Here is a 144,179-nt window from a genome sequence, read left to right as displayed (position 1 = left end):
GCCCGGCTGTCAGAAGTCAGGGGCCTGACCTGTTAGCAGGCCTGGCACTGACGGGCGCAGAAGGACAGAGAAAGGACAGACGGCAGTGTCAATGGGAGAGAACCACACTACTTCTGGTGTCACGAAGTCACAGTTCGGAATGTGAGTTCTCACTAATACACAGACAGGTCAACTGCAGAGTGAACCACTGTAGGAACCTGATTAGCCAGGATCTTACTGTCAAGATGAGCAACAGAATCACAGTCTCTGTGAATATATAGGTTTCCGGGAGACACAGGACCTGCAGCCTGGGTGGCCAGCCCTTATTTGGAATAGTAAACAGGTCCAAACCTCCCAGAGTATTTCAATGGGCAACATCTCACTCGCAGACAATCTCTTGTTCTTCAAACAAACAAACAAACAAAAAATGGAATATCGCAAGTGGTCCTCATAGTTAAAGAAATGTCTTCTTGAACACTTATTTTATCCATCTAAAAAACAAACTACTGCCATAGACTAGCTCCCGGGTTTGGTACTGTGGTTCCCGGACAAAGAGACAAAGCAGATGTGGGCCTTGCCTGAATGAAGCTTGTAGTCTTGGGGTGGGGGTGGGGGAAAACCTTAGAACCAGTAAATAATTCCAGTTATGCTGCATGCACTCTCTGCTGAAAAGACTTAATCTCATCCAGGAGCCAGGGACAGCCTTCCGAAGGAGTTATCCGCTTTCTGAGACTTCAACAAATAAGAAAGGTTTGATGCATTAAGAAATGACAGAAGAGAGTTTCTGAAAGGACAAGCATTTCCAAGGGACCCAAATCGGAGGCAATACCGATTGAGGGTATTGGAAGTACGAAGGAAAGGTTGAGGGCAGCCCCGACTGGGAAGCAGGAGGACCACACAGGGGAGATGGTCAGGAGATTGTTACCGAGTTCCTTCCCTGCCAGGTTATTGATTGGTGGCTTTACCCTTTAATTTAACAGGAAGTGACACGGTTCGTAGGACCTTCTGGCTGCAGCCTGAGAGCAGATTGGAAAGGAGATAGGGCCAAGAGGAGTTGTGGAAAGGCTGAGTTAGGTAGGGAGAGGACAGTGCTTTGATCAAAACCCTAGCATCAACAGGGGATCGAGACAGATACCTTTGAAAGAGACATGGGAGTGAAAAAAAACAAAATGTGGAGACAGAGTATGTTGGTTGTAAAGCACCAAGAATGACTCCCAGGGTTCCCTTTGCCTTGAGGTGGGTGGATGCGAGTGCCCTTTCCTGATGCAAGGAGGAGGGGGTGGAGGTGGAGTGGGTGTTGGGTGAGCACAGGGACTGGGCCTGCCGAGCTTTCTGGCTGCACCCGTGGGGTAGCTGGGGGAAGGTAGAGGTTTCGGTCTGGCAGAGATACGCAGGTAGAAACAGAGGGAGAGAGGCTTGAGAATCCTAGCAACATATGAGAGCCCAGACACCTGTGGTTCTCCGACTCTCCTGATGAGGACCTCCGATAAGAAATACATGCTCTATCACTCATGCACCACAAATGACAATCCCCCTAATTCTTACCTCTGCCACATGTGATGTGCGGTGATACTCTGTTCTTTCTCCCGACGTGGGTCACAGCCTTCTGGGTTGATTGAATGACCTGACAGGGAGTTACTGTCCTACAGCGTGAAAACTCTATTTAGGAGAAGACCGGAGGGTCCCAAAGAGAGCCCGGCCAGATTCTTTCGTTCAAGACTCAACTAGACTAGGTGGTCCCTAGACAAAGAGAGGACCCAGCAGAGAGGGAGGTGGAAGGGGCCAGGGAGATCCCCTGTTACGCTTCTGCAAGGAATATACCATCCTTAGCAGGTAAACTCTGGATCCACGAAGCCACAAATTCCCCCCTTAGGTTGCTTGACCAGAGCAAAAACCATACCCCCATCTCCTCCCCCCTTCCCGCCTTCCCTTTTATCTTGTGGACCCGGATGGTTCACATGACTCACTCCAAGCCAATCACTGGCTTAGAAGGTACAATTACCACGGTGGGCTCAGGCTGGTGAACAAATTCAAGCTCATCCCACGAGGTCGCAGGGGGATTATTGGCCCCAAACACCGTGGGGGAAACACCTGACTTTTAGGGCAGGCTTGCTGAAGTGTGGTTCAGGGAGGGACCAGCAACATTGGCATCACCTGGGAGCCCTTAGAGCTTCCAGATTGTGAACCTTCCCCGCACCTGCTGAATCAGAATCTGCACGGTCTCCAGATTCGCAGGTGGCTCGTGCGGCGTGGCCGTATGAGAAGCACGGGCTGAGAGCACTAGGACTCATGGGGGTCTACCATATTGTCCTGCTCTCCGTCCATTCCTTCTCCCACTTGTTCATCGGTCACGAACCCCCGACTGCTGTGCATGCTTTGCAAGGTTTTGCTTAACTGACACAACAGAGCCTCTTTTTATTTCCCGCACAAGGAAGCAGAGCAGAGTTTTAGGGTGAACACGGCAAACTCCCAGCTTGGCCAAGTCAAGCCATTAATATTCTTCCTTCCGGACACCCTGTTCTGTTTCCATGAAGTGTCAAACTCTAGTCCAGGGCTGACAATATCCCTCGGCTGCTGGAAAGTTCTGTATTCTTTAATAGCCCTAGACAGGACTGGGGGTTTTGTTTGCTTTTTGAATTTTGTTTGTTTTCTAGTATAGCTCCTTTTACTGAGTCGACTGAGGCTTGTAGACTCGAGAACTCCTACCCACAGGCACTATGTGTAACCCTCTCCCCGAAGCCCCTGCAGATCTGAAGGGTTGGGACAAACTCTCATTTAGTGACTTCCCATCCAGGATTGGAGGCTCTGAGCTCCTGAGACCCATGAGAGGGCCTAGAAAAAAATTGCAGAGAAAAGACAGATTTGGTTAAAGAATTGGAAGATCAAACCTAAAATGAAACGTTAAAACAATTAATGCAGCAAAGACTGAAGAAAGGAAGACAGAGAAGCCATTAAACATGTAGAATTGGATGAAACTTTACTGAGGCTTCAAACAAGCAGCTCTCTTCTGGAATTGTCGTTCTTTGTTTAAAACAAAACAAAAGACGCTGGGGCACCCGGGTGGCTCTGTAGGTTGAGCTTCTGACTCTTGATCTCAGCTGGGGTCTTGATCTCAGGGTCGTGAGTTCAAGCCCCACCCCGGGCTCTACACTAGGCATGGAGCCAACTTCAAAAAATAGTGTGGATACTCAGAATTTGAGTGTCAAAGGACTAATGCATGATGCCTTTCTCGAATTTCTTCCTACTCATTCATTCCTCCATCTTCATCGATCACCTGGTGCACACCAGGCATTCTCCTCTGAGAGTGCTGTCATTTTACCCTAAGTGACACGAGACATTCCCTGCGAAGAATGGTGAATATGTCAAGACGGCAGTTCACTGGAGACAACGCTGATTCATCTGAGAGTCTCTGAGATAGCGGCTGATTAAATATAGCAACGTCAGGATAAAGGCACCGTTTCCTTACGTGGTGCAGACACTTCCACGATCTGCTTCCAAGTGGCTTTTCCTGTCCCTGATTTCACGGATTGTCTTACCCACCGGCCTCTCCTTCCCACCCCTACACCCATCTTTGCTTGAACGTGCCAACTCTTTTCACACAGTTCCCTTAGTTGGAAGAGCTTTCTCCCTAAAATATCCTTCGATGGTTGAAACTCTTCAAGCTTTTAAAGCTCTGCAGATAGAGGCTTCTTGCCACTTAAAATTAACAGTGAAATTAAATCAATTAAAAATGAACTCTTTCTTCTGTATTCCTTTCACATGATGCTTATCCTAGTTTGGCACTTACTCTTCTTTGCATTAAGGTAGCTTTTTTCCTGACTCAGAGGTAAGCTTTCTAAGAGCACAGACTATGTCTTATTCTTTGTGCTCCTCCCAACACCTGGCTGCTTACCTGTGGATAGAGTTAGTGCTGCTCACCAAATAGTTCTATTAGGGTCTTCTGTGCCTAGTAGGTTTGCCCTTCTTGGACCCCAATGGTTGGTTAAGGATGTGTGGTCCATTGTCACCAAAGAGTAGTATGTAAAGTGGTGTATGACATCTTGAGCCAAAATTCTAATCACCAATGCAAGACCTTTCAGCTTTCTCTTTTCTCCTGGCTGTTGTGACTCTTAATGTTCTAGAGAACAGCTCCTCCCTCATCTGGGATAATGTCAACTTATAGCAGACCCGCAGCTGATCCATGATGGACCTGTTGAGTGCACAAGACCTAAATGTTTGTTATTTATGCTCATTGACATCTAGGGTTGTTTGCTGTGAAGGAAATCTTAGCCCATTGTGAGGGATATACTTACAAATGGGAGGTGATCAGTAAATGCTGCAAGTCTGTAATTGTTTAAAAAACCCATTAGAGGTGGGGCACCTGGGTGGCTCAGTGGGTTAAAAACCTCTGCTCTCAAGTCATGATCCCCGGGGTCCTAGGTTCGAGCCCCATGTTGGGCTCTCTGCTCTGCAGGGAGCCTGCTTCCTCCTCTCTTTCTCTGCTTGCCTCTCTGCCTACTTGTGATCTCTGTCTGTCAAATAAATAAATAAAATCTTTAAAAAAATTTTTTTAATCCATTAGAGGGGCCCCTGGGTGCCTCAGTGGGTTAAAGCCTCTGCCTTTGGCTCAGGTCAGGATCCCAGGGTCTTGGGATCGAGCCCCGCATTGAGCTCTTGTGATCTCTCTCCCTGTCAAATAATAAATAAAATATTTAAAAAAAAATCCATTAGAAACAGCAGTTCATAATTTTATCAACTGTAACCTAACCAAGTAAAATTCCCAGCCTTAAAGTCAGCTGTCGAGGGAGGCATGGTAAGGTAAGATGACGACTGCAGGATATGCATCCAGCGAGCTGTTGGTTGGCAGACGGGCTCTAAATGACCTTGGTCGCTGATCCTCTGAGCCATCGGCCTCCTGCAACCCCAGCCAGAACTTCTATTTATCTTGCAAGTTGTTGTGAGAATTAAAGAGTAAATGAATGGTAACTGGCACGTGGTGGAACTCAATACATGACAATTACAGTTGTTTTAGCTATGTTTCACATCCGGTCATGGGAAAAGTGAGAAATCTGCTAAAACTGCACTTATTTCCATTGAAGCTGTTATTCCCTACCTAAGGATCAGAGGCAAGATATCCCTTCCATCCTTCTTTCACTCGTCTTTCAAAAAATAAACAAATTTGGGCCCTTATTGATTTTTTTTTTTTTGAAATGTGTGGCTACTATATGTGTTCAGATAGTAATTTGTGGCTAAATCTCAGTTTCTTGTTGAAAAATAGGAGTTCTTAATGAATTATTCATTTTTCCCTCTGTACTAGACACCAGTGACTCATCTTAAATAATGTATTAAAAAAGAGGAAGAGAAAAAAAAAATTAGACCCTGCACTTGTTTTTCAGTTTTTGTGGGGAGAAAAAAAGGAATCATCTGCTTGTGACAGTCTCAGTTATATTTATAAAATTTGAAAAATTATCCCGGGTTCAATGATAAGAACTTTTCTGTGAGTACGGTGTTGCCTTTTGCCTTTTTGTCTTGATTTCCAACACTCGCTTAAGTACTCTGCATCCCAATACACATAAATAAAGGTTGCACTCTGCATGTCACCATCCCCCAAGAACTTACAGTTACGGTCATGGCATTTTTACAAGTTGATGACACTCCTGGCTGTGAGCTGATGTCACTTCAGTCCCCAGTGTAAACAGAGAATGACTCATCCTTTTGGGGCAGTAAACAGCAATGTGGGTAGATGAACATCATCTTTAGACTTGTTAATACACCTGTAATGTAGAAACACATCCCCTCCGAAATACTTTATACATATTTTGATATGTGCTGCAAGAAACATTGTATCCCAAAGATAGGTTCCAATTTCGAGGGCTTTAATAAGAGGAAGGAAACTCCGAACATCATGGTTCCCAACCCAACTAAGGATCCACTTCTGCAAATAGCACCAAAAAGTAGGAGAGGGAAAATCAAGTCAGAAGACAGGAATGCCTATATTAGTCTTATCCTCTCCCCCAGATAACCTTCTTTCTTGGTCTCACTTCATCTCCAATCCTAAGTCTCTGCTTTGGTTCTGACCTATTCAACTGGAAAAGGAAAAAAAAATCAGATTGAGTAAGGAGCACTTAGAGCTATGTGGGGAAGATATTTCAGTTAGTCTTCAGGATGACCTTTTTCTCTGTCTTTAAGGACCTTATTATTCAGTGCCGAGGAAATAAAGAAATAAAGAATGCCAGCCTGATGAACTATGAAGGCCATCATGATGGGGTGCCTGGGTGCTCAGTCAGGTAAGCATCCAACTCTTGGTTTTGGCTCAGGTCATGATCTCAAGATCGTGGGTTTGAGCCCTGTGTCAGGCTCCACGCTCAGTGTGGAGTCTGCTTGAGATTCTCTCTCTCCTTCTTTCTCTGCCCTTCTTCCTGCTTGCATACACGCGCTCTGTCTAAATAAATAAAGTCTTTAAAAAAACAAAACAGAAATGTGCAACCATGAAAAATAATGTTTCCAAAAACATATGTTGTTCTAGTGAAAACAGCAAAATACAAAATTACATAGATGGTCTGATCTTAATTTTATAAATAATATCCACCAATGTCCTTATATACTCAGAAAACATTTCGGATCAGATTGGCAGACTGAGCCCACCTGTATACTTTTCCTCCCTCCCCAAATTCCACTGAAATGCCAAACAAGAAAAGTTACAATTGAAGATTGGATAATTTGATGATTTCCTAGAAAACAGAACAAAGAGAACTGGATGGACAGAGCAGTAAAAGCTTTAAAAAAAAAAAAAAGTCCAGGAAAAGGGTACTTCAAAGTAAGAGCTATTAGTCCACTAACTAGAGGAACTTCAAGCTCAGGGTTAACTGGCACAGTGTAGGGAGGGGCCCTGCCAATCATTATTTGGTCAATAAATTAAAAGATTGCATTATGAACCCCTGGGCCTCTCACAATCTGCCCATGTCCCTCATCTGCTGAATATCTGGAAACAGTGGTGTTTGCTTCCATGTTAAAGCCTCATAACTGCTTTAGAAGAGAAGTAGAGCAGAATTTACTAACTCTCTATGTACGACAGCAGGAATCACGGTGGGAAGAGGTGACAAGAAAAAGAGAGCATGAGACACTTCTGAGATGAGAGGTTCCCAGACCTCAAATGCTGGGGAGAGAAACCTCCCAAACCAAAATCATCTACCTGCACACCCTGAAAGTTGACTCCTATCACCAGAACGTTCATTTGCTGGGATGAGTACTGCGGCCATAAAATCCAGAAGCAGCCATGTGAAAGAAACACACAGACTTCTAGATCATTAAAAATATAATCACCATTCCTTAAAAGTTGATCCGAATAACCAAATGGGCACAGGTGAATATTAAACTAATGAGTTGGAACATTTGACTAAGAAGGGACTCTTCCAGAAAAAAGTGCGGAGATAAAGAAATTTCCAAAAGCTCCCACATCCGTTTAAAGAGTTGATGAAAGAAGGAACAAAGGGATCTGAGGGGTTTGAAGGGGGCTGGTGGGAGGTTGGGGGAACCAGATGGTGGGTATTAGAGAGGGCACGTATTGCATGGAGCACTGGGTGTGGTGCAAAAAAAAAAAAAAAAAAAGAATACTGTTATGCTGAAAATTAAAAAAAAAAAGAAGGAGGAACAAAGGGACTAGACAGAAGGACATTAAAAAACCAGAGATGCAAAATAATGAATACTGTTATGCTGAAAATAAAAAATAAATTAAAAAAAAAACAGAGATGACTGCTGATTAGTGCTGAAGAAATATAATGAACTTGCAGATTTTTATGTATTTTATTTGTTCCAATTCATTTCAGTTGCTGAAATTCTGGTGCTTGGATTGTCACATCTTGGACTGGTGCACTGATCCTCAACCAAGGGCAGTTTTGACCCCCAAGGAGACATTTAGCAATGCCTGTAGATATTCTTGGTTTCCAGGACTGGGTATCTAGTGGGTGGACGACTCCAGGGTTGGTATTAAATGCAGCATGTGTACAGGAAAGATTCCCTACTGCACAGGATTATTCGGGTCAAAATGTGAATACTGCTGAGGATCAGAAAACCTGAGCTAGCGGAGACCCTTTTAAGGTGCCTCCTATACCTCTTAGGCATAACTTCTGGAGTGTTCACTCACTTCCTTGCTTTCCCATTCAACATTCCATCTCCTGGGTCTTCTGCCTGAGCCCTGGAATCCAGGCACTTCTATAAAGATGTTGGGCTTCTTCGGTGGGATGGTAGTTAGAGACAATAATCTGAGTGCCAAAGATGCTCATTGCTGCTGGGTTGTCATGGTTCCCAAGAGAAGTTCAATATTAAGGAGAACTTCACGAGGTGGGACACAGAACCCATATCATATTTACAAGTCATTGACCACCATGCCAAACGGAATCAGAGCAAGTCATCCACTTCTGCCTTAAGCTTCTGTTCTGATCCAAAGAGGCTACAGCCTCTTCTCAGTTTTCCACAGATCTGCAAAGAAATTAAGTCTTTTCTGGCTGACCTGTGGCTTAAGCTTTGTCTTAAGGATTTATCTTCTTGTTTGGTCCACAGACATGACTCAATTTCCTCACTAAAACTTCACCTGCAGAAACAGGTGGTCAGTATGATTTTTTTTAAAAAACATTGTTTAAAAATAATGATTTATCTCATTACTGTTTCGATACCCCATATGTCTTGTGATCTGAGGGAGTCTCTCACAGCCCTCACCAGTCCTGGCCTTGCTTGTTGTTCTCTTGCCTAGAGACTCACTAGGTTGACTCCAAGATGAGAATGAGCCTCGTGTGCTGGTCTGCTATCACTTTACCATGTGGAGCACACATTTTCTGAGAAGCTGTTTATTCTCTGCCAACCTAAAAATGCCTTCATGTAAATCTTCCTGAGGGAGGGAGGGAGGGGAGAAAAGAGAGGTGGTGGGGGGAGGTTCAAAAGCAAAGAAAACAAGAAGGTGAAGGAAGTGGACGGTGCTCAGTGAACCCAGACGTGTGAAAGGCTAATCCAGAAATCACTCAGTAATCACCACCATGAAAGTAGACCCGGGTGACATGGCTGGCTACGCACACAAGCTCACCTTCCCCACCTCCCACAAGGCCTCACTTCCTAAACCCAGGTGACCTTCTGGAATCTGGCCGCACTCCCTCAACTCTTGACCCCTCCCATGCAATAGCTTCTACACACCATTAGCTTCCTTCCAAAGTCCCCGTTGGCTTCTCCTCCAAAGCAATACGATTTTTCAGTTTTCAAGAGAAGGGTACTGGCCCGTGTGTCCAGTAAACAAAGGGCTGGAGTGCAGTTAGAAGCTCCAAGGCATTTATGTATCGCACAGGACAGTCCAAAAGAAGGGGGAGGTTTGGGGGGGGCTCTGACGTGGAGGGCAAAACAGTGCTTGGAGCTAGGCTGCACTCCATGTTCAGCAGCGCTCATGGGTCAGTCACGCTCAAAGGAACAGTGTTGAAAGAGTGATTATGTTTTAAGACAGTTTGGCTGTCAGTCAGATAACATACTACTGTCTATTGCCAAGTCAGTCACTTTTGCTGATGGTGAATTTTTAGGAATTATAATAATGAAAAAATAAACTGGTTTAAAAGCAAGACTTTTTCTAGATGGATCTCTTGATGGGGTGTTGGGCCAGGAGGACTATGGCTTGGCTTCTACTGGGTCCCAGACCATTTCTCTATCAAAGGAGGGCCTCTGTCCTTACTCCTCTGGAACATTCTTTTTCTTATCCTGAGCTCGCTGTATGAACTTAGGTGACTCAGAAATCTGTTTGTCAGTTTCTCCACCTTTACACGAAGTCACTATTATTGGCCCCTCATTCTCACACTCAGCGCTGGGAGTGGTGAGGTGGACAAGAACAGAAACATTGGCCGGGGTGGGGATGGTTCAAGGCAGACTAAGAAGGTAGGCAGAGCATAAGAACATAAGTCCTTTCATCCTCCTCCAGCCAAAGGCTCATAGATCTCCTGAAACACACTCTTTAAGGTGATGTTTTGGTGTGGGACTGGCTCTTTGTTGGATTCTTTTCATTTTTTCCCAACCCTGAGAATGCGGCCTGCTCTTCTCTTCTGTCATTACAACTGCCCTTCTGCTTGGGGTCCTGCCTCTTCCAGACTGATGAAGACCACGGTGCCTTCTCTCCATGTCTGTGCTATGTCACTATCACCATTTTTGAGGCCTTACAGAGGAATCATGCTCAGGAAGCAGTAATGCATATGCTTTAGGACTGAAGCAGAGTCACAGCAAAAAATATACATAATTATTTAGTAACTTATATATTCGATAATAATAAACAACACAGACAAACATAACTTCAGCATTGGTCTTTCAAGAGGATGTCTCAGCTGTCAGGAGGGAGTGATGTGGTTCCTGGCAGTATTTCATTATTTCCATATAGATTTTCCCCCCTTTCTCATCTACTTTCTTCATAAACTACAGATCCTTTTGTACTTTTTCCTTGATGCCCCACTTCACCCCAGATAAGCTCCTCAACTTTTCTGAGCTCAAGATCCTGCTCTTTATTTTGTATAAAGTAACGAAGTGCTTTCATCCTCCTGCTAGCTCCTGAATCTTGCTCTTTCCTACCCAATTTCTCACCAAAACAAATTTTTAAAAAATGCCACTGCTAAAAAAAAAAAAAAAAAAAAAAAAAAAAGTACTGCTCTGGAATGACAGGTAATGACCTCCTTCAAGGGTAGTGGAGGAGAGAACCCATCTGACAAATTGTAGAGCATTAGTTATCCTTCATTGGAACTGGATGGGGAAAGAACAGAGATACTTACTTGCTCAAATACTGGTGTGATCACAGGAACTAGACCTGGCCTGTCATAATGCCCAGTTTTGTTCATCTTCCAGTTTGGGTTTAAAACAAAGAAGCCCAGCCCTATGGGTGGGCAGTCTCCATCAAGAGTGCTACTCTCCTTACTCTACTATGTAAGATTCACTCTGGAGCTCTAACACTTGCCTGCTCTTGGGACCCAACTCCTACCGCAGACCTTCGAGTTGGAAATTCTGGGTCTTTCGTAGCTCTTTGGAATTACAGCATCAATGACAATAACAATATTGGTGAGTATGAAGATAGCCAACCTTCACAGGATGAGTTCTATGTTCCAGATCCTATGCAAACACTTAACCCCAATTGTCCGCTTTGGTTTCCAAGTCCCAAAGAGCTGTTTTTGTTATTGATTGCTGCCTAAGAAATTGCCACGGAACATAACTTAGAACAGACAACATACACTCATCATCTCAGTTTCTGTGGGACAGGAATCTGGGCATGACACAGCTAGGTCCTTGACTTCAAGGTCTCTCAAGCAAAGTGTTGCTTAGCTATAATCATCGCAAGGCTCAGCTGGGCAAGGATTTGATTTCAAATCTCCACAATCGTTGGCAGGAAGCAGTTTCTCACTGGCTGATGGACTAAGGTCCTCAGTTCTTCACTGACTGTTGGCCACAAGCTGCCCTTACTTAGTTCCTTGACCTATGGGTCTCTTTAATAAGGCAGCTTCCTTCTTCGAAGGGCATAAGCCATAAGGACAATAGGAAGAGTCTGATAGGGAGGCAAAGTTACAATCTTTTGCAACCTAATCACAGAAGTGACATCTCACCATATTTCATTGGTTAGAATCAAGTCACTATGTCCAGCCTACTCTCAATATGTCCAGCCCCCATGGCAGAAGACACAGGTACCAGAAGGCAGTGATCATCAGGGGCCATCTTCGAAATCTGAAAACTTCGAGACTAGTCGATAAAGGAGGGAAAGTATTGTCTTCAGATTGCAAGGATAATATCAAGACTAGATGAGAGTAGATCAGGATAAGGATTGAAACATAAAAGTAGAAGTTAGGAAGCGAAATAGGGATGTGCCTTATATCATTTTTGATCCAGTGTCTTTCTCTCTCTTCTAGCCCATAATATGAAAGTAGAGCTAACGAGATGGTGGGGATAAAGCTAAAGATTGTACCTGGCACCACTAGGCATGGCACAAAGAATCCCTTTTTCCATCAGGAAAGAAAACGGAATCATATAATGGAGTAGTGGGGTAGCAGTGACAGAGGGACTGAAGATAGTCTGTCTGCACAAAAGTGACCCAGAGTCCCCATGGGCAGGAGAATTTCAGCAGGGACATGGCAAAACATCACATAAAAAAGGAAGGAATCAGGGCATGAACCAGATCTAGAGTAGGGTGTGCGTAACCAGAGACAGTCAAGATGGAGGAAACAAATTTCAGACACGAAACAGAAGGCTGGTGCTGTAAAGATTTTTTGAGGCAAAGCTGCAGGCAAGCAGATGGTGCAGGGGAGAGGACAGGGAACATTTTTTAGAGACATCTACCAAAACAAATTTTACTTCATATGTATTTTATTTGTGGGACCTTTCAGAGCTTCTAATCTGCTAGTGTGCCTCGTGCCTCTAAGGTGTGTGTGGGGGAGGGTGGGGGTTGAAGAGGTGGTGTTTCTCACGTGTGTCGATTTGTTTCGCTTGGAGGTTAAAAACAGGCTACACCTTTTAGGAAATGCTCTTTTATGAAATACTGTGGCCTTTCATGAGAGCAGGAAAGGTAAGCCAGGAATGGAAGCCAGCAATGGAGCCATAGCAAAAATTCTTGTAGAACACCTAGGTGTTAACCGGAATGACCCTAGGATCTCAATATTTGGGTCCAGCAATGGGAAAGATACAAAACCAGGGTCAGAGAAGTCATTAGATCATCGCCTTTTTAAAAAGATTTTTATTTATTTATTTATTTGAGAGAGAATGAGAGAGAGAGAGAGAGAGAGAGAGAGAGAGCGAGCATGAGCTCAGGGGGGAGGGGCAGAGGAAGAAACAAATTTAAAAAAAATGCCATCCTGCTGGATGCCAGGACCCTGGGATCAAGACCCTGGCCAAAGACAGATGCTTAACTGATTGAGACACATAGGAGCCCCCAGATCATCACCTTCTACAACCATCAGCAGAAATCCCCCCAAATTCCCAAAGCTTTCTTGCAGTTCTTCTCTCCAGAATTCTCTTTCCTCCTCCTGTGTATGCCCATTTCCTTATCAGCAGAGAAGGAATCAGAGAGTTCACCCCATTGGCTTTTCTCTTGGAATGTGTCCAGTAACATAAGGTAAAGGCAATAGAATTTCATTGAGAGAGACAAGACAAACTTGTTAGGAGCTTTAAAAATGCCTTTTTAGGGGGCACCTGGGTGGCTCAGTGGGTTAAAGCCTCTGCCTTCGGCTCAGGTCATGGTCTCAGGGTCCTGGGATCGAGCCCCGCATTAGGATCTCTGCTCAGCGGGGAGCCTACTTCCCTTCCTCTCTCTCTGCCTGCCTCTTTGCCTACCTGTGATTTCTGTCTGTCAAATAAATAAATAAAATCTTTTTTTAAAAATGTCTTTTTAGTAGAGAGAAAGAAGAAATCAGGAAAGGACCCCTTGCCAAGCCACAAAGAATACAGTTCATCAAGTAACGCTAATTTCTCTAGCCATGGGGATTAAGAGAAGAGTGCCCTTATAATCCAAAGGTGAGAGACCTTCCCTCAAATAACTGGGGCTGGCTGGGCTGGCTAAGGCTCCTTCCCAGCTCAGAGGAGCAAACCAGCAACAAGAAGCCACTCCTTCCTGCATTACACAATGCTGTGTTTTTAAGTTAATCCTCCAAGGATATTATGGTAACTTCCAATGGTTAATGAATAGCTTCTAAGTGCCTGCTTCACTTAATTGTCCAAAGGCCAGCTGGTCCCAGGGCATATAAAGCTTCGAGCTGGCTAATGAGAGCATTCTCTCTGGGCAAGGAAGCAGGGGGGGTGGAAGAGTTCCAAAGGAGCAGGGATGCAGAACAGAACTAGTCTCGTTCTCTCTGCTCTCGCTCTCCTGGTGGGCTTCCTGATGATCTGCCTGGGGGCCTTCTTCATTTCCTCAGGATCGATAGTCAACGGTCGAGGGAACCTGATCCTGGCCTACGTGCTTCTGCCCCTGGGGTTTGTGATCCTTCTGAGTGGAATTTTCTGGAGCACCTACCGCCAGGCAAGGGAAAGCAAGGGGGTGTTCACCCATGTGCTCAGAAGACACCTTTCTCTTGGGGCACTGCCCCTGGCCACAGTTGACAGGTATGTACGGGGAGGCCGGAAGATGAGAAGGGCTGTGGTGGGGCTGAATTCTGGAAAAGCAGAATAAACTTAGTCCCACTGCAGAGAAACAACCATGCCCTGCAAGGCTGTGTGTCTAGAACTGAAGCTTTCTGGTCGGGAAATTACTCTGGGGTTAGTCCTTAGGAAGAATGGTGCTGCTTCTGGGGAAAACCATCAAGTAGAGGGTATTTATATCTGAAAAACCACTTCTTCCCCCATTGAAAACCGACCTAAGCCAATAGAAGAGGCCTGACTCTCGGGTTCTTTTGTTGTCTCATGACAGCTGTCCTTAGAAGGCAGGTGGTGGCGGGTTATTCCCCATAGCCCGGCTACGAGGTCACAAGGAAAGGAAGTTCCACACCAAATTCTGCCACACAACGAATGAACAAACAGGCATTGAACGAGACCTGCAGCCTCTTCATGAGCTCAGTGAGGTCTCAGCTTACCGTCTTTCTAGGTGTTCTGATCTCACCTTACACGACAGATTTATTCAACACAAGGCAGTAACATTTCAGGGGTAATTCAGTTAACCTTACCACCTCATACCCATTACGATGGTTCTTACTTAGAAAAACACACAGAAAACAACAAGTGTTAGCAAGAGTATACAGAAATCTGAAATCTGGGGGCCCGTGGGTGGCTCAGTGGGTTAAGTGTCTGCCTTTGGCTCAGGTCATGATCTTGGGGTCCTGGGATCCAGCTCTGAGTTGGGCTCCCTGCTCCGTGGGGAGTCTGCTCCTCCCTCTCCCTCTACAGCTGGTGCACTCTCTCTCTCTCTCTCTCTCTTGCTCACTCGCTCTCTGTCTGAAACAAATAAATAAAATCTTTAAAAAAATTCAAAACTTTGTTCACTCCTGCTGGGAACATAAAATGGTGTGATCTTTTTATCGAAAATGGCATTGAGGTTAAATACAGAATGACCATTTGATACAGCAAATCCTACTTCTGGGTATGTAGACAAAAGAATTAAAAGGAAGAACTTGAACAGACAAATGTACGCCAGTGTTCATAGCAACATTCTTCATGATAGCCGAAAGGTGGAGACAACCCTTATGTCCATCAGTGGATGAATGGATAAGCAAAGTGTGGTCTACCCATGCGATGGTATATTATTCAGCTGCAAAAAGGAAGGACATTCAGACACACGCTACAGCATGGATGAACCCTGAAGACATTATACTCCGTAAAAGAAGCCAGACATAAAAGGAGAAATATGTGTATGATTCCACTTACATGAGCTATCTAGAGCAATGAAATTCATAGGCAAAAAGTGAACGGTGGTTATCAGGGGCAGCGGGAAGGGAGGGCAGGGACTTATTGTTAACTGAGTACAGAGTTTCAATTTGGGATGGTGGAAAAGTTCTGGAGAGGGATAATGGTTGCTCAACAGGGTGGATGGACGGAATGCCACTGATCTGTACACTTAAAATGGCTGCAGGGGTAAATCTAATGTTACATGTATTTTGCTACAATGAAACAAAACTCAGTTTGCCAGTATCAGACAACCAAAACCCTCCTAATTCTTGGCTGAACACAGGACCATGTAGGGATAAAACTTCAGGGATCATCCTCAAGACAAAGGCTGCAAGACTCCGTCAATTCTTTTGCCTTCTTCATCTGAAATATCTTAGCTACTCCACATATCTTGAATATAAATCATTTTATATGACGGTTGATTTTTGACATTATTATGCTAACTGATAAAAATACTAATTACAATAACCAAACCTTACTTCCAATGTTTATTATACTAACTGGCAAGGTTTCCAGGTTTGATAAAAGATTATGATAACCAAAGTGATTACGGAGGGTGCTTCTCGAGTGATTACTTTTTTTCCTGTATGTTAGATGATTGCCTCCAGAGTGTGAATTCCTGATAAGAGTAACTGATTGCAGGGGCGGCTGGGTAGCTCAGTTGGTTAAGCATCTGCCTTCAGCCCAGGTCAGGACCCCAGGACCTTGAGATGGACTCCTGTGTCGGGCTCCTTGCTCAGTGGGGAGTCGGCTTCTCCCTCTCCCTCTGCCTGCCACTCCCCCTGCTTGTGCTCTCTGTCATATAAATAAAATCTCTTCAAAAAGAAGAGTAACTGATTGACTCTAGGAGGCAGCTCAAATTTAGGAACACATGCATAATGTCATACCGTGCTGAGTTATTTCAAAGAGATCCATGATATGGCTATCTTGACACCCCTTGAACCTCCTCCTCCTGCTGCATCTAATAGGTGCCCAGCCTACACAGAATAGCCAGGAAGTCAGTCCAGGAAAAACCACATTTCTAAGAAGGATATGCATTCAAAATATGAACCCACATTGAGGTAGCAGAGCAAATGCGTGTGCAACAGTGGAACTCAAAGCACTGGGAATGTGAACTGGTTGGGGTTGACGGGACTGGAAGAGCTGGACAGGATTTGGGGGCAGGCAGCACTCATCCTGGAGCCTCTCAAATCACCCCAGGGAACAGCTTACCTTTCTGTCTTCCATGTCCTTACACATGTGCCCCATGACACTGCCGTGGCTATTCTGAGTGAAGCCCGAGATTTATGCCGTACAGTAGACCTCTCCTTCAGCTATCTGGCTTTGCGCCTGGTAATATTTGGAATGGAGCTGTGGCTACAAGGGGCAGGCTCTGTTCTGTTGTGGTTACACACCATCAACACTTGCCAGGGGCGCTGAGGGATTCACCCTATAAATACAGAACTTAATCAAGCTCACCCTTTCTCGTCCTCACCACACACCACTCCTGTCCCATTCACGATGGAGAAGCCAGAAGGATTTAACAATTAGCAACATTGGACAAGATGACCAATGAATACGTCACCTTTGGTGCAAATGGCTCCCTTCGCCCTTGACCTACTGGCGTGGAGAGGGCTGCCAGGGAAATCTACGTGAAGTTCTCAGTTGAAATATCTTGAGAAATGAGTACATTTTTTTGGAAATTGGTTGTTGAGACTTAAGAGAGAGAAAAGAAAGAGATACAGTCAAGGAGACAGCACAGAGCTCGGTTTTTAAAAAGTTTTATTAGACTGTAGCTGACACACCACGTTCCATTAGGTTCAGGGGTATGACAGCAATATGACAAGTTTATACATTCATTTTCATTCATTATTTTGTTGGCCAGGAGGTTTTGAGACAGTAAGTGCAACGGAGTCGAAAATGAGATGTGTGTGAACGGAGACAAGGACATGGACGGACTAACTGGGTGGAGGGTAGTTGCACAGCTGAGGTCCCGTGTCCCTTTCCCGGGTAAGGATCTCACGCTGAAAGTCCCTGGTTCCCATGAGGGAGAGAGAGGGAATAGCTTAGAGTAACCCACTGGGAAAAATAGGAACTATAGAGGCACACATCCGATGGCTGATAAGGAGGGTTTTGCTGGAAGAGAAGCACATTTTTTAAAAAAAACTGGTGATGCCAGGGAAGAAGTACATCTGTTTCAAAATCAATGTTTCTTAACAGTTTCACTTCACACAATGTGATTTGAGAGAGGCAGGCATATGCCTCTTTGGCATTAACCACTTAAATAACACATGTATGTTTGTGGCATTTTGATCCCCAGGCCAGATTTCTACCCTCCTGCGTACGAAGAGAGTCTTGACGCGGAGAAGCAACCTTGTCCTGCAGAGGGAGATGCCTTGGATGTTCCTCCACCTCTGTACACAGAGATGGGCCTTGAGTCCGAGGCTGCAACTGATGCCCACCCAGAGGCCCCCCCTTCCTATGAGGAGTCTGTAGCAGGCCGGGTGTCAGCAGCTGCACCACTGCAGGATGCTGAGAGGCAAAGCCGGGGATGCTGACGCAGGCGACACTCCCTCGTGCTCAGGATGCACGTTCGTGGACTACAGCTGCTGGTAATAAACGTGGGCACCAGACTATGGGAGGGAAAATGTCCTCCGGGACCCCCAGGAGCGCTAGCCAAGGAGATGCTGGGGATGACAGCCGTGCAGTTCCGCCGATGTGCTTGGCCTGTAAGGGCTCCGGAAGGGTGCAGTCAGCAGCCGGCAACATTTCAAAGGATTCGCACTAATCGCAGCCCAGATGGGCTCTGGGACCGGTTTTTTGGAGCTCTGCTCCAAGAGGCTTTTGGCTGTCACTCAACCCCTCCCATCACCTCAGTCCCAGGAGGAGAGAAAGGAGGGCTGCTCTTGAGGCAGCCCAGTGCCTTCAGGCACTACATCACCCAACAACCACGAAAAGAAAGTGTGCTGGAAACGAGGGGTTTTTGTGGCTTACTTTGTGTTTTTTGTTGGCTGTTGTCGTAGTTCTCTCCGCTTACCATATTACCAGAGGGACACTGTAACCCGCACCGTGGGCGATGTGCTCCTGGAAGCCATTGGTGTTACTTCGTATTACTTTAATTTGTGTATTTTATTTCTATGTGGAAAAAAAAACTATAGTATTTCCTTTCAAAATGGCTCAAACACAAAATTTTCCACAAATACCTTAAAAATGGGATGGCTGTACAAGCAGAGATGACAAGGTTTCTTAAAGACTCAAGTGGGACAGACAGAATGCCTAAAAATCCGTAAGACACAGAATTCAGAGGGGGAAACTGTACTAGCCATAAGTAGTATTAGTATAGATTTTGATGTAAATCTTGAAAGGCATTAAAATACTCATGTGAATTTCAACAAATCCCCCTGCAAATCTCTAGAATTGAAAGAAAGGAGACTATACTGTAGCACTTTGATCCTTAAGAGATAATTCTTTTTGTCTCAAGATACAGAGCCATGCATTTTTTAGACTTGGGATATTTATTTTAAAACCCACTGATTTTTCCTCAGCTTTATTGTATTTTATTATGGGTTTTAACACAAGAGGACATGTTGGGTGGCAGGGCAGTGGGAAGAGAAGCAGCCTGATGCTTTAGAGCTTGGACAAGAATCTTTCATCTGTCTGGGTCTCAGTTTCTTGCTCAGTCAAGTCAGGAATTTATGCTGGGATTATTATCTAACAGTTACAGAATGTCTTTTATATCATGGGTTGTGTGCTGTGAACGTTTTGTGCTTTTTGTTTAGCCCTCATTTTACCCTTCAGAAATAAGTGCAATGGTTAGTTTTACAGATGCATGAACTGAGACTTCAGAGCGTTAAGAAACTTTGCCCAAAGCATACAGTTATTTCCAGTAGAGGGGTGTAAGAGGGTGTATTTACTTCAAACATTTGTGCTAGGTTAACCCTGTCTCAGCTCCCTTCTCTCACAGAGCAGTTTGGACTTCTCTCCAGCTTCAGAAAGTGGGTCCCAACAATAATTAGAGCCCCAGCACTGGTACAATACCTTATAGGCCTTGAGAAAGACAGAGAGCTTGCTCTAGAATTCTATTTTATATTTTTTAACTTAAAAAAATGTAAATTTTTTTCACCATATTTGACATATAAAAGGGTTCTCTTTTAACATGTAAATACACGCTCCATGTTTTCTGCCTAAGAGCTTGACCCTCACTTCTTGAAGTTTCCTTCTCTCTCATCATTCCATCGATGATGAATAGTGGCTCCTGCTGGTGACAGGCAGTCCTCACTGAATGGGCAAGAGGGGGACTTGAATAGTGGTGGCGAGGATGAAGAGCTTTCAAGGAGGAAGAGGGTTGTTGAGATGGAATGGACCCTCCGTGGCCTCCTCTTCCCATTTTTGCTGAGTGTACAGATTAAGCATATCTTGACAAATATACAAGGAAGCCACATAAGAGGAAATCCTGGTCCCTTTATATGAAACATGCATTTGGGCCCCTGGGATTTGAATCCTTGACCTCAAGGGCATAACTGATACGAAGGTCACTCATGGTTGTCCGATGAGAAGGTGACTATTGCTTAGCAATGCAATTTATTATTTCTCTCTTGTCATCTCTTTCTATCCTTTTACTGAGACTGTTACCCTGAAATTGTTTCTGGGGTCTGAACATGTCCATGGGCCTGAACCAACTCTGTCACTGGACTTTCAGCCAGAGTGTGCATGTGTCATAGGTGGCTTTTCCAACTTATGGTAGTCATAACATATGAAACATGTTAATTTTGGTTTACATAAGAAAATTGTTTTGGTCTCTTTACTGCAATAAATTTTGTACTTAAACTTCCCTCTCTTTCATCTCTGTTTTGTATCAGAAAAAAAAATCAAGAGGGGAACATAAATCAAAGTTTGATTCTCCCTGTGGAACTAAAGAAGCATCCAGATGAGTTAATCTTTTTGAAAACCCAAACATTACTGAACACCAACTATTGATTCAGAAGATAAGCCAGGTGCTTTCTGAGAAGAAGTACTACTAATAGACATTTATTGCTTTTTTGAAAACAGATGTACTCTGAAGCCAGCCATCAAGGACACGGGTGTTAGTCCAAACAAATCCTATCTTTGAGAGGCCCAGTGATTAAAACCTACTGGGCAAGTCAGAACAAAAGCATTCTGGTGTGCTTAATAAGAATTCATTGGCCAGCCCTGAGGGACTTCCTCAAGGAGGTAGACATTGTATCCCATCTTCCTCCTTAAGTTTATAGTACAATTAGTGGTGATGCAACCAGGATTCCCCGAATGGCAAGGAGGGCATGGAGGCTGGAAGAGTGGAGAAGAGGCAAATATTCACTACAGTCTTTGGTCATTCCCTTCTCTCACGGGAATGGTAGGCTCACCTGTCAACGAGGAAGGGAAATTCTTAGAGGTGACAGCTCCTCCAGTTTTTTCATCTTATAACCTTCCTCAGAATGGTGGGTTTCGGTACTCCCTCCAGCTCCCAGAAGGTGAGCACGACAAGGTCAGTTATAGAATACATTATGCTGCATCTTTTGCATATCTGAGATGTAGTGCGCGTAGTTTTGACCTCTCTGCTCCAAAACTCACAAGTACTTTTACTGGCAATTCTACCCATCTCTCAAGATTCTACTTAAACACACCATCTTCGGTGAGGTATCTCCCCAGCTCGCCTCTATTGCAGGGCACATACTAGGTGTTAAAAGACATGAAAAGATGATAAAGACATGGACTTATAATGCATAGCTTCATCATATTCTATAAATTTCCATGACATTAATATTCACATACCAAGTGGGCTGTCAACTGCATGAGCTGTTTCCACCGATAAGGACTCCAGCTGGTGGGAGTAGAACAGACATCTGCTAAGCTCTGCTGCCTCCGATCCTCTCTCGCTGTTTGTAACTGCTGAAGGGACAAACACTGATTTACTGGCAGTTACATCATTTCGAAAGGTGCGCGATTTCTCAGGCCCTTCTCCACTCCAGGAGAGAGATCTCCTGAAGGCAGGTGTCTGGGATGTCAGGGTCCATGGGTTTCAAGACCACCCAGTGCATGATCAAGCAGTAAAATGGAGTCACCTCTTAGGGCACTCCCGATTCCTGCAGGTGCTTTTCAAATTCCCCACGCCCGCCATGACTGACGCCTATTGCTGTCAAAGTAAATCCCATGCCTTACACGGACCCACAGCTGGCCAATCAAAGTCAGCACACCATTATGCCTGGGGCTGTCTGCATTATCTGCAGACAACACTGGCTCAGCACAGCTGACCAGCAGCCCAATGTGCCGCCATGGGACTCATCATCAGTCGAAGGCTTCCTGTGGAGAAAGCCTTCAGGTCATGTTCAAGCCCTTCAGGCTGAGATGCCATAAAAATCCAGTTGTTCTCTGGACCTTGGATCAGTAATACTGGATAAATATCTCATTTTAATATCGGCTGCCTGCCATTTTCAAGGTCAGCTAATGAACCCAAGAATCATGAATGAGGCAAACCAATTTTTTGTTCTAAGGGATTGGTGGACCCCTGGTAGAAGATTTAGAATCCGCCATCCCCTTCCCTTAAATGACTCCCTGGCACATATACACACACATTGTATCTGTGTGTGTATATGTGGTTGGAAACCACTGCATTGTGGACACCGTTGCTTGCCATCATCCTGGGGGCACATGGTGTCATGAGTGAACCCCTTGATATTAGCCAATCATAAGAGTGGCCTGACAGTTGCCACACTCCATCCACGCTCTCCTCTGTGATGGTCTCCTGTGGTCCCCACAAAATTCTTGGACCTCTCCAGTCATTTACTCTTAAGAAAGATCCAATGCCAAGCCATGAGACCCAACGCAAGCCTCCTCTCCATCCATCCTACCTCTCAACTCCCAGTCTTTGTTCTAGCTGCACTGATCCCTCATGAAATCATATACACGATTGCAAATCTCAGGAAACTCCACTCTTCGGGAAACCCACCAGGTGCCTAGTGTCCTGCCATCTCAGAGCCAATCCCTCTGCGTGTTCCCATAGCACGTTCCTGGCACCTCTACTAGAACATGTCCTCCTGCCTCTTTGTGTATTTTGTCATAGCCTCCCATGCCCACCTTACAAACTCTTAGGAGCAGGAATCACATTTTATACTTCTCCTCACTGCACCACAAACAGGACTCTGCAGAGAGTCATTGATCAACCAGTGTTTGTTGAATGAATGAATGAATGAATGAATGCTTGGGTGGCTAGGCACACATGCTAGACATAAAAACAAAACAGAAATTTTAAATGAGGATTACCTTATACTTGAACATTGAAGCTAGAGATGATTCAAAGTTCAGGGACTTGAGAAAAACATACATATTTTCTGACCTAGCGTTAACCCTAAAAACGCATCCTGCTGTATGGAGCCACACAGAGCTGAGTAGTACGTGGATGCCGCCACAGACACCACGTATAGGTGGCGAGAACCAAAGCTTTAAGGCAAATGACATGTGTTGCTGGTAAAGTCCATGACTTTAGAATCTCTGTTCAAAGCCACCCTCTGTGAATATGAAACGAAGATACTTACGATGAAAGATCAGTTGCCAATTTCGTCTCTGCTGACTCCCAAAGGCAGTTTTGAGCAATCTGCCTTTTCTGGTCCCACTTACATGATACATTTCCAGGTCCTAACAACGAAAGCCAGCCCTTGCCAGTGCCCTGAAAGACAGACTTACCAAAATGGAAACACCCATGGCAAGACAGACATGCAAAAATCCACAATCCATGCATCAGGTTGAAATCAGGAATTTCTTTTTTATTGGCTACTACATGTCCTAACAAGTTTCTGACAGAAGCAGAGATAAAAAGTGGACACAAATCCCTTCCCGGGAACATCTCCCTGCTTGCTCTCATCGTGACCACGGTAAAACCCCCTTGCTTCATAGTCAAAGAGCACCACGTCATCTGTGCTAACAGGGTGAGTGAGAGTGTCATTCCCAAGGAAGCAAAACATATGCAAACAGGTCCCAAGCATCAGGTGTCCCGGCTGGGGGCAGACAGAGGCTGCTAGAGACACAGTGTCCTTCTCCTGGGCAAAGTGAGCCAGCTGTGACCTTCTGGTTTCTGGCAGGGATGCCACCCCATGTTCCCACATCTCATCAGGTCCTTAACCACCACCCCTAAGGTCTTCCAGCAAGCACTCTATTCTCTACTTTGCTAGCATTTCACGGTCTCCTTCTCGAGCCCCTGTGAGTAAGATGTGAGCTGTGTCCAAATGACTGCTTTAATAAAGGCCCTAACTGTGAGATAAGGGAGCGGAGAGAGAGTCAGAGAGAAAGCAGACAGGGTGGTATTTTGTCTTCCCAGGAGGAATGGATGTAAGCCCTTGTATCACCCTACATGATGTCATCAAGGGAGGGCCAGCAAAATGCTAGGCACTCATCTGCAGTCTCCTGCCAAGACGCTGCTTTCCACCTGCACAACGAATGGCTGAAATCTGGAGGAATGCAGCCGGCGGAAGAGCTAAAATAGCACTATTTACAAAATAAGAGAGGAAAACACCCTTTGCTGTGTTTCCTTGAAAGTGTGCCGTGGGGATCTGGAGAATGCTTCCAAAGATGTGAGAGAAGGTGGCATGGGGACTCGCAGGAGATGGGAGCGGGGAGGTGGGCCATCGGGTGGCTGGCGACCATGAGGAATTCCGCAAGGTGTCCCCTGGGAGACCTGACCCACGATGAAAAGCTGAGTCCTCTACCACGCCAAGGACAGTCTTCCAAGGAGAGCCTTCGCAACAGCGCCCGTAGCTTGGGGGTTAGCCTAACTCCGGCACTGCGCTCTGTGTGTGAATTCAGAACCTTCCCTCAGCTCACGCCAATGGTATGCAGACGCCATGATGGACACGTTCCTGGCCTGCTTCCTCTTTTTCAAAAGGTGAGGTTCTTTGGTGTGGTAAAATATAGACACCAAATGATAGTGCTGCTTTAACAGACCACTGAAGACCCTGTTGCATTTGGAGGAATAGACCCAACCCCAAACAAAACTTCGTTTTTTCTCTCTTTTTCTCTTCCCACCCACCCCTCCCCCACCCAACAGCAAATTAGTGTGTGTGTGTGTGTGTTTTCGAAATCATAAAAGGCACAAACAGGTAGCAAGAAGGCATGGGTGAAGGGTCTCCTGCCAAGGGCTCTTTTCTGGCCCTGGTGCCTGATCTTCCCTCCATTCAGGTGATGACAGTGGGGCCTCTCCGGCCAGTTCTCTCATGAATCTGGGATATTTTCAGCGCGATGGCTATAAGAGGACTCAGCACGGCCTGGAAAAGGAGGGGAAAAGTCTGTGAACAACTCACGTCCATCACAGGAGGGTCACTGTGATTGCTTTCTGTCGCAAGCATCTGGATTCAACTCTGATTTACAGCTTAAAGGCAGATTTCCCACTGGCTGGACACCTGTTCCCTAAACCCTGGTTCCTCATCCATAAAAGGGGAATGGAGTAGGTAGGGCCAGGTGTGGGGGTTAGTTAGTGGAGATAGCCTCCAGTGTCTTGTCCAGTTCCCCAAAAACACGGATCTCAGAAACTCACCAACCCAGCTCCTAGAGCATTGGGGCATTTCACGAACAGAGCTTTGTGAATTAAGGAAGCTCAGAAAACCTCCCAGTCTTCCTCTCCTACTCTCTCCCCACAGCATGTATACCCTGCCCAGACACATACACACACAAGAACTTGAGGAAACACACTCATTCTCCAGCATAAGACCAGAGGTCCGCAGAACCTACATCTTGATGTTTCACAGAAGGCAGACCAATCCTTTGGCTGGTGCTGCAGAAATATCTACTTCTCTCTTCCCATCAAATAACATGGTGGCTCATCAGGTGCCTCAGTGTCCCCCAGAAGAAGGAGTGTTTAGAGGCCTAGGGAGTAGATTCTCAGAAAGGCAAAGAACACGGAGAGGAGAATCATTTCTTGCCCTCTAGATGCTTATCACTTCACAGGAGTGAGGCACTGTTTTCCAAAGTATGGAGCACATTCTCATACACGCTGATGCTACAAAAGGTTATTTTAGATGGTTCATGGGTGTGGTGTTACCTACAAAACAGCAAGTGGAAAGAGCCAAGATGCCCTTCAACAGGAGAATGGACAAAGAAGATATGGTCCACTCAGAGGAATGGACAAAGAAGATATGGTCCAGTACTCTAATGGAGTATGATGCCTCCATCAGAAAGGATGAATACTCAACTTTTGTAGCAACATGGACGGGACTGGAGGAGATTATGCTGAGTGAAATAAGTCAAGCAGAGAGAGTCAATTATCATATGGTTTCACTTAACTTGTGGAGCATAAGGAATAACACAGAGGACATGGGGAGATGGAGACGAGAAAGGTGTTGGGGGAAATCAGAGAGGGAGACAAACCATGAGAGATTGTGGACTCTGAGAAACAAACTGAGGGGTTTAGAGGGGAGGGAGGAAGGGGGAAGGGTAAGCCCGGTGGTGGGAATTAAGGAGGGCACATATTGCATGGAGCACTGGGTGTTGTACATAAAAAATGAATCTTGGAACACTGCATCAAAAACTAATGATGTATTTTATGGTGACAACATAACACAATAAAAAAAAACCCACAACAAAACAGCAAGAAAGCCACCCCACTTTCCATTCTTCTTCCACTGTCCTAATTCATCAAGGAGAAACTCTGTTGGCTGTAGATATTTAATACACAAACCAAAGCAGAGCACACCACAGGCAAGCATGACCTAGATAGAAGGTAAGATCATTGTATATCTTATTGAATTCATTTTTGTGGTAAGTTTTTATTTATCAAGGGATACTGGTTTCTTTTTTTCCACATAGACTCAAATGTTCTATAATAACTAGATTCAAGTGAAAACATTGTAAGTCCATTAAAAGGACAAACAGTACCACAGGGACACTGATGGAAGAGGAATTTGGGAAATACTAGCAGAAGGGAAGAAACGAAGAGAGCACGTTGAGGAAAATAAAACTTGTCATTTTTGTGAAGGGAAGGGGGGGGGATTCTGCTGTTTGCAACCCTCCCCTATGCCTAACAGACACAGGCATGACGGGAACGCACGCATTCTAAGCACCAACAAGAGCACAAGCAGAGGCCCAGGGTCCATGGACAAGCACAAGTAGACCCGCGTGTCCCGAGTGGAGTGTAGACACAGGGCACTCCCGAGTAACAAGTGAGCAAGTGAGCAAGACCTGTTGGGAGGGCAAGGTAAGGATTTAATTCACTAGGCAAGGCCAGATGCTGGAGTTTTCTGAGTTAAGGGGTGACAGTATCAGACCTGTGCTTTGGAAAGATGGTTCTAGAGGCAAACGTGGGAGTTTAACACACTTCTTGCCAAATGGATGAAATCATCTTACTCTGTGACGATTACTAGCTGGAGAAGCTCAACTATCATCTTGGAAGCTAGAACAGAGAGAAGAATCTTGAGCCATTTCCTCACAGGTGCACAAGCCAAGTGCACTTCCCTCTAGTTCTGTATCCATGCACATGATATACAGAAACAGAAGGTTTTATGTTCTTTTAATAACCCTCCTGGTGCCCAGAAAAGTTTCCTACTGGCACATTTTGCGAGGCCATATTCTACGTGATGCCCATATAGAAGCAGCTGGATCCTTTAGAAGCCAAGCTCTGATTTTGTACAGAAAAGAGATTATTAGCTTTCCTTCCCTTTCCTGTCTTCTCTTCCCTGTCCTCACACCCCCAGCTTTTTTGGGCTATGTGACTCTTCACTAACACCTCTAAGAGTGGTTACATGAGGACAGAGAAGGAGAATGAAGTGAAAAACCAATCACTTTAACTGAGATCCTGGAGGGCAACTAAAGATAAGCCGTATACCTTCGATTTAGGAAAACACAGTGAAATTGAATTTGAAACTTGAAGAACTGAAAAATTAAGACATGCTGGTTTCACATCACTGTGAGTTTCAAGGTCAAAGACCTTCAACTTTACATTTTCTTTTAAAGATTTTATTTATTTATTTGACAGGGAGAGAGAGAGAGAGAGAGAGCGCAAGTAGGCAGAACAGCAGGCAGAGGGCAAAGGGGAAGCAGGCTCTCTGCTGAGCAGGGAGCTCCAGGCAGGGCTTGATCCCAGGATCCTGGAATCATGGGATTCCTGGAATACCCTCTAGTTCCATCCACGTCATTGCAAATGGCAATATTTCATTTCTTTTGATGGCTGCATAGTATTCCATTGTGTATATATACCACATCTTCTTTATCCATTCATCTGTTAATGGACATCTAGGCTCTTTCCATAGTTTGGCTATTGTGGACGTTGCTGCTATAAACATTCGGGTGCACATGCCCCTTCGGATCACTACATTTGTATCTTTAGGTTAAATACCCAGTAGGCAAGCACAGTTTTAACTGATACTGTAAACCCAGACCAAGTTTGCATAACAGATTTCCACCAAACTTGGAAGATAAAGCATGGCTTTCCCTTTCTTCTGTGAAACATCCTGAGTGCAGTCCACAGCTCAGGAGTGGTCTGTGATCCAGTCCATCACTTTCTGGTCTGCTCACCTACTTCTTCCTCCTCCAGCAGCTGAGTTATGTGCTTCTCAGGAGTGAGCTAAATTTTCTCCTAAGGAAGTTAACACCTGTTACGCTAGTTCTTCAGAATATGCACTTAAACTACATGTAACCCAGAGAGATGTGAATATACACAGGAAGAGTTCTTCCTATCAAAGTTAAGTTGAATATTCTGGAAAGAATTAGGCAATGCAATTAGCTACTCCAGTGAAATTAATGCAAGTGAGAAACAATAAAAAATTGGGGAAGAATAAAAAAAAAAGTCTAGAAAATTCTTTCTTCAGATTGCTTCCCGAGAGTGTTTAAGTTCCCACTCTCTATAAAGGAATTAAAGGTGAACATCACTGATGAAATATAAGTGGGGATCTAAGAGAGATAATGACAACACCAAACAGTGTGCTCACGGTGAAAGGAAAGGGCTTGGGTCAATATTAAGAGACTGACAAACAAATACACATTTATATGTTTTGTGCTAAAAATACAATGGTCAAGATACACACTTAGTTACCTCTTTTAGCGCTTTCTGGATTCATGAATTAAGCACTTGTCCCTTGCTCTGACCATGTCAGAGAAAAAGGCTTCAGTGCTATTTATGCATAATGGAAGGAAGAGAACCCAGTTTTGGAAACTCCATATGAGGAAGACCTTGAACTTGGGGACTCCCACTCTGAGCACAGGGCTCCAGGCCAACACAGCACAGAAACTGTGGAGCCATCTGCCCTCAAGGGACCATGAGAGTCTGGGAAGGACATCAGTGATGATCACCATGGAATGAACAGTAGTGAGGTCTTTTCACCCACTTTCCAGCAACCCATAAAGTCTATAGATGTTTGTAGGACCCTAGCGAGTTCTGGGACAAGTCCCTAAAAATGCCCAAGATTAAAATTTTTACCAGCCTTGTGGGATGAAAGCTTCCAGTTATAATAAGGCTAAGGATCATAAAACAATGTCTTTTTTTTTTTTGACCCGAGTATATAAAGTAAATAGACATGTGCTAGAATAATTGGTCATGCTATCAGGGCAGGAATTTTGTTTCATTCAAGCCTTAGAAAAGTGCTTGCTACTTAGGAGGTACTCAGTGCAGATTGGTTGAATAAATGAATGCCCTATCAGCCTGGTGAAGAGAAGATGCTGAGGCAGACAGAGACTTCTGTGGCCATTCATGCAGGATGCTGTGGGCAAGTGGGAGGGTCACTGGATTTTTGTTTCAGAATCTTTTTCTTCAGAATTCATAGCTTTGATACATGGGAATGCCAGACTCTTCTATCATCCACCATGCATCATGGAAAGGAGCTAAGGGAGATTAATTTTCCCGAGACAACAGGAAAGGCCCTCAGAATTGGGAATGAGATGCGGAGTTAATAATTAGAAGCCTGTGGATGTGAGATTGCTGAGGAAGAGCTGAAGTACAGAGCTTGAGAACAGAGAGGAACATGGGAAGATCTAGTTTTGAGTTTTTCTTGTCACTGACAAGGAAACTGAAGTACAGACATGGTCCATGATGGGCCCGGGGTCCCCTGTCTGGTCGCTGAGCTAAGAACCGAGTAACACCTCCTCTACTGCTCTTTCCATGCCACAACCGGGACTCCTAGGAATGATAGAGAAAACAGGGGAGATGAGTGGAGGAAAGAAGGAGGGATGAGGGAACAGTGGGATCATTGCCTACTGCCCCGGACAAGTCTCTCCTTGTCTGGGGCAAGGGGTTGGACAAGACTGACCAGCCATCTACACTGACCAAGAACAGAAGAGCATTGCTGGTTGTGTGAACATCTTAGAAGTTCTAAGACCACTCTTTGTGAATAAAGAGAACAAACTGAGACTTTAATCAATGAAGAATAGGAATAGCACTTCTAGGAAGTGCTTGACATAGCTTTTCTAAGCTCAAGAGTAGGGAAGAGAGAGTGCCCCTTTGGGGGCAAATTGAGTTGGCAGTGTATCCATCCAACAGCACTCACACAGGAATTCCAATGTCCCTTCTCTGTCTTGGAGAGTTAGGGGGCAGGTGGAGAGATACGTTGCCATCTCAAAGTAGTAAGCCTACCAGGGTAAAGAGGGACTTAGAGTCTGTTTCTACTTAAAATGTGGATTGGTTTTTTTTTACCATAGGTTTTAACTGCATCAATTTTGATTTTTAATAATACTGCATTGTAATACTTATTTTTATTGCTGAGGTGTTTTGGTGCCTCTTTAAATTTTGTACCTAGCTAAACTCACCCTAAGCCTCGTCCTGTATTAGTTTTTTTTTTTTTTTAAAGATTTTATTTATTTCTTTGATAGAGAGAGATCACAAGTAGACAAAGAAGCAGGCAAAGAGAGTGAGACAGAAGCAGGCTCTCTGCTGAGCAGAGAGCCCAATGGGGGACTCGATCCCAGGACCCCGAGATCATGACCTGAGCCGAAGGCAGTGGCTTAACCCACTGAGCCACCCAGGTGCTCCCTGTATTAGGTTTTAACCTGTTCATGCTCCCCAGAAGCACAGAGATCATTTTTCCTTTCATTTTTCCTCCCATATCCTCTCACTTTCTGTTGCTGTGGTGGTGGTTCTGATCCATGTGTATGCAAATTAGGGCCCTAAAGACACACCCCTAACCAAACGAACTTCTTCCCAGACCGGCAATGGACAGGAGAGGTGTAAATGATCGGAATGTCACAAGACTCAAAGTAAATATTTAACTGATTTTTTTTGAAAAAATACAAAAATCCCAACTGGAAACACAATCACTGATTAAGCCAGATTTGCAGAATCTGTGGAGGGAACCCAGCTCTGGGCTGGTCTTGAGGAGGAGGGAGTATTCAGATGGTCAGGGAAGGACGACGAGTGGATAATACTTCTGCTAGTTCCTCCCTCAGGTCAGGTCATACCACCAAGAGAATGCAGATTTGTCACCAACAGAAGACATGAGCCTTCTAACACCGATAAAACAGGAATTTATAACAAATGCCACTTTCTCGTGATTCTTAGGGCTAGCTTGCATCAACACCCCCACTGAACGGCCTGACCTTCTCTCACAACTTCGTTCCAACACTTGGTTTTAGTCCATATGCTATTTGCTTAGTTTGAGTACTGGTTCTCGAACTTGAGCGTGTATCAGAATCACCAGGAGTGTCTGTGGAAGTGCAAACTGCTTGTCCCCTCTCCGAGCTCCTGATCCAGGCTGTCTGAGGGAGGGCCCAAGAATATGCATTTCTAACAAGTTTCAGGTGACGCTGGTGTTGGCAAGTCCAGGGGCCACACTTTGCAAACCGCTGCTCTAAGGTGTGCTGATTCTTGTAACTGTCGAAATTCTTTGCTCCAGCTCAAGGCTCAGTTTTCTGGTTTGCATCACACAGTTCCATACCCTGGCTACAGCTGACTGGACTAGGAGTGGGTCCCTGACCTTCAAGAAGCCACCAGAAGCTGGCCAGCAACCTGCCAGATGGGCCAGGGACAAAACTTGAACTGGCTGATCAGACTCTTTCCTTCAGGGGTTACACTGAGAGTTAGTGAAAGAATGAGCCAGTTAACAGTGGAAGCTAAATTAACCACAAGATTATGATTGATTAACCATGAGAATGTAAGGCACCATGGTAATCTAGAGGTGGTAAGAAAACACGGACTCTGAGAAAGATGACAGAAACGTTACAAGAAAGCAGAAAGAAATCTGGGGGGAAAAATTAAGGAGAGCAGAGGGAAGTAATAAAAAGTTGGTAAAGAGAAAGGATCCCAATCATCTCTCAAGTAAAGATCCATCCATTCCTGTCTAGGCGGCCAGAGTCTAACACTCTGCTCGAGGTCTGGTCTCCGGGACCTGGCCCTAGGACAAGACCCTCCCTCAGATTTCTTGAGCTAACCTCGTTCTCTGTATGCTCTAAAATAAATCAAAAATTTAAAACAAATTAAGACAGTTACATTAATCCAATAAACCCACCCAAATTATGTTTTTCTTGGATCGTTTTGAGGTACCATCATTGCTCAGCTGTTTACCACCAGTGAGGAAAAAGCTTCTTTCCTTATAAAAGAAAACCTCTTGCAAACCAAAAATAATTTCCTCACCAGCTCAGCTCATGACCACACCTGCATATCCCACTAATCTCTCCCATGGCTGGGCCGGAAGTGCTCCTCAGTGAGTCTTTCTTTTTCTCCCCCACATTCAAGCAGTGGCCAAACCCATCGGTCATATCTCCACAGCAGCTCGTCATTCACCATCCCAAGGCTCTTTCCTTCACCCAGTTGCCCGAATCCCCACCTGTTCTCAGCCTCACCACACTGAGCTCTTCTGACTAGACTTGTCCATCTGACCGCCTCATGCTGAAGTCCTGGATGATCCCTCCAAGGCTACCCTCAGCCCCTCTCAGCATGGCTGTCAGGCTCTTGACAGTTGGGTCTCACTCTCTCTGGTGGGCAGAATAATATTTCCCAAGATGTCAGGCCCTAGTCCCTGGGGTCTATAAATGTGACCTTCTTTGCGGGGGGCGGGGAGGGGGAGGTTCTTTGCAGATATGATAAAGTTAAGGACCTTGACATGAGGAGATCTTCCTGGATTTTCTAGCTGGACTGTAAACGCTATCATGGTCGTCCTCATAAGAGAGAGTCAGAGGAAGATCACACACACACACACACACACACACACACACACACACACACACAGTGGCTGAGTGAAGATGCGGCAGAGGTGGGAGTGACACAGCCCCACGCCAGACAGCATCAGCAGCTGCCAGAAGGTAGAAGTGGCAAGAAGTGTTCTCTCCCAGAACTTCCGGAAGGAGTACGGGCTTGCTGACCTCATGATTTCAGAATGCTACCCCTGAACCAAGAAAGATCCATTTCTATTGTCTGAAGCCCCCTAACAATTTCTACGGTCTGGGGACGGTTATAGCAGCCACAGGAAATGATGTCTCCCTTCCTTCCCACCAGCCCTCCTCAATGAGCGGCCTGCCCCTTGTCCCAGGCTGTTGCACCCCTGAAACTGTGTACCCCCTCGGCCTAAGGCAGCCCACCTGCCTCTCATCTCCACTTCCACGTGCATTGCTTGGTGAGTAGAGAACCCTGCCGCACTCTCACCCAGGCCTTGAGGCCTCCTCCTTGAGATCTTCTGGCCACCCCACCCTGCCCAGCTAGGCTCGCTCCATTCTCCAGACACTCACGTGCTTCTATGGATTCCTTTTTATCTTGATTTACAGGGATTTGTAGAGTTGATTTTTCCCCTCTCTCTTCCTCTACACACTTCCACTAAACTCTAAGTGACTAGAAGGCAGAGCTTTTCTGACATAGGTCTGTTTCCCCCACAATACACATCTTGCCCATAAGAGCTGCTAAAGAAGATGACAGATTTGGGAAATTAGGAAATCAGGTGAGTTGTCCAGTGTTTAATGCAGTGGGTGATGACAAGAAACTACCTCGTGTTCTGTACCCCATTCATCAGGAAGACTCAGTAGAAAGAGAAGAAACTGTCCATTGATTCTCCTACCTGTCTGCTCCTCAACCCAAGGGAGAGTCCAAGCTTCATGTCTTTTAGACCAGGAACCCCTCTCCACTTGGGAAGGGTTACTAGGTTCTTGGGGGATTTTAATTCGCACTAAATACTAATATGGATCAAGGGCTGGGGTGAAGGTGTCATCATAGAGTTGAAAGGAAAGGAAAGCTGTCAAACCCAGGAATACAGCAAAGGGAAAGAACTCTGTGTTCAGGAAGTGACAGGAACCTGGGCCCCCCTGGATCAGCAATGCCAGGGAGGGAGGGAGGCCTATGGGCAGTAGCAAGGACCACAGGGTTAAAGAGCCCTTGCCCCTGCCCAGAGCAGTGCCCCAGACAGGTGGAGAGGACAACACATAAACGTGGTGTCACAGAGCAGCAGAGTAAACCCACATTCTTCCCAGGATAGTGTGCTCCCTCTCTGGGCCCCTGTCCCTTCTGCAGGGTCTCAATGTTCCGGAAAAGGGATGGAGCCCAATATGGCTACTACTGAGCCTCCTGACATCTTAGGCTGGGGTGACCAAGTTAGAGACCATCTGATCCGTACAACAGAGCAGTGCGACTTTTCCTGAATCCCAGGAGTCGCAGAGCAATCCGTACCTGTTGGGATTATAAACTTGGAGTCAACCTCTGATTTCTTTCCAATACATCTGAGCATTGGAGAACGGTTTCTGATTATAGTGTCCAAAGCCCCAAGCTGAATTTAGAAGGGCTTCTGCTCAAAGGGGTAATTGGGAGTGGAAACCCATCCCAAGCTCATCTCAGAAGATGGCAAGGGATAGCGTCTTCCCAGAGGAAGGGGTGCCTTTGTCTTCCCACAAAGATGTCACCCACCAGCCTTATGATCTTATATCTTGCCCCGGACACTTTTCCTGTTTGCACAAGGGTGGGTGCCCCATAGGCTAAGATGTCACCCTGGTTATAATCACCCAGACTTTAGCTAAGAAGGATGACTGGCTATTTTAAACCCATTTGGGAAACATCTAGAACAGGAATTATTACTGAAAACAAAATCAAGTATATTTTTGCTAATAAAAATGAAGGGTGATGGGCATTAAGGAAGACACGTGAAGTAATGAGCACTGGGTATTATATGCAACTGACACATTCCTGAATACTACCCTGGAAATGAATGATACACTATATGTTAAATTGAACTTCAACAAATAAAAATAAATTAAAAGAAACAAATAAAATTTAGGTGAAAATGCTAAACACTGCAATATCTGCTGTGTATTATAATCCGTACAACCACAGCCCTGACTTCAATTTCTTTTTCATACAACACGTCTACCTGTCTTGATTCACAATAGAACTAAAATTAGCCAAAATGGAGACTGTGAAAAATGACCACATAAGTCTGAATTTTGAGCCCGACATGGAAGGAACCATCGATCTTGTCAACATTAGAAGCCAAGCCTCCACCAAAGCTCTCCTCTGAGGCGCAGAGAGGCATCCCAAGATAGAAGCTGACAAAACGGAAGTTCAGTCAAAGTGGAAAATACAGGAGCCCTTTGGGATGGCAATGACTCGTCTACTAGAGACCACATTGAGCAGTCAGGCCCCTCCCTCTTCCGCACCATTCTCCCCACTCCTATAATTGTGGACTTTAAGAGGTGAAAGACAGCCCCTGGGCGGCAAATCCAAAATAAAATAGAGGAGTCACAAAGCCCATTTTCCTGCTGGTTCAAATGTGAGCTCCACTGGGCTCCACAGACAGAAGGATCCCGCAGAGATGGGGAAGGGGGCGGAGCCAAACCCCTGGGCGGCATCTGTGGGCACTGCAGAGATGTACCTGTCCCTGTCCTGTGCTGCAAACACGGACCAGCCTGCAAGATGTGACAACTTCCACCTCATAGAACTGCCCTCCCCGTCACTGTCCTCCTCCCCAACCCTCTCCTCTCCCTTTCGAGTGTCCTTACTGCCGCCAAAGACATTGTGACAGGCTGGGAAATGACTAGTGGGTTCAGATGGCCACCTTCTGCCCACCCTCCTCAGACATCCCTACTGTGTCTTCCACGTTTCTCTGTGTAGGGTATAATCACAACAGACTTCAAAGGTTTCCTTGATGGGGAATACATTTGCCAATTCAGAGGGAAAGTATGGCTACCCACCCCGCTGTCACCACTCCCAGAATTATTAGCAGAAATACAACTGCATGATGGAATGCAGGGGCCAGAAAAAAAAAAAAAAAAGACCACTGTCCAGTTGGTGTTGCCCAAAGGACACTCCTTGAAAGCATTCACCTCCTCTTTGTCCCTCTGGTCCAACCACTTCCGGAAGTTATGGTCCTGGCGATCAGTTATTTCTTAAAAACATGGTTCCTATGGTTGGAACAACAATGAGATTCCACTTGCCTTTCTGCACGTGGATGCCAGGAAGACATGCTCCTGAGAGATGGGTTTAAAGCTTCCAAAGAAATTCCCCAAAGGTTGGTCGGAAGACTGTTACCTAAGGACGAGGGAGGCAACATGGGGGGCGCTACTCTGGGATGAGATGGGATGCTACTCCCATCATGGTGATGATGTGTCAGCGAATCTGGGGGCCAGTCAGGGAGTGTACAAATCCGACAAGCTCCCAACATGATTCTGATGCATACCCAGGTCTGAAAACCACACTCGTGAAGGGTCACGCTACTTATTTTAGAAGCAGTGGTACAGAAGAGTGGTTACAACCATGGGCTCTGAAGCCCATGGCTGGGCCATACCCCTTGTGAGCTATGCAAGCCTGTGAGCCACCTAACCTCCATGAGCCTTCATGCTCTGTACATAGAATGGGGGCCCTGACCTCAGAAAGCAGCGGTGAGAATGAAATGAGTTAAAGACTAGGAAACACTCAGAACATGCCTGACACACGGTGAGGGCAGGGGTGGGTTGGCATCGCTGTCCAGAACAGGAACTGAATGCAACTAGCGGAGCACCCGCCATGCTGCTCACAAGGCTGCATGGGGTGTGTGAAGCAGAGGTCCACGGCCACCCACCCAGTCTTCTCTGCCGTCTCTTATTTTTGCTAGCCCAAAATGCGTGTGTCTATCTGTGTGCATATACATTTTTTTAAAACAAGAGTCGAATGCCTTTAGATGGCATACCAGTTCTAACCAACAATTTCCCTCTGTTTTATGCTGTCCCATGCACACTGGTGAGTGATTTGCCTGCAATTTGGATTTCTGACTCCAGGGGTCGCCATGGGGTGCGTGTCCTGCCACAGAAAGCTGGCTGCTCTAGGTGACCTGGCTGGTGGGAGGCGTGTGGATGTGAGGGTGATACACACCCACGGGGCTGCTTCTGAGCTTGGCTTCCGCTCCTGCGTGTATCTTCACGTGGAGAAGAAGAGACCTACAGTTATATTACCAGACAACTCCCAACTGGGCTTCAAAGTGTGCTTAAGCAAGATCTTATGCCCTCTTCACTACGACCTCTGGGTTTTATGGCTACACGACCCAGGACCCAATATGGAACCGTACCAGGACTGTGCGGGGCATCCCTGAAACCAGGGAGTCCTAGATACAGGCAGTCATGGGTTTTTCCTCAAGGTGCACTCCAGGATCATGAGGCCCAGCCAGCCGGGAGCCCTCCCAGCCCTCCTGCCTCTCCCTGGATGTGTGGTGTTCCGTGGACTTTTACATGTGGTTCGTGTAACAGAATCTGAACACATTCACGTACTGGTTCACATTCATGCAAACTAGCTCACATTTATTTATTTCAGAAAGATGCGCTAACCAATATTTGGCTCCAAAGCCCTCGCAGGGCTAGGCTCAGAAAAACTCTTCAAGATAACAAATGTAAGCTCCCCTTCTCCCATGGCATCAGTTAGTCACTCTGGTAGCCGTTCGAGCACACACTAGTACCTGGCGTTCCTCTCCTCCCTGGCACAGAAGGCTGAGCTTCTAGGTTCTTCTATGGCCAGGGAGGGCCTTTTGACAATTTCCAGCCACTGGGTTAGAAGCGGAGGAAATGTGGTTGCTTTCAGCCAGAGCTCCTCTGATTCTAGTAACCACAATGTTCCAGATGCCCAGATCCTAGATGAAAAGCAACATGGAAGAGAGCAGCCAACCGAGGTGTGGGGAATGGATAATGTGAGTAATAAATAAAACTTAGTTCTCCTTGATGGTCTTAAGACACCGAGAATGCTGAGTTGTTTGCTGCCATGACATTATCTAGCCCATTCAGACTGATAAAAACACAAGTCACTAAGATGATGTGGAGAATGCATCTCAAAAATTATTTCCAGATCAGAAGGTAAGAAAAAAAAAGAGTATGCCTTGGAAACTCTATGCTTCTGAACAATCTTTTGCTTTTAGGTGTGGGGCCGTCTTTACTGTATCTGATTTTCTGAAGCCAGTGAGAAGGAGGAGATGGAGGTAGTGATTTTAAAACATGGCTGCCAATCCTTTGAAATTCTTCCCATGAAGAGGTGGGGGAGTAGTTCCTCTTCCCTTGAAACCAGGCAGGCTTGCCCAAACCAATAGAATTTGCAGACATGCTGGTATGTGACTTCTGACCCTGGGTTTCAAAAGGCCCGCAACTTCCCCATATTGGCCCAAGCAACCCTATGTGTAAGAACACTGACTCTCCCATGGCCAAAGTGTGAAGAGGCCTCCAGAAGATTCCAAATTCCAGCCATGTGAGTCCTTCTCGATCTTTCTAGTCTTCCCATGATCTTTCTAGATTCCATCTGTCTAGAGCCCAGACGTCAGGGTGCAGGGGTAAGCCATTCTACTCCACCATGTCCAAATTCCTGACCTGTAGGGACCACGAGCATGCTGAAATCATTGTTGTAGTTTTCTGCTAGGTTTGGGGGTGAATTCTTAAGCAATAACTGCTGACCAGAGCAAAAAGTAAGCAATCTCAACCGTGCTTTGGGCTGACCCATTGCTTGACCATTCATGAGGTGGAAAAAGCAGCTCAGGCGTAAGGGGAATGGGAGACCACATAGTCCATGGGGTGAGTGCGTGAATCAGTCAGGCTTGGGTTTAATTCCTTCTTTGGCACTTACTAGACTAGGTTCTTCACCTCTCTGTGCCTCATTTTTGAAACGGAGATGCTAATAATAATTCCTGAATCACAGGATTGTCGTAAACATGAAACGAGATACAACGTGGCCCTCAGCAGCTTCCCCCGCCCTGAATTCATGGCTCTGTCACTGAAGGCGACCGCGAAACCTCACCCGCTAGACACACAGCTTCCAGTTGTGAATGCCAAATGCCTGCCTGCTCTTGCCTCAGCAGTCTTGGAAGCCAGAAAATGTCACGTTTCCCGGCTGGGTTCAGGTCACAGGCAATCGGATTGGCTCTACAGGCGGACGGAGAATTGATTGACTGGCTTTGCCAGAATCTTGGGAAGAGGAAATGCTTCCTTAAGTCCTCATCAGCAGTTTGTGTGTCGGGGTCTGAAGTTGGGATTCTTCTTGAGCAATTTTTTTTTTTTTTAAAGCAAGCTTCATACTCAGTCTGGAGCCCACATGGGGCTTAGACTCACGACCCTGAGATCAAGACCTGAGCTGAGATCAAGAGTCAAACACTTAATACAGTGAGCCACCCAGGCGCCCCAACAATGTGTAGTAGTGAGAGTGAGTACCCCCTATGTGCAAACCCCTACTCCAATTCATGCTTTGAGTAATCTTCTTTCAAGCCTCTAAGGTAGGTGGTATGATCCCCATTTTGCAGATGAGGAAACAGAGGCTCAGAGGTGTTACCTAACTTGCTCAGAGTCACACAGCAGACAAGGGGCAGAGCTGAGCTCCACACCCTTGATTTTAACTGCAAAGGTGCGGGCTATCTCAGCACCCTAGACTGACCTCACTTTCAAAAAAAAGTTTAAAAACAATTTGTCTTCATGCCTTTCCTGGTTTCTCTATTCCAGGCACACTATTTGAAAACGGCCTTTTTAAGAACTCTGAACCACAGCCATCAGCAGGAAGCACATAAAAGTCACACACACAAATTATAGGTAAAGCTGATGCTTCTACTTCCAGAGCCCCCGCTTGTCTGTGCTCTAAATAATTCGTCAAACTCAGCACGCACAGCGTACCTCCAAGATTTTTCTGTAGTTAAGAACTCTCTGGATTCCTGGCCACAAAATTTTTATTGTGAGTAGATGGTGTAAAATGCATGTTGCCAAATACTTTTTCCTACCCATCCTGTTATTACTTTCTCATTTTAACTGTCCTTGTTGTGGCATTCTGGATTATTTCATTCCCCAGTGTGTAGTTAATTTTTAGATGTGTTCCCGTGGCGTGCAAAGAGTTTATAGGCTGATGCTGTTTGATGTAGGATCTACCTTCGCCCACTAAGTCGGGGATGGTAACTATGTTGTCCAAAACCCCTTACCCCACCCCCTCTGTAACCCTCAATTTGTTTCCTGGAGTCCAGAGTCTCTCATGGTTTGTCTCCCTCTCTGATTTCTTCCCATTCAGTTTTCTCTCCTTTCCCCTGTGGTCCTCCATACTATTCCTTATGTTCTCCATATGAATGAAAGCAGTCAGGCGGCTAAAATTAACAAGTCAGGAAATGACAAATGTCAGCGAGGTTATGGAGAAAGGGGCACCCTCTTACACTGCTGGCGGGAATGCAAGCTGGTGCAGCCATTCTGGAAAACAGTAAGGAGGTTCCTCAAAAAGTTGAAAATAGAGCTACCCTGCAAGCCAGCAATTGCACTACTGGGTATTTACCCTTAAGATACAAATGTAGTGACCTGAAGGGGCACCTGCACCCCAATGTTTATAGCAGCAATGTGCACAATAGCTGAGAAAGAGCCAAGATGTCCATCGACAGATGAATGGATAAGTAGTGTGTATATATGTACATATATATGTATGTATGCATATATAAAAGTGTGTGTTTATATATATGTACACTCTTACACACACTGGAGTATTATTCAGCCATCAAAAAGAATAGCATCTTGCCATTTTCAATGATGTGGATGGAACTGGGGGGGTATTACGCTAAGCAAAGAAAGTCACTCAGAGAAAGACGATTATCATATGATTTCACTCAGATATGGAATTTAAGAAACCAAACAGAGGTGCATAGAGGGAGGGAAAAACAAAACCACAAAATCAGAGAGGGAGACAAACCACGAGACACTTAACCACAGCAAACAAACTGAGGGTTGCTGGAGGGGAGGTGGGTGTGGGATGGGCATTCAGGAGGGCACGTGATGTGATGAGCACTGGGTGTTAGAGGCAACTGATCAATCACTGACCTCTACCTCTGAAACTTATACTATATGCTAATTAAATTTTTTAAAAATGAAATAAAATCAAATTTTGGGGCACCTGGGTGGCTTAATTAGTTAAGCATCTGCCTTTAGCTCAGGACATGATCCTGAGATCCTGGAACTGAGCCCCGTGTCGGGCTCCCTGCTCTATATGGAGCCCACTCCTCCTTCTGCCTGCTGCTCCCCCTCTTTGTGCTCTCTCTCTCTCTCTCCCTGTCAAATAAATAAATAAAATCTTTAACAAAAAAATCAAATTTCACCTGAGAACCCAGCTTTCTAAAAATCCAGAAAATCTGGCCCCCTGAACCTCTACTAATAAGGTGATACCTGGATAGAGCCAAGTGTCCCCAGAGTTCCTATTGTGCTCTGTTGTCCTAAACTAGCCCTATTCGAAGACATGCTGTCTGTCTTGGTGGCATCTGAATTTGCTATCACTGAAAAATCAATCACGCAGCAGAAGCAGTGAAATTATTTTGATATTAATGAGTATACATCTTACCTGCCTAGTTACATATCCAGGAATCTAGGACATCCTAATTAAAATTTTCTCTTTTTCTGAAATAGAGACATGAGAGGAACTTGAAGACGCTGAGGGAAGGCTGGCAGATTTGCACAAGAAGCCCAGGGAACTTCTGGGGGGAGTGAAGGGACTGAGATCCTCTCCCCAACCCCTACCCCCTGAGACTGGCTTTTCAAATTGTCAGCATGGACTGTACTGACCAGAACTAAGATGCAGGACTATAATCCAAGCCTCCTCTCAAGCCAGCACCCTCTCCTGGGGTGGGAGTGGGGGTGGGGCAGGAGCTAGAGCAGACGCTAGCAGACCAGCCGTGTGAAAGAAGTCATAGAACTGAGGTGCTGGGAACCTGAGAACCCAGGCCCAGGGGGCCCAGGAAGCTGGATGATGGAAGCCCAGCCCCGTCCCTACTTCTGGCCCACCCACGCCCCTGTGGAGGCCCATCCTGGGGCCAAACAGCCCGCTGGACAGAACTGGTTGCAGGCGGCGCTGTGATGTTCCCTAGCTTCTAGAAGATACGCCTTCTAAGAGAGGACTAGCGACTAGCCCTTTGGAAAGGACTTGAGGACGGATACGGGATAGGAAGTCTGAAAGAGAGACTAGACTCCCTGCTACTCCGGAACTGTGAGACTCAAGGATTGCACCTGAGAATTCTCAGCGGATGCCCTGGGAAGCCTCGACAGTGTGCCAGACCAAGGATGGGCACCTCCTTACTCTTTTTTCTTTTTCACAGATGGGTGGGTGCACAGCCCCAAAGTTCCAGACAGTTAAGACCATTGTCTCTGGGGGCAGAGTCTAGGTTCAAATACCAGCCACATGACTTAGAAACAGTAAGTTATTCAATTTCTTAGGCATACAGTTTTCTCATTTGTAGGGTGTGGAGATGAATACCTATCACATTGGATTGTGATGAGAATAAGACAACTCAGACACACAACATGTAGCTTTTTACCTAGCCCGGGTACAGGATATATGGGCTACTATTACTATGATTACTGAACCAGGAAGCCTGGCTTGCTAGAACAGCAAGGTGGGAGTGGGTGGCCCAGTGCTTAGCCCCAACAGGGTGACCTTTGGTAGACAGACAATAACACTCTGGCTCCTGCTTTCTTTCCCATAAAATGAAATGCCTATTATCTTTCCTGATGGAAGATTAGATTAAAAAAAAAAAAAGATTACGAAAGGCAGAAGCCTCCTCAGCTCTTTGAATGAAAGGCACCCAAAGTCACTCCCATCAGAAGTAACATCTCTCGGGGCGCCCGGGTGTCTCAGTTGGTTAAGTGACTGCCTTCAGCTCAGGTCACGAGCCCAGGGTCCTGGGGTGGAACCCCACATCTGGCTCCTTGCTCTGCAGGGAGCCTGCTTCTCCCACTCCCGCTGCCTGCCTGCCTGCCACTCCCCCTGCTTGTGCTCTCTCTCTCTCTCTCTATCCCTCACCCTGTGTCAAATAAATAAATAAAATCTTTTTTTAAAAAAAAGGAAGTAATATCTCTTTGCATCAGCAAGACCGCCCCAGCCCCAGGAAAGCTTGCCTTCCCCTGTGTTTGCACTGCAGCCCCTTCTCTCCAGCCAGAAGGAACACGGTCCCATTTCAGTGGACAAGACAATGCTGAAAGCAGAAGGAACAGACGTCACTGCACTTGGAACACATTCCTTAAGAATGGATCCGTTTCCAAAGCCACTAGTTAGCAAGGACTGTTAACACGCAGCATGAGCTGCAGAAGCAAAGTGGAAAAAAAATTTCTATGAGACTGCCTGAGTTGCAGAGTGGAGGAAATATAACAGAAAAGTCATTAACACCAGGCACTAAAAAGATAGAGATGACCATCTACTTGAAGATTCTTCTTCGTGACATAAAGACTTATCAGTGGAATGTATGGACAGTTCATATACATTTTATGAGCACAGTGACTGAGCATTTCTTCTACTTTTGACGAAAGAACATGCTCTTTTGGACTTTGCCTTTAAGACAAAGCCGCCATATAACCCTCAAGTATTTTAAGTACGTTATTGACCTTTACCTAGTAATTGAACTAGTGCTAGACTGTCTACCCACACTTTTTAGCAAGTCTCCCTATCTTGGTAAAATCAAATTAGAGCTGTCTTTACTTCATCCCTGGGTTATTTTGAATCGCTCAGTTCCACTGGTGTAACTGTGTGAAGAAAACACAGTCTAAAGTTGGGGAGCTGATACTGAGGCAGGGTTTCTATGGAGATGCGACGTGAAACTGATTTTCTTGTTTTGCTTTTTGTTAATTAGCTGAGAAGCAGAAAGTCTTCCAAGGGCTTGGGATATTTGTCTGAGTTAGAAAGTTACAAAATAAGGATCATGAAGGTCGTCATAGCCGAACTTCTAAAACTTGACTTGGGTACATGGATTACCTGGGAAGTTTGTTAAAATGCAGAATCGGATTCAGCAGGTCTGATGAATGGGGTAGGGGTGTACAGAGAGTCTGTACTTTAAGAAGCAACCAGGTGATGATGTTGATGTTTATGGGGCTGGTCCTTTGGGTAGCAAGAGTTCAAAATGCTGATAGCAACAGTCTAAATTATGGCTGCTTTTACGCTTTTTTAAAAATCTTATTCATTATAAGGATGACGATCGTAAATTCTGAGCAATATCGGAATGAAGCGTATCATGTGACTGTAAATTCTGAGCAATATCGGAATGAAGCGTATTATGTGACTGTAAGTCGAGGTCGGGGGCTTGACTGACCAATATCAAAATGCCCACATGGCTAAACACACTGTAAAATGCACAACTGGGGGGTTCCTGGGGGGCTCAGTCGGTTAAGCCTCTGCCTCCGGCTCAGGTTGTGATCCTGGGGTCGAGCCCCAAGCCTACTTCTCTCTCTCCCTCTGCCTCTCCCGAGCTTGTGCACTCTCTCTCATTCTCTCAAATAAATAAATAGAATCTGTACTTTAAAAATAAAATGTACAGCAGAAAACTTTAGTGAAACATGCAGGTATCTTAGGTTTTGTTGAACACATACGAGCCATCCTAAATGTGATTTCTGAGGATGTAACTAATAGCAAACAAAGAACGAAAAGTAAAAGTAACAAAGAATGAAGACGTGTTGCTCCTATGGGAGGTAGGGCTTCTTTGGGAAGTAGGTTTGAGGATCACAGATAAAGCATTTGAAGAGCAACAGAACCTCTTACTAACTCCTGGAAGCCCCATTCAGCCTCATGGTACAACGTCAAGGCTTTCCTGGCTTCCCGCACCTGTGGAAAGGCTTCTTATACATTCTACGTATTCCTCAGGGATCTCCCTCATGCTTTTCTTCTTCTTCTTCTAAAGATTTTATTTATTTATTTGACAGTCACAGATCACAAGTAGGCATAGAGGCAGGGAGAGAGAGAGAGAGGAAGCAGGCTCCCTGCTGAGCAGAGAGCCCGATGTGGGGCTCGATCCCAGGACCCTGGGATCATGACCTGAGCCAAAGGCAGACGCTTTAACCCACTGAGCCACCCAGGCGCCCCTTGCCTTTCTTTTCTCATCCCACTTATCCATAAGTTCTTCCTTAGAAGAAAAATCTTTTTTCTTCCGAAATATAGTGCTGCTCATCTGAAAATTATCTTTAAGCAACTGCTTTAAATAGGAAAAAGAAACTTTCCTCAAAAAAATTTAAAAACCTACCAGAGAAATTGAATTTCATGAATACAAAATGCTCTAAGACATTTTCTCTTGTGTTTCATTACAACCAAAAGCCAGGGAGTTCAATCTCCAAACGTCAAATTTGGGGATTTCCAGAGATATTTGATACTTTTCCTGAAAACCTGAAAATCTAATTACATATATAAACCCAGACACAGGAATACAAATGTCATTTTACCTTTCATGAAGTGTATTGTTTGACCAAACTCATTTTGAGGTATGCATTACTGAATGTAATCAAGAATCACGCATGATGTTTAAAAACCTCTAAGATGAGGGTCAGCAAGCTATAGTCCGTGTCTGGCTCACCACCTGGGCTGTTTTGTTTTTTTTCCCCACCACCTGGTTTTTATCTAGCCTGTGGACAAGAATGGTTTTTACATTTTTAAGTGGGTGGGCAAAAAAATCCAAAGAGTATTTTGTGACCCGTGAACTTTATATGAAATTCCAATTTGGGGGATGCTTAGGTGGCTCAGTTTAACCTGAGGGCACACTGAGGTATGGGGGCCCCCCGAGCTGGAGACTGGGAGGCCGCCATTTTCATTCCCGTCCTCCAGAACTCTAAGGAAAGTGTTCAGGGAACAAAAGCTGCCGAAAGTGAACCCAAGTGCATTACTTAGCCCGGCCCCTGGTAAGGGCCATACAATTCCGCCTGGGGCAAAGACACTTGAGAATCACTGCAACAGGCCCCTCCCCAAGAAGATCAACAACAAATCCAGCCAAGACCCAGTTCACTTACCAAGCAGAACAGCAGAATTCCAGAGGAGGAGAAAGCAAAGCACGGAATTCATGGCTTTCTCCCCATGATTCTTTAGTCTTGCAAAGTTAATTAAATTTTTTTTATTTTATCTTTTTCTTCTGTTAAATTTTTTTTAACTTTTACCCTTTCCTCTTTTAACATATTTGAACTAGTTTATCTTAACAATACCTTTCATTAAAAAAAAATAATCTTTTTTGAACCTTCATTATTATAGTCATATTTTATCCTTCATTGTACCTAATTTTATTTTTTGTATACACATAGGGTTTTTTCTTCTACAAAAATTGGGGTACAACTTCTTCTAATAAATCAAAATACACCCTAAATCTAGCACCGGGCTTGTTCTAGTCTCCAGCCCGAGCAAATTCTCTCCACCTTCTTTTTCTTTATTCTCCCAACCAACTTACCTTATCAACTCCTTTTTTTAGAAATTAAAAAAATTTTTTTCATCTTTATAGTCATATTCCATTCCTTCATTGTGTTTACCCTTATATACATTTTTCATTCTTTAAAATTTTGGGAGGAAGTTTCTTCTAAGAGACCAAAATACTCCCAAAATTAAATGGGTGACCCTGTTCTAGTCACCAGTCTAATATATATATTTTTTTCTTTTTTATATTTTTTCTTAATTTGTTTTCTTTTTTTAATTTTTTTTCTGAACTTCTTTTTACCCCCCTTCCCCCCCCCCCCCCACGATTTGGGGTCTCTTCTGATTTGGTTAAAGCACATTTTCCTGGGGTCATTGCCACCATTTTAGTATCTTATTTGCTCCTTCATATATTCTTATCTGGACAAAACGACAAGGTGGAAAAACTCACCACAAAAAAAAAAAAAGAACAAGAGGCAATACCGAAGGCTAGGGACCTAATCAATACAGAGATGGGTAATATGTCAGCTCTAGAGTTCAGAATGATGATTCTCAAGGTTCTAGCCACGCTCAAAAAAGCCATGGAAGATATTAGAGAAACGCTGTCAGAACTATAATCTAACCAAGTTGAAGTCAAAAAAGCTATTAATGAGGTGCAATAAAAAATGGAGGCTCTTAATGCTAGGATAAATGAGGCAGAAGAAAGAATTAAGGACATGGAAGACCAAATGACAGAGAATAAAGAAGCTGAGCAAAAGAGAGACAAACAACTACTGGACCATGAGGGGAGAATTCGAGAGATAAGTGATACCATAAGATGAAACAACATTAGAATAATTGGGATTCCAGAAGAAGAAGAAAGAGAGGGGAGCAGAAGGTATATTGGAGAGTATTAGTGTATAGAATTTCCCTAATATGGCAAAGGGAACAAGCATCAAAATCTAGGAGGTACAAAGAACCCTCCCCCCTCAAAATCAATAAGAATAGGTCCACACCCCGTCATCTAGTAGTAAAATTAACAAGTCTTAGCGACAAAGAGAAAAATACTGAAAGCAGCCCAGGACAAGAAGTCTGTAACATACAATGGCAAAAATATTAAATTGGCAACAGACTTATCCACAGAGACCTGGCAGGCCAGAAAGAACTGACATGATATATTCAGAGCACTAAATGAGAAAAACATGCAGCCAAGAATACTATATCCAGCTAGGCTATCATTGAAAATAGAAGGAGATATAAAAAGCTTCCAGGACAAACAAAAACTGAAAGAATTTGCAAACACCAAACCAGCTCTACAGGAAATATAGAAAGGGGTCCTCTAAGCAAAGAGAGAGCCTAAAAGTAGTAGACTGGAAAGGAACAGAAAAAATATAGAGTAACAGTCACCTTGCAGGCAATACAATGGAACTAAATTCATATTTCTCAATAGTTACCCTGAATGTAAATGGGCTAAATGCCCCAATCAAAAGATTGGGGTATCAGAATGGATAAAAAACCAAAACCCAATATGCTGTCTACAAGAAACTCAAAGCCAAAGCCAAAAGCCACCCCCAGATTTAAAGTGAGGGGGTGGAAAACAATTTACCACACGAATGGATATCAAAAGAAAGCTGGGGTGGCAATCCTTATATCAGATCAATTAGATTTTAAGACAAAGACTATAATATGAGATGAGGAAGGACACTATATCATACTCAAAGGGTCTGTCCAACAAGAAGATCTAACAATTTTAAATATCTATGTCCCTAATGTGGGAGCAGCCAACTATATAAACCACTTAATAACAAAATCAAAGAAACACATAGACAATAATACAATAATAGTAGGGGACTTTAACACCCCCCTTACTGAAATGGACAGATCAACTAAGCAAAAGATCAAGGAAATAAAGGCCTTAAATGACACACTCGACCAGATGGACATCACAGATATATTCAGAACATTCCATCCCAAAGCAACAAAATACACATTCTTCTTTAGTGCACATGGAGGCGCCTGGGTGGCTCAGTCATTAAGTGTCTGCCTTCGGTTCTTTAGTGCACATGGAACATTCTCCAGAATAGATCACATCCTGGTCATAAATCAGGTTTCAACCAGTCAAAAGATTGGGATCACTCCCTGCATATTTTCAGACCACAGTGCTCTGAAGCTAGAACTCAATCACAAGAGGAAATTTGGAAAGAACCCAGATACATGGAGACTAAACAGCATCCTTCTAAAGAATGAATGGGTCAACCAGGAAATTAAAGAAGAATTGAAAAAATTCATGGAAACAAATGATAATGAAAACACAATGGTTGAAAATCTGTGGGACACAGCAAAGGCAGTCCTGAGAGGAAAATATATAGCAATACAAGCCTTTCTCAAGAAACAAGAAAGGTCTCAAATACACAACCTAACCCTACACCTAAAGGAGCTGGAGAAAGAACAACAAAGAAAGCCTAAACCCAGCAGGAGAAGAGAAATAATCAAGATCAGAGCAGAAATCAATGAAATAGAAACAACAACAACAAAAACAATAGAACAAATCAACGCAACTAGGAGCTGGTTCTTTGAAAGAATTAATAAGACTGATAAACCCCTGGCCAGACTTATCAAAAAGAAAAGAGAAAGGACCCAAATAAATAAAATCATGAATGAAAGAGAAGAGATCACAACCAACACCAAAGAAATACAAATAATTATAAGAACATACTATGAGCAACTCTATGCCAACAAATTTGACATCTGGAAGAAATGGATGCATTCCTAGAGACATATAAACAACCACAACTGAAGCAGGAAGAAATAGAAAACCCGAACAGACCCATAACCAGTAAGGAGACTGAAACAATCTCTAAAAATCTCCAAACAAAAGCCCAGGGCCAGATGGCTTCCCAGGGGAATTCTACCGAACATTTAAAGAAGAATTAATTCCTATTCTCCTGAAACTGTCCCAAAAAATAGAAATAGAAGGAAAATTCCCAAACTCATTTTATGAGGCCAGCATCACCTTGATCCCAAAACCAGACAAGGATCTGATCAAAAAAGAGAATTACAGACCAATATCCTTGGTGAACACAGATGTGAAAATTCTCACCAAAATACTAGCCACTAGGATCCAACAGTACACCAAAAGGATTATTCACCACAACCAAGTGGGATTTATTCCAGGGATGCAAGATTGTTTCAACATCTGCAAATAAATTAGTGTGATACAATACATTAATAAAAGAACTGATACTCTTAGTAGATGCTGAAAAAGCATTTGACAAAGTACAACATCCCTTCTTGATCAAAACTCGTCAAAGTCTAGGGATAGAAGGCACATACCTCAATATAATCAAAACCATCTATGAAAAACCCACTGCAAATATCATTCTCACTGGAGAAAAACTGAGAGCTTTTCTGCTAAGGTCAGGAACATGGCAGGGATGTCCATTATCACCACTGCTATTCAACATAGTACTAGAAGTCCTAGCCTCAGCAATCAGACAACAAAAGAAATTAAAGGCATTCAAATCATCAAAGAAGAAGTCAAACTTTCACTCTTTGCAGATGATATGATACTATATGTGGAAAACCCAAAAGATTACACTCCAAATCTGCTAGAACTTGTACAGGAATTCAGTAAAGTGTCAGGATATCAAATTAATGAACAGAAATCAGCTGCATTTCTTTACATCAACAAGACAGAAGAGAGAGAAATTAAGGAATCAATCCCATTTATAACTGCACCCAAAACCATATGATACCTAGGAATAAACCTAACCAAAGAGGCAAAGAATCTATACTCAGAAAACTATAAAGTACTCATGAAAGAAACTGAGGAAGACAAAGAAATGGGAAAATGTTCCATGCACCTCGATTAGAAGAACAAATATTGTGAAAATGTCTATGCTACCCAAAGCAATCTACACATTTGATGCAATCCCTATCAAAATCCCATCCATTTTTTTCAAAGAAATGGAACAAAAAATCCTAAAATTTATATGGGATCAAAAAAGACCTCGAATAGCCAAAGGAATATTGAAAAAGAAAGCCAAAGTTGGTGGCATCACAATTCCGGACTTGAAGCTCTATTACGAAGCTGTCATCAAGACAATATCGTACTGGCACAAAAACAAACACATAGATCAATGGAACATAATAGAGAGCCCAGAAATAGACCCTCAACTCTATGGTCAACTAATCTTCAACAAAGCAGGAAAGAAAGTTCAATGGAAAAAAGACAGCCTCTTCAACAAATGGTGTTGGGACAATTGGACAGCCACATGCAGAAAAATGAAATTGGACCATTTCCTCACACCACGCACGAAAATAGACTCAAAATGGATGAAGGACCTCAATGTGAGAAAGGAATCCATCCAAATCCTTGAGGAGAACACAGGCAGCAACCTCTTCAACCTCAGCCACAGCAACATCTTCCTAGGAACAATGCCAAAGGCAAGGGAAGCAAGGGCAAAAATGAACTATTGGGATTTTATCAAGATCAAAAGCTTTTGCACAGCAAAGGAAACAGTTAACAAAATCAAAAGACAAATGACAGAATGGGAGAAGATATTTGCAAACGACATATCAGATAAAGGACTAGTGTCCAGAATCTATAAAGAGCTTAGCAAACTCAACACCCAAAGAACAAAGAATCCAATCAAGAAATGGGCAGAAGACATGAACAGACATTTCTGCAAAGACGACATCCAGATGGCCAACAGACTCGTGAAAGAGTGCTCCAAATCACTCGGCATCAGGGAAATACAAATCAAAACCACAGTGAGATACCACCTCACACCAGTCAGAATGGCTAAAATTAACAAGTCAGGAAATGACAGATGCTGGCAAGGATGCAGAGAAAGGGGAACCCTCCTACACTGTTGGTGGGAATGCAAGCTGGTGCAACCACTCTGGAAAACAGCATGGAGGTTCCTCAAAAAGTTGAAAATAGAGCTACCTTACATACGACCCAGCAATCACACTACTGGGTATTTACCCTAAAGATACAAACGTAGTGATCCAAAGAGGCACGTGCACCCAAATGTTTATAGCAGCAATGTCCACAATAGCCAAACTATGGAAAGAACCTAGATGTCCATCAACAGATGAATGGATAAAGAAGAGGTGATATATATATATATATAAAATGGAATACTATGCAGCCATTGAAAAAATGAAATCTTGCCTTTTGTGATAATATGAATGGAACTAGAGGGTATTATGCTTAGTGAAATAAGTCAATCAGAGAAAGACAACTATGATATGATCTCCCTGATATGAGGAAGTGGAGATGCAACGTGGGGGGGTTGGGGCATAGGAAAAGAATAAATGAAACAAGATGGGATCGGGAGAGAGACAAACCATAAGAGACTCTTAATCTCACAAAGCAAACTGAGGGTGACTGGGGGGAGTGGAATAGGGAGGGGGGGTGGGGTTATGGACATTGGGGAGGGTATGTGCTATGAGTGCTGTGAAGTGTGTAAACCTGGCAATTCACAGACCTGTACCCCTAGAGCCAATAATATATTATATATTTATAAAAAATTTAAAAATTATAAAAAAATAAACAAAACAAAACAAAACAAAAAAGACATCATCTCCCATAGATCGAGGTGGCCTACAGAGAATTTAAAGGGAAAAGATGATAGGATAAGACAGGTTAATTCCATTTTAAAACAAGTTACTAATCTGATCTTCATGTGATCAGAAAACCAGTCAACACTGCTAGTAATAAAAATGGCAAGAACAATGATAATAATCACTAACATTTAGTGAGTACTTTCTATGTGCCAGGCATCGTCCAAAACACGTGTGTGTATGAATGATCCCATTTAATCATCACAACAACCCTATGAAATAAACAGTATTTTGATCCCCATATAACTGAAAAGTAACTGAAACTTACAGAAGTTAAGTTGCCTGAGGTCACAGAACTGGAATATGGCACATGTAGGGCACAAGACCGAAGATGCAAGATTCTAATGCCCAACCTTTGAACAATGGGCCATCAGGCCAAAATCTTGGTGCTCCCAAGCAATTTTATCTACCTGCAAAAGAGACTGTGGTTTTATCTTTTCCTCTCCATATAGTGCATGACTTTTATTGTGACGCTTTGACATCTTGGGGCCTTGCTGATACTGCAAGGGAATGCCCCTTCCAGAGTCAGCTAATTTCTAGAGATAACAAATAGGTGCCCTAGTCACACACCTTTCATTTGCAGACCAACCAAAATCCTATCTCCAGTCATCTCCCAATGGGGCTCTCACATTCTGCGTCAATTTCCACCAGCCCTCATCACCCAGGGGCGAGGGGTCAGACAACCAGGGACACCCACCTTCCCCAGAGCCAGCTGAAAATCTTCAAACTAGCCAATTCTAAGCCTGCTTACACTGCCTTGTCTGTTCCTTTCTATAGAAACCACAATAAAAGCTCTTCACCCGTATTTCCTTCCACCCCTTCTGCCTCATAACTGACGATGGTGCTTCCCCCTATGGCCCTGCATTGAGTGGCATGTCCCTTCCCTTGGGAACGGTGACTGAGAAGCTGTCTTCTCAATGGCAATCGTCTCCTGATCTGTTAGCCTCACCACACCTGAATAATAATAAAACCTATATATTAAAACACTCTCATAGCTTCATTACTTCCCACACCCTTATCATTCAGTCCAGAATACACAAGCCCCAACCTACAAACAGTACGTCACATGATGGTTTCTATGAACCAAAATGCTTGGAAATAAAATCCAAAGCAAAATCAAACAAGCAAACAAAAACCCATAAGGCAAGAATTTCATAAAACCTTTCCTGTTTTCTTTCCTAAGACCTAAGCGTTCTGGTAGGAAAATGCTGCCCTTCTGGAGTTTTTCATACAAGCTAGTTTCCTGCAAGGCAAAAACAAAGGGAAAAGGGGAGCTCCCTTGCCTGCGTCTTAAACAGGGTTTCTCTTCTGGGGATTAGGATGCCAAACCTAAAATCAGACAGGAGAGCTAAAACAGCCACATTCCTCCCCTCACCCACCCAGATCATATGTTCCCCAGGAAAAATGCGTGACTGCTGTGGTGAGCCCAGGCAATGCCTCCTCCTGATGCTGCTTGAATGCATGGGCTGGTTCAGAGCCTTCTCCTGAAGGTCACAGGCTATTTCCACCTTCACCATCAGTATTCATTCACCAAAATACACTCTTATTTATGAGCAAAGCAAATGATTTACCCTCCACCAAAGAAGGGCACCACTTCAAAGAAACCCTGAATCTCTGCCAGCTGATGAGCTTTGGGTAGCTTTCTGCTAAAGGGCACGGAAAGTTGATTGTGTTGTGCATCTGGGCTGGAACAAAGAGGATGCTGGGAAAGCCGGATTGTGCTGGCCACAGTTGTCAAACCCATTCATCTGACGCGAGAAGTTATGGCCAATGACCCTCTGTACTTGTGTGACCAAGGCAAATTCATTCATGCTCCCTTTTCAGGCTGAGTAAACAAGATCCAGCAAAAACTCTGTGATTTGTGGACATAAACAGTGCCAGGTTAACCAGTAGCTGGTTAGGCATGTGTTTTGGGCACAGCAAAGCAGAGACACCAAAATAAACAGCTTCATAAGGAGGGGAAAAAATCCCCAATTTTTAAATTTTCCTTACATTTACTTTCCAAGTTAATTTTGTTTTAATTTTGAATTATGTATGGGGAAGTAGGGAGGGGAAATTTTTTTTCAGAGCTCTGGATTGCTAAACCTTCATTTAAAATTGACTCAAAGTCAGAATCAAGGCATGACTTTCGGTTCTTCTGCTTCTTAAGGCCACTGGTTCTTGGGATAAATCAGAAATGTCAGATAGCCTTAAAAGAGTTAAAATAAGGGTCTTTTTGGTGCTTACTGCCAAAAGGGCAGGGGGGTTGAGCTAGACTTTGCCTGTGGACTCAACAGGAGTGGTTCACAGCGGCAGTCAGATCTCATCAGGACACACACTTTCCCACACATGGTAGAACACCCACTCAGGACCGGGAAGGGAGTTCTAATCCCAGCAGAGGCAGGGAAAGGCCCATTATCATCAAAGCCCTAATCATCCCTTACCATGACAGACACTAGCCCTGCGAAACACCTGCCAAGCTCCCAGTCCAAGGGAGTTTTTCACCCACCAACAGATGATCCTTCCTAGTTCTCAGTTCCAAGGAAAACAATCCAGAATAATAGCAGAGCAGGAGTCCAGATTGCAATATCTAAGGGAGAAAAGGAAGACTATTTCGCCCACCGGTTTTAGGAGGCTCTTCACCTAAGTGAGTGAAATAAAGAAAACCCAACATCTTTGCTTCTTTCTCAAATTTCATTCAGCTCCAAGGGACACTGATTGGTGACCAAGTAGCTATAGGAAATTCCTGTCTACGCCACTAGAGGGAAATCTAACCCACCTGACCAGACCTTGTTTCTTTTCTTTCTTAAAACCTAATTATCATAGGACCCTAATTTTAAGGTTCTAGGAAATGTGGAGACATTACCTTGTTCTCTCCTTTCCGTGCCTGACTACATTTAAAAGTTATCTGAACATATGCCGTCCTGGAGACATGCAGACGAGCACAGACCAGCCACCTTCACTGGGCAGGCGCGCTCACAGTGCGGAAATTGCTCTAACGGTCGATCGGAATCTCTTAAAAAGTTCAGCTTGATTTTATTTCGTCAAATTACATATTCAGTAGTTATGGAGAACAGCTGGTCATCTTTCTCTGCATCATGTTAGTCTTTAAATTCCTGAAGACCTCCAGGTCATGCCTCTCTGGCAAGCAAAACGAGCCCCCTCTTCCACTTGGCCACAGAGTGCATGTTTTCTTTTAACCATGTGTTTCTTTTCTAAACTCTCTCTACATCACTCCATCCTCCTCCATATTTTCAAATGACAGTAAATACAGACTCAACTAAAAGGCAAAAAAGAGAATGAGATATTTCCTCATCTTTCTCCTCATGTGTGGCTATGAATAAATTTCTGGGCAGATTTTCTTTTTAAATAAGAACATAATGTTTTTGATGCATATTAAGTATGAATCCAAAATCATGTGTGTATATACATTTGTGCATATATGTATATACTTTTACAAGCATAGACACACGTACATCCATAAGCATATACATATATACATATACACGTATATACATTTTCATCTCGTACTGAGTATTGAATAGCTGAGTATCCATTATGTGTCTTTTCGGAATTCCATTGTCTCCAGCTTGCTATTATATTATATATATATTATTTATAATATATATTATTTCAATTTCTAATTTTGTTCTCCTAGTTTTTAACCATTCACTTTGGATCCCCTGTTGAGAATAAATCCTGACAAGTGTGTATGTAGAATGTTATTGTTTAAATAATTTTTTAAAAATCTATTCCTTGGGGCGCCTGGGTGGCTCAGTAGGTTAAAGCCTCTGCCATCGGCTCAGGTCATGATCCCAGGGTCCTGGGATCAAGCCCCACATCGGGCTCTCTGCTCAGCAGGGAGCCTGCTTCCCCTCTCTCTCTGCCTGCCTCTCTGCCTACTTGTGATCTCTGTCTGTCAAATAAATAAATAGATTCTTTTAAAAAAAAATCTATTCCTTGTTAATTCAAATTAAGAGAGAGAGAACTGGCTGTTTTCAAAGTGCTCACACATATCCACATCCATACGTGTGGTCTAAAAACCACCAACAAAATATATTTGGTCGTTCTCTCTGCTTCCAGGAACAGAGCTCCCCAAATCCTTTGAACTTCCTAAGTGATAGGAGTGGATTTGTTAATCATGGTAAGTCACTTTCAACCACACCTGAGTTGATGCTGATGCGGTGAGTCTTGTGGACTCCAAGACAGCTTCAGAATGAGGGTTGTTGACTGAGGAAGCGATCAGGGGATGAGGAGCCTGGAAACCCCCACCTCCCAGGAAGGAAGAAGAGCTGGAGGTTGCGTTCCGTCATCAATGCCCAGTGATTTAATCAATCATATGTATGCAGTGAAACCTCTTTAGAAAACTCCTTAACAGGGGCGCCTGGGTGGCTCAGTGGGTTAAGCCGCTGCCTTCGGCTAAGGTCATGATCTCAGAGTCCTGGGATCGAGTCCCACATCGGGCTCTCTGCTCAGCGGGGAGCCTGCTTCCTCCTCTCTCTCTGCCTGCCTCTCTGCCTACTTGGGATCTCTCTCTCTGTTAAATAAATAAATAAATAAATAAATCTTAAAAAAAAAAAAAAAAAGAAAGAAAACTCCTTAACAGCATTAGAGAGCTTCTGAGCTGGCAAAGAACTCCAGGTGCAGGAAGGGTAGCATGCCAGGAGAAGCCATGGGAGCTCTGGCACCCTTCCCTCCATACTTAGCGCTACGACTCTCCTCCATTTGGCCATTCTCAAGTTGTATCTTTTATAGTAAACTACCAATACTAAGTAAAGTGCTTTTTGGATGCAAATTACCAATCTTGAGGAGCAGATCACAGGAACTCCTGAATTTGTATTCTAATGAGCAAAAATGTGGGGAGCTTGGCCACCCCATTTTCTGCTGGTATCTTAAGTGGGGGCAGTCTTGTGGGGCTGAGCCCTTCCTCTGTGGGGCCTGGGCTAATTCCAAGTAATTAGTGTCAGAACTGAATTTAATTGTTGGGTACCCAGTGGCATCTAAGGATGAAGGCCTTGGTTGGTGTAAGGACACACACACACACACACACACACACACTCAATAGGTAAACACTGAACTAAGGCTCCACTCCAGGTGCAGCCTTGTGTTCACACACAGGTAAGAGGAACTCCTCCCTCAGTGGACCTTAAAGAGTAGCAGGTTTCACTAAGACCTAGTTTGACTCTCTAAACCAGAAATTACCTGCTCCCTGAATATTAATGGCTCCCTGAATCAGTTTACTCACCCACCAAAGCAGGATGGTAATTCTACTCGGGGAAGGGATTGTTCTGGAACTATTAACACAGTAATGCACATTCCCCACGTATCTAGAACGTGCCTGGCTCATTGCAGGGACCTTAAAAAATGATAACTGATTATATTCCAACTTTCAAGCATAGGAGAAGACTAAGGATAACACCAAGGTTCATACTGAGTACAGAATATTTCAGTCTCCCATGTGATATCATCAGTCAGATATTCCAAAGTAATTAACACGGAATATTGCATTCCTTTGGCAAAATCCTACTGGGCATGTACCTTCTGCCAGGTAGCCATGTATGCACTGGGGAGACAGTGAAGACAACTGACAAAGTCCCAGCCTCCTGGGGTTTATATTCTCTTGGGAGAGACACAATAAAACAAGTAAATGTGGATGTGAGATGGGGGTAGGTGCTAAAGAGGGGAAGTAAAGTGGGGTGAGAAAGCTCAGCGGTACTCAAGCGTCAGGTGATTTTATGCAGGGTGGCCGGGGGAGTCCTCATAGAGAAGGGGGAGGACCAGCCATGCAGATATTGGAGGGAAGGCATTCCAGGCTGGGCGGACAGCCGTTGTAAGTGTCCTGAGGCACAAAATTCTTGGCATGTGCACAGAACAACAGCTGGAGCGCAGAAACAGGACAGGTGTCAGGAGATACAGTCAGAGGGAGGAGGGGGCCATTTCCAGGAGGCGTTCTGAGAGCATGGTAAGGGTTCTGGTTCTTTTCTGAGCGAGATGGGGTGCCACTAATGGATTTTTGCAGAGCAATGAGGGGATCTAATTTTTTTTTTTTTAAATCATTCTGGTTGCTGTGCCAAGACTAGGGTGTGCGTGGGTACTAGGCAAGGGTGGAAGGAGGGAGACCAGGTGGGAGAGGGATGCAATAATCTAGAGGCCGGAACACTAGCCTGGCCCTGGATAGAAATGGTAGAGGTGGCAAGGGAGGGCCAGACTCTGGTTGTGCTTTGAAGGTCACATTGGTAGAGTGTGCTGTTGGAGGACACTATTGCTTAAGTCAAGTTGGGTGGGCTATCTGAGAGGGAAATCCCAAGGCTAGGGGCCCATGCACACAAGGGCACTAAAAACAGGTGTTGCTCTTCTTACAATGTTAAAAAATTCAATGATTTGTCTATAGGGCTTAGGAGTTCATCTGTTTATTATTAAAAGTGTGGCTCCTGGACCAGCAGCACAATATTGCCTAGGAGTTTGCAGAAATGCAGACTCTCTGGCCTTTCTCAGTTCGAGTCAGAATCTGCATTTTTAGCAAGATCCCCAGATGACTTAAATATACACTAAAGTTTGAGAGCACTCACCTAATTTGAACCATTTGGGGAACTGTTCAAAAATGCAGTCCCCCACCGTAGAAAAATTAAGGTAGAATCTCTGGGAATGAGGCCCAGGCATCTTTACCAAAGTCCCCAAGTTGTCCTGGTGTGTAGCCTGGGTTAGAATCCCAGATCCAACTCTTCGTTCCTGGAACATTTCCTCTGCACTACTAGGCTTATGGGGAAGTTTCCTCAGAAGCCCATCTCTAAAGAGACAGCCAGATCTAGGGTAGCATGAAGGTATGTAATTAGAATAATCCAATGTTCTAATTTATTGGGGGCAGTCTCAACATAATTATTAGTGCCTCCTTTCACTCTCAAGTGTATCCTGGTTTAGATGAGAAATCATGTTCTCCCAATGTAACACAAAATGGCTCCGTACTTAACATTTCTGGATGATAAAGTCCTCGTAAGAACAAGTAGAACAAAATGGCCGCCAGCTCTTGGTTGGACAGATGAATTCCTTATATGACTCCTGGTGCTTAGATATTGGTCCTTAAAGTAGTCTATATACAGCGTATCAGAAATACATCAATTCCCGTCAACTGTAAGGAGGGTTGGGGAAAACTGGTCTCAATCCAAAACTTGGGGTAGCATAGGGTACGGTCAACTGTTGATGATCCACAAGTTGATTATCAGGATATGCTTATCCAGCCCTTAAAAAAAACTTCTCCTTCCTTTTCCCTTTGGGTTTTTATTGTTTGTGGAGCTACTCCACCCTCAGGTTCAAAGGGAAGAAGAGAGAAGGTAAATAAAAAGTTAATTGAGCACTCCCACTAATAAGCTTGGTGGGAAAGAAAGTGGAAAATAATGGGGCTGTTTCTGGTCACCTGTGAACTTAAATCCTCTTGGCTCATCCCTTTTTCCAAATGATTACCAGCTGGTTTGACGTCTTATTGAAAGCCTACTGATTGCCGGTAAAATTACCCTTGCATTTTCAAAACTATGTGATCTTCCAGAAATAGGCCTTGGAGGCTTTCCTTCCTGATTAACCAAGGACACAGAGCAAGGGCAAGGCAAGCACCTTGTCCTTTCCCCAGTGCCCCTCATCTTCCCCTTCTCCTCACCACCCATTCCTAGAGGTAGGTGGATAGAATTCTTTAAAAATATTTTTTGAGGTAATTAAATTATTTTAAATCACTTAAAATAAATACCATAGTAACTGTTGTGAAAAAATACCCAAATAAATCTACAGGCAGGAGAAGGGACTCTTGAGCATACAGACTACACCACAGATTTTCCTAGCTGCATCCCTGGGATGGTTACAGATGCTTTTTTGAGGCAACCACAGTATTAATGTTTAAAACATGTTCTGTTTCCATGTGTTTAAAATGTCTGCACTGAAGGGTCCATTGATAGATGAGTGGATAAAGAAGATGTGGTACATACACACACACACACACACACACACACACACGAATATTACTCAGCCATAAAAAAAATGAAATCTTGCCATTGGCAATGGCACATAGGGAGCTAGAAAGTACCATGCTACATGAATTAAGTCAGTCAGAGAAAGACAAATATCGTATGGTTTCACTCATATGTAAAATTTAAGAAACAAAACAAAGCAGCAAAGGTACCACAAAAAAAAGAGAGAGAGAGAGAGAGAGAGAGGCAAACCAAGAAATAGACTTTTAACTATAAAGACAGATTGCTGGGTTGCCAGAAGGTAGGGGGTGGGGGAAATGGGTGACGGGGCTGAAGGAGATCGCTTGTGATGAGCCCCATGGATTGTACACTGAAACTAATACCACACTGTGCTAACTAACGGGAAATAACAACTTTAACAAAGATGCATGAACAAGAAACTATCCGTGCAAAGTAACAATAACCAGATGCTGGGAAGCCAGTGGAAGAAAACTCTCTAGTCCTTTCGCTATTAACCGGAATGTAGGTGGCTACTGAGTTAAGGCAGGTAAAACACGAGTACCTGCTGAACTGGACAAGTTGATCCATGGAATCCCTAGACATTCTAGAGGCATATTACTGGGGGTCTGAGCATGGGCGGAGGGGGGGGTATCTGTTTCTTTTCCTGGGCTGCAAATCGGAACAAGCTAGAACACGGCAGGAGGTGTCTTCAGCAGAGGAAGCAGTACAGCTGGTCTTGGCCCATCAGGCCGCAGATCAGTAATAACCTAAGGAGCATGCCTTATTTGGGACCTCTGTTGATGGCTGACTAAAGGCATTTCCTTCTAGAGCTCCTCAAAGGCAGAAGCTGGGGTCCTCAGAGGCAACACTGTCAGGAGACCTCAAACAGACAAACTTAAGTGCCTGGATGTGGTTCAGCAGTGTTGGGACGGTGAGTCTGCTCAGAATCTTCTTCCTCTTCCTTACGGGTGTCCATGACTTTTCAAACCTTAGTCTAAACTACACCCTGACTTGCATGCGTTATGGAATAGGGCTTCTGTCGGTGAGCCAATGATATCAGGTATTTTAATAAGGAGTTCTATTTTAAGGTGAAATTTTGGGCTGGATCCTGAGCTAAATATGGTGAGCCCTCCCCACCCCCACCCCAGCCAGGTTTGGGAAAACCCTGACTCAGGATTAAAAAGGGAAGGCAGATTATTGATCAGAAGAACAACATCAACAAAAGGAGTCCCCAACCATTCAAAATGGCAAACTCTGGGGGCACCTGGGCGGCTCAGTGGGTTAAAGCCTCTGCTTTCAGCTCGGGTCATGATCCCAGGGTCCTGGGATAGAGCCCCGCATAGGGATCTCTGCTCCGCAGAGAGCCTGCTTCCTCCTCCTGCCTCTCTTGCCTACTTATAATCTCTATCTGTCGAATAAATAAATGAAATCTTAAAAAAAAAAAATGGCAAACTCGGGGAACCACAGACATGGAAAAGAAATAGTACTGGCCACTGACTCAAGCATTATGATGTTTTCTTTACCCACAGACTGAAGCGTGTACTTCACACACAGCCCTCTAGCAGCAGGCCTATGGAGGTTTTCAGCATCAAAGGAAGCGCTGGGGGTGTGGGGGGGGGGATGGTGCCCCTTGGCTTTGGTGGAACATCTCAGAGAGAGACTCACTTGGGCACAGGATTGTTTCCGCACATGTCTAAAGGCCTAGGCGTCACACTCCTGCGGTCAGTGTGGAAGGTAAATACAAATAAGCAAATATTGTAACTGGTTAGCCTGTGCAAATAGGGAAAAGAATGTTGAGAAAAAATAGCCTTGAGTCAGAGTGAGTCAGACTTGGTGAGGCCAGGAATGTCATTCCTCACCCTGTATGTAGCTCTGGGTTTTTAGGCCCTTGTTTTAATCTCTTTTCCCAACATAAGAAGTAGACGGACAGGGTTTATATGGAAAGAGAGGGTAAGTCTCCAGTTCTTGCATGATTTGGTACCATCTTGGGTGAAATGTACTCACAGCAAATTATGTTGGCAGGGCGTGGCCTGTCTTTGCATGGACAGCCTGTGACCCTGACAGGGAATGCCTGGGGCAGTATACTAGCTTCATACTCTCAGCTCTCAGCCTCCAGAGCCCCTCCTTCCCCATCTTAGATGATCTGCCCCCAAACAGATCTGGTTCCGTCGTGAGCTGTGGGGATCTATGGCACCATATCTCTCAAGTTCTTTGAGACTCTCCCAAGAAAGATACCATTTTAAGAAAAACGCACTAAACCACTAACGAAGAAAGAAGACCCTTTCTGGTCTCATTTTAGGGCATAACTTTGGCAAATGATCATTGGAAATTTGGAGTAACTCTAAAATGAAAAGTAGAGAGATTTTCTTTGCTTCTCTACTTCTCTGCGAAGGAAGTGTTGCAGAAACCAGTGGTTTCATCTCAAGGAAACAGCTCATCCAGGACTCTGCTTCCATACCCAGAGTGACATAAAGACCAAGGGGGTGAGGGACAGCGAGCAGTGTAGCTGGAAGTATCCAATGTTGTGGTAGGTCCTTTCTGCTATTAATTAAGGGTGCCTGCAGCTTCAATGAATATAAGAGTGGAGATGCTTACGGTTGGGCTATTTATGATTTTTTCTGAGCTCTTCATTAGCTCTACTGTTGACAACATGAAGGGGCTTTGCCAAACACAGGGTGGCCCAGCTTGGCTCGTCTAGCTTAGCCCCCCTTAACTTTAAATGCAGGCCAGCCCTCACCCCTCTTCTTAAGAGAAACTGTGCTCTGCAGCGATCTCAGACAGGAGGCATCCACACCCGCACCTCAAGGTCACGATCCAAACACCTGGAGTTGGCCAAACACCTAGAGATTCATTATTTACACACGCAGAGTCAAGGCTCTGAGGAGTTGGACCAGCTTGACTCTAACTAAAAATTTCTCTACACAACGTAGTGTTTCTTGATGTCATCCCAATTTAACAAACTGCAGAACAATCAAGAAAGGCAAGGCATCTGGGAAATGCTGGTCTACACTCATCAGAGACTAAAGCCCCAATTTTCTGTTCCAAACACTGTCAGGAACGACTGGAATTTGCCTGGAGTTACTTACCGTCAGCTTGTCCTTCAGCGAGATCTATCCATCTAGAAAGTAAAATCACCCAGACTAAAGGCCCCCAAGAGCTCCCTAAATTTTCCAGGAGTGATGAGACACATGGTGCTGAGGGTACCTGGGGCTCCTGGTCGTGACCGCTGGGGTCCCTCTCGTAGCTCTCCGCATACAGTCTGATGGTGGCCCTCACGCCGCTAGAGGAACTGAGCCGGAAGATGAGCCGAGACGCATCTGAGAAAATGATCCTCAGGCCCTGAGACCAAGAACAGCCAGAAGAGATCAGTGAATCACGGGAGACACGGGTAGAAACAATTAATACCTACATGTGGTTAATGTCGGGGGAGACTTAGGGGCATAACTACAAACAGATGCTTGAGTTCCTTTGGTCGGGAGTTGTGGGAGCCAGAAAGAGGCAGAGGGACATGGAGGGGATGATATTTAATAAATGTCCCTGGGCCCAAAGTTCGTCCCTTAGAAACTGCTAGATGCGGTGGGAAGAGGCAATTTGTCTATTACAGTAAAGCCAACGGCCTGTGTTCAGCCCACCCCGCGTGCTACTAGGCTTTGCTTTAAGTTCATCTCTTTTGATTTTTCCCTTTTGCCCACATTCCCCTTGGTAGCACCCGAAGCCTATAGTGATGTGGTCAGGTCTGGAGCCTCAGCTGGGTCCTGTGGTTCCTGCGCACAAACTCATCTCTCTGGCTCTGTCCTTTCTTTTTACTCTCTGACCTGGCTACCAGGATGGCATGGGGGGCAGAGCTGAAGCACGATTAATCTGCTCTGGGCTCAGAATGCTTCCCTCTTCCATGCCTCTGTTTTCATTAGTGCAGGGATATTTGAAAAATAGGACCGGAAGATCATATTGGAACATTTGTTGAAGGACATTTGTTTTCTTAAGACGACTGATAAAGCCCTTGTTATAAATAAGCATATCGGCAGGAGCCAGAGGATAGAAGAGGAGGAAACAAAATAATTAGTCTGGCTGCTTGTTATTTCTGAAAAAGGAGAAGTCTCAGGCAACTTGGACATCAGACATTTTCCCTAAGAAATTGGCCCTTGAAACGCATCTGGCCTGAAATCATGGTTGTTAAGAATAAGCTAGGATTAAAAATATACCTGACATATGAATTCAACTGCCAATCCCTGATCCTACGCCATATCTGCTGGGGTTGGAGGGAGGGTGGCGACCACTATGATTCCATCTGCATGGTTTTTTTTTTAAGTTTTTTTTTCTTCTTAATTTATTTGACAGACAGAAATCACAAGGAGGCAGAGAGGCAGGCAGAGAGAGAGCGGGGGAAGCAAACACCCCGCAGAGCAGAGAGCCCGATGTGGGGCTCGATCCCAAGACTCTGGGACCATGAGCCGAGTCGAAGGCAGAGGCTTAACCCAGTTAAGTTTTGTTGGCATATTTTGTCCCTGTCCCCAAACAACAGACTTAGCCTCATTTGGAGCAATTCACTGTTTGCCACGACGTGTGTGACAAAAAGGAGCCAGCTCCCTTTCTGGTAGCTCATCTCTCTTTGATAATAGCTTTGCAAACAGGGTGATACTAACCAGGATTCATTCGCTGAGCAAACACTCTAGAGTAGCTCCTGGGGACCCGGTCCTGGGCTAAGCCCTGGGGATGTGAAGAGAAAGACACCGCCCTTGCTCTCCATAAGCCTGGACTAGTCACCACAACCATAGTACAAGGAGGGGCAACCATCTTCCTAACCACCTGCAGCCGGAGGAGTGAATAGTTAGGACATTCCAAATGGAGTAAATGCCCCAATTCCCTACTACCTAGTAAGTGTTCTAGACCAAATTATGTTCAGACAACGAGGCCCCAAAGGTTCCACGACTGCATCCATGGTCATGTTTCTACAAACTCCTTTGAAGCTGTAATTTCTTTATAAGCTTGCACTCCCCTTGTCACCAAAAATGGGACACATGAGTAGACAACTAGTCGCTCAGGACTATGGGTTATGCCTAAGTTGGTTAAAGCAATATTTAAGGTCGAAGCCCTAAGTCCCCTGTTTTTATAGATTCCAAACCACTTGAGGCCCCCTCTTCTGATGACCACCCAAACTCAATCCTTTCCTGTAGCTCCCATAACACCATTAATGTAATTAGCCAATAATCCATTAATAACCCCAGAGTCTTATGTAGCCAGTGGGAAGTATTCAGAAACTCAGGCCATAACAAACCATCAACATATATTATCAACTCACAACAAAACTTTTATACAGTGAAATGATGTTACTTTTTTTTTTCCTTGGGGGTCGCCCTATCTTTGGCTGTTCTTTCAGAAGGCTGGTTGGAATCTACACCTGCTAGCCTGGAGTAGATTTTGCATTTGAAACGATGACAAAGGTGTGCATGAGGTACTGCTGACTGCCCAGGCTTCTCTCTTTCCTAAGGACCCAGCCATGAGATCTCGCCAGAGAACCCCTGTTGCCTCGTGAGACCTCCAAGTGGGGAATATCACTGTTCTCCTCCACATGGCGGGACAGAAGTTCTAGACTCAGCCCAGTTCTGGGCTGCAGTAACCCCAGATCCCTGTCTGCCCAGCGTCACTTTGATGTGGGAAGCTGCCCTGGCGTGCTTGGGTGTCTCCATGTTCTTTCAGCGAACTTATGAATGTGCATTCTGAACACAAGCCATGTCCTCTCCAGTATGCATCATCACCTACTTTCAGTTAAATTACGAGGCCAGAGTCATCACTGAACAAGACTTGCCAAGTTTCTCAATGTTCTGTGATTCCAACAAAAGCATACCCATCATACATTTTGCTTTTTTAAATTTGCAGCTTAAACCAGGGATTGGCAATATACTTTGTCAGCCAAATTGGACAGCCCACCTATTTGTATAAATCAGGTCTCCTTGGAACACATGCAGTCCTTTTGTATTCTCTAGGGCTGCTTTTGTGTTTAAACTGCAGAGCTGAATCGTTAGGACAGAGACTGTCTGGTCCACAGGGGCTAAAATATTGACCATCTTTTATAGAAAATGTTTGCTAACCTCTGATATAAACCACTACATTATCTACAAAGCAAAAAACTTACACTTCAGCTCTGCCCCTGAAAACTGTTTTATCCATGTGCCTTATCAAAACCCCAAGACAGAAAAAGTACGAAGGGTGTCCAATCTGTGTGTTTCCACAGGTATTCTAGCCATAGATTTATCTAATGTGTTTTGACTTGAATCAACTTACTTCTGACCGACTACTCATGACAAAAATGGATTTATTAAATTCATTTTCATTTCTCATCCTCTCTTTCCTTGCAAGGGTCTACAGGGTCCTGCCTCATAAAACTCATTTTTGCAGTCACTCTAGGAATATTCTTGGAGATTGTATAAAATTCCACATGAGACATTTCCTCAAGAGCCAAATGTTGGGAAAGCCTTCCCTTCCCTGAGGAACTGGTATTTTTTTGTCTTTCTGACAATAATAACTCACCATAGTTTCCTTTTCAATATGGCTGCCAGAACACTTAATGCCAAATTTGAGGTTCAGCCCAAGCGGATCCTTATGGCTTACATAACTATGAATTTTTCTTCTTCTGTTCTTGACTCTCCATTCTTATTTATATTTTCCCTAGTCTTGATTTCTGTTTCTTATTTACATCCTAACAACTTCATTATGCATGTTTTTGCTGCCACAAATCCTCCTGAAGAAACAAGGCCCAGCTAGAAATAACTAAAAGAAGTTCCCATCTCAGCCTTAACCCTAAAGAGGTGGAATTGCTGAAATAGGTCTTTGGGTCCTTCATCAAGCTTACAAGCTCTGGTAGGGCAAAGCCTTATGTTCCTTGTTCGCCATTTATCCCCACAGCCTAGAACAAGGGCTGGCACACAGTAGGCCCTTTGCAAACATTTCGGTGTATGTCACTAATTGTTTGACACCTGGGGTGAGCACCACTGGAGTGTCTCCTTCCACATTTAAGGAGGGATCACAGGCCAAATGAAAACCCACTTAGGGTCTCCATCGGTGAACCAGGATAAACATATTTACCTGGACGGGTAGTCATGAGTAATGCTGTATCTACTTAACCTTCGTTTTTAAGGGTCCAATTGGGGTCAAGACAATGGAGTTGAAACATGGTAGGTTCCTGTCCCCACTTGTGTGATGTTAGACAAATCATAAAGCCATGGATTGCAAAATTTGCTGCACACTGGAATCGGCTAGGGTCTTTCAAAAATATTGCTATCTGGCCCTTACTCTAGACACTGTAATTTAATTTGAATAAGTTATCACTTAGGCGCCGGGATAGCAAAAGCTCTCTGGGTGATCCTACTGCATAGTCGGATGTAGGTATGCCAGTAGGAGTCACTTTTGTCTGGGTCACCTGCCTCATCCATCAAGTGACTGACTAGAGCGCCCACCCATTTTCAGGAAGAGCCCTTTAAGATCTCCGGTTTCAGCTGTGTACTCCCAAGGGACCGGAATCTCAGGTGTGCTAATAAAACGTCTTGCTGCAGTGTCCTGAGAGCCTCCTAACGCCTTGCCAATAGCGGAACCATTACAAGAATCTCCCTTGAGCCATCTGACCCTAAGAACTTGCAGCACGATCTCCTCAGGGATTCCTAAAGCAACAGTGAAGGAATCTGTAGTCATAGCAACAACAGTGGCCAGAACATCCTGGATGACACAAAAGCTCAAAGAAGGGGAAGAGATGCCGTCTTCCATGTTAAGATCATGCTAATTACAGAGCAGGGTATCCAAGGGGCCCTGTCTGCACCAGCCCAGCATTTTCTTCCCATGAGTGCCTGTCGCTGAACGCCTCGGTGACAAGTGTGGGGGTTTGCCCACCTTCGCTTTGTTCCGGCACTGCTAAAGGGCTGGGCTTTCTTGCAAGTTTCTCCACCCCAGAATCTTCCAATGGGCTTCTAGGTACCACTAGAGCTTCTATTTTTCTCCCCACACTTGGCCCTCTTTGGTTTGCTTCTCATGGAGAGTCAAGTTTGGAAATGGTAAAGCGGTGGAATTCTGGCTTGGCTTATCAGCTAGTGGTCTTGAGCAAGTCACTTAAAGCTCTACAAGAACTTAGTTTCCTAAAAATGGATGAAAGACAAAACGGCCTGACTTCCTGGGTTGCTGTGAGCATCAGATCAGAGAATATATGTGAAGAGTGCTTTGAAAATTATAAATCAGTCTATAAATACTATTCTTATGTTAAGCTTTTAATGAAAATGGTACTATGCTCTTAGTCATCCGGGCTTCCAGACTTTGTAGAAGATTGCCAGATGAAGCTTGAATGGTGATGGCTTATGGCACGTTTATTTTTAAATTAGGCAGCATTAAGATTAATTTTATTTTAAGGACTGTGCCATGTTCTCTGAAATCACTACTAAACTCGCAGATCTGTTACCATTTATCTTCTCTATTCCTTCCACTGAATTGACTTCTTTGACCATAAAATGTCCCTTCTAAGTTGATCTGTTTAGACCATTAGGGTCCTGAAGCAAGGATCTCAGAGTCATCGGGGCCACTTCCTCCCTTCCCTGGAAAGAAAGGGGAAGTTAAATACTGCTTCAGGTAACCGCTGGTCAAGAGAGGAGCCGGAACTTTAGGTCTTCTGACCCCAGGCTTATACTTTGAGGTCGAAACACAAGGGATGGCTGAGCGCCACACACTGCTTCTCGTGACATATCCGAACAACATCTCGTAGGTTTCTTACCATCTCCCAAACGAGCACAGAGCCTTACGTAGAGCAAGTATTTGATAAATGCTGGATAAATAAATGTTGATTTTTTTTAAGCCCTCATGTAAATCAATGCAGAGAGATGTGCAAGTTGCTAAACACACACACAGAGCTGCCAGATGTTCGTTTGGAGATTACAGAACATGTTGGAGCCAGGCGGGGAAGGAGGAATTATACATTACCAACAGTTACTTGGCAGTATCCGACCCCGTCAAATAGGACGTAGGATGGATTCCAGGGGAAAAGAGCACATGGCCCTAAAAGCCAGGATAATGTCACATATACAGTCAGTTGGCCACACCAGGCACGTGAACCTGGAGACAAGACAGGCGTGGAAGAGAGAGACTCTAAGCCGAATTCACATGTTGTCTCTCATGGGGGATCCCAGAGATTCGTCTGGAAAGCCTCAAGGTGAAAATACTGCTGTGTAACATCTGAACCATATTTTGCAGAAGAAAGCATGCAGCTTCTAAAGCAGAAGATTTAGATTGGAGAGGCATCTCTCCCCATGAAGAAAATTGACTAGAATTACCCATTTTTCTTTGTTGAAGTCAGAATTAGCTGCAAGTGTGAGTTCAGAAGGGGTGGAGCAGGCAGCAGCTCATCCATACTGTGCCCTCGTAGAGATGACAAACAGGAAGACAAATTAGAGAAAAGCATCTCTCCTCTTGGCTGGCCTGGGGTTCAGCTTCTCCTTCCCCCACTAGCCCGGGGGCCTTTTTGCAGTGCACTAACTACACAGCCAGACCCAAGTGCCCAACTCTGGGGAGCAAATTCTCATCTAGTCTTTTTCACCACCAACCCAGCTCTCTTGGAGACCAATAATTGCAAATAGTTATTTGGGGGGGGAATCAAGGCCAGATGATTTCCTAAGTGCTCTTTTTAAACATATGCCCAGCAAAAACCACATTAGGTGATGAGAGTACTACTGGGAGAGAGAAGACCTCAAAATTATCCAGATTCCAACTATCAGATTTGGAACAATGGAACTAGGTCACACATGTTCCGTTTCCCCTCATCATTGGCCAAAATGGCTGCTGATCCCCGTTCACTCAACAGCAGCCTCCGTTCTGGGATATTTTGGAATCAGACAGACCTTACCCAGACAACAGAGGTAGCTTCCTCTCTCAGTTCCTGTGATAGTCCACAGTTTTTTTCCTTTTAATATTTATGTTTCCTGGTAACGGTTACCCTCCTAACTATACACAGAATTAGTAGTTCAGTAGGAAGTAATTATGATGTCATTCATTCCAGAATACTTAGATTCTTATCACACATCTTAGCAGGATTAGACTACCAGCATTTTAGAAGATCGCCCTAAAGCAATCAATTTATGTCAGGGGGAGGTGCTTTGTTATAACAAAATTCCAGTGAATCAGAAGCAAAGTAGTAAGAACTTACCAACTAATCAGAAACACTGTCTCCCTCTCCTTATCTCCTACTCAGCCAACAGGTCTTTATGAAGCAATGAATGTGTGTTTGGTCTTTGGAAGATGAATAGCAAAATCACAGGAAAAGTAGCTATTATTAAAAACATTTTTTTAAATACATGGTTTTCTTTTCTTTTCTTTTTAAGATTTATTTATTTATTTAAAAGACACACTGAGCAGCGCCTGGGTGGCTCAGTGGGTTAAAGCCTCTGCCTTCAGCTTAGGTCGTGATCCCAAGGTCCAGGGATCAAGCCCCACATCAAGCTCTCTGCTCAGAGGGGAGCCTGCCCCCCACCGCCCCCTGCCTGCTACTCTGCCAACTTGTGATCTGCTGCCAAATAAATAAATAAAAATCTTAAAAAAAAAAAAAAGTCTCACTAACAGAGGGAGAGAGGGAGAGAATCTATACAGACTCCCACTGGGGGCAGAGCCTGACATGGGGCTCCATCCCAGGACTCTGAGATCATGACTCTGAAATCAAGAGTCAGATGCTGAGCCACCCAGCCACCTTAGCCAACCAGGTGGTTTTCAAAGTGTCCTACCAAAAACCTCAGTTGTCTTTATGTAGCACAACTGCAGTGTCGTAGAATGAACTAGAGTTGCGGATTGTAAGTATTGTAACATCCCAGTGAGAACACTATTGCCTACAGGAAATCCCAGTTCTTTTTTTTTTTTTTTTTTAATTTACATCAGAGATCACAAGTAGGCAGAGAGAGGCAGGCAGAGAGAGAGGGGGAAGCAAGCTCCCTGCTGAGCAGAGAGCCCGAAGCGGGGCTCGATCCCAGGACCCTGAGATCATGACCCAAGCCAAAGGCAGAGGCTTTAACCCACTGAGCCACCCAGGCACCCCGGAAAATCCCAGCTCTTTATCTGGAAAGTCAAACAACAGTTTAACTACATTAAATGAAAGAAAGACATTTAGTCTGACAAGATGGTTTTCCCTAGGCCAGCTCCCATTCATTCTTCAGGGCACAGCTTAAATCTCACCTCCCCGGAGCCCTACTTGAGGGGAGCTCCCCCTGCTCGGCACTCCCAAATAGGTTCGTTCTCCGTAATACTGTTCAATGAACTCTATAGTGATTACAAATTTAATTTCAGTTTGTCTTCCCTACTAGATTCTCCTGTGTGCCAGCGTATCCTCAGCGCCCAGCAAGCTGACCGGCACATAGTAGGTGTTTGGTTAATATTCAGTGAATGGGGGCGCCTGGGTGGCTCAGTGGGTTGGAGCCTCTGCCTTCGGCTCAGGTCATGATCTTAGGGTCCTGGGATCGGGTCCCGCATGGGGTTCTCTACTCGGCGGAGAGCCTGCTTCCTCCTCTCTCTCTCTGCCGGCCTCTCTGCCTACTTGTGATCTCTGTCAAATAAACAAATAAAATCTTAAAAAAAAAAAATTCAGTGAATGGATGAAGGCGTGAATGAATCACGCTTCCGCTGTCTTCACCGTATTGTACTGAAGTAGGAAAGGGATATATATTTATTATGAGAATTTTTTTAACCTCACAACTTGCAACAGAAAAAGGATATTTTCACCCAGATTTCATCACAATATACATGTAATGACACCACCTCCCTCCCAAAACACTTCGGTCACTCCACAGAAGAAGACTGTTTCTAAGTACTATCTTTCGGATTCAACTGAACTCTGTAGGTGGGATCATGAGCATGACTGAAATGATTTCTTAAATTCCTCTTTGAGATGCACAGAGCACACTCCGGCAAGCGGCCTTGTGCAGGGATATGGTGTACACAACAGTCTCTCACTTGGTTCACAATCAGAATGTGATGAAAGTTGAAGGTTGACCAGTTAACTCTAAACTGAGAACTCAGTCCTTGGCACCTAGATTCTCCAATCAGTTGCCTTTAATGATGCCTCCAGAAACGAGGCTATGGTAACTTTCTCTCTCTCTGCTAACCAAGGGTTAGTAGTACGGCAGTATATATTAAAATGCCAAAGGCCAGACAGACTAAAACGTGATTTCAAGATTGCCAATTTACTTGCTTCATTATTTCTAAATACTGAAATTAAAAAGTGCAGACACCTTCCCGAGTATTAAAACAACTCTAAAAGCAAATTAACTTTGCAGCCAGTCTTCAAAGTGTGCTTTTTCTCTGAACTAATTTCAAATGGCCCTTTTTTCCAGGTTGAGGACAACATCAAAATGTTTCCACACAGCCTGCATAACTCGAAGAGGTATTAATAAGCTGAGAGCTGGCCTGACATAATCGAATTGGATTTGGTTTTCCACATCAGCTAACTGGTATGCTTTTATTTACATCAGGTTTTTTAATATCATCTGAACTGTTACTGGCAAATGACTTCAGCACTGGTGGAATTTCATGATTTTTGATCTTGTTAAATAGAAATACAGGCATGGGACCAGTCATGAGGAGAGACTCAGTTGCTTAAATTTTGCTGATGGTATCAAGTTTGTTCTCTTCAAAGCTAATTTTCAAAGTACAGGTCATGGTTCTGTCATCGATGCCCAGCCTAGTAGTACTTGATGCTGGTACCTGTGTCCTACCGTCCATCTTTCACACCACCAGGACTGGAGTATTCCTTCCATTGGGGCTGGAAGAGTCTCATAGCCATGAAACATTGAGTGGTGACTCTGGGAGATTTGGGCTACAAGGAGAAGATGGGGAGGATAATGATAAGAGGTAATCTGCTGCTGATGATATTCCTTGGGTTGTTGATGGTTAAGGAAGAGAAGAGAGTGCTTAGCACCATGGAAAATCTTGATGTTTATATAAGGGACTCATCCTTGAGGAAAGAGTAGGCCACCCATCAAGACTTAAGGAGCTGCCTGCCTTTCTCTCATCTTTTCCATCTTTTTACAAGGCATAAAGTGGGAACCTCTTGAATTAGTTGGCAACTGGGTCAAACAGATCCCTGCTCCCATAGGAGCTACTGGCTTACTTTTCCCACTCTTATTTGAAGAAGCCATCATTATTCATTCATGTGACTAGATTTTACCTGAAAATAAATAGTGACATACCCTCATGGGACAAGAGAGAATGAGCCGCAGGTGTTGAACCATGCCTCATTAAATTGCTATTTCTAAATCAGAATTCCTTGTGGGTCCTGCTTAATGGAAAACCACATCAGCTTTCCTTTTGGCACCCAACATCACAAAATGATCAGCCGCTTGGAGACAGCCACAGTAGATCCCATGTGACCTGGACAGGTCATGGGTAGGCCAATGGGGTCCCTGGGAATTCAAGTCAGGGGTGGAATACTTCAGAGGTCTTGCTCCTTAAGTGACCCCCAAGTGACCCCCACAGGGTCTCACAGACAGGACAGACTTTGCTGAACATTCCCACAGCCGTGAAGTGGATGGAGGGCAGGGCTTATCACTAGAACAGGATTTTAATTTCATTTCGGATGGAGGAACATTTCTTCTTTATCTCTGGAGATATATGTAAAACAGCTTTTTTTCCCACAGTCCCTTTCCGGACTCTAACCCCAAATCGAGGACAAAAAGGAGACTGAGCTGCCTTAAAAAACCTTTCCCTTTCTAGAGCAAAGTGGGTTGGAGGAGATGGGGGAGGAGCGGGCTCAGGGAAAGGAAAGAACCGTGACTTTGAATCAATTCACAGATGACTCAGAAACTGAGGAGCCATTCCCATGTCTTCACCCTGCAAAGCTGTATTTTGTTCAGTGTTGTTGTCCCTGTTTTTCTCATCATATATGGTCAGTAAATGTCAAAATCCTTCTTTCCCAAGGATGCTCTCTTAACCCAAGCTCTTCTAGTTAATCATTTATTAGTGGTTATTACATGTCAGGACTTCCCATGTATTATCGAATTCTCCCAAGGGCTGTATGAAGAAACCACAATGATTATTCCTATTTTCACAGATAAGGAAAGGCCTAGGGAGGTTGAGTAACTTCCTAAGATCACCCAGCAAGGAGGCGGCAGAACTGAATCAAACCCAAGACTTGCTGATCTCAAGCCTGTGCACTTGAACGCCTACCACACCCTTTCCTCAAACTGATATGCAGTCAGAGGAAGCAACTGATAATTCTGGAATATCAAATGGATACCAGCCACTGAGCCTGGGGCTTTATTGAACTTTCTCCTCACACCTTCTCTATAACCTATATGATAATTATTACCAATAGGCCATCTGCCTGCCCCAACAAGTTGAGAAAAGAAAGAATTAAATAATGTACCCAAAGTCACAAATCAAGGCAGGGACAAAGCCTTCAAACCTATGTCCTCTTGACTCCAACAAAATACAACCCTGGAGAGGCCATAGCAATCTACTTCCCACAGCAAACAGAGATGTTGCATTATTATGTTTCCTTTGGGTTTTACTAGGCAAGACATACTGTGTTTGTCTTTATAGATCAAGTCTCTTTCAACTTAATTGTAAAATAATACATAATTTAGTAGATTATTTTAAATTACAGTATTCTCTCACCAAAAAGATAATAACAAAGGTTGGCAAAAGCCTCATATGCTGCTGGGGAGAATGGAAAGCAGAGAAATCACTCTTGAAGACTATATGGCTGTTGCTTTAAAGGCTAGACCTAGAGTTACCATTAATCTAGCAATTCCACACCTAGCGTGGAATGATAATTGAAAACTGATGTCTGCTCAGAAACTTTACATGAATATTCACAGCAGCACTCTTCATAATAGTCAAAGAGTGGAAACAGCCCAGGGTGCCTCGGTGGCTCAGTCAGTTTAGTGGCTGACTCTTTTTTTTTTTTTAAGATTTTATTTATTTATTTGTCAGAGATAGAGGGAGAGAGAGCGAGTGAGCACAGGCAGACAGAGAGGCAGGCAGAGGCAGAGGGAGAAGCAGGCTCCCTGCCGAGCAAGGAGCCCGATATGGGACTCGATCCCAGGGCACTGGGATCATGACCTGAGCCGAAGGCAGCTGCTTAACCAGCTGAGCCACCCAGGCGTCCCAGTGGCTGACTCTTGATTTTGGCTCAGGTCATGACCTCAGGGTTCCGGGATGGTGACCCGTGTAGGGCTCCATGCTCAGCGGGGAATCTGCTTCAGGATTCTCTTTCCCTCTCCTTCTTTCCCTACCCCCACTCATGGACTCTCTCTTTCTCTAAAATAAATAAATACATCTTTTTTTTTTTTTAAGTGGAAATAGCCCAAGCATTCATGAACTTAAGAATGGACCAAAAAAATGAAGTCTATCCACACAATCGTTCCATTTAAGTGAAATATCCAGAATAGGCAAATCCAGAGAGACAGAAAGGAGGTCAAATCACCAGGGTTGGAAATGGAGATTCCAGCCAACAAGTGCATGTTGCTTTGGGGGATGACAAAAATGTTCTACAACTGACCATGGTAATGATGGCACAACTGTTTGAACATGCTAGAAACCACCAATGTGTGCACTTGGCATGGGTAAACTGGACGGTGTGTGAATGGTATCTCGATAAAGCTGTTATACCTTTATGTTAAAAATCTGCTCCAGGGGCGCCTGGGTAGCTCAGTCAATTAAGAGCCCAACTCATGAATTCAACCCAGGTCATGATTTCAGGGTCATGAGACCAGCCCCACGTCAGACTCCATGCTGTGTGTGAAGTCTGCTTAAGATTTTTCCCTCTCCTGGGGCGCCTGGGTGGCTCAGTGGGTTAAAGCCTCTGCTGTCAGCTCAGGTGATGATCTCAGGGTCCTGGGATCGAGCCCTGCATCAGGCTTTCTGCTCAGAGGGGGAGCCTGCTTCTCCACTCTCTCTCTGCCTGCCTCTCTGCCTACTTGTGATCTCTGTCTGTCAAATAAATAAATAAAATCTTCAAAAAAAAAAAAAAAAGATTTTCCTCTCCCTCTGCCCCTCGGCCCCCCACTTCTTCCTCTCTAAAAAATAAAAATGCCTCCCATGACAAATGCCAGTTATTATGCATTTGGTAGGCTCTCCAGAAATATCTCTTGAATGAAGGCACCGAAGTGCTTTATGGGTATTTAAAAATAATACACGTTCATTAAATTCAAATATGCCTTTTAGGAGTAGAAAGATGGTGCTTGCTTTGCAACGATGTCACCGAAGTGTGCCCAGACTCGACCATCCCTGGAACCGAGTGCTAATGACCCTGACTTCTCAAAAGCAGAGATGTCGCCTTGATGAAGGAAGTTTACCAACACACCCCCATTGCTGGAACTCCCCCTCCGCGCCAACAGGACCCAAAGCATGAACCATGTGTAACCTGCTGACGATGAGGATGACACTGAGGGTTAACTGTCCCCCCAAACCCTCAGTGAGCCAAGCCCAGAGCAGCGGAGCAGCTCCAGGACGACTGAGGACCGCAAGCTTGTAAACCGTCACTTAGGTCCCGGAATCTGAGAAGGTGAACAACCACCTTCCTTTGCTGCTAGAGGAATTCCCCAGAGCAGCTCCTGGGAGCATTTACTATTTATGGCCACATTTGAGCTAATATGAAAGAGTATGGAAAGAAAAAAAAAAAATAAGTTCCAGAGTAAAATTGGAAACCAATATTCAGGGTTGCAGGGGAGGGCACATGGAATAAATAGGGACTGAACTTGAGATCTAGCTGCGGAATTAGCCTGATGTGAACTGTTCAAAGAGCCAAGAAGAGAGGACATGGATGGGGAGTGCGCTGGGGAAGAAACAAGGTAGAGCGTCAGTGGATTTCACAGCAAAACAAATTAGCTTCACAGACAAGCTTCTCAGGAACAGACAGAGTCCAGACCCTAGCACTGACTAGATAATCTTTTCAGGGACTGGATTTCAAGCCTTCCTCACCAGGGAACAAAAACCTCCCAAGAATAAGTTAGAAAGCATGTGTTTTAGGAGCCCTGGATTTGCGAAATGTTTGGTCTGAGGCTCCTTTGCAAAATGGAAGTAGGGGTATGGTACAGAATTGGAAAGGATTCCTCTGAGGCGCCACGGCTCTGAGACATGATGGGGGGAGCTCCCGACTTCACACGTCTGGGGATTCACTAGCGTTATTTCGGTCTCATCTACGAAGACGCATCCTCGTGGGAAACAAAACCCAACGACAAGAAATGGAGGATGCACTCCCTGTGTGAAGGATTGCAGGGAGCTTTCCTGTCTTATTCGTTGGCTTTCTAAAACAGCGCTGTGAGGCCGATGTGTTACCAATGAGGAAGGAACCGTGGCTCAAAGAAATTGGGCCTCTTTCCTGAAGTCATGGAACGAGTAAGTGGGGCAGGGGGAAGACGTGCTTCTGAGTCTTCAAACTTCTTCGTCTTTAACTTTTTAAAAAGATTATTTATTTATTATTTGAGAGAGAGAGAGAGTGCAAGCAGGGGGAGGGGCAGAGGGAGAAGCAGGGAGAAGGATGCGGGACTCAATCCCAGGACCTTGAGAGCATGGCCTGAGCTGAAGGCAGGCACTGAACTGACTGAGTCCCCCAGACACCCCTGGCTCTTCAAACTTCTCAACCACTCTTATCTCCACTACCCTACAGCTTCCCAAAGTAAAGCGTTCATCAATGTCCCCAGCCACAGAAGGCCTTCTAGAATGAAAGACGAATGACTTTCCAACAGAGATGGAAGACCACCAGGAAACACCACAGACCAGAGGAGGATACCAACCAAATAATAGGAGGGCCTCAGGCTTTGGGACATCTGCAAGTCCGGGACTCTAAGAGAAGGACTATGTGTGAAATATTAGTCGAAATAAAAAGATCAGTAAATTCTGTTACATCTAGTCCCCCCCCCCCCAATCTGACAGCTTCCGATTTATTTTGTTGTCTGTTCTTGGTGAAGAGTGTACCAGAAGATAAGAATTTGGAGATTTTAGAACGGAGCTTTTCTTAACATTACTCGGTGTCTTATTTAAACTGTAAATATTGAAATGTGCTCCTAGACGGGTCAGTTCTTGCCATAGCCAATAAATACACAAAATCAAGAAGAAACACACTTTGTAATAGCTTTCAACTTCCCTTACACAATTCACATAGATGAGACCATGGCAGAAGTTGTTGATTTTGTCACTGACCTTTTGTAATCATTCTCCACCATAGATCTTCCTTTTGGGTTTTGTGGGACAAGTTTTCCCACTGTTTCTTCCCCTACAAACCCATCTGGCTAAGCTCCTATCATTCTCAATGACATAAGGTCATAAAAGGGGAAACTGCACCTGACAGGGATGCCAAGGAAAAAGAATATTTTGTCCTGGGAACCTTTTTCTGAATCTGTGATGAGCCCACAGGCTGCAAACATTTCAGAAGGAAATACTGGGTTTCTATCTATGTTTAGTATCGGCCTGTCAGTTACAAGCAGAAAGAATACTGGACAGACAGTCAGGGCGCTGTGTTCAAATGTGTCCTCTGCCAGGAATTAACCAGGTAGGTAAACTTCACTGAGGGCTTTCTTCTCTCCTGGGTGCGGGCTCTCATCTGACACATGAAGCGCTCACAGTAGACCAGCCCTACAGACTATTCCAGCTGTTGGACACTCTGACCCCTGGCTTTGCCCTTTCTAGTGATTTCCTAGCAAGTACCTGTTTCTTGGTCACTGTGCCGTCCACAGGGTCCACATATTCAAAGCAGTCTGTCTTTGCCACACTGTAGACGTGGTTGCCCACGGCGAACTGCTGGCCAACAAAGGACTTGTCTGTGACCAGGGCCTCCAGGTCCCTCATGATGTAATACGTCGTCTTGGGCTCTAGCCCCTCATAGTCAAACCTGGAGAGGGAAGGCAGGACACAGGGTGAAGGCAAACCTAGCCAGAGAGCCAGCCACAGGGCAGACCACTCAAGGTCATCTGAGCCTTGGTTTTGTTTTCCTGGAAGAAGAGCACAGAGAAGCGTCTCAGTAGGTCCCCATGCTCTCTTACCTGACCCACAGAACCCTGGCCCCATAGAGGAGCCCAAATGATCTTGTAAAAAGCACATGGAGTCAGGTCCTTTATTTTAAATCCTTCCCCAAGTGCCCATCAGTTGAGAACAAGACTGTAGCCACAGACCATAACCCACTGTGAGATCCGACCGCACCTACCCCTTGACTTTGTCCCACTCTCACGCTTGTTCCCTGATGTCCAGCCACACGGGCTTCCTCTCCAGTCCTCAGAGACACTTTGCCCTGTCCTGCCTTTGGGACTTTGCCATTGCTGTCTGTTCCCTCAACCTGGTATATTCTCTCTCCTTTTTTTAAAGTTTTTATTTATTTATTTGAGAAAGAGAGCATTATGAGGTGAGTGGCAGATTGCAGGGGAGAAGCAGGCTTCCCACTGACCAGGGAGCCCGGGCTGGGGATCCATCCCAGGACTCAACCTGGTAGATGCTTCCCCATGACCACGCACATACCTGGCATATTCTCTTCTGTCACTTTTCCAGCTCTGTGTCACCTCCAGAAGTGACCTTCTCTGACCCTCTATTCAAGACTTTTCCCTCATCTCTCCCTCTCTCACATCACTCTTGACATTTTCTTGTGGTACTTATCCCAATCCGTATTTACTTTGTTTGTGTATTTGTTTATTTATTTCTTATCTGCCTTTGCCGCCATGAACCACAAGCTCCGGGAGGCCAGAGACCTTCTCCGTTTCGTTCTCTGCTGCTTCTAGTAAGTGTTTACTAAGCAGTGGGTTGAAAGATGGGAGCAAGGGAAGGGAGGGAGGAAGGAAGGGGAGAGAGGAATCAAGGGAGGTGAAGAAAGAAGGAGGAAGAGACCTCAACATACCATAAAACTCTCTTGGAAACTTGGAAGAAATATCCCAATTGTTCCATTAAAAAAAAAGTCCTCCTAGCCAAGAACATCAAATGTAACAATGGGGCTGGGAGGTGATTGGAAAAAGGAAAAAAAAAAAAAAAAGACTAAAAATAACACCTCTCTCATTTGTTCTTGTTGGGCTTAAATACCATAATGCATATCGAGAGATGCCAGACACCATTGCTTAAAATTATTAATGGATTTTATTCTTGGTCACTATCACAAAGGAACTGGAGTCTTCCCCTGTGTCAGATAGTATCAACCGAGACCAAATGGCAAGCCCAGGGGGCGCTGTTAAAGAAGGAAGCCCTTGAGGGGCAGCTGGGCCCACATGGCTCACATGTGGTGAGATCTCACACTGGGCTCTGTGTGACACAGGGACAAGATGTGGGCTCCCAGCCCGCTGAAAGAAGGAAGACTTGAATCACTGCTACTTCTTCTTCACCCGAGATCTTTTAAGACTTTGAGTAAACATCAGGGTATTAGCCAAAATGGAAAACATGGAATGATGCCATTTCTAGTAGTGGGTCCCCTGTCCCTGTATCTCTGTCTTGTAAACTCTCCCTCCAACACAGATGTGCCCTCCCCAGCCTCAGAAAGAAAACGACTGGGAACTCTTTCAGAGCATTGGAGGCAGTGGATGAGTTCTGAGCCTAGAATCTCTTTAAAGATAGTCTTTTGGGGGAAGATCAAGACCCAACCAAGCAGAGAGGGGTAGAAGGATGGGCTAAGGGTTTATTAGGATATGGAGGGGGCAGTGAAAGAGATGCAGAAGTTGGGGAAATCCACAGACAGGACACATCACATTCGGTCTATTGTCAAGCCTGCCCAAATGCTTCTCTTCATACCCAAGCAGACTCTGGCACAGAACCCCCACTTTGCTACCGCAAACCACCCCCTCTGACCACCACAACCCACACTTTCAAGGGAGGAAATATTTCTCTCCTTTTTTTTTTTTTAAATTAATTACTTTTATTAACATATAATGTATTTTTGCCCCAGGGGTACAGGTCTGTGAATCATCAGGCTTACACATTTCATAGCACTCACCATAGCACATACAAGGGAGGAAATTTTTCAATGGGGAGTTCCTTCTGGGGTCCATTCACACAGGGAAAATCATATGGGTTCCCAGATACAACTTCAGGTTCAGAAACAGTTAACCAAAACTGTTGGATTATCTCCTCCCCACCACAAAGAACAGGCTAGAAGTCTTTTTATTTCACAAGGATCTCTCAACCTGTATCTGCTGGAGGCTGAAAAAAGTGTTAACCATTCATTCTACCTACTCTCTCTTCCTTTTTTCTTTATCTCTGTGATCTTTTTGGACAGAAATCTGAAATGTAAATCAATGTTCTACAAGAATTTAAATTGCCATTGCATTATATTCTGTAATACCATATTTGCTATGAAAAAAGTAATTATCCTCTAAGCTCTTGGCCACAGAAAAAATGAACTATATTCTAAATACAGTCATCATAACACCATGTCCTCAAAACACTGGCAGAAAGTTAGATAATCATTGCACAAATTATGAGGAACACATCCTTAACTCAAAGGGATCTCACTAAGCCAGAGGTTGGAGATCATAACATATTTTTATCAGGTTGGACTTTTTTTTGGAACAGCTTTGTGCAATGGAATTACTTCCCAGGTATGCCAAAAAGGCCCACAAGAATCGGGATTTTTGGGGCACTTGTGAGAAATACTCAGTATAACAAATGCCCAATTTGCCTTGAGAGTAACTGCCTTGTTTATGAAACAAGGTACCATTTGAGGTGGTTTTCAGGAAACTGCAACCTCTGTCTTCTTGTCTAAACAGGAAAAAAGACTATTATGGCCGTGTCAACATTTCCCAGAGCCCTCTAATCTTTTTGACGGCAATGAGGCCTCTCACAGGCTTTCTTATTCTCTGATATTTATCTAAGTAAATGACTTGTTAAGAGAAAAAACAATCACCTTATAAGGGAAGTCTAAAGCTTTCTTTCTGTTCCTTAAGCTCTTGAAACATAACCAAACATCCAAAGTAGTTAACTATTTGTAAACAAAGCAAAGAAGCCACCATACTGTTTTCCATACATAGAGAGTCTCTGAGGCTACCCAAACGTTCCCTTGCCCCATCCCCAGTTTCTCCACTGTTAATGTCCTCCACTGTTAAGCGGCCATCACTTCTCCCCCAAATCCGTGGCTTGGTACTTGGAACACAAACTTAGCATACCCAGGTACACCTAGCGGGCAACCAGGCAGGCAGAAGACTCTGCTCCCTCACTTACTTCACAAACAAGAAATGACATAGATAGACCCCCCCCCCACCCAATCCTGAGCTCTTAATCACTGACCTTTGCCCCTGCTCTCTCCCAGGGTAACAGTTCCCTCTTCTGCATCTCCTTTTACAGGGACAAAACTTTAGCCAAATCTGGGGCTCCTGAACCATGTGGCCCCCTTCAGAGGGCACCTTAGACATTGTTCGACCCTTAGCGAGCACGGAAGATGGAGGGAAGAGAGGATTACGAAAGCAATCCGACCTATCAGTTTTGTCTCTGCTTCCATTCTTTGATAATTATGGTTGGAGGACTAAGAAGGAGAGCCCCTGATTAGACGATCCAACTCTCCTGGACAACAAAGGACTTTTAAGGTTCTGCAGTTCAGAGTCCCTCTTGGAACAGATGCTCATCTGACAGGCACGGGTGAAGAGATGACAGAGGAAAGTCTCTAGGGGAGGGGAAATTTCTGCCTTCTGGTTTGGATGCCCTTGACAGGTCGCCCAAATGCCTATCAGGAGCTCCAGCCCCTGGGTTCCTCAGATCATCCTGAAAGCTGCCTCCTTCTTAAGGTTCTAGCCCACCACTTTTCTCTAAGAACAGTTCCCCAGGGACCCCTCACTCCTCACCTGCAATAATAGTGGCGGCCAAATTTGGCCCAGTGATCTCGGACGATTTCCTCCACACTCTGCTTTCGCGCAGCCAGAATGGAAAGCCAGACCAAGACAGCCCAGAGGCCATCCTTTTCGCGGAGGTGATCAGAGCCTAAAGAAGAAAGAAGAATTCTGCTGAGGAATTGTTCCTGGGGGTGGGGGGAATAAAAGCCAAATGAACCACGAAGACCAGTTAGCAACTGAGTATTGAAATGGTTGCCTATATTTACCTATTGTGATAAATACATGTCCCATAGTATACTGGCATTTTTGAAAAAATCCAACTGAAATTCAAATAGTACAAAATAACATCAAGAAATAAAATACAATCCTGGAATTTGTTGAAAGTACCAAAGAGCTAAGCTGACACCACATTTGCCCAATGTTATCATTCATTCAGTCAATAATTTTTTATCTTTACAATATACCAAGCACTGGTCAAGGAGCTAGGGATAGAGCACTGAATAAGACAACTCTTTATTCATAAAGCTTGAATTTGAGGAGGTAGAGACAGGCAACAGAAAAGTAGACGAGAGAACAAGATGCATTAAATAAGGACAAGGGCTATGAAAAAAGTCACAGAGTATGACAGCAGCAAAAACTATATTACCTAGAGTAGTATAGTTTGTCTACAGAAGGGCTAGTGGTGGCTTTCCCAAAAGACATGTTCACCCAGCACCTGTGACCGTGACCTTAGCAGGGGAAACAGTCTTGCAGATACAATTAAGGATCTTGAGGTGAGAGCATCCTAGGTTACTCAGGCAGACCTTAAATCCAATGACAAGTGTTCCTCAAAGGAGAGGAGAAGATACGGAAAGGAGAAATATAGAGGAACAGGTGACATAAAGACAGAGACAGAGACTGAGACTGGCATTGCTGTCACCAGTGAGGAACACAGGGAGCTACCCAAAGTGGAAAGAGGCAAGGAAGGGCTCTCCCCTGGAGCCTTCAGAGGAAGGATGACCCTGCCAACACCTTGATTTTGGTTTTGTGGAACACATTCTTGTTGTTTTAAGCCCCCACCCCCACCCCAGGTTTACTGTGATTTGTTGTGGCAGCCTTAGGAGAGGAGTACAGGTTGTCATGGTCAGCTCCACTGAGATGATGACATCTGAGCTGCCATGCAGGAAGGAGTCGGCCACGCTGAGATGTGGACACGAAGCCTTCCAAACCAAGGGACAGCAACCACAAAGTCCCCCATGCAGGAATCAACTGGGTAACTCTACCCTACAGCAGGTAGAAAGACAGGCAGTTCATGTCGTGGCATTCACAGGAATGCCAAAAGCCCACTGAACAGGTCGGTTTCTTTGCAAAAAAGAACCAGAAGGAAATGCAAGAGGCCCACTTAAGTACCTGTCTCCTGGCCGGTTCCAAGCTCTCTCTGAAGTGAAGAGGGCCCAGAATCCAAGGCACTTGTAACAGAGTAAGGAACACGGTGACAGGAAAAGCATGGGAAGGCTTTGGAATGAGGGTTTGAAACCAAACTCCTGCTACCTCTTGCACGTGTGACAAGTTGCTGCACAGTTATTAAGGTTTCTGAGCCTCAACTTCTCATCTGTACAATGAGGACACCAACACCAATCTCGTGGGGTTGTCCTATCAATTTAATCAAGTCCAGAGGGCAGGCTCTTGGGTCAGGTTGTTCACATTCAAGTGCTGGCTCAACACTTCTCTTTGCGGGACTGGCTGTTCTTGTCCGCAACATAGGGACAAGGATGGCTCCCACCCCGCGGGGTCACTGTCAGAATGTATTGGTCATTCACACAATGCACCAACATGGTGCTGATTCCTTAAGACACCCTTTAAGGCAGATTGTTCTCAGTTATTCCTATACTGTAATCCTCTGACACTGGCAATAACCATATTGTAGGAATGGCAACTGGGACCAGGGGCTAGACCAATGAATGCTTCTTGCAATAGAGCCGTGAGAATGGACGAGGACGCTTTGGTTTCAGGGCTATGAAACATACATAGAAAATCGAAAAGGGAGACCCAATGTCTCAAAGCTCTTGAAACCTTGAAAATGGGATGAAATAATACTTAAGTTAAACATTTTTGACAACCTCTCAATGAAGCTATGAGCCATTTACTGTTACATTTATGGTGTTAAATGTTAAGTGCTTTTCCTTGAAAAGGAAAACATACAACCTTGAGAGGGCAGTGAAGATATTTAAAAGGAAAAACAATCAGTGTTTGGTTCTCCTTCTGCACTGATCAATGATGTGCTGATGACACTTTCAGACGTCTGGTTGCCTCTCCAGGTTGAGAGGACCCCAGACGTTAATCATCACACCATGGGGTGACTCTTGTCTTATCCAGCGAACTCTTCGCACGGCTACAAAAATGGAAGAAGTTTGGAAGATGCTGGGCTGGCTCTATGGCTGAGTGCCAAAATAACAAGTCTAGGAAACCCTGCCCAGTGGGATAATTTCAAAACCTTTAGTCCTTTTATAGCTGAAAAATTACTTTTATTTACTGGCTAGAGAAAAATACTCTTTTGTTTTAAAACATGGGCTTTGCATACCTTGCATTTCCAGCCGGATTACATTACCTGGGGATAGAACCATTAGAGGTTATTAACTCTGTGAAAGAAGATGGCATAATTTAGTGGGAGAAGAGACATGAAGTTCTTTTAGCAAGATTAAAAAAAAAAAAAAAAACACCTCGCCCATTTGTCACCAACTCGACAGTGGATTTTGACATTGGTTTGGATACACTTGCCTACAAGTTAAACATCTGCAAAAATTCATAAGGGGAAATGATCTAGTAAAATGAATTGTGCTTTTTACAGCTTTCTGAGGTGGGAATGGGGACAATGATGGATGTCGCATTTACACACACGATTCCCCTGGATGCTCATGGAATGCTTTGGAGAGGGTTTTGGGGATACAACCCTCCTTCTCCAAAGCAAATGAACTATCATGCCATATCAGTGACAGGTACATTAAATAAGAAACGCAGAAAATACAAAGGTATGAAATGGTTTTCTGAAACCCCACCATAAACAGAGTAAAAACAGAGGGAAGAACTATTCACATTATAGATGATAAGGCTTAACACACTACATATTTATAAATATTTTATGAGTCAATGAGAAAAAGAGATACCCCAATAGAGAACTGTGGAAGGGTAGAAATGAGCAATTTCGCAAGAGAAAAATATTAAGAGTTCAAAACATTTGGACAGATGTTCAGTCTCATTGCGGTCAAGTCCATTAAATGGGATGATATTTGGAAACTGCCAATTAGCAGAGGTCAGGGGAAGGGGAATACTGAGTACCAGTGTTAGTATAAATGTGTGGTTTAATACCATAATTTGGCAAAAATAATCGATAGTCTTAAGGTTTCACCCAGGTTTGGACTCAGCTATCCTTCTTTTTAACCTTTAGCCTAAGGACGTTTTACTAAAGTAGCTAAGAGATGAGAGGAAAATTGGACAAATACATGCTAATCATTACACATCAGGATAATTGTGGAAAATCCATCCAAAAGCTTGTTTAGATGTTTTCATGAATGGAACAATTAAGCTTACCAAGGAAGTATATTCAGTATATTTTTGGAGCAAAATATAGGTAAGATATGTTTGTATGTATGTGCACAGATAAACAACAGGAGGACCACCCCACCCTTAACAATATCTCGGAAATGGTAGAACAGCAGGTGTTTTCTTCTTCTGCCCTATTTCCAGAAGAAAGATATATTTTTTTCATTATAAGACAAAAAGTCTTCAGTGGTGTGTAGAAAGTCATATCTGAGGACATTCAATTCCATTTACCAAAGAGCTGGTTGGGATAGTAAACAGATCACTACCACTTATGAATGGGTGATGGACTTTGAACTATCAGTCATCCCATAGGGACTGAATATGACCCCCCTCCCTGTGGGTCTCGCAGATCTTGGGATTAGGATCAGGAATATCCCGGAAGGTTTTAGAGACTAACAGAAGTTGAGGATGGGGAAGAAGGCGTGCAGCTGAGCTGTCAGCACTGGCCTTGGAGGAAGTTGGGGATGCTTATTTTGTAGCCTACCTTTAGCTTCACAACAAAATGGATTAAAAAGTATGGGGAGTCTCCTCTACTCCAGTCCTCACACAAAGACAACTTCCCCCACTATTAACAGTCCCCAGTGCAGGAGGACATTTATTATAAGTGTTGAACCTACACTGACACACGATTATCACCTGAAGTCCATAGTTTATCCTTGGGTTCCCTCTTGGTATGCAGTCAAGGGTTTGGACAAACATGACAAACTACTAATCTTTTTGCCATCTTCATAGTTATGCCTTATCCAGACTACTTACTCCAGTAAGATTATTGGCCTCATGGAAGATAAGGGGGAAATAAAGAGCATACTCGGTCTCAAAGTGATTTCCTTCTCATGGAAATTCCAGCATGGGCAAATCAACTCAATAAAACATGAACACAATCAAGTCATCTCAGCTGAGACTCAGATCAGGAACGTCTGAACTTGTCAATTAGGAAAACAGATATCACTGTGCACCTTTTGCAGGCCCCAAGCTGGAACAAGAATTATGATTCTCAATCCAGGCTGCATATCAGAGTCACCTGAAGAACTTACAAGAATTCCAAATATCAGTGCAAGGCCTTACTCCTGACCATTAAAACAAGAATTTTTGGCAATGGGATACGGACATTGGTATTTTTTTTTTTAAAGTTCTTCAAGTGATTCTCATGGGCCGCTGGGGTTGAGAGCCACTGCATTAGGAGAAGAATAATCAAAAGAGGTCCATGTTGGGGGCAGATGGCTTCTTTTTGTCCAAATCTGACCTCTTCTTTTTGTCCAAATTTGTTGCTAAATGAAAGTGGCCACTAGTCTCCAGTTTGGTGGATGCCACAGGTCCTGCTTGCGTGGGTGGCTCCTGCTGGAGTCGGTGTCAGGATTATGCTCTCTCCACGCCCTTTCTGTCTGGAAAACTTGGGAGGATTTTACCAACTCTGGGGTAACGAGCTCATCCCAGTTTAACCTGGGACCTTCCCAATTATAGCAGTAAATGCCCCCCCCCCCCATAACTAAGAAAACCTCTCAGTCCCCAGCATGCCAGGATGCGTGATCATCTAAAAAGAAGGGCCACTCCCTCGAATAGGCCCCTGATGGTTTTTAGGATTCGTGCATGTTCAATGCACATAGTAGCACCACCATTCCTGGAACCGGAAGTGACAGGAGCTATACATACTTGCTCTCGGAGGGGGATTACAAAGCGAGATAAATTCCGTTCTTAGAAGATGAGCAGGAAGGTACCAGACACTAGACTCAGTATCTCACACATCCCCATGTATTCAATCACCCAATTTACACAACAGTATAGCTCCTTTGACAAAGAAGAGACTGTGGCTAGACCATTTTGTATGCGGTCACACAGCCATGAAGTGGTGAAAACAGGCTTCGAACCTGGGCATGGGTTAGCTCTGACATGGGTGGACTATGCTACTTCCAGCAAGCCCAGGAACCACAGTGGTCCCCAGGGGCTGCAAGGATGACAGAGAAAATGGCCCAGGGAGCTGAGGCAACCCTCCTGAAGATGTGGGTCACAAAGGCGGTCTTCCTCCTTTGCACACAAGATGGTCAGAAAAGTTGCCGATTTCTCTTTGCTTCTCTTCTCAGATCAATTTAACCTCAGATCATTTACAAATGCAGTTTTCTACTAGTCTGCACTGAAAGTCTCCCCATCCTCTTTTCGTCCACTCAAGACAAGGATTTGTCTTTTGTAAATAGTGGAGTTCGAAGGGAAACATGTGAGACAGCCCTTTCAGGGGACTCGGAGATTTGAAAACATGCTATAGAAATAGTGACAGGTTGGTTTGGGGGTTTTGTGTTTTTCATGCCTCAAATCACTTATGTTCAGCTTTCAAAATCTTGCCCAAAAGCAAGGTGCATGGAAAGACTGCCGCTTTTCCATGCTCAAAAATTAAGCTTTTTAAAAACAAATGTCCTAGTCATCAAAAGAAGTGAAATCTTGCCATTTGCAACATCGTGGATGGAACTAGAGGGTATTATGCTAAGTGAAATAAGAGAAAAGACAATTATATGATCTCCCCGATATGAGGAAGTTGAGAGGCAATGGGGGAGGGGATTGGGGGGTAGGAAAAGAATAAATGAAACAAGATGGGATCGGGAGGGAGACAAACCATAAGAGACTCTTAATCTTACAAAACAAACTGAGGCTTGTCAGGGGGAGAGGGGTAGGGAGAGGGTGGTTGGGTTATGGACATTGGGGAATGTATATGCTATGGTGAGTGCTATGAAGTGTGTAAACCTGGCGATTCACAGACCTGTACCCCTTGGGGCTAATAATACGTTATATGTTAATAAAAAAATAAAAAATTATTTTAAAAAAACTCAAAAAACAAATGCCCTAAAACTTTCACGAATTGGAGAACAAATTTATTCCACGTATCAGCAGGTCAGGATCTATGTAACTGGTATATAAGAGACAGCTGTCAGCTCAGAAAGGTAGGATGGCTGCAACTGACCAATGACCGGTGCTGTGGCCATTATGGATCCCAGTGAATAATAACACGTGGCAATAAATTTCATGATGACATTGATGATGATAACGATGATGATGACGGTGCTTGACACCAATATCCTATAGGGCATTTGGCTAATACGGCCACACCCAATAAGCTCCATGAGGGAAAGAACTGTGTCTGAAATTACTCATCACTCTCTCTTGGCTCTGGTTCATAGAAGGCGTGCAGGAAATATTCACTGAATAATGACATCAAATCAATGACTGAGTGAAACTTGTATATAGCTTGATCTAATTCACTGGACTCACTCCTCAGTGAGAGTAGCTAGCTGGCTAGACGTCACCTGGAATGTTACATTGGAAAAAATGTTACAGATCATCCCACTGAATATTCACCTTACAAATGAGGAAACTGAGGCCCAGAGAAGTTAAGCAATCTCTGCAAGGTGGTTCAGCCTTTCAGAGGAGGAGTCAAGACTGGAGCCAGGTCTGTCAAATCCTGGCGCTGTGCTGTTTATGTGACACCATTCTCCCAAGTCCCTTGGCATTCGTTCCACCCTCATCTAAAAGAATCACCACAGAGGAGTAAAAGACCCCTCAGCCTGTCCTTAACTGGGGGCAGCAGGCTACTGTGGAGCCAGTGAGATTGGGTTTGAATCCCGACTCCGCCAGTGTTACCTTGACCATTGGCTTGACCTTCTTCCCTAAGCCTCAATGACTTTATCTGGAAAATGAGGGGCCATTACGGTCCCTAATTCAGTGTTGAGAAGTCTCCATGAAACAATGTATAGGAGGCCCTAAGCATGGTATCTGTCACTTAGGAGGGGCTCGATAAATCAGACATATTAGCACGATTTCATTAACATGTGCCCCAAGGCAGTCAAGCCATCTGTCCTGGAGGAGGCCAGCCAGCTAACACAACTCTCCCTCATGAGTACACTGGTACTGGTAGGTAAGGGAGAATGGGACCTCCTAACTCCTACATCCCACCCCGTTTCTTTGTCACCAGAGCGGAGGAAAACAACACGATTCCCTGAGAACTACTCCTTGACAGGTCATAAGCCGAACCGGCAATCATTTCAGTGGATTTGCGGTCTGCACCACATGGCTGAGGACCTGTCACTCTGTAGTCATTATGCTTTGTTCTCCTGGGGTCACCTAGCAACTAGCAGAGAGCAGGTGGGGAAGCCTGCAAGTGCCATTTTAGGAACTACGTCTTAAATACCAAGGGATGGGCCTCCTTGTTAGAAGTCCCTTAGTCAACATTGTAGACAAAGGAACCCTTAGTCTGGCTGGGATCCCTCATCTGTGCCTAAGGACCATGATTTCCCAGGATTCTCAGTCCCAGAGTGCCCTGGTAGATGTGGACACAGCCTCCGAGGTCCACTCTTTCGTTTTCATTCCATACTCAGATGTCACACACACCCTCCCTCGCCACTTTTCAACAGCTTGGAGGATGAATTGAAGGGTGAAGGCAATGGAACCGGGGAGACCCCAAGAACAGGATTTTATGTGATGGAGACATTCTTCTCACTCCAGGTGGAGCTCTGGGTCCCAGCACAGGGTAGGGAGTTGATGCAGGGTCCGAAAGGGAGTTCTGATTGTCGGACTTTACGAGGAGGCTCTTGGGGATGTCAAATTTGGCGCCTCATGCTCTGACCTAGCCTACATCGCACATGTGCACACAGCCTGTCCCAACTAGCCCCACAGAAGAACTGCTCTCCCAGCACTGATAATGCTGTCACCGCGGCCTTCTCACGTCACATCTGCTATCCAGACGGATACACAAATTGGCCATGAATAGGAGAAGGAAATGGGGTAGAACGTCAATAATATGAAATTCACAGGCTTCTTTCTTTGCCCTAGAGACTGAACCAACGTGGAAACAGCCAAATATACAATTAGTGATCATCTAGATAAGGAATGGACTAAAGTGGTTGTTTATTTTACCCGTTTAAAAAGGTACACTATGGGCCCCTGGGTGGCTCAGTGGGTTAAAGCCTCTGCCTTCGGCTCAGGTCATGATATCAGGGTCCTGAGATCGAGCCCCACATCGGGCTCTCTGCTCAGTGGGGAGCCTGCTTCCCCGCTCTCTCTGCCTGCTGCTCTGCCTGCTTGTGATCTCTCCCTCTCTCTGTCAAATAAATAAACAAAATATTTTTAAAAAATGAACTCAAAATTCAGAGCTTTAAAAAAAAAAAGGTACACTATTAAGTAAAATCACTGTATAAATACAGAAAGTTAAGTCTATGCAGTATTTGTTCAACAGCGATACTGAGAACCCAACCTTGAGTTAGGATGCACCCAGGTCATGTGTGAAACATAAACAAAAGAGAAAGCATGGCCCTGAACTATAAATTACATAACTATTATGGGAAATAAAATGTCTTTTCATAAAGCAACTGGAGAATAAGTCAATAATATAAACCACGAGACTATACAGCAGAGAATGTCTGTGTTGAAGGCTGTAAGAATTTAAGACACATAAAAGTTCACCAAAGCTAGAATTCAGCCCACCATTGAACATGAGGCTCTTTACAGGTAGTGGTCAGTCAACCATACACAGGAAATAAACAGGCAAATAAAACAAATTGCAAATGCTTAATAATACTTAAAATTTAAATTCTATTCATTAACACAGGTTTTGGGAAGAAGTCCTCCTAGAAGCACTTTGTTAGGTTTTAATTTGTGCTGATAATTACATGATGATTGAAAATATCAAAATTCTAGTTTTAAAATTATATAACTCTGACTTTACTATACTTTGTAACATCCCTCCTCTCTCCCTTCCAACTGGTCTATATTTGTGTTGTTTTGTCTTTGTAAATCCTCCCAAAACTTGGGATAGAAGTGCCCAGATCTCCAGATATATGTATTCACTTAAAACTGCCAAAAATAGGGGCGCCTGGGTGGCTCAGTGGGTTAAGCCTCTACCTTCAGATCAGGTCATGATCTCAGGGTCCTGGGATCGAGCCCCGCATCGCATTGGGTTCTCTGCTCAGCAGGGAGCCTGCTTCTCCTCTCTCTCTGCTGCCTCTCTGCCTACTTGTGATCTCGTCTCTGTCAAGTAAATAAATAAAATCTTAAAAACAAAAACCTGCCAAAAATATAACTACTGATAAGAGAAAGAAGAAATACCAACATGGAAATCCTTTGTTTCTTCCTTATTTCTTTCCTTCTGTCTGTCTACTTTCCCTCCATCTTTCCAGCCTTCTTTCCTTTATTTCCTCTTTTTACCTTAACTTCCTTCCAGTCTGTCATCCCTCCTTCTCTCCTTCCATCCATCACGCAAACAATTACCCAAGACCTACCATATATCAAAGAAATAGAGCTGAACAAAACAGGCATGGCCCCTGTCCTCAGGGCATTTACGATGTCTCCACAGCAAACAGAAAGATCGAACCAATCTTAAAAATTTGAAATTACTTGTGACCTGGAATGTACACATAGGCTGGGTCTCTCCCGTTTGTGCTAGAAACCGGCCAGATATAAAAATAGCCTACTTCAAGAGAACCAGGCTGTACTCCAAAGTTCACAGTGGAAAAAATTGGTGTGACAATGATGGACAAGTCATGTTGGTGCCAGGAGACCTGGATTCAATTCCAAATCTTCAGAGGGAGAGATGGCTGCATACAGAAGGTTTAGCAATGCCCAGGCATATACTAAGTGTCCATTCAAAGAGATTATTATTATTATGGAAAGCTCAACAGAGAGCACTTTCTTGAAAACAATACACAGTCATATGGCTAATGACATTAGCTTTTTAAGAGTATGTGATCAAGGTAATAGTAATATTCAAGGTGATGTTCAAGTTCAGAGCTCGTCCAGGTTCTCCCAAACACAGCCATCCCTCAGTATTTCCTGTAAAGGAAAAAGCTTTGGGCTGGGACCATTCATACATTCCCCAAATGGTGTCACTTCTTCGAAAACTGCTGTCAAAGATGGAAACGAGAAGGACCTCATCAACCAATGGCAAAACAAAAACAAAAATGAAAACAAAAACAAAATAAAACTTCAACATTTTTGGTTTTATAGATCTTAGGTTTAGTTGTTTCATATATCCCCTTTTGTGTACGGGGACAAGTCCAGATTCCTTCAAATTGGAACTACCCGGATGTCATCTAGATGAACAGCTTTCTTCTCTTTAAATCTGAGAATTTTTAATACGTTCTTCTTTCTCTCTATAAAGGAGTTTTCCAAGGCTCTTCCCAGGAGGTGGGTGAGTATCTGGTCCCAGCACAAAAGGTGATCTGGCTTCTTAAGGGACTTTGATTCTTTGGCAGAGCCAGAAGTACAGGTTTCCTATTGTCCAGGACTTGGACTTTTTCCTAGGAGAGAAGCCTGAGCTCCAATCCTATCCCCAGCCTGGTACCTTGGAAATGTCTAGGAGCTCAAGAAGCTGGCAAAGGAAACTTCCACTCACGATATATCTTGCTCGTCTTGGAAAAAAAGCGTGACATTCTTGAGCCTGAGTCAAATCCATATTTTCAAGCTTTCTTGGCACCAAACGATGCATTCCTAGTTGGTACACGGCTCCATGCTCCAGGGACACAGGAAAAGGCCTCCACTCAAGAAAGCCTGGGTACATTTTCGGGGCACCTCCCCAGCTGCGGATCTAAAACCCTTCCGTCTGTCGACTTTTTCCTCCCTTAGTTAGCTCATTTGCTGCTGGAAACTATATCTTTTTGTTGTTGTTGTTAAGATATTTTTAATTTATTTGACAGAGAGAGAGAGGTCACACATAGTCAGAGAGAGAGGAGGAAGCAGGCTCTCTGCTGAGCGGAGAGCCTGATGCGGGGCTCGATCCCAGGACCCTGAGATCATGACCTGAGCCGAAGGCAGAGGCCTTAACCCACTGAGCCACCCCGGCGCCCCTGGAAACTATATCTAAATAAGGATCTCCTGTGTCCAGCTAACTTTTACAGATTGGAACTAAGGGTCAGAGAGGCCATGAGCCTTGTTGTAACTGGCAGGTAAGAGTCTTGAATGTACTTGTCAGCCTGACATTTCTGGGCTGCTGGACTCGCTGCACCATACCCTGTGGCACCTCAAGGATACTCTTTCTCTGCATCCGGGTGGGAAAAAAATTACTGGTTTCCACTAGAGCAATATTTCCTGCTCCTGATTGCACATCACTATCATTGCAAGGGAGGCCCTGGGTAACACAGGTGGTTGAGCATCCGATTCTTGGTTTCTGCTTGGCTCGTGATCTCAAGAGTTGTGAGATCGAATCCCGCATGGCTCCAAGCTCTGCTAAAGCTTCTCTCTCCCTCTCCTTCTGCCCCTTCCAACACTTGCTTGCTCTCTCTCTCTCTCTGAAAGAAATAACCCTTCTTTAAAAAATGTCAGGATACTTACTTAAAATGCAGATTCTAACATGACATAATTTTAAAACTAAAAGAATAAAATAAAATAAAAATAAATAAATAGAATGAAGATCCTCAGGTTCCACCCCCCCCCCACCAGAGACTCCAAGTAAGAGTAGGAAAGAATATATGTATTTTTAGTAAGTTTCCCAGGCGCTTCTGACGTAGCAGCTCAGGGCTACCCAGGAACTGGCATTAATAAAACCCATAAGAGCAGAATGAAGCTATTTTCCCCCTACAAGGCTGAGTGGTCCCACTCCTCAGGCCTTCTAACAGTCCCTTACTACTGTGTGCCTGCAGGATGGAATAAGTCACTGCTTTCATCAGAAAGACTGAGCACCGTGGTGGAAAGCAGCACACAGTGTAGGGCACGAGATTAATCTTAGTTCAACTGCAATGTAATTCAGGTGGGGACCTTTTCCAAGCCCTGGGGCCCTACGTGAGTCCCACAACTCCTTCCTGAGCTCAGGAATTTCCTCTGTCAAATCAGGCTCGTGAGGCAAAAGTCACTTGAACCTGAGGAAGGGTCCTTGTGTTCCTTAAAAGGAACATGATAGCCGCAGCAACATCTTCCTAGGAACAATGCCAAAGGCAAGGGAAGCAAGGGCAAAAATGAACTATTGGGATTTTATCAAGATCAAAAGCTTTTGCACAGCAAAGGAAACAGTTAACAAAACCAAAAGACAACTCACAGAATGGGAGAAGATATTTGCAAATGACATATCAGATAAAGGACTAGTGTCCAAAATCTATAAAGAACGTAGCAAAACTTGACACCCAAAGAACAAATAATCCAATCAAGAAATGGGCAGAGGACATGAATAGACATTTCTGCAAAGAAGACATCCAGATGGCCAACAGACACATGAAAAAGTGCTCCATATCACTCGGCATCAGGGAAATACAAATCAAAATCACAGTGAGATACCTCCTCACACCAGTCAGAATGGCTAAAATTAACAAGTCAGGAAATGACAGATGATGGCGAGGATGTGGAGAAAGGGGAACCCATATAAAAAATAAAAAATCATATGAAAAAAAAAAAAAAAAAGAAAGGGGAACCCTCCTACACTGTTGGTGGGAATGCAAGCTGGTGCAACCACTCTGGAAAACAGCAAGGAGGTCCCTCAAAATGTTGAAAATAGAACTGCCCTATGACCCAGCAATTGCACTACTGGGTATTTACCCTAAAGATACAAACGTAGTGATCCGAAGGGCCACGTGCACCCGAATGTTTATAGCAGCAATGTCCACAATAGCCAAACTATGAAAAGAACCTAGATGTCCATCAACAGATGAATGGATAAAGAAGATGTGGTGTATATATACACAATGGAATACTATGCAGCCATCAAAAGAAATGAAATTTTGGCATTTGCAACAACGTGGATGGAACTAAAACGTATCATGCTTAGCGAAATAAGTCAAGCAGAGAAAGACAACTATCATATGATCTCCCTGATACGAGGAAGTGGTGATGCAACATGGGGGTTTAAATGGGTAGGAGAAGAATAAATGAAACAAGATGGGATTGGGAGGGAGACAAACCATAAGTGACTCTTAATTTCACAAAACAAACTGAGGGTTGCTGGGGGAGGGTGGTTGGGAGAAGGGGGGTGGGGTTATGGACATTGGGGAGGGTATGTGCTTTGGTGAGTGCTGTGAAGTGTGTAAACCTGGCGATTCACAGACCCTGTACCCCTGGGGATAAAAATATATTATATGTTTATAAAAAATTAAAAATTAAAAATTAAAAAAAATTGAAAAATTGGAAAAAAAAAAAAAAGGAACATGATAAACAAGAATAACAACAAGAGACTTTTCAAATTCCCTCCTAGGCCGGCCTACACGTTGCAATCAGCATCCCTGAAAGCAAAGTTTGCTGAAAAGTGTCTGGAAGCGACCTCCTTCCAGTGCTGACCGTGGTTCCCGAGTTCCAGCTAAATCGTGTCCCCATGTCTAAGCCAGGCAGGTGAAGGGCTTCACACATTCTCCCCTCCTCGCTTGTATTTCTGGCACTGCTTCTTGATAATCTCTCCTCCAACCTACCCTAGATGTCAGAGGTTAGTGAACTTTGGCCCACACCCCAAAATTTGGACTTTGCTCTATTTTTGTAAATAAATGTTTATCGAAACAGAGCCATTCTCATTCATTGATGTATCACTGATGGCTGTATTTGTGCCAGTGTGGCTGAGCCAAGTGTGAAAGGGACAATACGTATCCTCTTAGTCTGCAAAACCCAAAGTATTTACTATCCAACCCTTTACAGAAAAAGTGTGATGACCTCTGCTATAGCCGGTTCTTTTCAGACATTTTTGGCCATGACCCACAATAAGCACACTTGACAATGAGACATACTATACACATAGATACTTATGTGTGTATTTATATATACATATTTCCCAGAGTAATATTTACCTTTACAAAACACAATGCATTCTAAGAGGTTTCCAATCTACTAATTTTTTTTTCAAATGCTGTCATGACATTTTATTAATCTCCCGATCTCAGATGAGTCTTGATTCATATTTGAAAAACACTGCTTTAGACAAAGTGAACTGGCTACTTCCAACACATGTCCCCTGCTCTCCCAACCTCTATTTCTTTCTGGCACTGCTCTCTCCATTTGGCATGGCCTGGTTCTTTCATTTCTATGTATACAAATCCTTCCCATTCTTTAAGAACCAGCCCAGTTTTCATCCCTTTCCTGAAGCATGCTTTGAACCTCCAGTCCCAAAGCATTCTCTCATTTCCCACATTTTTTTCTCTTCCTCTATTTTAGAAATTTAAAGTTTCTGCATTGTAGAACAGTCATCTAGTAATCTGTGCATGTTTCTAATGATGTACCCAAAGATCTTGAGTTCCTTAAGGGTATGGTCCTAAGCATTTTATATTCTAAATACCATGCAGGACAATGCCTTGTACTCTGTAAGTACTGAATAAATGTTTATTAAACTGAAGTAAGCAAATATTTGTTAGTGAGGGTTTAATATGGTTTACACACATGATATTTTATCCTGCAAAGTTAAAGCCTATAAATATATTGTATACTGTAAGTGTTCAATAAATGCTTATAAATACAGAGAGGGAGGGATAACCTGGGCTTGCCAGTTTCCATTCCAGTTGCTAGATTTGTATTGTTAAAGAAGGTATCACAGCTTGGATTGACCTAAGCACAAGTACCAGCCATATATTCTGAGACTAAACAGTAGCACTTGAGAGAGCTTGATACGGTCTCTCCTTTCCCAAAGAAACAAAAATGCAAACCATCCCTCCCAGACCATTAATGATAATGCCACTAGAGTGGGTAAGAGAAGAAATCTCCCCAGAATGAAACTTCTTCAGGAATCCCAACATATCCTGAAATGTTATCATTATAACCAGTTCCAGTGGTTTTACTGCAATGTGTTTAAGCATGACCAAAGAGGACATATTCTTAGGAATTCAAGGATGGTTTGATGTCAGCAAATCAATCATGCTATTTCATTACATCATAATAAAAAAAAAAAAGTACTTCTACATCACTAGATTCTAAAAAGACACCTGGTAAATCCAGCAGCTGTTTCTACAAGGTTCTAAGTAAAATAAAAATAAGAAATAATATCTACATGGACATAGAGATTTTTACCAACATTAAAAAGTAATCACTGGGGTGCCTGGGTGGTTCAGTTGGTTGAGCATCTGACTCTTGATTTCTACTCAGGTCATGATCTCAGGGTCATGAGATTGAGCCATGTATAGGGCTCTACACTCAGCACAGAGTCTGCTTGAGATTCCCTCTCCCTTTTCCTTTGCCTTTCCCCACCAAATGAATAAATAAAATCTTTTTTTAAAAGTTTTAAAAAGCAATCACCAAAACAGAAGGTAAAATATTAAATCCATTTCCATTAAAACAATGAATTATCACAATTATTATTTAACATAATTCTGAAGGTTGTACCTAATGCAATAAAAATATCACATACAGGGTAAAAATATTAGAAAGGGAAACAAAAATATTTTAGTCACAGATTATATGACTGAATGCCTTTTAAAAATCACAAGAGATTATACAGTTTTAGAAAAGAAAATGCTGTAATTAATATTAGAATGTGATAAGGTGGTTGCAAAGAAGAGGGGAAAAATATTAATCAATAGCTTCTCCTTATATAAGCACCAAAGAAAATAGAAAAATGAGGATGTCAACATTAAAATCAAAGCTGTTAAAAGCTCGGGACGCCTAGGTGGCTCAGTTGGTTGGACAACTGCCTTCGGCTCAGGTCATGATCCCGGAGTCCTAGGATCGAGTTCCGCATCCAGCTCCCAGCTCCAGGGGGAGTCTGCTTCTCTCTCTGACCTTCTCCTCGCTCATGTTCTCTCTCACTGTCTCTCTCTCTCAAATAAATAAATAAAATCTTAAAAAAAAAAAAAGCTGTTAAAAGCTCTATAGGACATATGACCCAGTCTCTTCAATTAATAAATTAGAGAGAGAACACCTGAAAGGGATAAGCAGATTAAAAGATATTTAAGAGATATCAAATAGTTATAAGTAATATCTTTTGGATCTCAATTGGAGAAAGAAAAAACTATTAAGGAAGAGGTGAGAAAAGGCAAAGTTATTAAGAAATTACTTTTGGCATTCCACTCTACATTTCTGTTTAGGATGTAGAACTCTATAAAAGAATGTCACTCCTATCCCAGTAATAATAAAAGGCCAGGAAACCTTCAAAATCATAACCTTTCTTGAACTCCTTAGAAATGTGAGGCCATATGGCCATAGAGTAAGTGAAATCCAAAAGGTGACAAGCCCCTTCAAGGAAAAATAAAAAATAGGACACAAAACCATCTTCCTTTTGGCAGGTCACAGGAAAAAGAGGATGCTTCCATACAAATGAAAAATAAGAAGTAATTTAAGAGTTCCAAAAATTCTTAAAGGCCAAGTATAGCCCATCATGTTAGTTTTAAAATTTCTTGGAGTCCCAGATACCAGAGATATATTTGCAAGTTAATTCCCACAAACCTTCACTGGGTGTTCACAGAAAAGACTGGAGACAGAGAGGGGGTCCTGACAGTGTTTGCATGCGGGCAATGATCAGCTGCTGACAGACAAGCATGGCGCCCTCCAGTTCCCCAAGCCCTCCTTTCATAGGAAACAAAAGGCTTAAGCTTTTGGATATGTGAGTTGCAAATTTTCTCATCCTAAGAACCCACGCAAAAATCCATTGTTACTGGAATAGCGATTTCTCCAAGGATTGCCCTTGGAGAAAGGGTAGGAAACCTTTTGGGGCCTGTAACATTACTCCAATACTAAGGAGGGGTCTGCTGTCACTGGAGAAGGGTCAAGCACCTGACAGTAGAGATCCATCTTGTATCATAGACATGCGGGCACTATGGAAAGCTGCAAATGAAACAGAAACACTGAAAAATCTCCTCCAATACAGCATCCTTGCTTTGGCACACAGTAAAAATATCACACTTCTGGAAGAATTAGAACCCTATGCAACACTAAAAACTATAATAGAAACAAAAAAATCCAAACTCAGCTCAACTCCTGACTAGATTAATTTACCCTTTTCAGTAATGGCCAGATAAAAGAAGAGGCATGCCCATTTCTGTGTATAAACATTGTTTACCTCAGCCTCTAGTGTTCTTATATACATACTCTCCAGCATTCAGTGAAAAATTATGAAATACACAAAAAGCAAGAAAGACTAAACCACTGCTTTATCCAGAGAGATAAAACAATCAAGAGAACCAGATTCACAGATAAACCAGATATTAGAAATAACAGACAGGTAGTTTGGAATAATGACGTTAGATATGTTAAATGACCTAATGGGAAAGATAAGCAACATATTAAATAGATGGGGAATTTTCTCACCAAGATAAAAATTATAGACGGAGTCAAAGAAAAATGCTAGAAATAAAATACAGTATCCGAGATGAAGAATTCTTTCACTAGGCTCATCAGAAGATTGGACACAGCGAAGGAAAGAATCAATGACTTAAAGATAATGACAACAGAAAGACTTTAAACTGAAACACATAAGAAAAAAGTAACCAAAACCAAACAGTATGTGTAAAGAGCTCTGAGACAACATATGGTCACAAATCATGTGTCATCAGAACCCCAGAAGAGGGAGAATGGGGAAGGAGAAATATTTAAAAAATAATGATTGAGAATTTTCTAAAATTAATGAAAGACAATAAGGAACAGATCCAAGAATCCCCAAAACCCCAAGAAAGATTAAAAAAAAATACCTAGATATATTGTAGTTAACCTGTTGAAAACAAAACATATAGAGAAAATATTGAGGGCAACCAGAGGTAAGGATTGGTGAGAGTTTAAACACAGAGGAACAGAGACAGACAAGAACTGAAGCACACTTCTTAGAAAGTATGCAAGCCAGAAGACAATGAAGCAACACTTGAAAATACTGAAATAAAGAAATGAAATTCTAACATTTTAGGTGTGACAATGGTACTGTGGTATTTTATATTTTTTCTCAACAGCTTTTGTACTTAAAGATTCACACCAGGGATTGTTTCACACTCATCAGAGAGGAGAGCTCACCTTGTAGATGCAGGTAGAGATAAACCAAGATGATGATTGGCGCATCAACCAATCATCAACCATGAGCTGATGATGATAGAAAGTAGGTGATAAGCAAAGAGGAATTCAGTGATAGTCTCTCTACTCTCATAAAATTTTTTAAATTGCCATAATAGGAAATTTTGTTAAGAAATGGAAAATTTAAAGTATTTTTTATTTGAGTACAGTTTGACACACAATGTTACATTAGTTTCAGGTACACAACATAGTGATTCAACTTCTCCATACACTACGCTATGCTCACAAGTGTAGATAAAATTTATCACCATACAACACTATCATAATACCACTGACTATATTTATTCCATAACTGGAAATCTGGATCCTCCACTCCCCTTCCCCTCTGGCAACCACCAGTTTGTTCTCTGTATTTGAGAGTCTGGTTTTCTGTTTTGTTTTTTTGGTCTCTTTTTTTGGTTATTCATTTGTTCCGTTTCTCAAATTCCACATATGAATGAAATTATACAGTACTCTGGGTCCATCCATGTTGCCACAAATGGAAAGATCTCTTTTTTATGGCTGAATAATATTCCACTGTATATATATTCCACATTTTTTTATCAATTCATCTATGGATAGACACTTGGTAATTTTGCTTTTTGGTTTTTTGGTGTTTTTTTTTTCATTTATTTTGTATTTTAGATTCCACACTTGATCTTAGCCAAAAGACAAAGAAGTTTTAGATTCCACATATGAATGAAATCATGGACTATTGGTTTCTCAGTCTGACATTTCATTTGGCGTAATGCTCTCTTGGACTATCCATGTTATTGAAAATGGAACAATTTCATCTTTTTATGGCTGTGTAATAGTCCATCACACACACACACACACACACACACACACACACACACCCCTTCCTTATCCATTCATCTGCCAGTGATGGACAATTATGCTCCTTCCATATCTTGGTTATTGTAAATAATGCTGCAATGAACATAGAGGTGCATTATCTTTTCAAATTAGTGTTTTCATCTTCTTAGGGTAAACACCCACCGTACACAAAAATAAATCCCAAATGAATTAAAATCCTGTGTGAGACCTGAAACCATAAAAATCCTAGAAGAGGAAAAAGGCAATAATATCTCTGACATTGACCGCAACAACATTTTTCTAGATATGTCTCCTAATGCAAGGGTAGCAAAAGCAAACATAAGCTATTAAGATTACATCAGAATAAAAAACTTTTGTACAGGAAAGGCAGCCATCAACAAAATGAAAAAGGCAACCTACTGAATGGTAGAAGATATTTGCAAATAATGTATCTGATAAAGGGTTAATATCCAAAACATATAAAGAACTTACGCAACTCAACACCAAAAAACCCCAAACAATCTAATTTAAAAATGGGCAGAGGACCCAAATAGACTTTTTCCAAACAAGACATACAGATGGCCAACAGACACATGAAAGGATACTCAACATCACTAATTATCAGGGAAATGCAAATCAAAACCAAAATGAGATGTCACCTCCCACCTGTCAGAATAGCTAAAATCAAGAACACAAGAAACAACAGGTGTTGGTGAGAATGGAGAGAAAGGGGAACCCTCATGCACTGCTTCTGGGAAGGCAAACTTGTACAGCCACTGTGGAAAACAGTGTGGAGTTCTGTCACAAAATTAAAAATAGAATTACCATATGATCCCAAAATAGATTTTTTTAAAAGAGGAAAAAAACCGGAAGAGATGAGTGTATCATAACACATATCCTACCAGTCTTCTCTGATTTTTTTCCTCTAATTATCTCTTCCTATGGTCCACAATGGGTTCACAGGTCTCCAAACTGAGGTCATACAGTGCTACAGCCTTAGCCACCCTCTCCAGTGACATCACCGCAGCAAAACATACCAGTGCCAAAGCTCTCTTCTCCACACAGAGAGCACCGTCCTGAGTCCATCAGATTGGAGAAGAATCTCCATCCCGCTGGGGTCTCATATACAGGGACCTTCATTGATTTGGCCACTCTGAAAAATTAAATTCAAGGCAACAGTCAATTCACATATCTCTTCCCCTTTCTTTTCTTAGCACAGAAGAAAGTCTTTAGAATTTATTAACTCCAATAACTAGATTTCAGAACATTCCAGACTGTGTTGACATTTTTCAGGATTTTAAGCCATAAGATAGAAAATGATAAAAAAAAAAAAAGATAGAAAATGATAAATAGCATATTCCAAGGGTTCTCAGTTTTGCTTTCCCCATAATATAGAAAATATTAAGTTAATGTGTAGGATATTGTCACACTTATGTTTTCCTTCTAAAAATGTTCCTTTATCTAGATGGTAAGATCCCACTTGGGGATCTCAGAATCTAAATTAAGAGGGAGTTTGGGCACAAACACTTTGGAATATTGTTTGATAGTATCTACTAAAGATGAATATACCCATATCCTATAAACCAGCAAGTCAACTCTTAGAAATTAGACATGTAGGGACACTTGTGGCATACAGCTGTGATTCACTGCCAACCCACACACACATGCTAGGACTTCTAGGATTGGAAAACTCATTCTACCAGCTCCTAGAAATGTTGATGGCTAATGGCTCACAGGTGTAGCCCCCACTCTCTGCCAAAGACAGATGTCACATTCAAAATCATGCTTCCCTCCCCAGGTCAGCTGATGTACAATGACTGGTAAATGAGGATGGATAAAGGTCTAGTTTCCTTGCCCTTATTTGGCACAACTCTGTGGGACCATTTCAGCTCTAGAGCTCTCCATAGGTTGGCTGAGGCCTTTGTTGTGACTGCACCGTAGTCCAACTTATCTCTCGGTGTCCAATTCGCCTTCCTTGCTCCCCCACAGGTACTGATCTTAAAGCCAACTTTGGTCTGGATGGCAGAAAGGAATAAACTTCTCACAAGCAAATCTCTTTCAGGGTGCCACCTGGGGGAACCCAGTATGTCACATTACTCAACAGAATATATACACAAGATTTTACAAAAATGATTATAGAATCACAATTCATAAGAACTGAACAAACCCAATGTCCACTGAGTAGGATGGACAGATGACTTGTGATATATAATGCACTGCCGTAGATTTCGTGGGACAAACTATTGCTACGTGCAACAACTTGGATGAAACTCACAAACATCGTATCAAGTAAAAGAAATTGGGAACAAGAAAAATACATACTGTATTGTTCCATGTAGATAAACTTCAAGAACAGCTAAAACTAAACAGTACTATCACAAAGCAGGTTTAGGGGATGAGAGAGGTCAAGTGTTTTGGTGAAGGTTTCACAGAGATAAGAGGCAAAGCTAGAATTTGGACTCAAGTCTGCTTAATTTCTGCTCATGTTCCATTCCATTATATTGTGGTGTCTGCCCAAATGATTTAAGAGGTATGTAGATCTCAGAAAATGCTCGGGAATGATCTGGTACTGTACCACTGACCTAAAGAGTTTCATCTTCCCCACATGCAAGCAACCAAAAAGCAAAAACACCAAATACTTGTCACCAGCAAGATTTAGTTTCTCAGAGGCTATAAGTGCAGGAGGTAGTCAGGGAGAGGAACCAGTGAGGGCATCTTAGTGAAGAAGAGGAAGAAAGGTGCACAGAGGACAAAGGACATAATGTAATAATGATTTCTTTAGGTTTGTTTTGTGGCTAGCTAAAGAAAAAAAAAAATCTAGAAACTCTTGCCAGAGGAAAGGGAACACATTCCTTTCCATAACATACAAGTGTAACTGATGTGTTCAGGACCTTGAAAAATTATGTGCTAAATCTCCCTCATTTGCTTGGGAAAGTATTTTTTAGATGCTCAGGTATTACATCGAAGGTTCTGTTGTTTTAATGGGCTAAGAAACATAAACAATTACACTCGTATCTTGGTAGGAACAATGAAATAAATCCTCCCCCAACTGTAGATCCAAGGTAAATTTTCATAGTCAGAAGCAGAAGGAAGGAGGAGTAATTCACAAGAAGATTCCCAGAGTCAGCACACAGTAAAGCCTAGGTCCAAGTTAATTTTTCAAATATGAATGCATATGATTACCAAATAGAAAGCGCAACGTGGAGGAGATGTCAGGGTAAGAAAAAGGGTAGACAGTTTGGGGACATATATTTTCTGGCTAAAACATTCTTGTTGGTTTGGAGCCAAGTTGGCAGATCTGAAGGGAGGGGACAGGATTTCCCTTGCTCCCACCCTTCCCAATGAATCACTGTCAGGAGGTCACCAGGCTGAGTGCTGAGGCTGGATACTTCTACAACGCTAAGGCACAATTGCAGCTATGCAAGCTAAGATAACAACACCAGTAATTAAATTCCGGGATCGTGAGCATGAGCTGATTGTGCCCTAGAGTCAGAAAGGAATTCCTTTCCCTCCTCCCTCTCCTGAAGTGGGATCCCTCCCAAACACAGCATTCAGCAGATACCATTCTCTAGACTGGTTTTTGGCAGCAGACCCCCTGGGATTTTCTGAAAGCTTAAAACCAAGCTGCTTATGCTGAGGGTCTTCACCCCGCTTGACCGCTGCCACCATGTGCTAGAGACAAACGTTAAGGACTCACTTCCCAGGAAAGACTGGAGTATGAAGAAAAAGAAAGAAAATGAGTCTCGACCACAATTTTCCCACAAGTGGGAGTTGAATTCCGGTAGTTAAAAAAACAAAACAACAACAAAAAAAAAAACAGGGGCGCCTGAGTGGTGAAGTCGATTAAGTCTCTGACTCTTGGTTTCGGCTCAGGTTGTGATCTCAGGGTTCTGAAAACGAGCCCTGTGTCAGTCTCCACACCCAGCATGGAGTCTGCTTAAGGTTCTCTCTCCCTCTCCCTTTCCCTCCCCCTCCCCCCTCTTTGTGCTCTCTCTCTGTCTCAAATAAGTAAATCTTTAAAAAAAGAAAGAAAGAAAGAAAACGAACCATGGTGGATGTAACCTTCTCAGTGTGATTTGTAAACCTCTAAAAATGTGGTTTCAGATTGGAAACAGCCTCAACCTACTTTTCCAATAGTTTCTCTCCTGGAAGTGACTAAAGCTCCTAATAACTGGGCCATCTCTTATTTTCCAAATATGCTCTTTCATTTTTGCTGTTGTTGGCTACTCCTGAGTCATTCTTCATGCTTTTCATTTTACCTAGATTAATACCTCCAGTCTCTGTCAAAATCCTTCACGTTGCTTCAAGACCAATTTTAAATGCCCTGCCACCATGAAGCCTGTGGCAAAGTCTGCTAGGTGACCAACAAACCTATCTCTTCTCCTGGACACACAGCTGGACTATACTTCCCAACCTCCCTCCCAGTTAGCTGTGGTCGCGTGGTAGAGTTCCAACCAATGGAACTTGAGTGGAAATGACATGTACCCTTTGCAGATCTAGCTATTAAACTTCCCCATCCTCCATATTCTTTCTCCTACTGCCAGCTTACAGTGGACAAGCTGAGCAAACGCGGAAGCTATACATTGAAGATGGTAGACCCACAGTATGGAAGGATCTCGGTTTCTAATTTGCCATTTGGAGTAGAATCAACCACCAATCAGGAACACCTGTTTTTAGCTTTTGATGACTGAGAATGTTGTTTTGTAGTAACAGCTCCATGATCTTTATCAGTATAACGCTTTCTCATCATTACAATCAAACAAAAGCAACCCTTCCTCTCACTTGGTTTAGGTCTTTATGTTCACGTTGTCATTGCTGATATTGTACATCCTTAACACTTTCCTTCCACACACAGATGCACACTACTATCACAACCAGTGTATTAGAAGTTCTTTGAAGCAGGAACTATATGTTATAGACTTTTTATAACTCTTCAGTGTTTAGGATAATACTTGTCAGATTTGCCCTTAATAAATTCAGCATGATTTCAGTTGACTAATATTGAATCTTTAAGGGTGTTCTCGTATAGCAGGGAGAAAAGAATCTTTATTTCATGGCCTTTTTCTCTTGTAGTATCTTAAAACTATATCTAAGTCATTTCTGTGTGCTTTATTTATTTACTTTAAAAGATTATTTATTCACTTATTTGAAAGAGAGAAAGTGAATGAGAGGAAGGATAGGGAGAGAGGGAGAGAGAACCCCAAGCAGACTCTGTGCTGAGCGTGGAGCCCCACGCTCAGTCTCACGACCCTGAGATTGTGACCTGAGCCAAAATCAAGAGTCAGACACTTAACCAACTGAGCCACAGAGGTCCCACCACATTTTATTTAAATTCATCATTTTGAGAAAGAGAATTTCACAAGATATTAAATTAGTGGCGTTATCAGGATGAGAGAAAGGCATTTCTTGGAAATAAAGATCTCAGAGATTTAGGTCAATGACTAACTGAAAATCAAAGGTTTCAGGAGCAGGAAAATACATTTTTCTATTGTACCAGTCTGGCCGTCGTCCTACCCTCAGGTGCTCAAATAAGATACAGATACTAAAGCATCCCAACAGTGCCCTAAAATCTCACAGAATTAAGGGGCACTGACATACCCATCTTTGTGCCTCCAGCACAGTGTACAGCCACAGTTGTTATTCAAATATCTAGTGACCTAATTATACAGTACTTCATCATTATGTGGGAGAGACTCTACTGGGATGTCAATGATTAATGACTCCCTTTCAGCATGTGAGACAATAGCCAAATAAAAAAATGATTGGTTCTATCAAGAATATGAAGCATACCCAGCTGCTATTGGAACCTACTTCAATAAAGCTGCAGCAAACTTAAAGAGAACAAGATCCAGGTTTCTCTTCTTTTGATTTACCTTTAAATGTCCACTTTCTTGAAACTCAAGCAGGGCTCATGACTCTATTTTCTACACACCGAACACTTAACCCCATTTTTTAAAAATTTCTTTTCAGCATAACAGAATTCATTGTTTTTGCACCACACCCAGTGTTCCATGCAATGTGTGCCCTCCTTACTACCCACCACCTGGCTCCCCCAACCTCCCACTCCCCACTCCTTCAAAACCCTCAGATTGTTTTTCAGAGTCCATAGTCTATCATCTTAACCCCATTTTTAACCCCATTTTTAAAGCACCCAAGAACAAAGAGTAAAAGATATCTGCATCTCATATATCCAACAAAAGACTTATATGCAGTTCACATTTTAAAACTCTACTACAGAGTGCTTGGGTAACTCAGTTGGTTAAGCAACTGCCTTCAGCTCAGGTCATAATCCCAGGATCCTGGGATTGAGCCCCTCATCAGGCTCCACCTACTCGGTGGGGAGTCTGCTTTTCCCTCTCCCTCTGCCTGTCACTCCCACTGCTTGTGCTCTCCCTCTCTCTCTCTGTCAAATAAATAAATAAGATCTTTTTAAAAATCTCTTATACATCAGTAAAAAAGGCAGATAAGCTTTTTGAAAAGTTGGGCAAAAGCCTTGAACAGGCACTTTATAAAAAAGGATATTCAATAGAATCATTAGCATATGAAAAGATGTCCAATATCAGTAAAGGTAATGTAACCGCAAATTAAAACCACAATGAGATAAGATTACACCCCCAAAGACTAGCTGAAAAGAGTGGTACTGCTAAGTGCAGGTAAAGGTAGGGAATTCATGTATTGCTAAAGGAATGCAAATCAGTACTGACTGTGGCATATTTATTTATGTGACATATTTACACAAAGGAGTAGCATAGAAGAGAGAAAATGAACAAGCTACCACTACATAGAAAGACATGGATGCATCACATAAATATAACATTGGGTTAAAGAAGTCAGCATAGAGGAATACATACTGTATGATTCCACTTACACATAGATCAAGTAGATAAAAGTAATCACTGACATTGGTCTAGGCAATTATTTTTGAGGTAGAACACTGAAAGCACAGGCCACAAAAGCAAAAATAAACTAGCATGACAAGATGAACCAAGAGTCACTAAATAGCAAGGGAAACTACCAACAAAATGAAAGGACAACCTACGAAACAGGAGAAAATATTTGCAAACCCTGTATCTAATAAGAAGTTAATATCCAAAATAGGTAAGGAACTCCAACAACTCAAAGACAAGAAAACAAACAATCTAATTAAAAAAAAAAAAACAGGTGAAGGATCTGAACAGACATTTTTCTGAATAGCATATAGGAATGGCAAACAGATATATGAAAAGATGTTCAATGTTACAAATCATCAGGGAAATGCAAATGAAAACCACAGTGAGATATCACCTCACACCTGTTAGAATGGCTATTACTAAAAAGACAATAGATAAGAGCTGGCAAGGATGTGGAGAGAAGTGAACCCTTGCGCACTGTTGATGGGAATGTAAACTGGCATGGCCACTACTGAAAACAGTATGGAAAGTTCCTCAAAAACTTTAAAAAAATAGCTGCCATATGATCTAGCAATCTGACTTCTGGGTATATACGCAAAGGAAATGAAAACAGGATCTCAAAAAGATATCTGCATGTCCAGGTTCATTGCATAATTGTTTACAATATTCAAGATATGAAAACAGCCTACATGTCTGTCAACAGATGAATGGATAAAGATGTGGTGTGTGTATACAATGAATATAATTCTGTCATGAAAAAGAAGGAAATCCTGCCACTTGCAACATCATGGATGAACCTGGAGGGCATTCTGTTAAGTGAAATAAGCCAGGCAGAGAAGAAAAAATACCCTACAGTACCCTTTCTACACGGAGTCTAAAAAAGAAAAGAGTCCAACTCATAGAAACAGAGAATAGATGGGTGGTTGCCAGGACTTAGGGGCTGGGGAAATGGGCAGGCATTGGTCCAAACGCAAAAGATGAGTAAATTCTGAGGATCTGACACACAGCTTGGTGACTGTAGTTAGCTATACATATTATATACTTGAAACTGGCCGAGAACAACATTCTCATAAAAAAATAAGTATGTGCTGTGATGAATGTTTTAATTAACTTGATTGTGATAGCATGTGTGATAATTATTGGTGATCAGGGTCATGGTTATCTCTGGGAAGGGAGAGAGGAAGGAGTAAATGAAATGGAGAATAGGGGATCGTCAGGAGGGCTCTTTTGTTACTTGATCTCCATTTTAGTTACATGCGAATGTGCCCTTAGTGAAAAGTCCTTGAGGGACTTAAGAGTTGTCCTTTTTTTAAAATATACATTATACTCAACAAACATTTATTCAAAAGAAAAGCCCCCTCTAGTATTTGTGACTAAGCACATATGTATGTGAATTGGCTATGTTTATGTAGTCCCAAGAAATAAATGGCTGAAGACAGAGTTTAGCAGCATTCTGGATATGCTGGTCAATGTCTAGCAGACATCTCAAGAAACTGACCTCGAACTAGCCCTTCGGTATTTTCACATCCATGAATTCACTCCCAGATCCCCTCCTTGATGTCTGGCATGGCCAGCCGGAGCTGCTCTGAGGTCAATGTATTGTGTGAGTTTGCACTTTAAAAGCATTTCTAAGGCAACCTACTCAACTCACAAATATGAATTAGGCAACATTCATCCCGGCCTTATTTTCTAATAGCCATCTTAAAGTCTGCTTTTTTTTTTTTTCATTAAGTATATCTTTATGGACTGTTCTTGAGCTACAGTGCCAAGCACTGGGGATACAATGGTAAGTCAAACACACGTTGTCCCTGCCTTATGTGGGTAATGGTCAAAGACTAACCAAAATATATAAAATTGTTACTGGATTGTTCTATGAAGTAAAGACTCTCAGCGATTGGAAAATCTAGGTGTCTTAGATGGGGTTCCCTAGAGGTAGGCCCCAAGAGATTCCCCTAGAGATTTATCAAGGAGACATGCGTAAGGGCTGGGGAAGAAGGACAGAGATGGGGAGAAAGTCAAGCAATAGTGTGATCTCAGGCAGGACTATCCAGAGTTTAGCTTTTGCCAGACCCTTCTGTGGGACTCTGGATGGTGAGCTTTGCCTCAGAGTTGTCCTGATCTGTGACAAGCTAGTTGGTCTTTCAAACTCTGACTTGGAGCTATTGGTTAAAGACTCCTGTGGGAAGAGGGCTTAAACTCATGGGCATGAATGTCTACTTTTAAACTCATCTTTTGGATGGAGCAACTCATACTTGCAGGTAAAATAAATATAAAATGGGAGGCTGTCATAATAAGATGATCACAAAGGTTTTTCAACCATATATATAAACTTGAGCAAAGAACTCTTTGTTCCTGAGCCCTGTAATATCTCAGCTTGGTGGAGACCTCAAAATTTACATATTGAATAACACCTTCCTTGCCTGCCCTATCAGGGGGGTTGTAAAGATCAAATAAGGTAGTATATAATGAAAAGAAAAGGCTCTAACAACTATAAAGGGTCCTACAGAGCTATCACATGACCACTGTCCTTTGTATTGGATCTCTCACTTAATTAAAAGGGAAATGGACATTTCATTTAAAGAATATTTATGGGGAAAAAAACAAAAATGACTGCATGTCTCATGTTCCCTTCAAACTTCCACATTTGGCCAACTGTAAAATGAACAAAGATGGGCCCCAAACCCCAGGGCTTTTGCTCCTTTATCTAGAAGCTTCCGAACATTCATTTTAGGTAAGGGTTATGGCAGAAAAATAGGATTCTTCTTTATTATATTTTAAGTTTTGTTAGGAAACATAAGGCAGGCATATTTCTAAGGATCTTGACATCATTTAAAAGAAAAAAGTTTGGCTTTGGGAAATTGACCAAAGATCCAAGAGAAAAATATGTAAAACTGAAACAACCACAGGTTTATTTCTCCAAAGGAAATTATCTGGAACCTTATGTCTGGGAATTAACAAGTGTCTGTTTACAATCTTGATGTTTAAGCACTTTGATGTAAACTCTTTCTGGTTCTAATTATTTTCAAAGAAGAAAAACTGTTGAAAGACTAGAGCTGGTGAATTTTCAGCCCTTAGAGTTCTAGTTAAGCTGAGGGATAAAGAGATAGTTGTCAGTGGTCCTTCAGATACCCATGAGATTGCTCCCCCAACAACAAAAAGTGAATTATCTTCTTGTCTTTTGGTTTTCCTTTGAATTTTTGATCATGTAGACGCCTTACTGAAGACTTTTTAAAATGCCTATATATTACACTGGAAGATTTAGAATCAATTCCTTCACTCCTATAGACAAACAGTAATAAGAAATGATGTGACAATTCAAGCCCAGGAGATAATGTATCTCAGCAAACAAAACTTTTCTTTCTTAAAACCTTTTCTTTTTTTTCTCTTCTGGATTCAATTAGCATCTTTTCCTGGAGGGTATTATACAAATCTTATTGATCCTATGTCGTAAAACAGAAGAGAAGGGACATCTGGGCTTCAGATATTAAATAAATACACACTGACTGTAAATGGATACTCATTCCAAAGGGAGAACGAAGCCCAGGGTATAATGCTGCATCACCATTATGTGGACGATACCATGAGCAGATATAAACATTGAAATAGGAAGGCATTATCAATTTTTCCAAAGCATACATCTGTTCCTTTCTCTGATGTCTCATGCTGGATTCAGTTTCAGCGTGCCTCAGGGACTTTAGTGTTTGTCCCCAATGTTTCTATGAGCCTAAGTTAAACCCTAAAATGATTAATTTAAATCTTTTCAGTCAAAATATGACAGAAGAGTTTGGCAATCTATCTCCATAGGTAATGTGAGAGGGGGAAGGAAAAGAATAGTGAGCAGAATATTCCATACATTGGGTCTAAATAAAAGAAAAAGATGGATAAATTTTTTTTAAGATGGATAAATTTAATTGCATTAAAATTTATAAAAATTTCTACTAGTCAAAGACACCAAAAAAAGGAGACAAGCCATAAACTGAGATAAGATATTTGCAATACATAAAACTGAAGGATTAGTAGCCAACCTAAACAAAGAAGTCTCGTAAACCAATATGAATATCTCAACTGACCTAAGCAATTCACAAGAAAAGAAGATTAATTGGCCAATATGAAAATACACAGTAAATCAGGGAAATGAAAATTTTAAGACAGCCAGACATAATGTCATACCCATTGTGTGAAAAAGGAAAGAAGAAAAAAAATCTAATAATACCAAGCGTTGGTGGGAATGTCATAGGAAAATGGAAACCCAAACACTGGTGGCAGAATTGTAAATTAGTACACTCAGTTTACAGGGTAATTTGAGAAATCCTAGTGGAGTTAATCATACTCTATGACCCAGAAAGCCCACCTCTTGGTATCTATTTTCGAGAAACTGGTGTAAGTGCATGCAAGGAGACATGGTTCAAGGATGTCTATTACAGCACTGTTGGTGAGAGAGAAAAAGAGCTAAGCCAGAAGCAAGGTAATGGTCCATCAGTAGGGGACTTGACAAACTGTGGTTTGTTTATATAGCGGCAAATAAGCAGCTGTGATTCAAGGGCCCCAATGCATAGATTGTAGAAACAAACAAAACAGAAAACAAACAACAAAACCATACACAAAGAAGAAATTAAGTGTGTATTTCTGTCTTGAAATATTATCTTAGATCCCTAGTATTCCAATTACTATTTCTCACTAGTTCACATTGAAAACCTAGTGGGATATTATTCCTACTTCTAATGAGAAGTTCCAGACATTTGCAACTCTGAAGAATTAATGGGACTAAATAACTAAATGAAGAGCCCCTATACATCAGGTTCAGACAACCATCCAGAACCTGCCAGTGCCACCAGAGCACAAGGGAACTAGGAAGATCGTCCTTGTCCCATAGCTATGCCTCTGAAGGCAGAGAGCAAGTCCATGTACACTAGCTGGAGCGTGCCATAATTAACTAGCGTTGGCGTTTCCCAAGATTCTTAGCCAGGGCTTTCCACCTGCATGGATAGAACTTAAAACCAGGTGACCTCTCTTCCCTCCTCCTCTCCCTCCTCCTCTCCCTCCTCCTCTCCCTCCTCCTCTCCCTCCTCCTTTCCTCCCTTCCCAACCCGTCCTGTCCTTTCCCTTCCCTTCCTTCTTAATTTAGAGATGGTGCTTATACTCTGTGTAGTATAAGCATTTCCCCCTCCCTTTTCTCTTGCTAACCCATCCATCAACATCACAGAGAAGAATTCACCAGTTCTGCAGATGGTTCTTAATAGAGATTGTCATTTCAGCTCACTTTAGGGAGTTAGTTCTTGGTTCTTTGACAGAAGGAAGATCTTTGTTATTTGACAGAAGGAAGACAAAGAACCTTCTGGACCAAAGCATTCAAAATTTCAGGAGGAGATGCCTGTTCAGAGATACAAAGGCTTTTAGATTTGGAGGGGTTCCCTCTGGGAATGTGAGCAGCAGCTGCCCATGCTGGTTTTGGAATACAATAGACCACACAAGTCATTCCTCTGGTGTTTTATCTCATGGGGAACTCTGCCCTGTGGCCTAATGGTTAAGCCAGGTTGCTATTTCCTGGGAAGTCAGAACAAGTCATCAGGCAACTCTCTCTAAATGAACTCTGAGAAAATAAGCATTCATCAAAGTACATGAAGACAGACACCCACCTAACAAGCTCCCCGTATTCACGAATGCTCTTATCTTTCCAGGATTTCCATCCTTTACCCAGCAGTGAGCTTAATTTTGCCAATAAGTATAAGGAAAGTCCATGCCACATTGATTCTGCTCTAACATCAGTTTGTCTTAAAAACTTTTTTTGGTTTAATGAGACACGGTCATGAAGAAAGAAACTATTGAAAAAGTTGATGTCCTTTTGTAGGAAATGAGTTTTGCGGCACAAGGTAAAGCTGAGTGGACAGCAAAGGTAGGCAAACATGCGCTGCCTGTGGGGTCCAGTCCATACACCTTCACAGGGATGAGAGATGGACTCTGAATTATGGCTGAGTCTCCATCCAGCTCCGCCCTTCTTGACCCTGTGACCATGGTGAACTTCCTGAAATTCAACAAGACCAGCTCCAGCTCCTTCACCTGTGTAATGGGATTAACAGTGAAACTCTTTTCTCAGAGAAGAATAAATGGGGTGATGTTTGGGAAAGCCCCAAACACCCAAACCAGTGCATGGACATCGGGCATAGCTACTAGCATCAGAAGCTGGACAGCTGCAGCTTTCAGCTTCCCCCTAACCACCCCCCCCCAACACCCAATAGTGTTCAGGTAGCGCCTGCTGGAGGCACCAGACAGCTTCACATCCTTGCACACGTAATGCACTCAGGTGCAGATACTCTGTGTTGGTCGGAGTCCCAACAGGAATAGAGGACCCATTCACACTGAGTCATTGGAGGAGTACTGAATACAGGAACTATTCACACAGGTGTGGACAGTGGGGAGGGGGAACATAAGGAACAGCACAGTACCCCAGAGCAAGTGTCATAGAGCTAGCATTACCCTACGCTCTGATTCAGTCCTGGAATCCAGAGACCCAGAGACCCAGAGACAGAGCTGGGTGGACAGGGCTGTCTGGCGGGAGCCATGACCTTCAGAAGAGGCATGAGGCCAGCACAGAGACTCCTCCCCTTAGATGGATATAAAATGTAATTTACATTCCAAAACCAAGGCTCTCAAATATCAATGGAACCAAGGGCATGAGATCACTGAAAGCTCAGGATAAGATTAAGTGATGGCAGACAAATTTCCAAAGGGAATTGCTTAAAAGGGTTGGCTGAAAAGAGACTGATTACTTCTAAACAAGTGTCTGTTAGCTTACCAAGTCCAGTGCTCTAAGTTTATTGTGAGCAGGTAGAGATGATGGTAGAACTGGCCTCTCTTCTTTCATGGGATTTCTCAGAACTAAAGACTTATTTTACTGTAAAACTTCAAAGGTCAAGTAGGATACCCATTTCTCCTATTTATAAGGAGCCCCTCGTGGAGTTGACACTTCATCTAGTATCTGCTGGAAAACACTTGTTGAGATGAACCAAGAAATATATTCCTTACATGGCTGTCGCAGGGGTGTCCTTCAAAAACATTTACTCCCATGGAACTCTTTGGAAGAGCAGGGGAGAAGGAATGTGTCAAAGAGCCTTAAGTCACATCAGGGACTCACAGCAAGATGCCATTCCCAAAGACGCCTGAGAGACCAGACATTGGAAAAGACATCCAAGGAAGCACAGACACTCCTCCTCTAGGTGCTCTAGGTCTGGGATTGCAAAAGACTCTGAGCTCAGCAGAGAGAGGCAGCGGGGGCATGGCTGGTGAGTGGTAGACAGCAGGGCTCTGTGGTATCTGAGCGAGTCACGTGCCCTTCCTTTAAGCCATCTGGTTCTGGGGTTCAGTCCCCCGAGAGCCAGTGGGGGGCAGAGGAAGGAGGAAGGAAAAGCAGCTGCTTGCGTTCAGGGTGACCCATAGAGCGCTGGCCATAGCCGAGATGAACTCCCCCTCGGAGAGTCTCTCCTTAGTCGTCTCTGGGGAATGGAGAGCCAAAATAGGTTGGCGAAAACACACAGTTCCTGAAATTAATTGGAAAAGCAGAGACTCCTCTGGGAAAGAAGAAAGCCGCTCAACCGCCTTGTCCCCCTTCTCTGAGTTCGAGTCACGGGAATATTTAGGGTTTATGTGTGTGGATCCATTCTGTATGAAGGCTATAGGCCTTAGGGCCTTAGGGGAAACTTCATCACAGAGGGAGGGCAGCTTAAAGAGAAGACAGAATGGCTTCCAGGCAGTGAAGCTCTTGCAGGGGTACAAACTTGTGTGAAAGGAGCAATTCTCTTTAGATCAAGATCCCACAACCTACCGTGAAGGGATGATAAAGACGAATGAAGCAGTAGGAGCGCCATTCTCTGTGTCAGCCCAGAGCTATAGCCCAAAAAGAGCCTTTTTGCTTCAAGACACACGCTCTTTAAAATCCAGTCATTTCCAGCTGTCAAAAGTGTGGTGGCACACCGCTTTTCTTAGACAAGAACACTTTCATGCCATCTGCTGAAATGCTGTCATAATATATATTCAAATGTAGGTATCCTCAATATGAACACTGCTCCCTTGGATAGTGGTATCCTTACATAGTGTACATCCTGTGCAACTGTATGCAGCAGCTGTCCATCAACCTCACCTGAATTTAGGCAGCACAGAAGCAACTGCTGTTAAGTCCCCTAACCACATTCCTGGAGTAGCTGGGTGTAGATCATACCCTTCTCAATGGTCATAAGACTGGGAGTAAGCCTAAAAGCCTTTCACAGTCTTGGAGTAGCTGAAGACACAGCTTCGAATGGCACATTTTATTTTTCTCCAACCATAAGGCCTGCCTGATAGCATTTGGTGGTGGGGAACTCTGGGAGCGTACATGTGTGTATAAGTCCTCACCCCATATCATACCAAACATATTAAAAAACAGCCACATCGCATATAGAAATCTACTTTTTGCTCCAAAAGAATTTTGAAAGGTTTTTTCTAATTTTGTTTTTGAAATGATGAGGCAACAAGTCACTCCTTTAATTACCTATATAACTATATAACTTTCTGTATATCTATATTTATTTATATAACTTAATTAACAATATACCATAAGTATAACTTCAATTAACTTATTTCTCATTGATCATACACACTCCAGAATGCTTTCAAAATGAGAAGATACACTCCACAGATGATTTTTAAGCATTGGGATGATTTCCTGTATACTGAATGCAATGATAAAGTGACAATACATTATATTTCATACCCATTAAAATGGGCAGCTAATCATGCTGATGTCACAGTTTTCTTTATTTTGGAGGTAATAATTGTTTTCAGGCCTGTAACCTTAAGCCCACGAAGGCTGAAGGCTCAGGGCTTGGTGTTGAGAATTCTAAGAAGGGATGACATGACTCTGGGGCCCATGGGCACGTGTTCACGTGTGTGCATGTGTGTGTGAGTGTGTAAGGGTGAGTGGGCATGTGTGTGTACATAGATGTCTATGCGTGTGTACTGTGTGTAGGAGCCTGTGGGTGTATTCACGTGTGTGTGTGTTCTGGGGGTAAGAGAAGGTGGTGTAACTCATCACAAACATAGGTAGTTTCCTGCACAACAAGGTTGCAGGGAAAATGCTTCATCTTCTCTTCCATTCTCTCCCCACAACATTCTGCCTCCACCATACTCATTGTCAGAAAAGTCCTACAAATGTATTTCCGAACATTCCATCCCCAGCTCTGTCAGCTAGCTCACGTGGCCTCTGCCCATACCCAGCCCAGTTAATCCCGCCCACCGGGAGGACCAGATCTGGACGCCCTCCCCCAGCTCCCTCACCGAGCTCCAGGCTGCCAGCTGAGTTTCTCAGAAAATCTCAGTGCAATGTTCCAAGGGTCAGAACAAGAAACGATTGTTCCCCTGTAACAAATCGTCTAGCTGGATGAAATAGAGGACAGTTGGGGGGTGGGTTATCCTGATGAAACCAAACGTGCATTTTCAGTCCGAAAAGAAGTAGTAAAATGACTCCATGTGGTATGAATGTTTATAAATTTGCAGGAAGACGACACCTGTGGGGTGCCCAGACTCTGCCCTTAAAGTCTAACCTAGTACACAAGTTTGGACAAAGTCTCCCTCTGCTTTTGCCCGACTGCTCATGTTCAACTATTCAGCTTCTCCAAAAGGCTAGAATTTCCCACATTTTCCTGATAACAACAGTCACCTGAGTACTTATGAAAGATACAAATTTCCAGGCCCCCTCTGCTAGGATGTCTTGAAGTAGAGGTCTTGCTTAGGGCCCAGGTGTCTATTACTCCAGAAAGTAGTGTTTCTTATTTGTGGGAGACTCTTACTTACTCTGTAAGTCTCACACCGGCTTTGAATTCTTCCAAGCCTGGTTCAAAGCACAGCTCTTATGCATTTAACTCTGTGGCGATCATAGGCCAGCACTTATCCATTCTTATATAGGGTTTCCACATCTCAGATATTGGAGTAGTTATAATACCCGTCAGCACCCCACTCCCTGCCAGCCATGCGGACGGGCCAGACTGTCTCCTTGGGAGGTGGTCCGTGTGAGCTGCAAGGGCTATGACCTTGGAGGCCCCGGCAGAGGGCACTCATAGCTGAACTTGACTTTGAGGGACAGAGTTGATCCTCCCTTGAAGAATTACTCCCCATCTTTATATTCTGGGACTCCAAAGGCCTGCAGCTCCCAGGCAAGCCAGGCTTTCTGCCTTCCATGACTCAGGGACATGGCTTCCCTCCCTTTGGCTGCTGACTCCTACTGGTCCTTCAAGTCTCAGCTCCTGGGAAGCACATGCAGAGAGCCCCAGGATGAGAAAAGACCCCTCCTGATGTTCCTTGAAGGTGACACGAGCACCGCACCTCAGGAGACCTCTTCTGCCAGGCAGCACCTCCACCACAAACATTTCCACACCTCTGTCCACGTCCATCTCCTCCACAGACAAGGACTGTGTCCTTCCCTAATATCAACATCCAGCACAGGACCACATCTGATTATCAGAAACCCAGAGGCGGGCAGATTCTCTTAGGCAGAACCCCACCTACTCTGAGAATCACCACAGGTAACAACAGGTGCTCCTCATGGAGTGGGCTATGCCTAAGAACAGAAAAACATTTTGGGAACCCCTGAGCTTACGGAGAATAAGAGGGAAGTCCCAACCAACACAGGTTTGTTTATGAAATCACCGTGAGGCTCCTGGGTGCTGGGAAGAAGCTGATGGGTGAGACCAGGGCTCTGCCTGAAGGTGTGAGGACTTCAAGGAAGCTCACACACAGCCTTCCCTAAGGGTCTCCCCCAACGTCCCCTTGGCCTGGATGATTCGGTTGCATGGCTACAGCCGGACTGGTCAGAACAGAAGGGTGGGCATTGGAAGGGCACACACACATCTTGACCTGTTGTGCAGGACTTATGTTGTATTTACTGGGAAACAAAGCTCAAGAAGGTAGAACTCAGAGAAGGGAGTGGGTAGGATTAGGAGTCATCAGAGGAGACAACCTTCTGTACCTATGGGTAGAAGCCCGTTCGCCCTTCCCAGCCCCTCCTTTTCCCTCTTCCCCAACATAGCTGTCTCTTTCCCTTTGGATATTAACCCAGGTTTGACGCCAGTGCTCTCTTTCCTCTCCCCCTTTTTGATGCTCTAGCTCTAGGACTGGGGTATTTACTCTTGAGGAAGGGAGAAGAGAAGACGCGTGACTTACACTGGGTGACCCTCTACCTAGTACCAGGCACTGGGCTGGGTGTTTCCCCACATTGATACCTCCTGGCCATCCCCCCCAGGTCAGCTTTATTATAATCCTCCCAGGGCTCTAGCCCTTGCTGCCCATCCAAGGAAGTGCCTCAGCCCAGAGGCTCCACTACAGGGGTGATCTGAAGGCGAGACGGGGGTGTCCACTGGGAGACTGAGCTGCACCAGACCTGAGAGAACACAGGGGTCACTATGTCACTCGCTGGGGGCACTGAGGTACCCTCAGAACCACCGGTTATTTCTATGGAGTCTCTACAGGTTTGTCTTTGCTCTAACGTGATTCATTGCCACCACTGGAACCCAAACCCCTGGTTTTCAATTACCAGACTATAGACTGCAAAACTCACGTACTGAGAGATTAAACAGTTCATTCAAAATGCCATGAGCCAATAAAGTGGCAGGGCAGGAATTCGGGCCTGGACCTGCCTGATTCCAGAATCCACTCTCTCTACAATGAATTATGCCAAGACATTCTTCAGGGCCTCTAAGGATCCTTCTGGATCCTTCTGAATGTGTTTGGCCTATAAAGAAAATCCGTTCATAAAGCAGACTGTATTAGAGCAGCAGGGATCATTGAAATACTTGCTGCAAAGAGCAAAACTATAGGTCTCTTCTGGCAGTAATAGTAATAATCACAACAGCTAACATTTAGTAAGCATTTACTATGTGTCAAGTAGTGTGCTATGCACATTAAAGTGAATTTGATCCCATTTATGTTCCCCATTTTTGGAGGAAGACTTTGGGGCTCAGAGAGCTTATGTAACTTGTCCATGATCTCAGAGCAAAGAAGGGAGAGCCCTGTGGTTCAAAGCCAGCTCTCTCTGGACTCGAGACCTCCCATGGTACCAAGCCAAACCTTACAGCCAGACGAGACACATCTGGAATCTTCAGGAGACCATGGTCACCTTGCTGCCACCATCGTAACCATTTATAACCAGGAGGGGGCTGAGCAAGTGAATGTCAAGTTGCGGTGAGGTTCTCACGGCAAGTCAGAAGGCCAAGTTGTAAGATGGGCTTTTAGCGAAAACTGAGATGCCAACAGCTCCCGGCAGCAAGGGCCGTCCTGAGGCTTCCTCCCTCGAGCTGGGCGCCAGCATCCCCCTGTGATTTATGCTTCCAAGTGACACACAGCTTGCAGGCACCGAGTCTGCAGTAGCGAAGAAAATGGATGGGCTGCCTGGGGATGTTTTCCCTGCACGCACCATGTTCCCTTAAAAGGCCTCGAGTGTATATACAGTTCTGACATGCCGGCAAAACCCCATCCCGGCGGGGCCTCTCATCCCCTTATATGGTCAAGTATGACAACAGCACCCTCCCTGCTAATTTATGAAGCACGGGAGTGGAGGAATGTCTATCAGGAGATGTGGGGATGTTTCACCAGCGAGAGGGAGACAAACCTCTTCTCACTGGCAAAGGACGTACAAGACCTAATGGAACAGAATGCATACTTGCTGAGGGTTGCTTTTTTTTAAAAAACTCTGAAGAATAAACACTTTTGGTCCTCTCTCAGCTCTCAACAAGTCTTGAAGCCAAAAGAATATGCAGAGCCCCACCCCCCATGTATCGGAGAAAAAGAACAGCAAAGCAAGACTTAAAACATGTAGTTTATGCCTCATGCAGTTCTCCCTCCTAGCCTGGCCTTTGTTTCCCTGCTACACATGCACACACATGCACGCGCACACACACATGCATGCACAGACACACATACACACACACACACACTGGGCGTACACACAACCAATGAAGCATCCGAGAAGAAAGGACAATTTCCTTTGAAACACAACACAGAATAGGACAGAGGACCAGTCAGCTACAATGAGTTCCTATCTCTTATCTATCAAAAGACTTAGCCATGTTGTTAGAAGCCAAGATCAAGGTTTTCCTATCCAATCTCCATCCTAAGCCTGGAACCACCGAAGACAAGATGGTGTATCAGACTGGAATGTAGAGAAAAGTGCTTTATACACCATAAATCATATGGTGCCCACGGGTAAGCACTATGGTAAGGTCCTCCCAGAATGGTTGTTTCTTGGATATATACAAGGATAATTTATGTCACTATTTAAACTATGTTGGCCCTTGCTGTAATTCCCCATCATTGGGTCAGGACTCTGAATCTATTGAGAGCGCATGCTGGTCCAAATGCCTGACTTTTATCCAGCCTCAGAATGCCAAAGAATGCTTGAGCATCTGCTATAGGTTTTAATGGCACATTGTACAAGCTGGTAAAAAAAGAGTCAGACTCTTATCACATAAACACATATCCTTCACCATCTACAAACTGCATGTGTTCATGGAGCACCTTGACTGAAACCAAGTACTTTTTTTTTAAGTATTTTATTTATTTATTTGACAGAGAGAGAGAGAGAGAGAGACAGCAAGAGAGGGAACACAAGCGGGGGAGTGGAAGAGGGAGAAGCAGGCTTCCCGATGCGGGGCTCGATCCCAGGATCCTGGGATCATGATCTGAGCCAAAGGCAGATGCTTAACGACTGAGCCACCCAGGTGCCCCTGAAACCAAGTACTTTAAAAAAGCAGTAAGACGAATTCAGAGATGGAGACAAACCATGAGAGACTGTTAACTCTAAGAAACAAACTGAGGGTTGCTGGAGGGGAGGTGGGCAAGGGGATGGGGTAACTGGATGATGGGCATTAAGAAGGGCATTTGACGTAACAAGCACTGGGTGTCACACACAACCGATGAATCACCAAACTCCACCTCTGAAACTAAGAACACACTACATGTTAATTAATTGAATTTAAATTTTAAAAATAATAATAAAATTTAGAAAAAAAAAAGAAGAAAGAAAGAAAGAAAGAAAGAAAGAAAGAAAGAAAGAAAGAAAGAAAGAAAGAAAGAAAGAAAAAGAAAAAGAAAAATGCACTTGGAGATTCCCAGATAGAAAGCACAGTACAGGTAACAACACTCCAGAAAATAGTGGGCCACACCTCCCTGCAGGTCACTCCCCAAAGGAGATGTATTTAACAAGAAGGTGTAGCCCAGAGGGTCGACTTCTTAGAGCAGAAATTTAGGAGTCACACACTGCCGATACCAAGTACATGTCCTCCCCTGAGAATGTTCTATTTAAGATCCTCATGCAGCCCACATAATAAGGAAAGCCGTCGATTTACACGCAGCATCTCTCTACCCCACAACGTCGTCATGTGGCCGCATCTGAGGCAGAAAGAGTGAGCAGGGGGCAGACGATCCAAGAGCCCAGGGTTTTTGTGTCTCATACCTGGGCAAGCAAGCCCCTGGCCGCCCTGGCTTCCACTGTCTCCCCAGCATCCCCACACTGTCTACTGGGCTGAAGAGGGGGCTTTTAGGAGCACGCCAGTTGCGTGACATCCCACATTTTTAGGTACCTGCAGCTTCCACTGGGGAAGTTCCCTTTCTGAGAACCAAACAGCAGATAAGCAAGTCTATAGGCTGGACCACCTGCATCAGAACTACCTGGCCATTTTGCTTGAAATACAGATTCCTGGGCTCCCTTTGGCATAACTGAACCCAAATCTCTGGGGATAGAGCCATGGAATCTGCATTTTTTAACAAAGACATCTCCACCTGCCCAACCCCTGTAAGATTCCCAGGCACATTTGAGATCAGTGCTATGAACACTCAAAAAAAAAAAAAAAAATCCTGTTGAACACGATCTTATACCCAACTAAAAAACACAATCTCAAAGTATACTTCTCCTGAGATTCGTAGCAAAAGGGATTTTCGGGAACAGTTAGTCCAACCACTTTATGCTTTAAATAAACAAAGCGGAGCTCTTGGCAGAGGAACTGACTTGCCCTGGGGTCTTACTGCCAGCTGACAGCGCGGCCCTCTGGGGGCTGACCCTCTGGTTCTGGGTCAGTCCCTAGCCTCTGCCATCACAGCCAACACCTCCCCCTGCAAACAGCGCCCCCCCCCCGCCGCCCTCCCTGCACCACGCCCATGCTCATCTACACATTCTCCAGGCGTGATGAGGATACTGTTGTTTCTCACTGTCTAATATCCAGCCCCTTTTCAAGGAAATAGAATTTGCTTTTGTGAAACTGCACCCTTCTCCACCGCATGTCACACAAGGTGATCCCTGCTTCTCGGGCCGAAGAGCGAGCATATGATTGAACACAGATGGGGACAATGGATGGAGTTTCTTTCTTGATCCAGAGGGCAACTGTCTGAAGAGATTGCCCACATGTAATTCCTGCCACCCAGGTTCCTATTGTTTTTGAGACTAGCTTTTCCTTTGGTTCTGAGAATGACCCCTTATCCTTCCAGTGCATTCTTTTTCAGTAACCTAAAATGGGTCTTTTTACTTAGATGCCAAGGACCCTACTTGACTTCTGCTTCCTTAACCCCAAACCATAAATGTGTAAGCGCTGGGTTCAATTCGAGAGAAAGGGAAGTTGGGGTGAAATGTCTCCTTTTTAAAAACTGAGAGTTTGTGTGACCTTGCAGTGAGGTGGGTGGAGGGTACGTTCCTGGAAACGCAGTCTCCATGAATACCCACCACTCTACTCCTTCCCAAAAGCCAAGTATTTTGCTTTTGATCCCCAAACACCTCATCCCCAAACTAAAAGGCTTAAGATACTATCTGGGCAGCTGAAAACAGAAATACTCATGAACCCACAACTGCAAAGTGATCCAATGACGCTTCTAAGTAGTGTATGCAATCTCGAGGTCCAGTGCCAAGAAGTTATTGGGCTCACCACATCTGCACAAGTAGACAGATTCCCCTCCTTGTCAGTCTGGGTTTTATCTTTAATGTCCTCTCCCCAGGGCAGCCCTATGGTCCCTGACATGCGGTACATCTGTCTGTAATTTCCACATAATAGGAGCGAGCCTCAGTTCTTGTAAAGCCACGAGTGCCATTAAGAGGTCTTTCTGCCAAAACACATATGACTCTTTTGTTACAAAGCTATACAAATATTTGTGTTTTCTGTTTGACTTGGCAGCAGTGCAAAATTTCAAGCTCTCTACTGCTCTTGCTTTGAAACCATTGCTTGTCTCCTGCTGCAGGTTATTTACTGGTTATGGTGCTTCTTCAAAATAAGTTCTAACTTTTTGGAGGGGAGCTCCAGAACTCTGTTGCTTAAGAGGCCCACCAGTGAGCGTTTGCTCCAGAGAAGTGGTATACAACCCAGACAGCACGTTAACATGAAGGGTGAAACTTTAGAAATGTATTTTAATTTTTTTTAAACCTACAATAAAATGGGACTTTGGAGTGTGTTCTGTTCTATAAATTTTCATATACATATAAATTCATGTGAACTAGCTTCACAGTCAGGACACAGAACATTTCCATCACCCTCAAGAAACTCTCTCACAAAGACACATTGGTTCCCCACTCCCAGCCCCTGGTCACCACTGCTCTGGTTTCTTTTCTAGAGTTTTGTCCTCTTGAGTACCATATAAATGGAATGCCACGGTATATGACATTTTAGGTCAGGTGCCCTTCACTCGGAATAATCACTTGAGATTCATCCAAGTGGTTGTGGATATCACTAGTACCAGTTTATGGTCAAGTAGTATTTCGTGGCATACATATATCACACATAATAACAAGTAATAAATATTCACATATTTATCTATTCACCTGTTGAAGGACACTGGATGTTTCCGATTTGGGCAATGTTATGAATAAAGCTGTTATAATTATCTGTGTCCAGGTTTTTGTGTGAACATAAGGCTTTATTCTCTAGGGCAAATGTATAGGAGTGGGATTACAGAATCACGTGCTAATAATCTACTTACTAAGCAACTGACAACCTGTTTTCCAGGGTGGACGTGCATCCCATTTTGCATTCCTACCAGCAGTATGTAAGATGCTCCAAATGATATACATCTCTGTCATCACTTGGGATCAGTATTTGTTATTTTAGCCATTCTCATTGTTACGTAGTCATATCCCATTCTAGTTTCAGTTTGCATCTCCTAAAAGCTAATGATGTGGAGTATCTTTTCATGTGCTTATCTGACACCCATAAATCCTCTCTAGATCTCATTCTTAACTGTTTTGACAGTTCCAACTCTTCCAATATGCTGAAAAAATTATTGTTTCTCCTATGAATTACTTTAACACTTTGGTCAAAAATTAGCTGGCCATATTTATTCATGTCAATTTCTAGATTCTCTATTCTGTTTCATTGATCTCTATGTCCATCCCTTAGCCAATGCCTTTTGCTTTCTGCTAATTAAACAATGTGACTCTCCCAGCTTTATCTTCTTTACTTGTTCTAGCTCCTTCTCTCCATAAAAATTTTAAAGTCGATCTGTCTATATCTACCAAAGTCTTGTAGAAATGTTTATTGGAAATGCATTAAATCTATGGATCATTCGTAATCAGAAGATAAGTGACACCTTTGCTACACTGAATCTTCCAATCCATGGAAACATGGTATATCCCTTAATTTTCGTATTTTTTAACAATGTTTTCAGAATATAGATTCTATATATTTTATTATGTTTATAGCCAAGTTTTTCACTTTTTTTCACAACTGTAAATAATATTGCTTTTTCTCATTTCAGTTTTCAACTAAACACTGATGGCATACAGAAATATAATTGGTGGGGCACCTGGGTGGCTCAGTTGGTTAAGCAAGTGCCTCCAGGTCAGGTCATGATCTCAGGGTCCTGGGATCAAGTCCTACATTGGGATCCATGCTCAGCAGGAAATTTGCTTCTCCCTCTCCCTTTGCCCCTACCCTTGGATGGTGAGCTCACATGCGTGCACTCTCTCTCTCTCTCAAATAAATTTTAAAAATCTTAAAAGAAAAAAAAGAAATATAATTGGTGTTCAAGTGTTCAGTTTGTATTCTCCGATTTTCCTTTCTTAGCTTTAGGACTTTTTTGGGGCATTCCTCAGGATTTTCTAGACAATCATATCATCTGTGAATAAAAATGGCCTTCTTTCTTTCTTTTCACTCTATATGCCTTTTAATTCCTTTTCACACCTTATCATTTTGGCAGTTACTCCCAGTATAATGTTGAATAGTAGTAGTGAGAGTAGACAAACTTCTCGTGTTCCTGATCATAAGGGGAAACATTCAGTGTTTCACCACTAAAAATAATTTTAGCTGATCTTTTTTTGTAGAAGCCCTTTATAGACCAAAGAACTAGTTTAAATAGATGACTTTCCATCAAATGATTATCTGTCTCAGTTGATATGAGTGTGTGGTTTGTCTTCTTTAAACTGCTAATAGAGTGGATTGCCTTGATTGGTTTGTGAATATTAAACCAGTCTCACATTCTCAGGATAAACCCCAGATTTTTCTTTCTATATATTGTTGGATTTGTTACGTTAATATTTTGTTAAGGATTTTATATATATATATATATATATATATATATATATATATATATATATATATGTTAGTAAAGGATAGTGATCTCTATCTTTCTCTTCTTGTGCCATATTTGTCTGGTTTTAGTGTCAGAATAATTCTGGCCTCATAAAATAAGTTTAGAAGTATTTCACCCTTTTCTGTTTTCTGGAAGAGACTGTGAAGAATTTATTGGCAATTTGGAAAGAATCATCAGTGTATCTGTCTGCACTTACAAGTTTATTTTGGGGGAGGATTTAAACTACAGATTCAATTTCTTTAGGAGCCATAAAATATTCAAATTATATATTTAATTTTGGTGAGTGTTGATAATTTGTTTTTTGAGGTCTCAATCATCTCAACTAAGTTGGTGAACTTATTCACGAAGAGTAGTTTGTATCATCCCTTTAATGTCTGTAAGCTCGGTAGTGATATTTTCCTCCCTGATATTCATGATTTGTGTATTTCTTTTTCTCTTTGTCGATCTTGCTATATTATCGGTTTTATTCATCTTTCAAATAACTAGCTTTTGGTTTATTGATTTTTTCTTCTTGTTTTACTGTTTTCAATATCACTGATTTTACTGGGATCTTTATTTTCTTTCCTTCTTGCTTTGTATTTACTTTGCTATCTTTTCTTCTAGTTTCTTGCAGTGCATGCCTAGATTACAATTTAGAAACTGTCTTCTTTTTTAATGTAAGCATTTGCTGCTACAATTTCCCCCCTCAGTACTACTTTATCTGCATTCCACAATTTTTTATGAGTTGTATTTTCATTTTCATTACGTTCAAAACATTTTTTAATTTTCCTTGGAAGTTTCTTTTTGACACATAGATTACTTAGAAGAATGTTGTTTAATTTCCAAGTGTTTAGAGATTTTTTTTCTGCTATTTTTCTGTAATCAATTTTTAGTCTAATTTCTTTATAGTCTGGGAACATATTTTGCATGGTTTCAATTCTTTTACACTTCATTGGTTTTGTTTTAATGGCCCAGGATAGGATTTACCTTGGTAAATGTTCCCTGCACTTGAAAAGAATATATATTGTGCTGATGATTAGAGTGTTCTATAAATGTCAATTTGATCCAGTTGAAAGATAATTTTCTTCAGTATTTCCATACCCTTGCTGATTTTCTGTCTAATCTGTCTTTGTCTGTTGTTCAAGTTTCTGAGAAATTAACGATGTCTCCAACTAGAATTCTAGATTTCTGTTTCTCCTTTCTGTTCTATCCATTGTTGTTTCATGTACTTTGAAGTTTCATTATTAGGAGCATATACATTTAGGATTGTGATGACTTTTTAGTAAATTAAGCCAACAAAATTTCGGTTTTCAAAGACTTTGCAGTATGGTTGAGTTTTCAAAGTCTATGTATACAGTTTGGGGTCAGATGTACGTTATGCTCAGCTAAAGAATGAGTCCAGTAGTTCATAGATAACTCTAATAATTTCCCCTGAATCCATCCTCTCTTTTGATTCCCTGCGGTTGTTCTAGTACCCTGACAAAAAAGTTGGAGTCTTATTACTCTATTCGGTCATATGCTTCCCATGCCTGTCCCTGTTCCCGTGAGGAGAGAGAGCCAAGTAGTGGGAAGACAGGGGGAGGGAGAGAAGCAGTGATGCTTTTCCCGACTCTCTCAGAACCACTTCCGGTTTGGGGTTCCTGCCAGCCATCTTACTCCACTACCACTGCTACCCTAGGACTGCTTCAGAACTATGGTACAACAGATGAAGAAAAGAAAGGAAAAAAGGAGAAAAAAAAATGGGAAATTTCCTCACATTCTGTCTCTAAACTAGAGAAATTCTCCTGGAATTCTACCCATGCTGGTGTTGACTTCTAGGTTTCAGATTGCACTGAGGTCAAGCTGGACAACAGCAAAAACACAGAAATGGTAAACTTACCACTACTTTGATGAGACTTAGAGTCCTGGTCTTCTTCCCCAATCCACTACTATTAGCTTTTCAAAGTCCTCAAATAGCTGTTCTGTGACACCTGCCCAGGTCTTATAGCTGGCGTTCTAAGGTATTACTAAGAACTCCCTACTTTTTAAGGCATATCATTTCATGGAACTTGCTAAGCTTCCTGTTCCCTACATATAATATCTTTCATCACAGCCTCTTCTTTCAACAAGAACCAGAGTAGATGAAACAAGGGGAGGAAACTAGTAAAAGAGAGAAAAATCTCAAAAATAATCATGAATTTCTGTTGCCAAGAATTTTTAATTTGCAGGTTACTGAAGAGTATGTGGCACATCTCATTGGACTTTAATTTCAAAGAGACGTGACCTGACGGGGCTAAGGAAGTGAAATGTATGCTATAAACATTTTCATATACAAGACAGTTCTTTTTTTTTTTAAGATTTATTTATTTATTTATTTGATAGGCAGAGAGCACAAGTAGGCAGAGAGGCAGGCAGAGAGAGAGGGGGAAGCAGGCCCCCCGCTGAGCAGAGAGCCCGATGCGGGGCTCGATCCCAGGACCCTGAGATCATGACCTGAGCTGAAGGCAGAGGCTTAAACCGCTGAGCCACCAAGGCGCCCCAAAAAGACAGTTCTTAATTATTATCAATAATACCATATTTTAATTTTAGTGATGAAACTCATTAATACAGATGGAATTTCATTTAATTCACACTTGGTTCCAAACTGGTTCACTTAACTCATGATAGCATACTGCTATCAGAGTTAAACACCTGAATGTGTCTAGAAATACATCATGCATGACCCTGAAGTCACGTAAGTACAGATCTGAATACCAGCCCCTTAAGTTACTAGAATATGACCTTAAGCCTTGGTTTCTTCCCAGTTAATGATGCAAGTTTTTAACCTAGCTTTTCCAGTTGCAAGGAACATAGTCTTGACTCAAATTATCTCAAATATACGGTGGGATATTGCAGGATGAAGTAGTTTGTAAGGATATATTTGAGAATGAGAACACAGAAATTTCAACCTTGAGGCCAAGGCCTAAAAGAAATCGAGGGGAACACGGAACAACCAGGCTTCAGAACCATATGTTGTTCAGAATCCAAGGAGGGTATATAGTCTGTCATGGCTGGTCATCTCTCTTTCTCATTGACTTACTCACCTTCTACTTAATATGCACATTTAAACTTGACTTTGTAGGCTCTCCTTTCTCATTACTCTTACTTACATGTAACTTCTAATCAATAATGATGACAAATGGCCCCCCCAGTTTCCTTCTACCTCAGGACCTACAATCTTCTGCTCCTGTTCAAGGAGGATTCTTACATATTGAAATGACTAAATTCAAGATTATTAAAAAGCATCTGATAATGTTGGTATTCCCTGATTGTGAAGAGCTTTTTGCTCTATTTCAAAGGATAATGACCAGTCTGCGAATAGGCCACACTGAGCTGGTTGTCCATTCTTGGGCAAATCTATTAGGGCTCACGTTCATTTATAAAAATCAAATTACTACCGTTCTTTGGCATGTAAGTGATAATAACTTATTTGGATGTGTACTCACCCTGATTGGGATCCAATATCACAGAAGGATAAAAATTCTAACACCAAGTTTTGTACCTCAGCTAAGTAGCAAGGTATTTATATATATAATCTTTATATATCTATAATCTATATAATCTTTTATATAGTAGGTCTAAAAGTAATCTACCAATGCATATTCTAAACCGTATCAACATTGGTTTGAATAGATTTCAGATTTGCACTTCAATATTTTCTATGTTGAACCAGGATTGTTTCCTTAAGAGACTCATAAGAGCTGGTAAATACTATATTTTATAGAGGATGGTTCCAGACATCTACAGGCACATTCAGCTAAGCAAATAAACAGTATAATCCTTATTACTCTATGTTTCTCCTTCTTTTGGCTCTGGGTCTTTAGTAAGCAGAAGGATGAAAGAAACCAAACCAACATCTCTCCCAAACTCTTTATTTTATCTGTGCATTTGATTTATCCAAGGTTCAGTGAGGAAAACATAGGCTTTACATGAAAGATCACTACCACGTGAGTGCTATATCTAACTTGGAACTTGATTAAACCAAATCTGCACATTGGCCAACAAGTCAAACGTGCCCTATGCAAGTACTGGGGAATGTTTCAGGGCACACATAAACACACAGGCATCAAACCAATTTGAACTGGACAAATAAAATCTGGCCCAAATGCAAGCTTGTTCAGCAGTGTCTCTCAGTTCTCAAAAAGCCCTAAGAGAAAAATTTACAGTTTAAATGTCTCAAAAGAATCTTCCATAGGGAGTGAGTGGATTTGTTTATTAATCAAAGCTCAATCAGGAGAATTTAATTTGTTGCTGGCCATCTTTAGAAGAGCAGATTTTTATACTGCTTTGGAACAGCCCTAAATAATCCCCTGAAACTGGGCAACATTAATTTGTAAATGTAAGATTCCTGGTCCATTGGAACTCAGAGATTGTCATACTCTGCTTTCGCTGCACAGGACAATCCTTACACCATCATGAGGAGAGTGAAAAGCTAGAAGTAACACATCCAGCAATAGGGGAATTACTGAGTCTAAGAGTCTATCATCACGCAATGAGATAAACAGTTGTTAAAAGGAATACAATATACTTCAATATTCTGACATGGATATTCATGACAAGTCTAAAGTGAAAAAAAAGAAGAAATTTAAAAATCAAAGTGAGTATGACCGCATTTTTTGTTTGTTTAAAAACACAATCTAAAACTCTGCATGTATGTAATGTTTGAAAGGCCACAGACCACTGTTAATAGTGATTTTTTTAAAAACCAAAGCATCACAACAAAAAGACCCCATCAAGAATAATAAAATAACCCATGCAGTATGCCAATAACCTGAGGCAACATGCACGCAAGAAAGGTTCCTGGGCTGCAAAGAGCTGACACGTGAGCAACGTGGGAGCTCCCAGGGGAGCACTGGATGGGGAGGCTCTGGGTTTGGAGCGACCCCCAGCGGCCACCACCACCCCTCCACTCTTTGATGCGGAAAATGATATTCTCCCCATCTTACATAAAATGCTGTTCAAACCCAATTTTCATTCTCCCTAGCACTTCCTTTCCAACCAGCTGCCTCTTTTAGCTATTCCTAGAGGGAAATTCTGGAAAACCCCAGCAACATCCTAGAAAATCCACCTCCTCATAAGTGGAATAGGCTTAGACTCTTCATTGTACATTTTGACCCTCTATCTGCTATAATTCTAGAAGCATATTGTTAAGTGTATTACCTGAGGTTTTTTCCAAGTGCACATTCCAATGCCATGGGCTCGAGAACTATGGATGGGTTGCCTCTTTTGGAAAGCTTACCCTAAGCTAAGTAGAGCAAGAACTTTAATAGCTGCATTAAATCCTTGGGTTCTTTTTTAAAAATGCTTTTGAGACACAGACAAAATTTATTATTGAGTATTCCTGGTTTCACTATGAACACTTGAGGCCTCTGCTCCCCAGCAAAGATAATATTGCCCCCGCCTGCTCAGTGTCTCCTCTTTGCCCACCCTCTACAGGGATTTTTTGTCTCTTGCCAACTTAATTGCTGCATTCCTGTGACACAGAATCAGGAGGATAAGAAGAAAGAGGTAGGACTAGAAGGACTGACCCCAATCGGTGAAAGAAGAGTGGAGAGCACTGGGGAGTAGTGGAAGAGAGAAAGTGGAGAAGAAAAGCGCCAGGAGGGCTTCAGCAATGAGAAAGTAGCAGGGTAATAAGAATCTTAGGCAAGATGGCTAAGATCTGTATATTGATCCCTTTTAATGTGTTCCTAGAACTGCAAGCAAAATTAAGAACCACTCTTTTTTTAATAGGGTAGTTCTAGGTCTTTTTAAAAATTTTTTTTATTTTCAACGTAACAGTTGATTGTTTTTGCACCACACCCAGTGCTCCATGCAATCCGTGCCCTCTCCAATACCCACCACCTGCTTCCCCAACCTCCCACCCCCCACCCCTTCAAAACCCTCAGATTGTTTTTCAGAGTCCATAGTCTCTCATGGACTTTTCATTTGCTTTTTGTTGCTTCTTTGAATGTCACACTGCCCTGACACTTGGTCACATAAGGACAAAATTTCTTGAAGCTCTAATATATTCTAGGAGAAGAGGCAGGTATGATACACATAAAATTGTCTTTAAAAGAGCCAAGGTGAGGATCAATATGAAAACAGCAGATCTGAATAACACTATAGACCAAATGGACCTAACAGATATATACAGAGTATTCGATCCAACAGCAATAGAATACATAGTATTTTTGAGCACACACAAGACATTTTCCAAGACAGATCATGTAAGGCCACAATACAGGTCCAAGCAAATGTAAGAAGACAGAAATTATATCAAGTATATTTTCAACAGTGATATGGAATTATAAATGAGTAAAAGAAAGGAAGCTGGAACATTCTTAAATATATGAAAATTAAACACACTTTTGAACAACCACTAGAACAAAGACTAAATCAAAAGAAAATTTTTAAAATGTCTTGAGACAAACAAAAATAGAAACAAAGCATAACAAAAGTTATGGGAGGTAAAAGAGCATTTCTAAGAGGAAAGTATATAGTTATAAATGCACATACTAAGAAAGAAGAAAGCTCTCAATTAAACAGCTTAACATTATGCCTCAAGGAACCAGATAAAGAAGAGCAAATGATGCCCAAAGTTAGCAGAAGGAGGGAAATAATAAAGATTAACGCAGAAATAACTGAAATAGACAACAGGAAAGCAATAGAAAAGATGAGCAAAACTAAGAGTTGGTTCCTTGAACACATAAACAAAATTGACAATCCTTTAGCTAGACTCACCAAGAAAGGAAGAGAGAGGACTCAAATAAATAAAATCAGAAATGAAAGAAGAGACATTACAACTGATACCACAGAAATACAAAGGATTGTAAGAAGCTACTGGGAACAACTTTATGCCAGCGAATTGGACAACTTAGAAGAAATGGAAAGACTCCTAGAAACACACAACCTACTGAGACTGAATCATGACGATACAAAAAAATGTGAATAGACCAACAAGACGTTTGACTCACTAATCAAAAGCCTCCCAGCAAAGAAAGCCCAGGATCAAATGATTTCAACTGGTGAATTCCACCAAATATTTAAATAAGAACTAATACCAATCTTTGTCAAACTCTTCCAAAAAACTAAAGAGAAGGGAACACTTCCAAGCACATTTTATAAGGCAAACAGTGCCCTGATGCCAAAGCTAGATAAGGACACTATAAGAAATAAAAGCTCAGACCAATATCTCCAATTAATACGGATTAAAAATCCCCAACAAAATGCTAGCAACCCAAATTCAACAACATATTGAAAGGATCATAAGCCCTGATCAACTGGGACTCATCCCTGGGATGCAAAGATACCTCAATATATGCAAATGAATCAATATAAGAACATCACACTAGTATAATGAATGATAAAAATAATATGAACATCTCAAAAGATGCAGAAAAAGAATTTGGCAAAACCCAACATCCTTTCATGATAAAAACTCTTAACAAAGTGGGTATTCAAGAAATATAGCTCAACAAAATAAAGATCATATATGAAAAGCCACAGTTACTATCACACTCAATAGTGAACGGTTGAAAACTTCTGCTCTAAGATCAGGAATATGACAAAGGTGCCTACCCTCACCACTTCTCTTCAACAGAATATTGGAAGTCTCAGCCAGAGCAATCAGGCAAGAAAAGGAAACAAAAGACATCCAAATAAAAAAGGAAGAAGTAAAATTGTCTCTACAGATTAACATGATCTTATATACAGGAAACCCTGAAGACAAAAAAACAAAAAAAACAAAAAAAAAACCCCAAAACTTTAATCCAAAAAACTATTAAAACTAATCAACGAATTCAGTAAAACTGCAGTATATAAGATTAACATACAAAAATCAGTTGTGTTTCTATACATTAACAACAAACTATTTGAATATAAAGAAATAGCATCAAATAATAATAATAATAGCATCAAAAAGAATGAAATTCTTAGAAGCAAATTTAACCAAGCAAGTAAAAACTGTAGGTACACTGAAAGCTATTAAACACTGATGAAGAAAATTGAAGAAGACACAAATAAACAGAAAGATACTCCATGATCATAAACCTGAAAATTAACATTGTTAAAATATCCATACAACCCAATACCCAATATTCAATGAAATCCCTGTCAAAATTCCAAAAGAATTTTTCAAAGGAATAGAAAACAATCATAAAACTCTTACAGAACCACAAAATACCCTGAAAAGCCAAATAAACTTTGGGGGTGGAGGGTAGGGGGAAAAGGGAGCCACAAAGATGGATGCATCACACTTCCTGATTTCAAAGTATATTTCAAAGTTATAGTAAACAAAACACTGGCATAAAAATAGACACATAAACAAAATGAACAGAAGCAAGAGCCCAGAAATAAACCCATGCGTATATGGTCAACTAATACATGGTCAACAAGGGAGTCAAAAATACTCGACAGGGAAAAGACAATCCCCTCAACAAATGGTGTTGGGAAAATTAGAAATTTACATGCAAAAGTATGAAACTGGATGCCTGTCTTAAAACACTCACAAAAATTCACTTGAAATAGAAGACTCAAAACCATAAAACTCCTAGAAGAAAACACAAGGACAATATTCCTTTATATTGGTCTTGGCAATTTCTTTTTTTCGCTATGACACCAAGAGCATAAGCAACACAAGCAAAAATAAACAAATGGAAATATAACAAATTAAGCCACTCCTGCACAGCAAACAAACCAAAACAAAAAACAACAACAACAAACCACAATTAAAATGGAAATGGAACCTACAGAATGAAAGAAAATGCTTGCAAACTATGTATCCGGTAATATATTAAAATCCAAAATATGGGGTGCCTGGGTGGCTCAGTGGGTTAAGCCTCTGCCTTTGGCTCAGGTCATGATCTCAGGGTCCTGGGATCGAGTCCTGCATCGGGCTCTCTGCTCAGTGGGGAGCCTGCTTCCTCCTCTCCCTCTCTCTCTCTCTCTCTCTGCCTACTTGTGATCTCTCTCTGTCAAATAAATAAATAAATCCTTTTAAAAAATCAATAAAATCCAAAATACATAAGGAACTCAGAAAACTCAATACCAAAAGAACTAGCCCCATTAAGAAAATGAGTAAAGGTCCCGAACAGACATTTTTTTTAAAGAAGTTACATAAATACCAACAGGTACATGAAAAGCTGTTTGACAAACCCCACTAATCATCAGGAAAATACAAATCAAAACTACAATGAGATATTACCTTGCGTCTGGTAGAACATCGGTTATCAAAAAGACCAGAGATAAAAGGTGCTGGCAAGGATGTGGAGAAAAGGGAGCCCTTGTACTCTGTTGGTAGGAAGGTAAACTGGTGCAACTACCATGGAAAACAGCATAGGGATTCCTCAAACAATTAAAAATAGAAATACCAAGTGATCCAGCAATTTTGCTTCTGGGTATTAATCAGAAGGAAATGAATCACTATCTTGAAGAGATATCTGCACTCCTATGTTCACTGAAGCGCTGCTTACAGTAGCCAAGACATGGGAACGATCTAAGAGTCTAATGACAGATGAAATGTCAAGAAAACACATGCATACATGCATACACACACACACACACACACACACACACACACACACACACACACTGGAATATTAGTGAATCATAAAAAAATAGGAAACCCTGCCTGTTGCAACAAGATGGATGAAACTTGAGGGTGTTATGCTGAGTGAAGCAAGACACAGGAAGAGAAATATGATATGATCTCACTTACATGAATCTTAAAATAACTGAGCTCATAGAAGCAGATAGATTGGTGATTGCCATGGTGGGAGGGAATGGGGGAAGGTGGTCAAAGGGTACAAACATCTCAGTTACACGTTCTGAGGATGGAAGGTACAGCATCGTGACTATGGTAGTGATATTATATTGTATATTAGGAAGTTGCCAAGTGGACAGATCTTAAAAGTTCTCACTGCACACACAAAAAGTGGTGTTGAGGTGACGGGTGTGCTAACCTTACTGTGGTCATCACTTCTCAAAATACATGGATATGAAATCATCACATTTGTACCTGAAGCCTGCACAATGTTACATGTGCACTATATCCCTATAAATCTGAGGGAAAAGAGAGCCATGGTGTAAAATTTATTGCTAAAAACAATATATTGAGAAAGTATACATTTTGATGCATACATGCAGATTCTGGTTGACTACTCGAATTTCCATTAGCAATAATCACGTATCAGATAAACTTCATTGGTTACGCCACTGCCTCTGCACAAAGCAGAGTTACTCTAAGTTCAAAAGACAACTTAAATACAAAGAAATAATTAAATGAGAAAGTAATCTTCTGATTAGAAAGAACGATTGTCTCAAAGTTTTCAAACTTTCTGGCTATCTTTATTTTTGATCATAAAAGTAACAAGATATGGAGAACCCAAGTACATACATTTCTAGGTATGGGAAAGGAAATCTGAGATTTCCCTAATAACCAGAAAGTTGGGGCACCCGAGTGGCTCAGTCAGTTGAGCACCTGACTCTTGACTTTGGCTCAGGTCATGATCTTAGGGCTATGAGCTCAAGCCCCCAAACAGGCTCTGCAATGGCATGGAACCTGCTTAAGATTCTCTTTCCTTCTCCCTCTTCCTTAACTCCTTCTCTCTCTCTAATTTGAGAAGAAAAAAAAAAAAGATAACAACAGAAGTTCTTCAATTGGGTTTTGCCTCTCAAAGAAAGCCCAATGCTATTAAGAGAATAAAACCAACAATAACCAACCCAGATTAAGTGTTCCTCCTCCCAGCAACAAAAACACTGAGTGGTTTAGATCACTGGTGTTCTTTGTATAACAGGATTGCGGGGGTTCACATCCATACCTGGCTCTCGTTCAAAGGATGGGTGTGGAAAACAGGATAAAAAAAAATTGTCTTAAATTGGAACAGTGTAGATTATCTCTAAGATTTTAAACAGTGACAGCTATTAAACTCTGGGATAGAGGCCTGAGAAAAACTGTGGCCTGTTGTTCTCCAGATGTAGGGACAACCAGAATGCGTCCTCTTTAATCCAAGACACTGTAAGTCATAGGCACCAATGAAAAATTGTACCTGGAGGACATTTCTCACCACCTCATGCACTATTCATTCCAAAATCCACTTGTTTCTTTTGGCTTTAAAAAGACTGACAAAGACCACTGTGGGGCAGTGGATTTTGGCTTATGTGGGATATGAGAACAACAGATACTGCTTGAAGGGAGAGTATTAACTGGAAGTTTGGATTAACTCTCTGATACATTTAAGAATTCTGTGTTAGTGGGAAGGCTAGTTAAGTGTCACTACTGCTTTAGAAACTTATTTGATATTCTGGTTGGCTGGCTGAGTAGTTGGTTGGTTGGTTGGTTGGTTGACTGTTTTTAACATGTGCTTGTATTTACTGCTCTAGAAATGGAAAAAAAAAAACCCACAATGTCACACAATCGGCCTACATTTAGTTTAATTAGAGCTCCGTCTCTCATTAGAGGCAGAGAATTAATATTTTCTTGAGATCCTTAAGGTAATAAAGGTAAATAAACCTGATTGGAAGCTTACTATGTGCAAAGAATGCATTAGAGTATTAACTTCACATGAAACTTACAAGGCTGGTGGAGTCCTTATAATAGTATAATTACTGGAGCAGACACTGAAATGTTCCACCCATGTATCTTGGACCAAAAGAAGAACTGAAAGCAAGATAATTTCCATCTTCATTTTGTAGATGAGGAAAGCAAAAGACGGAAAGTTAGATTTGCCCAAGACCGCACAACCAGTATGTAACAGAGCTGGTATCTGAACCCAGCACCGCACCACAGACACCACCCTCCCCGTAATGTAGTCATGATGTAATGGGGTGCACTCTTCAAAACATAAATACTCATAGAAATTCCATAAGTTTCGGGTGCCTGGGTGGCTCTGGGCTAAGCCTCTGCCTTTAGCTCAGGTCATGATCTCAGGGTCCTGGGATCAAGTCCTGCATTGGGCTTTCTGCTCAGCAGAGAGCCTGCTTCCCCCTCTCTCTCTGCCTGCTGCTCTGCCTACTTGCAATCTTGGTCAAATAAATAAATAAAATCTTAAAAAAAGAAAGAAAGAAAGAAATTCCATAAGTTTCCTTGGATGTATATGCCTGTGCCTGTGAGATTACAGAACGTGAAAGACAGTGCTAGCAACTTCCAGAGGAAACTGGGTCTCCTGCCGTTGCTCTGAATGCACGTTAGAAGCCAGCATTTAAAAATGAGAAGCATGGAGCAGAGTTTCCTCTCACAGGCGCGCTTGGAAATCCTAATTCTGTGCAGAATCACTAACTCCAGATATATATTTCCATACTCCTGACAGGTTATTAGCTTGCAGCTGAAACGGAAGACGTGAACTTGGCTTGGGGGAAATGGGGAATTAGCATGCCTGCGTAAAAGCCAGTCAACAGAGGCAAAGTAAAAATTACACACAGGCATTTTCTAAATAGGAGCTGAAATGGAAAAGTTTGAAAGAATTTGCTCATCAGCATAAATTTGGGATCATGAAACCAGCTACAGGGGGCCAAAATAAATTGAACACTGACCGAAACTCTAACTATATAGGCACATGTGGAATTAGGACCAATAACGCATAAAACACAACTGAGGCAGATCCACCTCCCAGATGACATTTAAAACTCGTGGATCGTTGACACTCTGTCTAAAACACAGAAGAACGCCTTAGTCCCCAAGATGGTCACTGATTAAGAGACCATCTTGGGCAGATAATATTTTTATGATCAAATAATAATAATTAATAAATGTTAACAAATTGGTTTCATCTCTTGGTAGGTTCAAGTGCCTTTATTTTTACTCAACTATACAGATAAATGCTCTGCAATGCACACAAAAAGGTGTACGATTTTTTTTTTTTTTTTAGCCAAATCTGGGGTGTCCTTTAACAGAACACTGTAAAAGGAAAGCCATAGCTTTCTAACTCATAGAGTGAACTCCAAGTCATTGCTCAATAGCATCATGGCCCACATAAGGCAATCTGGGGTCTGAAAAACTTGTTGGGGTTCTCTGAGGGTTTCCACAGAAAACAATGTTAATTAGAATTTTGGATCAGAGCTTCCCTCTTTGACAGTTTCTGCCCTCAGACTTCAAGCTTAGCCAGCACTCTGAGAGGCTTCATAGTACACCCAAGGTTGGCTTTCCAGCCTTCAATAAATTATATAAACTCCCAAGGAATGAGTTGCAAAACAACCCAGAGTTTGAGGCCAAGGGAAACTTTTCAGAACTATTTTCTCAGCTCCTAGTCTCCTTATCAAAGTTGTGCAGCAAGAGGTAAGGAGGGAACATACAACGTTTAGACTCGGATTCATTCATACACAAGTGCAAACCTCCAAACTCTGATCTTTCCTGAATTGGACCCAGCATCCGTGCCCACAGCAGGTGGCCTTATGATGCTGAAGAGGATCAAACAGGGATTTTCTGCTCCAGAGAGGATCTGGAAGCCCTCCCTACCCCTGCTGTGTCAAGGAACTCTGTTTTCACATCCTGGCTCTTACAAAACAATCTGGATTTCTTTGACACGGGATATGGTTAACCAACAGCACAGTAGATGGTCCTTCTGTCATCCTAGCCTCTGTTACATGATCTTGGTTACAGAATGACAGGTATTAGAGGGTAGATGATTAAAATATCTGACCAGAGTGGGCCCGCCCTGAAATCACATTACATGGGTCAAGCTGGCTTCACCCTTTAACTCCAGACTGAAGACCAGATTGAGAACCAAAGTCTTCCCTCCCACTGGGGACCTGGCTCTCAGGGCACTGAGACCAGCTGTGCTGCATCTGCCTCTTTGTCTCCAGCTCAAGGACCAGTGCTTGGCATTTTTAGTAACTCTTTGATGCATGAAGCCCTGGCGAGTCAGGTATGTAAGGAGCCTGTCTTGTTCTAGCCATCCATTCAGTTTATTCGCACTGAACGACCACTCACTGAGACTGTATAACAGGCCAGGCCACATGAGGGTGCAAAGGTGATTAGGACAGTCCTGCCGCAGAGGACCCTGCAGTCTAGGGGGAGGCTTCGTAGCTGAGTGGTTTCGATAGAGCGTGAAGATGGGAATATGGCCACCAAATGCAGATTTCTGAATCCTGCTGGATGCCTTTAAGAAGACATTTAGGCATTCTGTGACATTCTAGGAAAGTTACCAAAGGGAGGGGTTTTTGGATGAAGGGGGAAAGCTCAAAAAAACAGGATAGATAAAAAATGTTCATTCACTTTGACTGCATAATCTCTCCTCTGGAACTCATCCCAGAGAAATTTGTCCAAAAAAAAAAAAAAAGAAGAAGTCTAAACGTACAAAGACGTTTTTCAGTGTATTATTATAATAGGGAACAACTGTAAACCATTTAAATGTCCATCACTGGGGGAAAGCTACTAAATTATAGCACAACCATAATGTTAGATGGAAAAAGTAGAACATAGATTCGAATGAGGTACTGAGATTGGAACCATATATACATGAACAAAGATCAGAAAGGAGCTAAAAATAATTGTATGTATATGTAAGGAATCAGAAGGTTACAAGGTTCTTTCACATATTTTCTTCCTGGAAACTTAAAACAACTCTGGGAAATAAGTATGATAATAGGACAATGAAGACACTTTTTTTTTTTTTTTTTTTTTAAGCATGAGGAATGGAGATTTGGGAGAATAAGTGACTTGTCCAAGGTCAGAGAAGAAAATGCAAACCCAAGAAAGACATCTAATCTCAAATTCTTTCTTTTCATTGTACTACTCTGTTTTTGGAGAATGAAAATAGCTGTAGGTTACGGCAGATGAAATTTTCCTAGTTCTTAATCCTCAATATGTTTCTTTAAATATTTTTAAATGTTTTCACTAGTAAACCTTAATTTTAAAAATACAGCTCAAGTAGGATAGAGATTTTACATGGCAAACAAAAATAACCTTTGCTGCAAACCAAAGTGTTAGTTTTTGTTTTGTTTGTGTGTGTGTTTCTCTAAAACAGAAAATCAAGAAAATGTGAATCCTAGTCGGTTTGCAATGCAAATTCACTTTGATCCCCATTATAGAAAGCCATTTTAGACATCCCTTGTCACATTTTGTGCCCTTGGTTTACTGTCCGGTAAAAGTTAAAACTGTGTTTTGGAGCAGCTGGGAGGCTCAGTGGGTTAAGCCCCTGCCTTCAGCTCAGGGTATAATCTCACAGGGTCCTGGGATCTAGCTCTGCATCTGCTTTCTGCTCAGTGGGGAGCCTGCCTCTCTGCCTACTTGTGATCTCTCTTGGTCAAATAAATAAATAAAATCTTTTAAAAAAATGTGTTTTAATTTATTAATCAATAAAAAATCAGTAAGGTGTTACCATACTGTTTGACCTTTGAACACAATTGCTTCAAGTGGTTTTCTTCCCGCATGCCAAGCAGATAAATATTTAATCTGAATGTCCAACCCTAAGCTATTCAGGATGAAAGGTATTTCTAAAATGTAGGTGTCATAACTCCAAAAGAGGACTATGCTTACGATAGTATTTGATCCAACCCCAATATTCTCTGAGAGTTTTCTCCTGATTTTTTTCTCTCCGCTACACATATTAAGAAATGCAATAACAGTGTATATTTGCAAAAGGCCATGTCTGCTTTCTCTAAGATAAACAACGGAAACCCCCTACCACTCCCCATGATCACTTTGAAATCTCCATTACTCTAAACTTCACCTCTCTCTCCCCCTTTCATGGTGGATTGGAGTGTTACATCATCACCAGCCAGATGGGACCCTTTGGCCATGAGCCTTGCCTGCCATCTTTTGAAAACAATTCTGCTGCTTCGGTGTTTCTATCATGTCATCAAGGGGGATGCCTCTTTTGGCTTCCTCTGGTTCTCTTTTATTCCCACTGCTAGAGAAGTTTTGATAATTCCTGTTTGTTACTAGTCCTTTTGCCTACCAAAGGACAGAAAATAAGACTGAGGTTACCTACACTAGAAAGAGCTCAGAGATAAACCCTAAGGAAAGATCCACTATAATTCTTGAATTATTTCTTTGGGTTTTTAAAATAATTTTTTTATTATGTTATGTTAGTCAATTATTCCTTTAGAACAAGAAACTTCACTTTTTTAATGAACAGCAAACAAATAGCCAGACACTTGCATAAAATTTGCCTTGCTAGATATGTGTTTAATCACATGATTGTATTAACTTCAGATAAGGAGGAAGAAAGTCAATTTTGAACACCAGAAGACAGGTCTGAGCAGGGATTGTAACTTGAAGTAGTATCAGATTTGGAGAGGATCTTTAAAATCAAGTAAGTTCAACCTCCCTCCTAATATAAAATCTCTTCCGTAAAATCTACGACAATGGAACCGACGGTCTTCTCTAAGTTTCTGAGCTTCCTTCTCAAGGGTGCCCATTTAATGCCTTTGCAGAGCAATATTAACAGTTAAAGATTCTCTTATTTTGAATCAAATTTTCTCTCTCTCAATCTTCTACTTGCACGCACCCTCTGACTAAATACAGAATAAACCCACTGCTTCTCTGTTTGACAGCTTGGACTAAGATTTGGTTCCCAAGGAACCCTAGTGGTGGTCTAAGACATGTTAACAGGTGTCCCTGGGTTGGGGGTTCTTTGTGCAAACAGCTTGAGGAAAGACAGCATTCTATAGCCCTCAATTGGAGAATCACAGCAACCAGTTCAAGACTGAAAAGTTTTAAAGGAAAACTCTCTTAATTTCATCCCTCTTCAAACGGATTTTGTCTGTGGAGCCCCTCCACCTTGTTTTGGAATACCATGAACATTCCTCACAGTGTTCTGAGAAACACTGTGGGAAACACGACACGGAGTCTTTTCTAACCTTGACCTTTCAGGTCTTGTCAACAGGTCTGCACAGGAAAAATCTCCAGACACTTCCCCATCCCTGTTCATCACGAGGTCAGGAGAACCTGCAGGGTGAGCGTGGGAGGGTGAGAGAGAGAAGACCAGCTCTGAAACGAAGTTAGAAGAGAAACGGCCACAGACCGTGTCTGATTCTGATTTTGTTGAGAGACATGACATCAGCATGGGTTCGAAAGGAAAACTCGGCCTGCGGAAATTCAGCCAAGGCGTCCCCATCCAGGCTCCTTCTGGGTCCCTATGGTGGTCCTGGTTCCCAGTCCTGACCCTGCTCTCATCCCACGCACGGAGACAAGACAGGCGGCGCGCGCACCTGCTCTCCTCCTACTCAGACGCTGGGTGGTGTGGCAAGCGGTCTCTTGTTTTCATGGAATGCTCAGGGGTCTCTAAGGATCTCAGAGGAGAGAGAGAGAGACAGAAATAGAGAAATGGCCTGCCTGAAAGTCCCCACCGAGCTCCTCAGTCCTGCCCCTTCGGGCTCTCTCCCTTCAGAGCAGCTCTGCCAGCCGAGAACT

General features: G+C 42.9%; 2 protein-coding genes across 2 annotated transcripts; one reads left to right on the top strand and one right to left on the bottom strand.

Annotated features, from left to right (window-relative positions):
* The first annotated feature begins 13,703 nt into the window (after positions 1 to 13,703).
* On the top strand, positions 13,704 to 20,131 carry TMEM252 (transmembrane protein 252). The gene is made up of 2 exons (XM_082696676.1): positions 13,704 to 14,046; positions 17,621 to 20,131. Exons 1-2 carry the CDS (start codon positions 13,769 to 13,771, stop codon positions 17,856 to 17,858), a joined length of 516 nt encoding a protein of 171 aa, XP_082552802.1. The 5' UTR covers positions 13,704 to 13,768; the 3' UTR covers positions 17,859 to 20,131.
* A 2,921-nt stretch (positions 20,132 to 23,052) lies between these two features.
* LOC309846981 (phosphoglucomutase-like protein 5) lies at positions 23,053 to 104,051 on the bottom strand. The gene is made up of 6 exons (XM_082696674.1): positions 104,015 to 104,051; positions 102,413 to 102,528; positions 82,092 to 82,227; positions 77,995 to 78,178; positions 62,542 to 62,676; positions 23,053 to 24,572 (listed from the first exon to the last, which is right to left on the bottom strand). The coding sequence occupies exons 2-6, from the start codon at positions 102,513 to 102,515 to the stop codon at positions 24,483 to 24,485; spliced, it is 648 nt and encodes a 215-aa protein (XP_082552800.1). The 5' UTR covers positions 102,516 to 102,528; positions 104,015 to 104,051; the 3' UTR covers positions 23,053 to 24,482.
* Between the last annotated feature and the right edge of the window lie 40,128 nt (positions 104,052 to 144,179).

Source organism: Mustela nivalis, assembly GCF_964662115.1.
Source record: "Mustela nivalis genome assembly, chromosome: 13".
NCBI classification, from domain to species: domain Eukaryota; kingdom Metazoa; phylum Chordata; class Mammalia; order Carnivora; family Mustelidae; genus Mustela; species Mustela nivalis.
Note: the sequence above shows the minus strand (reverse complement) of the source record. Positions and strands in the feature narration are given on the sequence as shown.

Excerpts from the sequence above, each read along its gene's own strand:
- TMEM252 (XM_082696676.1), top strand. The coding sequence starts at position 13,769 with ATGCAGAACAGAACTAGTCTCGTTCTCTCTGCTCTCGCTCTCCTGGTG. Across the intron at positions 14,047-17,620 it reads CCCCTGGCCACAGTTGACAG|GCCAGATTTCTACCCTCCTG; the intron begins GTATGTACGGGG and ends TTTGATCCCCAG.
- LOC309846981 (XM_082696674.1), bottom strand. The coding sequence starts at position 102,515 with ATGAAGGTCCCTGTATATGAGACCCCAGCGGGATGGAGATTCTTCTCC. Across the intron at positions 62,677-77,994 it reads GCACAGTGACCAAGAAACAG|GGCCTGAGGATCATTTTCTC; the intron begins GTACTTGCTAGG and ends TCTTGGTCTCAG. Across the intron at positions 24,573-62,541 it reads GTCACGACCAGGAGCCCCAG|GCCGTGCTGAGTCCTCTTAT; the intron begins GTACCCTCAGCA and ends CTCCTTTTCCAG.